General features: G+C 45.3%; 2 protein-coding genes across 2 annotated transcripts in view; both read left to right on the top strand.

Annotated features, from left to right (window-relative positions):
* CAPZA1 (capping actin protein of muscle Z-line subunit alpha 1) overlaps window positions 1-4,920 on the top strand; it is a 39,850-nt gene extending 34,930 nt beyond the window's left edge. Inside the window, exons 8-10 of the mRNA XM_066600049.1 lie at window positions 67-138; window positions 2,022-2,084; window positions 3,376-4,920. Of these exons, the coding sequence (XP_066456146.1) occupies window positions 67-138; window positions 2,022-2,084; window positions 3,376-3,516 (276 nt within the window). The 3' untranslated portion in view covers window positions 3,517-4,920. The remainder of the gene's footprint in view (window positions 1-66; window positions 139-2,021; window positions 2,085-3,375) is intronic.
* Window positions 4,921-26,991: 22,071 nt separating this feature from the next.
* Window positions 26,992-101,971, top strand: MOV10 (Mov10 RNA helicase). Its single transcript, XM_066600050.1, has 22 exons — window positions 26,992-27,160; window positions 57,097-57,190; window positions 59,698-59,843; window positions 59,919-60,157; window positions 63,604-63,853; window positions 65,003-65,140; window positions 66,858-67,020; window positions 69,360-69,514; window positions 71,099-71,272; window positions 71,618-71,765; window positions 73,812-73,973; window positions 76,310-76,413; window positions 79,216-79,313; window positions 81,519-81,620; window positions 81,738-81,840; window positions 84,840-84,957; window positions 86,560-86,751; window positions 88,764-88,829; window positions 93,699-93,824; window positions 97,665-97,753; window positions 99,604-99,728; window positions 99,962-101,971. The coding sequence occupies exons 1-22, from the start codon at window positions 27,027-27,029 to the stop codon at window positions 100,024-100,026; spliced, it is 2,991 nt and encodes a 996-aa protein (XP_066456147.1). The 5' UTR covers window positions 26,992-27,026; the 3' UTR covers window positions 100,027-101,971.
* Window positions 101,972-136,233: the final 34,262 nt, after the last annotated feature.

Raw genomic sequence — 136,233 nt, forward strand, 5'->3', positions numbered from 1 at the left:
ATGAAATGGATCCTCCAAGTTTGGGAGTTCCCTGCTTCGGATGTACTAAACGTGTCTCTTTTGCAGGTTCATTACTATGAAGATGGCAATGTTCAGCTTGTTAGCCATAAAGACGTGCAGGAATCCATAACTATCTCTGTAAGTAGCTAGGTTACACAGCATATTTGCGCCACGCAACACCGTTTTTTTTTTTTTGTTTTTATTACTGTACTTTTTGCGCACGCAAGTTGTGTGCAATTTGCGTATGCAGAAAAACAAGTACTCAACCATTGAAATGTCCAATTAGTTTAATGACTTCCAGATATGTTCTTTTCCTGCACAGGAAGATAGAGCATGCTGCTGCAGTTTTTGTTTTTTTTCCCCCAACACAATTGCATACGCAAAATACACACTTGGGAACGAACCTATTCAATCAGTGGGTTCTTATTTTCTGGGTGACATTTTTGTGCTCAAATACCACCCGGCCTGTTACTGCGTATGTCAGATGTTGTACTGCCCATAACAGCATATCTTACGCATGCTGTCATGTGCAGTCCATCTGTTTTCTTTTGCTTATTCTGCATGCATTACGCAGCCATAGTGAACAATGGGCTTCCTCTTGTTTAATATGCTGCAAAATAGAATATACTGCGTTCTTTGTGTGTATTACACAATGCCTATGTGCAAATGTGAGCGGAACCGCGTAAAGCAATGTATTTGATTGCCTGCAAATTACCGCGTACATCGCGCGCATAATAATACACAGTAAACTTGTGCTTGTGTAAGCCTAGCCATAGAAGAACCTGCTTCCCACCTACTTGGACCAGTAACTATCTGATCCATCCACCTTTACCTTCTGCTCATTAAATGGTAAGATCCTACTGTGTTCCGAGCTATGGATTGTCCGGTGCTGCTCATGTACTTGTCCAATAGGTGATGAACAATATGAGCCAAGTAACAACAACCGCTAATTCTATCGGTGTACTAGCAAGCTTATTATGTTTATGTATTGCCAGCTTTAGCACCCATCTGCTGTATTCCAGTATATTGTTATGCAAAGGGCCACTCTGGTGAAAACACATTTTTTTTCATCCCTAACCCCCTCATCTAATTCCCTGTCAGAGGTTTTCTCTATGTATTCCTGCTACTTACCTTTTATATTCACCTAAGGCTAACTTCACACGTGCAAGCGCGATATGGGGCCGGGAATTCCACCCCCATACCGCACTCCCCACCATGTGAAATACCAAGGAATGCAAGGCGTTTTCATGGTAAAGCCGCCTTGCATCACTTCGGGGATGCAGGGATTCCCCACGGTGCAGCTGTCACAGCCGCAGCAGAGGATCGCGGCGTTCTCCCATTGTTCCCAATGCGGCCGGCAGCGCCCACCCGATTGAAAACAATGGGGCTTAGATGCGAGATCACACAGCCAGATGGAACATGCCGCGATTTGTTTCCCGCATAGCGTTGCAGTGCCATGCAGGAAAACATCACTCGTGTATGAACCCATCCAAAAGAATGGCTTTCATATTTGTGTGTCTGAAAACGCACAAATCTCACTCGCTTTCATCGCCCATTTGATCCTGGCTTAAGTAAGCTACAGACCATAAGTTTAGAGTCACGAGACTGAGCTCTGATCTGTATTATAGCTGTGTGACAGTTGTGTGATCATTATATGCAACTGTGACAGGACTGCCTGTGTCCCCTTCTAGGCAGTTTCTATGGTAGGGATCATTTCATCCCACAAACTGAGAAATTGGTTATAATGCCTGAAACTAGTCAATCAGATTTGAGCTGGTCAGAGATCACATGACCATCTGAGCAAAAAGATCCCAGGACTTTTAGACAGAAATAGCTAACCAAAGTAACATCAGCTCACTTGTATATACTGGGGGATAGCTACATAATGAATGAATGGGGGGGGGGGGGGGGGATCACTGGAGTGGCCCTTGAAATCTTGCGTATTCCCCATTAAATAAAACAAGTTATAACTTGTGTTCTCCGTTCAGTTTACAATGTGCTGCTTTGTGGTTTCGTTTCAGGGGGAGGCGCAAACTGCCAAGGATTTCATAAAGATCATAGAGCAAGCAGAGAATGATTACCAGGTGAGCCGCGTCTTGTAACTTCACCGAACAGGGGTATAGCAGACAGCTGCTGGTTTGTAGAGAAGTCTGGGGTATGTTTACATGGGGCGAATATGCTAGGAATGTCGGCAAAATCTGCGTTACATCACAGCAGCAAAGTCAGTGAGTTCTTAATAAATGCTGGGCAAAAAGCAGATAAAATACTAGGACAACTTTTGCCATAAAGGGATAGCGTGCGCAGCAGTTCCTTAACTTCTTCCCGCTATATGACGTACAGTTACGTCCTGCAGCATCAGGGTATGTAGAAAGAGAGATCGCAGGGCGACCTCTCTTCATACAGCACAGGCGTCGGCTTTTTATTACAGCTGACACCCGCGGGCAATAGCTGCATTCAGCCGCGCCGCCGATCCCGGCTCTTAACCCTTTAAATGCTCTGAACGATATTCGTTTGTCCCGTACGGTCGTGGCAGCCGGGGTCCTCCTGAAAGGCCCCAGGGCTGTACCGGCAGACTGCCTATCAAGCTATCCCCATGGGGTGGCCTGATACACTGCCCGTCAGATTGCAGTATTACATCATATTGCAGGAGCGAACAAAGCACTGTTAGTTGTGGTCCCCTAGGGTGGCTAAAAAAAAGAAAAATAAAGTTTTACTAATTGTAAAAAAAACGTTATAGTGGCACCTATCCTATTAAGATACATTGAAATGGATTTAATGTGTTAAAAAAGATAGTCAGACCTCCAAATGGCAAATGAGTTTGTATAATCGCCTAGCCCTATGGTGGTCATTGCTGAAGTACCATACGTGACTAACGAAGACGATGGACATTTTTTTTTTTTTTTTGTACTTATTTTTTTTATTCTTGTTCACTTGCTTCCTAAATAGTCTTTGTTTGCTGCTGTACAGTTTATATCCCAACTTGCCATACAGAAGCCCTAATCACGAGTTAGTAGCGTGTGGCCTGTACTGAGCGCAGCGCAACTAGTCTAGGTAATGGCACTTCTGCATCACCTGACCAGTAGCACTGCGCTCACTAGAGGCCGCCAAATACCGGTGAGGGAGTCCGCTGACAACCGAAGACTTGGGAGGTGAGTGCTGTATCTTCTGAAATCAGCTGCAGGTACACGGCTGATTTGGGCTATTTTGGATTCTGCAGCATTTTCGCCTCGTGTAAACATACCCTTAGTAAGCCGAGAATGCTTCATCAGTAACGCATGTGCACAAGACGGACATCACTTCTCGTTCTAGTCTGTGTTTGCGTCTTCGTACATTTGTTGAAGCTTCTAACCACGTGACTTCTGTTCTCTCCCACAGACTGCTATAAGCGAAAACTATCAGACAATGTCAGACACCACTTTCAAAGCCTTACGTCGGCAGCTGCCCGTCACCCGCACCAAGATCGACTGGAACAAAATCCTCAGTTACAAGATTGGCAAAGAAATGCAGAATGCTTGATCTCTTTGTAGAGGGCTACAGCGGCGTCTAGTGTGCAAAGCAAAGTCGGAAGTGTTTGGTCTTACACGTATGCTGTGTAACCCCTTGTGTGCCAGAGCAGGCAGCAGACGATTCTCTTCTAGATGCCCTCTGGCACTAATGGGGTTAAAAGGAAAAAAAAGGGGGTTTATATAATGTGATATTTTGCTAGGGCCTACAAAGTTAATGTATTTTCTAACCTAGAAGCGCTGCAGAACAATCTGCTTTGTTTTATATTCTTCTCCCAGGAGCCTGTAAATGTGATCACTGTGTATGTTGGGTCTTTCTTCTTTTTTTTTTTTTTTTGTTTTCTTATTTTCTTTTCAATTGACTTCTTGGTGTTAGAAAACATACCAGCTTTGGACGCTCTTTTCAGCTCTATAGAGCTAGGGATAAATCAAAGAATGTTTTCCTCTAAGTCAATGGCACTTGTAACATTAATCTCGTTGCCCAGTGTAGTCATTTCAGCTTGTTACATATAGCCATAAGTGGTGTTACTAGTTATCCTCATCATACATCTCAGCACTTCTCAAATGCTAGAATACTAGACCATGTCCCATAAGCCGGATATATTCTCCCCCTACCATGCCCCAAGCCTAAAACTGAATCTCTTCTTCCATTCTTATTCTCTTTGCATTGCACTGTGCTTCTACGATTACCGGGATAGCAGGTCCAGCGACTGATTCCTTCCAACAGCTGTGAATGAACTGCAGTATGGGGTGTCTATTGCCGTATAAGCCTGGGCTATTGGCATGACGGCTGCTGTTTAACTTTTCTTTTAAAACTTGGCCATTTAGGAATAGTTGAATTTCGCTCCCTTTATGCCTGGTTATGGTACTATTATATTCTTTAAACCTGGCTATGTCCAGGTGTCCAACACATAGAAGACGTGCGTTTATCAGGCATAATCAACAATTTGGTCTTTCACTTCTTCTAAAGGCATCTTACAACAGTTGTTGCAATATCAGTTGTTTTCGTAATATTGGCTAAGAAAAGATGGCAGCCAGATAGTCCGGAATTGGGTTAACTCCATATGCAATACTCAGTTTTGTTCAGGTCTGCTCTCCCTGCTATTACCTTCCATTGATCCTCTTTTTACAGTCCACATGAAAACTTGAAACCTTTTTAGATCAGTAGTACATACCTTGCTTTCTCACCCCCACCCACTTTGTAACAAGCATCCTCATTGTGTTAAAACAAGTATAAAACTGGTAAAAAATTTTCATACTCTTTAGATAGGGGAGCATAAGGCTAAGAAACAGAATGCAAATGTCTTCATCTTCTAGCGCTTTAATGGATTTGTGGCACGTTGAGATTGTACCACAGTTATATGGACATTTGATGACCGTGTATAAATCATTAATAAAGATTTGCACCAAAGTGAAACCTGCAAGATACAACCTTGTCTCTTTCCACATTCCCACAAATGTGATGGTCCCCTACATTCTATTTGACACACCATTGAAAACCTGTAGTATTTAAAGAGCATCTTCCGCAGGCACCTACCCCTAAACTGACCTACATTATAGGTGAGCATAGTCTAGATTTAGACTGCCATTAGTTGCAAAAAATCACTCATTGTAGCTCTAAGGCTGGTCAGATTCCACATGCGGGAGCCCGCAGTGGAATCTGGTGTCCGTGCGTGCCTGGATTAACCTGAATTGCAGATGGACCTGGTGGCATGCCGTTGGACATGCGCAGTGCAGATCCCCCCGCACGCCTGCACCATCCCTAGGTGATGACGCAAGTACACGCGCCCTTTCAGCAATGTCAATGGGCCGCGGGTTGGACAGCTTCCATTGACTTCAATGGAAGCCGCCCATGCGGAAACCGCACAAGAATAGGGCATGCTGTGATTTTATTTCCGCAAGTGGAAATCTGTTACTTGCTTAAATGAATGCTGAATTCTTGTAATGGATATAGAATGCTGTGGATAGTGTCTGTGCAGGTGACTATTGCGGATTCCGGAATCCAAATCTGGTCGTGTAAGACCGTCCTAAGGACGGAGGTTCCGTCACAGATCCGTGTGAAAACACTATATGTATTTTTTTTTTCTTTTGTCTAAAGGTTGTGCAGCTGCGCAGAAAGCAGACGGATCCCATTATAGTCAATTGGGTCCATCAAGCGCTATTCAGGTCCGTCCAGAGACAGAACCATTCAGCTGTGGGAATTCCCTTTTCCTGCTCCCTGAACAGAGCAGCAGACCGGAATCCCCAACATATATGTGAAATCGCCGTAATAACGACCTCGCGTAAAACCGTGTCCAGGCATCATATCCTCAGACATTATCTGTAAATAGATGATTGAACAGGATGCAGGTCTTGGGGTGCTTTTACACAGAACGTGATCATTCAAAAAAAAATTGCTAGATCATTCGAATCTGAGCAATAATTGTTCAGTTCTAACGATTCATTGGTTATTTTGTGCAGGCTAATCGTTCGGTTTAAACACCAAACGTTCACTTATACAGTGAACTGAAGGATCCCGTTAAAAATTAAATTAATTCTTTGTGTTTTTTAAACTGACCCCCTAAGCGAACTTTGACATATCCTCAGGCGAACGATTTATCACTACATGCAAGAGTACCCTAAGGAACAAGTGAAGATGGAGACTGCAAACTCCCAGCCCACTGCAGAGAGGAAAAGAGGCAATAATCTAAATTACATCATTTACAAGAACCAGCCCTGAGGGGGGGATTCAGTGACCATCTTCAAGGCTATGCAAAATTGCAGTTGTGGGAGTATATTCTTGGTCTGCTGCTACTGTATGTACCAGTCTTGGCAAATTCTACCTTTCAGAAATGTGGGCAGAAAAATCTAAACACTGTATGCAATTTATAATTTTCATTCTTTAACAGGGATCAGGACGGGTATTGTCCGTTTCTCCTTAGGGAGAGCACCTAGAAGGTGTGAGGAGCCCTTTAAGGCCATCTATGCTTCTCTGTGGAAATTTGCAAATAGAAAGATAAAATACCCCTGCAGTGCCACCTATTGGAAGGCAGCCTTCCTGCAAGTCAATTTCAAACTTTTTTACAAGCCTTGTATCGATGACTGGGAATTGTGAGCCAAAACCAGAATCTTTTCCAGAAGGTGAAGACTACCATACACAGACAGCTGTTTCGGGGTGTTTGCCCCTCATCAGTGTGCTGTAGGTTTCTGGCTTGGCTATTGAGAGGTCTATAAACATGGGCCAGGAAGGGTATCATTTCTCCTTAGAAAGAGCACCTAGAAGGTCTAAGAAAACTTATAGGGGGCGCTGCAGAGGTATTGTTCCATCTTTCCCTTTGCATATTTTCCAGAGGAGCATGCAGGGCCTTATAAGTCTCCTCACACCTATGTGCTCTCCTTAAGGAGAAACCATACTCTTCCTGACCCACGTATCTAGGCCTCTCACTAGCCAAGCTAGAAACCTACTGGGTCAGGAACGCTATCTTTAATCCTTAGGGAGAACCCCTAGAAGGTGAGGAGACTTATAAGGCCGTTCATGCTCCTTATTTGCAGAAACCTACTGCACACTGATGAGGGGCAATCACCCTGATACAGCTCTCTGTACATGGTTATCTTCTCCTTCTGGAGAAAGTTCTGGCTTTGGCTCACAATTCTCTGTCATTGTAACAATGCTCATTAAAAGGTCTGACATTAACTTGTAGGAATGCTGCCTTTTAATAGGTGGCGCTGTAGAGGTAGTATTTAGAGATGAGCGAGTATACTCGGTAAAGGCAATTGCTCGAGCGAGCATTGCCTTTACCGAGTACCTGCCCGCTCGAGATGAAACGTTCGGGTGCCGGCTGCGGGGTAGAGCAGAACGGAGGGGAGATCTCGCTCTCCCTCTTCCCACCCCCCCCCCCCCCCCCACTCCCTCCTGCTGACAGCCGCTACTCACCGCTCCCCCGCTCCGGCGCCCGAACCTTTCATCTCGAGCGGGCAGGTACTCGATAAAGGCAATGCTCGCTCGAACAATTGCCTTTACCGAGTATACTCGCTCATCTCTAGTAGTATTCCATCTTCCCATTTGCATTCTTGAACAGGTATGACCTGAGTAATCAAAATCCCAGTGGGTAGAAACTCCTATTACAGTGGCAGGAAAAACCTGATTTCCTCCCTTCTCAATACTCTGCACTGTGTATAATTATCAGACCTCCCCTGCTCATACAAGAAGCAGATCCTGATAGTCTGATGATAACCTTATATTGGGGAATTACTAGGTATACAATTCTCTAGTTCATTAGTGAACCTTCTCAAGAGACTGATATAACTTGAATGTAAAAGCTTTTAAGGACAGCAGATAGCGGGGTACTTGATAAATTCTTTGTGAGATAACATTTTGTGTTTCAATCAACCATTTAAAGGGGGGGGGGGGGGTTATAGGACAAGAGTCAAGGAGTCCAGGGATGTGTTTCCCCCCCCCCCCCCCCCCCCCATCCTTACCTGGCTTCCTCACTGTCATCCCTGGAAGTCAGCGGGTGGTTCTTGCACCGGACTCCTCTCAGTAGTTAGCGCACACACTCTATGGGAGTGATGACCAGTTCCCTTTAAAAGCATCTTGTCACCAACTTGGGGTTGGTAAAACCAACAGTGGGGGATGATAAATTACAGCGCATTCCTAAGGCTGTCTTTTGTTATAGCCACTAATGTCCTCATACCTTGTAAAATGTCCTTTTAATCATTCCCGCACTACATATGAATTAAGCTTGTGGGTCTCGTGAGCAGCCCGAACCGTCTTTGCTGCCTGCAGTGTGCTCCAATCCCCAGGCATTCTCCAAGTGCCGTTACATTGTGAAATGCATTGCAGTATTTGTTGAAATAGCAACACGTTTTCAATAAAGATTTGGACTTCCAACTGGACTTGGCCGTGCTAAAGCTTCCTAGTTACACGTTAGCTAGACTTGGTCTCTTTCGGTCACTCCATTGTAATTCTGGACCACAGCGTGTTGCAGGTGAGCTGATACTTTCCTGGACTTGTATATCTACAGAAAGAGTTACCGATTGTGCCTTATACGCCACTTTGTGATTCATCTGTAAATAAGAGAAAACAGCGCTGCATGGTCCAGAACTGCAAGAATCCGGAGATAACCAAGCCAAACCGGTAGGAAAAATAGTACCTGGAATGGTTGTGCCCTGCCTCAACATGTAAAGACTCCTATCTCTACAGGCCTTATTCACGTGAACATTCTATTGCGGCTATTTGTCCGCAATAAAACATTGGCCGAAAATAGTGGCTTCCAATGCATTTGTTCGGATGAGCGATTTTTTTTCCAGCACGTAAAATCATCCACCCGGGAAAGAGCGCGCATACTGCAGATTCCAGATGGCCACTTTTACAAGTGGCCTGAAAAGATAGCTCTTGCCCTTATCTTTGGGCCATGATTAGTCAGCGGCTCCCATGGAAGCTGAGGGGAGGGAGAGGGGCCTTAGCAGCGGCTCGTGCTGCTAAACTCCCTCCCGTTGCCGGAAGCTCCCATAGGTTTCTATAGGAGCTTCTATTACCACGATCAGCCAGTAAAGGGAGGGGAAGAAAGCTTAGCATCGCTAAACACTTCCCCGGCCGATGAAATGCCGGGCTGTGGTGTATATACGCCGCACCTGGCAGAGTGAATGGGTGAGATTTAGCTGCAACTTGGTCGCAGCTTTCTCTTCATGCGATTTCTGGTCTCAAAATCACAAAGCCAGTGTGAAAGAGGCATAAGGCAGCAGCCTCCCCACTGGAACAGCAGAGCTCTGTAGACAGATCAGCAAATCCGTAAAAAAGTGGGGGTATCCAGCGCACTAAACAGAAGGACCCAGGCTTAAGGCCCCTTTACATGGGTCGATTATCCTTCAGAGTTATTCAAATCCCCGCGCTCCCATGAATATTTGAACGATGGTTGTCCCATGTAAATGCATGCAGAAACCTTGAACAACTAGCCATTCAGTGTAAACAGCAGTCGTTTAATTCTCCATGCTGGCAGCACTGTGAGTGATGCCAATGATACTCGATCCTGTGGAACAGCACAGGAGCGAGCTTTACTGGAACACACGGTTGGGCATCGTTTGCCTGGCAGTTTATCCCGTGCAAATATGGGCCATTATAGAAGAAACTTTAATAAGGTAACGTGTTTCAGTGCCACACTTGGCACATTCATATGGCCATTAACACAGAATGCAAAATACACTCAATAATTAAAAAAAAAAATTCCAGCACCTAGAAGTAGTTGTGGGAATCATATGAAACATTGTGTGTGATTGTATCATTGAGATTAGTGATTACAATGTCAGAGCAAAAGGAGAATATATTGCGCAAGACAGAACACTTGAACTGAGGCTCTAGTACCCCGTTGGGCTAACTCTGTCTTGGATGCAAGATGTGATATGGTCGGGCATGGAGGCATACAAACTCGTAGGTTGTCGAGGTTGGTGTCCAGATGGTCTCATACATGTTGTGGCAACATTCCTGTCTCCCTCTTGTGTGTCTAGCCGAGCATCATCCTGCTGGAAAATGCCTCTTGGAAGCCGTCTGAGAGGAACACATGTGGCTGCAGGATGTCCTGAACATATCGCTGAGCTGTCATTGTCCCTCGTACCACTACTAGGGGTGACCGACTGTCATATGTGATGCACCCCCAGACCATCATGCCATCAGTGGGGGCAGTGTGCCGCTCTACAGCTAAAAGGCAGGATTGAGCCTCTTGCCCCCTAGGTCTCCAGACACAAATATGGCTGTTGTCTGTTCCCAAACTTAACCTGGATTTGTTGCTGAAGATCACATAATTCCACTCTGTAGCTATCCAGTAGTATTGTCCATGACTCCACTGCAAACAGAGGCGATGGTGGGTTGGGTATTAAAGGCAGTACATGTAATGGGCCCTGTGAGACCTTAGTTAAGGCATATGCCTGGAAATGGTTCTGACAAACACAAGGGCTTCTAACAGTGGTGTCATCTATCTCTGGTTGGTGGATAACAAAACTGTTGGAGCTGCTCACGCTTGCCGGATGATCAGATGATCCTCTCTACTGGTGGCCTGTCAGGGATGTCCTAATCCCAGTTGCCTTGTCTGTGTGGCCTCACGCATCCACTGGTCCCAACACCTAACAGTCTGGTCAGAACGGCCCAGGTGGTGGGCAATTTATAGAAATGACCATCCAGCTTCTCGCATTTCAATACTGCGCCCCTCTCAGACTCTGGTGTGAAATCTCTTCGAGGCGTCTAGTGGTCAACAAGCTCTACACAAGCGGAAATAGGAGGCAAGGATGGAACCACTTTTAGGCCCTAAGGAGGCAGGATCATTCATCTAATCACACCACAACTCTAATCATTTACATATCTGCCTGAGATGTAACTACATGCAGCAAAACTCCTCCTCCTGGGTGCTTGACAAAAGTGCACACAGGGCATTTAAAAACTGTGGGCAAAACTACGTGTGACGTCACATGACTTCAAAAGCCCTCTAATAAAAGTACATATACAACGTAAGGGCTTATTTACACAAGTGTATATCGGTCGGGCTTTCACGCCCAGCTGATATACACTTCCATCTAAGCAGTTCCCTCCCCCTCACCGACTCTCTGCCTCTCTCCTCCAGCCCGGCATTTGCAGTGGGAGGGGGTGGGACAGGGCGGAGCTAAGCTTTGCTTTGTCCCACCCACTCCCATTGCTGGCTATGGACAAGGGGAGGGGGTGGGAGCTTAGCTCCGCACCCAACACGCCCACTCCCACTGCAACCTGCTCGGAAGGGAGGAGAGGGACAGAGAGCCGGTGAGTGGGAGGCAAGGGGGGAACTGCTTAGATGGAAGCGTATATCGGCCAGATGTGAAAACGCCAGCCAATATTTGCTCGTGTAAATAAGCCCTAAACCGAACATAACCTGAAGGAACTAAAAAACAATTAAAAAGCAGTTAGAGAGATGTAAAAGAGCCTGTACATCAATCAAAACAATGCTCAAACTAAACTGGACAGTTATAGAAAAGACAAGGGTAGTCATGCAATTAATAAGGACAATTAGACAAGCAAAGTTAACTCTTGATAATGACTTAAAGTAAAATTTTAAAAAAATTGTTTTTATTTTTATGTCCATATATTGCTATTACTCATTAGGTTCTGTAAGCACATACTATTATTACTATTATATCCTTCACTCCTGATTTGGATTGTATTTTATTTATTCTTGTATTGATTGGCTACATTACCATTAATTATGAATTTTCTTAGCACTTATCTCCTGATTAACGGCGTGGTTGTTATTTCTGTAATGGCCCTATTAAAGATTGCTGTATCGATTGCATTTTAGCCATTTTAATTAAGTCATCATCAAGAGCTGACGATGCTTGCCTATTTGTCCCTATTAATTGCATGACTACCCTTGGCTTTTCCATAATGGTCCAAATTATTTTAAGCCTTGTTTTATAGATTGATTTGTACCCATCCTAATTATATTATGAACAGATTATGTTTGCCCATTTGTCGTTTTTATCCCTCTATACGTATAATGCTTTATCGATTAGGTTTTTATTATCCTCCTCTGAATTGTAGATCTCTCTAACCGCTCTTTTGTTTTCATGTTATGTGCAGTTTATTTTATATATATATGTACTTATATTAAAATTTCTTTGGAGTCATGCGACTTGGTCACATGACACTAATGTCACAAACAGCTTTGCCTGTGGTTTTTATTTCATTTTTCTGTGAGAAGCTATAATATTTCCTATCCTCCATATTTCCTATCCTGTGTCTCATGAGAAACAGCTTTAATTGGCCTCTAATGCCTCTTTCACGTGGCTGTAGGCATTTTTACATGCACCCGCTGGCTCACCTTCTCTCTCCTTCTCTCCGGCTATTTGCAATGGGATTGGGTGGGATGGGGGTGGAGCTAAGCACTCACCCCCTCCCCACCCCCTGTTCCCCTCCCACCATTACAAACAGCTGAGAGGAGGAGAAAAGAGGCAGAGAGTTTAGCAGCCTCCCTTCTCCGTCCGTTGTAATTGGCTCCCATAGGACTATCTTTTTGGCCCGGCGTGAAAGCGGCCTGCGCTATATTGGCATGCCCGGGTGCTTTTATGACGCGGGAATACGGCTATGTGATCTGATGCATTGGAATCCAATGCGTTAGATCATAGCGTATATCAGGCGGTCGTGAAACCGGCGGCCAATATATGCTCGTGTGAAAGAGCCCTAAAGAGATATCACTGCACTTGCTGAGTTTTTAATAGCCAATGATAATAAATGAATTATAATAAATGATAATTATTACAAGTGAGGCATGTTCTATCCTCATTTCAAATGTCTTTGTATAAAATATGTCTGCAGGTTGACTAATAAATCAGATTCAATGCAGTGTGTGCTTTGTTAGCTTCTTCGTGCTTGAATATTAACACTTGATTTGGCGACCTGAAAAGATACCAAGAAGCAGGGGGGCTGATAGGTATTGAGCTTTCAGCTTTATTCCCAGGAGCGCATATCGGCTGCCGTTTTCATGTCCAGCCGATATACACTACAATAGGAAAGGAAAATCTGGTGAACAGGCACAGAAATCAAATGTTTGTGCGCCCATTCAGATGGCTGGGTGAGCCCAGTGCAAATGTGCTGAGCTCACCATTCCATCGCCCATTCCCCCCCTCCCTCATCGCAGGCTCACGTCTCTTTCCTCCCCACTCGCTCTGTGCAATGAGAGGGGGCGGGGTAGAGTCAAGTGCAAGTCTGCCATGCCTCCTCCCATTGATGGCTATGGACAAGGGACGGGGAGGCGGGTGGGCGCTTAGCCACGCTGCTAAACTCTCTCCCATCTACAGACGCTGCCATGGGCTCCCATAGGGGCCCATGCAGCGGCTGACGCATTGCGGCTCAAAACATAGTTCCAGGACTATGTTTTGGGCCCAACGTAAAAACGCCAAGCGCTATATTGGCTTGGCCGGGCGTTTTTATGTCTCAGAAATACGCCCCTGTGATCTGACGCATTGGAATCCAATGCATCAGATTACAGCGCTCGTGGGAAAGAGCCCTTACCCAGAAAAAATTGAGCTTGGAAGCTGAAACTGCCCCACTAGTCTACATATTCACCCAAGATGTCAATGTGTGGTACTCTATAAGTAACACCAGAGATGGTAGCTCCTGAGATTGGGATACTGCAGGGAAATGACTCGCTACCCAAGCATACGACATTGGGAGGGTGTAGGGCATGGACCTGTCACGGCGGCACTTACCAATTCCTGTTCCTGGAGGGAGTTACTGCAGCATAGAATTGGGCTAGTAGTCCTCAGGATGAGGGGCGTAGTAGTTGTCAGTTCGTGACGCCACAGTTCCACACACCAACATTCATACACGGCGGATCAATAAACACTGGACAAGTGTATCGTACCTCGGGTCCTCAGGAACAGTTGAGGACTGGTAAAACTTTACTTGAATAGCTTTGCAAAACAGGTAATCACGGCAGTAGTTACAGGTAGATTCACGACAGTAGTTACAGACAGAAGCTCAGAGGTTGGGAGGCAAAAATACATAGGAACAATACGGCCCTATAGTCCACGTTATGTATATGTCACCGGTCCTGGACACAAAATATATTCTGGAGGATGTAAAAAGACAAGATCCTCTACACATAGTCTATTGCAAAATACAATTACTTAGCAAAAGACTTAGGTTAAATGCACCCTGCACATTCTCCACGTGGGTGTTGAAATCATGTACTTCTCTGTGGTGATCTGTTGGCAGACAGGCACACAGGAAAAATTAACTCCTGTGATGTGAACAGGTACCTGGTTTAGTAGAAATTAGGATTTGGGTTGCTCTTTTTCTCTCTCTCTCTCTGGACGGTGTTCACTCCTTTACATCCACACCCCATGCGCTACGGTATGTCGTTCCTCCTCTTCCATCTCCACCAACACGGGAGCTGATGGTGCTACCATGCGGCTCTGTGTTAGCTCCAAGCAGCAGGTAAGATGGAACCCTGCTCTAACACAAGAAGAAGAAGACCCTTTCCCACTCTCAGACACTCACATTTATAACCTCACTTGTACCACATGACACTGTAAGATAGATACATTCAGCATGCAGTAGAGCTGACGCTGCAGCTGTGTAACACACATACAGAAAATAGACACAACAGATTTGCACAGTGCATCCACATAAGACAGACGTGTATGACAATTATGGGGGGTCCAGAATGATGTGACATCTCTCCTGCAGTTTTTTAAGTCCCTGCAAATAGAATTCTTCCGACTGGTGGTCAAACCACTCATTTGCAGCATTAGTTGCCTCCAAAACACTCCCAAAGCGGTGTCCTTTTAGGTGTTTTTTGAGATTGGGTAACAGATGGTAGTCAAACGGAGCCAGGTCAGTTGAATAAGGTGAATGGGGCATCAATTGAAAGTAGTAGTAGCCATTTTTGCGAGACTGTCACCTGCAGTGTGTGACAGGGCGTTGTCATGCAACAGGATGACACCTTTGGAGAGCTTTCATTGATGTTTTTCCTTAATATTTTGCCTCAGCTTTGTCAACAACGAACAGTCATATGTTGCATTGATGGTCAAATCCTTTGGGAGGGGGTCAACGAGCAGAACTCCCTTCTTATCCCAAAAAATCGTTGCCATTTGCTTCTGCGCTGACCTTTGCACATGGAACTTATTTGGCCTGGGGAAACCACTGTGCCTCCATTCCTTAGACTGTTCCTTTGTCTCTGGACCATAACAGTAGATCTATGTCTCATCACCAGTTACCAGGTTGTCCAGGAAATCTGACTCAGTTCTTGCAAAATTCTCCAAAACAGCCACCTTTGTCTCCACACGTCTCCTCTTCTGTTCGGTTGTCAAACGTTTCAGGATCCACTTGGCTGAAAGCTTTCTTATTCCCAAGTCGTTGTGGATAATGGCACCAACTATCTCACATGATATCTCCAAATATGTAGCAATACTTTTGGCTGATATTTCCGCAGTCCTCCCTGATCATGTCACGGATGGCTTTCACATTTGCAGGCAAGGAGACGGAGACAGGCCTTCCACTGGGTTTCTCACTTTCAACACAAAAATGGCCAGTTTTATCATTTACAACCCAACGTTTAACTGTTACATATGAAGGGCAACTGTCACCCAAAGTGTGTGACATTTCATCATGGATCTGCTCTGCACCTTTCCCTTGGAGAAACAGGAACATGATTGTGGTCCTATGCTCTTCCACACTGAACGTGTTTGGAGATGCTGCCATTTTCACTTTGAACCGGAAAAAAAAGATAAGTTAAAATCATAGGTAGCTGATTTTTGCATCATTGAATCTAGACAATGCAATTTACAGCTTCCTAGCTCAATTTTTCTGGGTAAGGTTCAATACTTATCAGTACCCCCTCATATTTCACTAACATTGCATCCTACGTACTTTGCACTCTGTGTTAATGACCAGATGAAGATGGCGATGCAGCACTGAAATGCATTGCCTCAGAGTTTCGTCTGGGTCCTTCTCTTGTTTTTCTACCAAGTTGCTGACTTTTTGATTCATGTTAGCCAAGCCAGCGGTTTTATGAAAGTGTAGTGTCCCAGAATAACATCCTGGTCCATTCAATAATTGTCATACATGTATTATCTTATGTGGTTGCACTGTGCAAATCTGGCATGTCAACTTTCTGTATGTGTATTGCACAGCTGCAGTGTCTGAAGGGTTAACTCCCATAAAATTATTGCCTGTCAGATCTGCTGCTGAATGTATGTATCCTACCATGTCATGTGGTACAAGTGAGGTTACAAAAGTGAGTGTCTGAAAGGAAAAGGGCTGTCTTCTTTAATCTGTGTTAGAGTAGGGTTCCATCTTACCTGCTACTGAGGGCTAACACAGAGTCACATGGAAGCACCTTTAGCTTCCATGTTGGTGGAGATGGAGGAAGAGGAACAACTACTCGTAAAATCTGGAGAATGGATGGAATAGGAGAGAGAGCGTATTTCCTCGGTCCACTAAAACAGGTAGCCGTTCACACTGCAGGCATCATTTTCCGTGTGGCCATCCGCCATTAGGATCACCACAAAGAGGTATGTAATTGTGACACCCATGCGGATGTTGTGCGGGGTGCATCTAGGCTAAGGCTTTCTTCAATAATTGTCTGCCACAAGTCTCTGTGTTTATTACTCCGCCGCCTACAATAATGGTGTGTGGGAACGGTGGCATCACGATGTGATACAGGATGTTTACCCCAATTTAAAACAATAACTAACCAGGGGCTCCGTCCCCTTCCCCCTCTCCTTGCCAGTTGCAAAAGGACCAACAGGCTGATGTAAAACATAAGCTACAAAATTAAACATCTGACACAGTCAACAAATAGCGTGCAAAAATTAGATATATTTAGCATAAAATAAACTCCAAAAAGAAAATATGATTGTCCCAGAATAAACCAAAGTCAATACATGGGAACCAGTATTTCCAATCAGCTGGTGTTTTGGGGGGAATGGAGGGAATGCATTGTAACATGTCTTTAAAAATGTGTTTATTGAAGGCGTGGCTTGGCTGATGGTGGGATAGGGCGCACGCTGCAGGAGCTCCCGCATCCCTTACCCAGAAAGCAGCTCTGAGCACCAAAGAGGCTCCACATTGGTATCCTGAGGACAGCATGAGGAAGGGGAAGCCCCAGAGACCGCAAACCCTGGCCCCACGCAGAGGAAAGGGCTCCATGTAGAATTTTCTTGGCGCCGGCAGAGAGACAGCAGCAGGACCTAAGATGGCACAAGATCTTTGGAGCGGGAGCACTCCGATACAGACACTAGCTCTCAGCATCCAGAGGGCTCTGCCGGGCAGAATGATGTCCAGGCCACGGCTGGGGGCAGACAGAGACCTCTAGAAAGACCCACAGGACCAGTTACAGTGGAGCAGGATGAGATGGAGGAGTCCCGGGAGGGGGACGCCGTGAGTAACAGTGGCACCAGCCCCCACACACAGCACACTATCCCCAGCAGTCCAACTCCAGACATCAGATGAGGGTGATAGTCCCCACACAAGGCCCAAAACTCTTGCAATACAGTCCCCTGCAGCAGACAGGAGTAGCAGCCCCCCCTTTGGCCCCAGTCACCAGCAACAAGTGCAGAGGGCAGCCCAATGGGCAAGTGGGTAAATAATGCACCTAACAAAACAGAAGATGAAGCCTGGAAAAAACGCATTGTGGCTATTCTTATTTAAAGCGACTTTGATGAGTTCTTTAAGAGACTTGAAGCGTCCAATAAACAAGTATTAGAATGCATCCATATTGACATACAACATCTGGGTCACAGGGTCCTGCAGGTGGAGGAAACGCAGGAGAGTGCAGCGGCCATTTTGGAATCTCACAGACAAGCTATTTGAGCGCAAGCGGATCAAATAGCAGGCATCATAATGCACCTTGATGACCTGGAGAATAGGAGTAGAAGGAACAACATGCGCATAAGGGGATTGCCAGAAGAGGTGAAGGGACAACACCTGGATTCATGGGTGCAAACATTTTTCCAACAGCTCCTAGATCACTCCCCAGAACACCCCATAGACATCGACAGGATCCACAAAGCCTTGAGACCCAGAGCGACTGCCCCTGACTGCCCCAGGGACATCATTTGTAGAATCCACTTCTTTAAATATAAAGATGATATTCTACAAAAGGTCAGAGAAAAAGGCGAGCTAAAGTACAAGGGTAGACCTATTTTGATTCTACAAGATATGGCACTTCATCCTGGGTCAGATGCGAGGAGACACTGGTCTTCGTCGGAATCCTTCTACGCCCCACACAGGGTGACCAACTGCACTTTTGTGCAGACGTTGGCAGTGGGTAGGCCAGCAGTTCACCCTGGCAATAATGGCAGCTACTCAATGCTGCAAAAGGTTTTTTCTTACTAAACCTTTTCTATTATACTCTTTCTTTTTCCTTCCTACTGTTCTGTCACCCCACCCCACCTTCTTCTCCTGTTTCCCCTTCCCCACACCCTACGCCTCCTTCACTAGAAATCCTGATCGCTAACCTAACATTTGGTACCTTTAATGTAAGGGGGTTAAACAAACCTTCTAAAAGGGGTCAAATACTTGACCATCTAAATCGCAATATGATCATGATTGCCCTTATACAAGAAACGCACTTCCAAGATTCCAAAACTCCCAGTTGCAAATCCCGACATTACACAACATGGCACCATAACCCACACCCCACGAAGAAATAAAGGGGCATATCTAGTGCAATACATAAAAAGCTTCCTCATAAATTAATAGTGTCTGAAATGGACACTGAGGGACGGTATCTCTTCCTAAAAATTCAAATATCTAACGAAGTATTAACTGTTGCTAATGTTTACTTCCCGAATCAGGATCAGAAGCGTTTTGGGGTCCAGATGCTGGGGGCTCTGGCGGCCTTCGCTGATGAGTCTAAGATCATTCTCGGAGATTTTAATGTCAGCATGGATCTGGCACACAACTGCTCGGGGGGGTAAGTCAGGGGTTGCCCTGACAACAATACGTAGACTGAAGTCAGAATTAGCTAATCTTCGCTTAGTGGATCTGTGGAGGACCCTACAGCCAGGCAAGAGGGACTTTAGTTTTTACTCTCCTGTCCATACCAGCTACCATAGATTAGACTATTTATTTGAGTCTCACGAGCTATTAGACTGAAGCCCCTCCTGCACAATAGGAGTTTTTATATGGTCAGATTACGCCCCAGCTTTTATATGGTCGGATCCAGTCCCTCAGGACAGCACGGGGAGACCAGATAAGTTCTAGTTGGCGTCTTAACGACAACCTGCTGGACGACCCGATATGCCTATTGGATATCCAGCAAGCTATAGACAATTTTCAAATAGATCATGAGACAGACTCTACTCCGGCTCCCATGAAATGGGAGGCCCTCAAGTGTGTGCTCCGAGGAATCTTTGAATCCCATGGTACCCAACTCAAAAGAGACTGATTAGCAAAATTGAAAAGTCTACTGATGCAACTAGACAGTCTAGAAACAACCAATAAAACAACCCCTACAGACCATGCGGCCTCACTATGTCAGCAGGATAGGAGGATTCTATGAGTTTGGGAATAGGTGCAGTAAGAGATTAGCCAGGACACTTAATCCAAGAACACCCCAGATTTATGTGTTCGCGGTTAACTCTACAGAGGAGGGACTAGTACACGATAACACTAGCATACTAAAGAGCTTCCACTCATCAGGATCTGTATAGCCTAGAACGGGGACAATCGGGGTCGGCACAGGAACTAGAGAAAGAGAGGGACAGATATATTGCGACCTTCGCCCTTAAACATATTACAAGTTCAGATAAGCAGGCTCTTGAGGAAGACTTTACTTCACAAGAGCTAAAAGAGGTAGAGCCATCTCCTAAAATAGGTAAACGTCTGGGCCCATACGGATTCACGCCCCGTTTCTATAAGATTTGCTTTGATCAACTCGCTCCTCTAATGCTCGAGGCCTTTACCATAGCCTCTAGGACACACCCATTCCCTGCGCAAGCTCTACAGGCAGTAATTAGAGTTATCCCGAAGCCTAGAAAGGACCCTACCTGTTGTGGGAGCTGCAGGCCAATATCACTATTAAATGTAGATACGAAGCTGTTTTCTAAAATTCTGGCTATTCGACTGCAGTCCCATATCCCAACGCTAATCCATGGGATGGGGAGCAGGTGGGCTTCATCCTGGAAGGGAGGTAGGGGACAATACCATCAGGACCTTAGCACTTGTGTCAGGGGCTTCTAAATCCAGGACCCCCTGTACCTCATGTCGGTCGATGCAGAAAAGGCATTTGATACAGTGGACTGGGGGTTCCTGGAGGCAACTCTCAGGCAAATATGCTTGGGCCCTAGATTTCTGGGATGGTCATGGCTCTTTATAATAATCCCTCAGCGTGGGTGCAAGTCAATGGCCAACTATCACACCAGATCCAAATTAGAAATGGCACGAGACCGGGTTGTCCCCAGTCTCCCTTCTTATACATCCTTGTAATGGAGATTCTAGCAAACGCTCTATGGGCAGACGCCAATATAAAAGGTGTTTGCATGTCAGACAGAGAGCAAAAAATAGCTCTTAATCTCGACGATCTGTTAATTTACCTATCTAATCCCAGTATAGCCCTCCCCAACATACTAGGGGAGTTCCAAAGACATGGGTGGCTTTCGAACTTTAAGGTTAACTTTAGCAAATCTGAGATCTTGAATATTAACATTCCTAGCAACGAGGAGGAGGCCATGAAATCAGCTTTTCCTTTTAAGTGGAAAAAAGAGGGGATCAAATATTTAGGAACAGTGATTACCTCCGATATAGAGGATCTCTTCCAGAATAATTAAAAAACCACTACTGGAGGGACTAGTGAGGGACTTCGACAGATTGCAGTCTTTGCTCCTCTCATGGTTTGCTAGGGTTAGCACTGTGAAAATGAACGCTCTTCCCAGATTCCTGTACCTCCTTCAGACTATGCCTATATGACTTCCGGGGGCCTTTCTCACTTGGTTTAGGAAATCCTTAATGCGGTTTTTGTGTGTGTGTGTGGGGGGGGGGGGGGGGGAGGGGCAGGCCCCAACGTAACTGGAGGGCCCTTGTCAGTCCAAAAGAGAAAGGGGGTATGGGAATCCTGAATATTGCCCTGTACTATAGGGCCACCATGACGCGGCAAATTCTAGACTTGATCAACAGGGGACCACAGAAGCGCTGCATAGCAATGGAGCAGGGTTTAGCTCCCAGTGGCAGAGTGGGCTTCCCATGGATACCAGGCCAGGAGAAACACAGAAATCTAGGATTATTCCCATTTACCGAAAACATACTCTCTGCCTGGATAGGCCCAGCTACTAAGACGGGTTTAATCACTAGACCAGGTCCGCTGACTCCACAGGTGGAAAATTGTGAGCTCTCGACCTTTTTAAGGGGGGCAGCTGTGCGACCATGCTGGTGACGGGCCGACCAGAGACGACCCTAAGGGCACGAGACATGATAATAGAAGGGAGATTTAAGATGTTGAGGGAAATCTGTGGGACGGGGAGTTCCAATATCTTCAACTAAGCCACTACATTAGATTAATTGGTGGGACTAGTCGGGTTGGAATTCCTCTAACACCTTTTGAGAGCCTTTATATTACTAACCCCACATCCCAAGGTAAAATATCTAAATTATATAGGTTCGTGCTGAGAGAGGACACGAGGGATAGAGAAAGAGATTTAGAGAAAGAGTGGGAAAGGGAGCTTGGCGGCTTGCCCTCAGTGGAGTCGTGGAAGAAAGCTTATATCTTGATGCACAAAATAAACATCTCCAGTAAACTGCAGGAGTTGAATTATAAGATCTTGACGAAATGGTATAGGACCCCGGAGAGGTTGGCCAGGATGTTCCCCCAGTACGCGGATACCTGCTGAAAATGCCTGGCGGAGAGATGTACTTATGTCCACATATGGTGGTCATGCCCACTGGTGTCTCCTTTGTGGGAGGATGTCAGTGCTCTATATTCCTGGGTATGTACAGACCAGGTCCGGCTGACCTCATGTCTTTCCATGTTGCCAGGTTCGTTGGCACAAACTGAGAGATTATCGCTGAGGTTCTTTATCCTGGTGATATGTCAGGTGATCCCCAGAAATTGGAAATCTATGACCCTGCCCTCCAGGAGGAACTATGTGCCAAAGATGAGTTAAGGCGTGACAAATACATGGTAGTCTGGGCTGCATGGAGCTGGTTCCGGGATACACCAGACCTGATTACTAGGGTCTTAAATGGAATTGTTCCCTCCCCCCCCAAACGATTTCTAATGTATGTTGGGTTGGCTGAATGCTGATAGACAACAGTTTAATGGCGGTTGGGCTGGATTCCCTTCCCTATCCCCTCCCCCCTTTTTCTCCTCACCTTGTTTTTACCTTTGTTTCCTCTCTGCTGTTTTCTTCTTTTCTCTTTATTTTTCCTAGTTACATAATTTGTATATAAGTGATATAGTTGTTGCTGGAACAAGCCAGCCTCATATATCCTAACTAGAGATGAGTGAGCGTGCTCGTTTAAGGCTCCTACTCGATCGAGTAGCAGTCTTATTGAGTAACTGTGTACTCGACCGGGCAGCATGCGCGCGCGGGGGGAATGGGGGGGTGGCCAGCGGGGAGGGAGCGGGAGGCAGCAGGGGAGGAGAGAGAGAGTTCTCTCACTCTTCCCCCGCTCCCTCCAGCTCCCCCCCCCTCCCCCACATGCTGCTCGGGCAAGTACACAGTTACTCAATAAGACTGCTACTCGATCGAGTAGCAGAGCAGCCTTAAACAAGCATGCTTGCTCATCTCTAATCCTTACAGCCACTCATCTGCTGTTACCAGCTGTCTCCCAAAATCACCCAGAGCAGGGCAAGCTCTCAGCCAAGCATGGGTCAAAACGGCAGCAAATCCCATGTATTTCATACGCTGTTTCCACATTTTTGTCCACCCCCTGTGTGTATATATTCAGAGAGAGAGAGAGAGACTGTGATCATTATAGTATTGTACTTTTTACTGGAATCCATATTGCTTTTCATCATATATAAAAACTATAGAGAACAAGGCAGTGCCTTCATGCTTCTTCTCCACTGTCATGAAGAACACTGATGTCACACAATTACATTAAAAGAGGAAACTATTAGAATAGTTTCGTTTCTCTATTTTTATCTTTGGGCAGAGCCAACAGTATATTACAGCCAGAAGTGTTTGCATAGTTTATTGACAATGGCCTAGATTTCAGAGGCCAATTCATATCAGCAAGAGCTGCTCATTGCTACTGCAGTTATCAGAAGCCAACCCCCCATGGAGCATGCGTCCAGGTTTATAGTAGACCTAGGACAGAACATAGCTTGAAATTTCTATCTCATCTTACTACCAATGTTTGCGTTTTCACCTTGTCACCAACAGTTTTCAGTGTGGGGGCTTAATTGTCGAAAAGTTTGTTCCATATCTATAAAGCATGTTACACTGCTCTAGTCCAGGGATGCACAACCGGTGATCCTGGGCCACATGTCATTACTGAGCAGGTCTCCAGAAATGCTTGTCTTTGTGTAGCTGCTCATATGTAGCTTCCATGTCAGAGAGGAGTGGCACATACTCAGGAGCAGGAACAGTCAAATACTAATGGTGCACTATGTAGTCCTCTCTGGGTTCTCATGTATCAGGAGGTCAATGAGGTCCCTTCACCTATTTGACACCCTGAAAAGAGTATATGAGTTAGATCCAGCGCTGCAGTTCGACAGGGAATCACGTGACCACTGCAATGTCACCTTCAGGATCTGAGTGGCGATGCCAGGAGAACAGGTGGTGAGTGACACACCCATGGCTACCATGCAAAAATGCCTAATAAAGCGACCCTCTTGTCCTAGACCAGTGTTTCCCAACTCCGGTCCTCAAGGCACCCCAACAGGTCATGTTTTCAAGATTTCCTCAGTATTGCACAGGTGATGTAATTATTGTCAGTGCCTAAACATTGGGTTAAAACATATTTGGTATCACTATGTTTGTGAACACCATAAAAAAAAGTACAGAGTCAGAGAATTGCTTTTATTTTTGTTACCTCAGCTGCTCAAAGCATTGAATAAAAAGTAATCAAAAAACATGTTTGTACCCCAAAACTACAGCTCACCCTGTAAAAAAAGGAGTCTGAGTCAATTTAAAAAAAAAAATAGTTTCTTTACTTTTTAACTCCTTAATGACACAACCTATTGTGGACCTAACAACACAACAATGAATGCGGAATTTGCCATGGAATCTTCCACTGTGGAAAATCCACAGCATTTCCGCTACGTGTAAACATATCCTTAGCCTTCCATCAATTATGTATTGGGAGCTGTGAACTAGCACATACTGTAGAGCAGTGAGACTATGTATCTCTCTGCCTGAGGACGTGGTGATGGCAAATGCGATAAAAGAGCTTAAAGGGGTTGTCTCGAGGAAGCAGTGAATTTATTTTTTTTGCCCAGTCCCCCTAATTAAGCATACATTACTAAGCCCCCCTGTAAATGACTTTTCTAGCTGGTTTGTACTTACCGTTCCAGCGTTTCAGCAACTTATAAAAATTTTCCCAAGATGGCCGCCAGCTCTTTTCCCATCGCTTGCTGTAGCCCGACGTGCGCGCTCCCGAGACGCTACCAGCTGTGTCTACCTAACAACCAGACACCCCGCAGCCGCCGACCGGACCCCTGGATTGAACGCGGCCGACCACGGCACACAGTCACCCACCGCCAGGCAGCAGGTAACCAGCGCAGCCCCCCCCCCCCGGCACAGCGACACCCCCCCTCCCCCCCGGAACAGCGACAGCCCCCCCCCGGCACAGCGACAGACCCCCCGGCACAGCGACAGCCCCCCCCCCCGGCACAGCGAAAGCCCCCCCCCGGCACAGCGACAGCCCCCCCGGCACAGCGACAGACCCCCCGACACAGCGACAGCCCCCCCCCCCCGGCACAGCGACAGCCCCCCCCGGCACAGCGACAGACCCCCCGGCACAGCGACAGCCCCCCCCCGGAACAGCGACAGCCCCCCCCCCCCCCGGCACAGCGACAGCCCCCCCCCCCCCCCCCCGGAACAGCGACAGACCCCCCGGCACAGCGACAGACCCCCCCCCCCCCCCGGCACAGCGGCAGCCCCCCCCTGGCACAGCGGCAGCCCCCCCGGCCCATCACTTACCTGGGCGGCAGGACGGCGGGACAGCTGGGCGGCTTCTCGGGACAGCTGGGCGGCTCTGCACCTTCCTCTAACAGAGGATGGTACAGAATGGCCGCTCCAGCGCGCTCCCGAGCAGTGACAGCTCGTCTGCGCATGCGCAGAAGAGCTGTAGCGGCGAGCACACTGAAGCGGCTCGTGCTGAAAGGGGAAGACCGGACTGCGCAAGCGCGTCTAAAAAAGCAAGCTGCCAGCGAATTTAGACGGAACCATGGAGACGAGGACGCTAGCAACGGAGCAGGTAAGTGAATAACTTCTGTATGGCTCATATTTAATGCACGATGTATATTACAAAGTGCATTAATATGGCCATACAGAAGTATATAACCCCACTTGATTTCGCGAGACAACCCCTTTAAGATGGGCCTAGTCAACTTTCTTGAATGTTACAATATTACGTTATAGTCACTCATTACTTCAGTAGGGTCGGTGATCACGAGATTATTCTGATTGTTAGATTGGAGTCGGGAAGGATTTGTTCCCTCTAAAGTGAGGAAAACTGGCTTCTACCTCATTGGAGTTTTTTTTGGATCAACATTGGGGCTCCCCATTCAGCTTCCCACCAAAACATGCAAACGTACCCTTAGGTCGCCTTCACACTGGTGACAAAATTGCGTGAGATTTGTGCATTGAGAGATGCACAAATACAAACCCCATTCTTTTGAATAGAGTCATACACATGAGTGATGTTTTACTGCATAGCACCGTGATGCGATGCTCTGCGGGAAACAAGTCGCACCGTAAGAGCAGTGAAACTGTGGAACTCTCTGCCTGAGGACGTGGTGATGGCAAAATCCATAGAGGAGTTTAAGAGGGGACTAGACGTCTTTCTAGAGTGCTATGATATTACTGGATATAGACATTAGGTGACCAGCGGGTTGTTGATCCAGGTCTTACAGTCAGGTAGGAACTATCAAAGGTTGAACCAGGGATTATTCTGACTGCCATTATGGAGTCGGGAAGGAATTTTTCTCCCGAATGGGCTAATTGGCTTCTGCCTCTTGGGGTTTTTTGCCTTCCTCTGGATCCACAATGGGAGGGGATGAAACAGGCCAAACTAGATGGACACTGTCTTCATTCAGCCTAACATACTATGTTACTTTGTGTTGTCTCGGAGCGTGCTCTCGCATTGCACTGACCATTGTTTTCAATGGGGCCAGCAGCAGCATCGCTATCCGTGCTAGGTGCATGCAACGCGATGCGAGGTCTCCCACTGAAAACAATGGGAGATAATCTGCAAAGTGATGCTAGGCTGTTTTGCCTTGAAAACGCTTCGCATCCTCAGGGATTTCACATGGATGGCAAGTGTGATATGAGGGGGGATTTATGGCCCATATCGAGCTCACCCATGTGATGTCAGCCTTATGGTACGTTCACCTGGTGAAATTAATCATGGAAAAAAATCCAAGTGAATTCCTCCTCTAAAACTCATGTCAAAATCTGCATCTTTTTCATGGAAATTTTTGTGTGATTTTACATGTGGAATTTGTCCTGTTGCCGAATTTTACTGCAATTCCCCCCTCCCATCCCCCACCCCCCACAAACACTCACAGACACCTCCTTCCTGGTGAACTGCAGTGTTTCTTTAAGAGAAAAGTTTGGCTGCAAAGACCAAACACAAAAGTTAGAACTAAACAGAAGACCAGGACATCTATCCAAAGTAATTATGTCCCTGTCTCCTGTGTCTACTTTGAATCAGGTGAGTCTTACATAATTATATCCACTGTTTCCTTTCTGAGTAATTCCTATGGCATAAATCTTTCAGTTTCGTTTCTCCTCTTTCCCTTCTCTGTTTTCTGACACTCCCCCTATGTGTATATAAGTGAGTAGAACTTTTCAGCTTCTCCTGATACTTGTTTCACCGGTTGTCTCTTGGACTTCGCAGAATCCTAATAGGAGACAATGGCTCCTAAATATAGCATGAAGGACCTGAAAAATGCAGGAGAATGTTTTCTGAAGCACCTAGAAGACACTGACAGAATGAATGTCACCAGTAAGGAAGACCTGAGACGTATCTATGGGGAATTTAAAAGACAGTAAGAGCAATTCTTCTTATTACTCCTCATTCAATTAATAATGCCAGTTTACTCATCCAAACATTGTGCCGCAAAAGTATACAAATACACATTTTCTTGTAATCTGAGAATATAGAAATTTTGGTAATCTGGCCAGATTTCCTGATTTAGAGCTCTATAATAATTTTCCATGTAACAATAGCAGAACTCTTAGGGGATAGAAGGAAATCCAGCGCTGCACTCGTTCCAATAAAAATGGAGCTTCATTCCAAAGATTACATAAAACTGTGCGGAAGATAACGCGTTTCAAGGGCTAAGATTAGGAGCGCTAGTTGCTCGAAACACGTCAACTGTATTACATGCGTTTTTATGTATCCATTTGATTGAGGCCCCCTTCACACAAGCGTATTTGCACGCACCTGAGCGCAGCGTATTTGCACGCACCTGAGCGCAGCGTATTTGTGGAGTGAACAACGCTTCCTTGCATGAGCAGCGGCATATTTTACTGCTCTTTTCCGCCCGCAAGTTCATTTTTTGCGTGGCAAACAAAGACGCATGAAATGGCGAATTAGTCTAATAAGTACCAGATGTGTTCCTTTTCCAGCAGAATTATGCAGTTTATCATGCATCTCCTTGCGTCTTGCGCACCCCATTAACTATGGGGACTTTTGGTGTGCAAATGCGCAAAAAAGTAGAGCATGCTTTTTTTGTGCAACTGCGCAGGAAATATGTACATGTTAATGAACCCATTGAAATCAATAGGTTTTATTCTCTGCATATGGCGCAGGAACCATTATGGTGCGGCTATATGGGGCAGAAATGTTGGGGATTTTCCGTAGTGGAATTGCATGCAAAAAATGCGCAGTGTTTAAAGTAGCAGCACAGTGGATGAGAGCATAACATCCTGCAGGAAAGAAATTCCACACAATCTGCTGTGAAATTGCCCTGTGGTGCGGAATTCAGTCTTTGTTTTTTCATTTTTACTTTTTTACCCTTGCCTTACCTTTTTGCTACTTTCCTGTCCACAAAGTCATATAAAAGCTTCTTTTTTTGCGAGACAAATTATATTTTTTAACATTTAATATTCCAGATAATATTCTGAAAATCTTATAAAAAATTTTAAGTGAAATGGAAAAACATGTTGCCATTTTTGGGAGATATGTTTGTATCGCATTCACTGTATGACCCTTATTATATTATTTCACGGGCGTTATTAGTAATAATATTGCAATACGCATGAAGGCACTGTCTGTTTTCAAAGTAGCCGGTTTCTGCTTGGAGACACGCTTCTATTATTTGTCATTGTGAGGGAGTAATATAAAATATCAATAGACATAAGGGAAAAGTCAACTGAAGCTATGAATTCAGATTATCTGAAGTCCTGGCTGTTCCCCGAAGGTAACTTTTGGTGGAAAGGGTAGGGAGAAGGATCGAGCATGCTGAATGATAACATGCTCAAAGCTTTATCATAGGCCTAGTTCACTGCACTACATAAGTAACGCAGTGAACTATGCTAGTGATCAAAACATGCATCTTCAATCCCCCTTGAAGCACTAGAAAATGCTGTAAATAAAAGTTTGATATATTATATGATATATTTAATTTTAAAAAAGCAGTTTAAAAAAACACATATTACCCTGACAAAACCCTAATATAAAAAGGATTCTGTCAGGGCAAAATGTGCACTTTTTACACTGGATTTTTTAAATATTTTGCACCTTTTCGTATTTTTACCTAAATGTTAAAAATGCACATAATAGATATTGCTGTGTTCCTAACAACCCAAGCAAATAAAAATATTATGTCATTTACCCCATACAGTGAATGAGGTTTTAAAAAAATATGCCAGAATAGTTATTTTTCGTTCATCTGCCTCCCAAAAAAACACAATAAAAGGCTATCTATAAAATGCTGTTACCCCAACATGGTACTAATAAAAGGTACAACTCTTCCTGCAAGAAACAAAACTTCGTTTTTAGCTTTGTTGCCAGAACAATAATAATATTATTGGTTTTGGAATGTGGCGATGCAAATTCTGTTTTTTCTTTACAACTGTGTTTTTATTCTACAAAAGTAGTAAAAAAATGTAAAAACTATATAAATTTGGTATTGCCTTAATTGCATTAAAGCATAGCGATGTTAGCATGTAGTTTAGGGACCTTTCACACAGCATGGAATATTCCACAACAGCATTGCAGGATATGCCCTCATGCCGAATATTCAGCACCAAAATCCACATTGCTTATGTGTGGATTTTTTGTGTGGAATTGGAAATAGCCGAATCCTGCCGGCAATCAAAATCTGCAGTTAGTAGTGCGGATTTTGGTGCGGAATTGAGGGACGGCATATACGGTCACAGAATATTCCGCCCTGTGTGAAAGGTCCCTTATACTGCACAGTGAATGCTGCAAAAAGAAGGCTGAAAAATAATTCTAAAATTGCTGGATTTTGCTGATCCAACCTCCAAAAAAGGAGAATAAAAAGCGATCATAAAGCCCGCTGTACCCCAGAATGATGCAAATGAAAACCCCCCGTCGTTTCACAAAAATAAGCCCTTCTGCCGCTCTGTGGATGAGTAATGTTACGAGTCTTGTAACTGCAGAGGAATAATTTTTCACATGTTTTTAGTGTACAAAAGAAGTTACATATGCAAAGACTATATAAACTTGGTATCACTGCAGTCACGCTGATCCAGAGGATTAAGTTATCATGTGACTTTTACTTCGTGTCGAACGGCTTCTATCAAAACAAAACCCCAAAATAGGACTATGGAGTTTCTGGATTTTTTTTACATCTCCTTCAATAGAAATGTATAAAAATTCTACTAGAGATGAGCGAGCACCAAAATGCTCGGGTGCTCGTTACTCGGGACAAAATTATCGCGATGCTCGAGGGTTCGTTTCGAACAACGAACCCCATTGAAGTCAATGGGCGACCCGAGCATTTTTGTATATCGCCGATGCTCGCTAAGGTTTTCATTTGTGAAAATCTGGGCAATTCAAGAAAGTGATGGGAACGACACAGCAACGGATAGGGCAGGCGAGGGGCTACATGTTGGGCTGCATCTCAAGTTCCCAGGTCCCACTATTAAGCCACAATAGCGTCAACAGTGCCCCCCCCAACAACTTTTACTTCTGAAAAGCCCTCATTCGCAATGCATACCTTAGCTAAGCACCACACTACCTCCAACAAAGCACAATCACTGCCTGCATGACACTCCGCTGGCACTTCTCCTGGGTTACATGCTGCCCAACCCCCCCCCCCCCCCCGCGCGCGCATGACGCAGTGTCCACAGAGCACACCAAAGTGTCCCTGCGCAGCCTTCAGCTGCACTTATGCCACACCACCCTCATGTCTATTTATAAGTGCGTCTGCCATGAGGAGGAACCGCAGGCACACACTGCAGAGGGTTGGCACGGCTAGGCAGCGACCCTCTTTAAAAGGGGCGGGGCGATAGCCCACAATGCTGTACAGAAGCAATGAGAAATCCAATCCTGTGCCACCTCCATCAGGAGCTGCACACGTGGGCATAGCAATGGGGAACCTATGTGCCACACACTATTCATTCTGTCAAGGTGTCTGCATGCCCCAGTCAGACCGCGGTTTTTTATAAATAGTCACAGGCAGGTACAACTCCGCAATGGGAATTCCGTGTGCACCCACAGCATGGGTGGCTCCCTGGAACCCACCGGCTGTACATAAATGTATCCCATTGCAGTGCCCATCACAGCTGAGGTAAAGTCCGATTAAATGCAGGTGGGCTTCGGCCCACACTACATTCCCCAGTCAGACTGGGGTTCTTTAGAAGTAGACACATGCAGTTACAACTCCGTGTGGACTGACAGCATGGGTGGGTGCCAGGAAGCCACCGGCGGTACATAAATATATCCCATTGCAGTGCCCATCACAGCTGAGGTAATGTCGTGCTTAATGCAGGTGGGCTTCGGCCCACACAGCATGCCCCAGTCAGACTGGGGTTCTTTAGAAGTGGACACATGCAGTTACAACTCCCATTGCAGTGCCCAACACAGCTGATGTAACGTCAGCTTTAATGCAGGTGGGCAAAAAATTAACTGGATTATACTGTAGGCGAGGGCCCCAAAAAATTGGTGTACCAACAGTACTAATTTACGTCAGAAAAATTGCCCATGCCCAACCAAGAGGGCAGGTGAAACCCATTAATCGCTTTGGTTAATGTGGCTTAATTTGTAACTAGGCCTGGAGGCAGCCCAGTTAAAATAAAAATTGGTTCAGGTGAAAGTTTCAACGCTTTAATGAGCATTGAAACGTATAAAAATTGTTTACAAAAATTATATGACTGAGCCTTGTGGGCCTAAGAAAAATTGCCCGTTCGGCGTGATTACGTCAGGTTTCAGGAGGAGGAGCAGGAGGAGGAGGATGAATATTATACACAGATTGATGAAGCTAAAAGGTCCACGTTTTTGATGGTGATAGAGAACAATGCTTCCATCCACGGGTGCAGCTTACGTATTGTTTAGGTATCGCTGCTGTCCGCTGGTGGAGAAGAGAAGTCTGGTGAAATCCAGGCTTTGTTCATCTTGATGAGTGTAAGCCTGTTGGCACTGTCGGTTGACAGGCGGGTACGCTTATCTGTGATGATTCCCCCAGCCGCACTAAACACACTCTCTGACAAGACGCTAGCCGCAGGACAAGCAAGCACCTCCAGGGCATACAGCGTGAGTTCAGGCCACGTGTCCAGCTTCGACACCCAGTAGTTGTAGGGGGCAGAGGCGTCACGGAGGACGGTCGTGCGATCGGCTACGTACTCCCTCACCATCCTTTTACAGTGCTTCCGCCGACTCAGCCTTGACTGGGGAGCAGTGACACAGTCTTGCTGGGGAGCCAGAAAGCTGTCAAAGGCCTTAGAGAGTGTTCCCCTGCCTGTGCTGTACATGCTGCCTGATCTCTGCGCCTCCCCTGCTACCTGGCCCTTGGAACTGCGCCTTCGGCCACTAGCGCTGTCGGATGGGAATGTTACCATCAGTTTGTCCGCCAGGGTCCTGTGGTATAGCATCACTCTCGAACCCCTTTCCTCTTCGGGTATGAGAGTGGAAAGGTTCTCCTTATACCGTGGGTCGAGCAGTGTGTACACCCAGTAATCCGTAGTGGCCAGAATGCGTGTAACGCGAGGGTCACAAGAAAGGCATCCTAACATGAAGTCAGCCATGTGTGCCAGGGTACCTGTACGCAACACATGGCTGTCCTCACTAGGAAGATCACTTTCAGGATCCTCCTCCTCCTCCTCCTCCTCCTCCTCCTCAGGCCATACACGCTGAAAGGATGACAGGCAAGCAGCATGGGTACCCTCAGCAGTGGGCCAAGCTGTCTCTTCCCCTCCTCCTCATCCTCCTCATGCTCCTCCTCCTCCTCCTCCTCAATGCGCTGAGATATAGACAGGAGGGTGCTGTGACTATCCAGCGACATACTGTCTTCCCCCGCCTCTGTTTCCGAGCGCAAAGCGTCTGCCTTTATGCTTTGCAGGGAACTTCTCAAGAGGCATAGCAGAGGAATGGTGACGCTAATGATTGCAGCATCGCCGCTCACCATCTGGGTAGACTCCCCAAAGTTTCCAAGGACCTGGCAGATGTCTGCCGACCAGGCCCACTCTTCTGTAAAGAATTGAGGAGGCTGACTCCCACTGCGCCACCCATGTTGGAGTTGGTATTCCACTATAGCTCTACGCTGCTCATAGAGTCTGGCCAACATGTGGAGCATAGAGTTCCACCGTGTGTGCACGTCGCACAGCAGTCGGTGCACTGGCAGATGAAACCGATGTTGCAGGGTGCGCAGGGTGGCAGCGTCCGTGTGGGACTTGCGGAAATGTGCGCAGAGCCGGCGCACCTTTCCGAGCAGGTCTGACAAGCGTGGGTAGCTTTTCAGAAAGCGCTGAACCACCAAATTAATGACGTGGGCCAGGCATGGCACGTGCGTGAGGCTGCCGAGCTGCAGAGCCGCCACCAGGTTACGGCCGTTGTCACACACGACCATGCCCGGTTGGAGGCTCAGCGGCGCAAGCCAGCGGTCGGTCTGCTCTGTCAGACCCTGCAGCAGTTCGTGGGCCGTGTGCCTCTTCTCTCCTAAGCTGAGTAGTTTTAGCACGGCCTGCTGACGCTTGCCCACCGCTGTGCTGCCACGCCGCGCGACACCGACTGCTGGCGACGTGCTGCTGCTGACACATCTTGATTGCGAGACAGAGGTTGCGTAGGAGGAGGAGGGTGGTTTAGTGGAGGAAGCATACACCGCCGCAGATACCACCACCGAGCTGGGGCCCGCAATTCTGGGGGTGGGTAGGACGTGAGCGGTCCCAGGCTCTGACTCTGTCCCAGCCTCCACTAAATTCACCCAATGTGCCGTCAGAGAGATATAGTGGCCCTGCCCCCCTGTGCTTGTCCACGTGTCCGTTGTTAAGTGGACCTTGGCAGTAACCGCGTTGGTGAGGGCGCGTACAATGTTGCGGGAGACGTGGTCATGCAGGGCTGGGACGGCACATCGGGAAAAGTAGTGGCGACTGGGAACTGAGTAGCGCGGGGCCGCCGCCACCATCATACCTTTGAAAGCGTCCGTTTCCACAACCCTATACGGCAGCATCTCCAGGCTGATAAATTTGGCTATGTGCACGTTTAACGCTTGAGCGTGCGGGTGCGTGGCGGCGTACTTGCGCTCCAACACTTGCGCTAGCGACGGCTGGACGGTGCGCTGAGAGACATTGGTGGATGGGGCCGAGCACAGCGGAGGTGAGGGTGTGGGTGCAGGCCAGGAGACGGTAGTGCCTGTGTCCTGAGAGAGGGGTTGGATCTCAGTGGCAGGTTTGGGCACAGGGGGAGAGGCAGCGGTGCAAACCGGAGGCGGTGAACGGCCTTCGTCCCACCTTGTGGGGTGCTTGGCCATCATATGTCTGCGCATGCTGGTGGTGGTGAGGCTGGTGGTGGTGGCTCCCCGGCTGATCTTGGCGCGACAAAGGTTGCACACCACTGTTCGTCGGTCGTCTGCACTCTCAGTGAAAAACTGCCACACCTTTGAGCACCTCGGCCTCTGCAGGGTGGCATGGCGCGAGGGGGCGCTTTGGGAAACAGTTGGTGGATTCTTCGGACTGGCCCTGCCTCTACCCCTGGCCACCGCACTGCCTCTTCCAACCTGCCCTGCTGCTGCACTTGCCTCCCCCTCTGAAGACCTGTCCTCAGTAGGTGTAGCAAACCAGGTGGGGTCAGTCACCTCATCGTCCTGCTGCTCTTCCTCCGAATCCTCTGTGCGCTCCTCCCTCGGACTTACTCCAATTACTACTACCTGAGTGATAGACAACTGTGTCTCATCGTCATCGTCCTCCTCACCCACTGAAAGCTCTTGAGACAGTTGCCGGAAGTCCCCAGCCTCATCCCCCGGACCCCGGGAACTTTCCAAAGGTTGGGCATCGGTCACGACAAACTCCTCCGGTGGGAGAGGAACCATTGCTGGCCATTCTGGGCAGTGGCCTGAGAACAGTTCCTGGGAGTCTGCCTGCTCCTCAGAATGTGTCATTGTAATGGAGTGAGGAGGCTGGGAGGAAGGAGGAGCAGCAGCCAGAGGATTCAGAGGATTCAGAGATAGATTGCTGGATGCACTTTCTGCCATCCACGACAGGACCTGCTCACACTGCTCATCTTCTAATAAAGGTCTACTGCGTGGACCCATTAAATGTGAGATGAATGTGGGGACGCCAGAAACGTGCCTCTCTCCTAATCCCGCAGCAGTCGGCTGCGATACACCTGGATCAGGAGCTCGGCCTGTGCCCACACCCTGACTTGGGCCTCCGCGTCCTCGCCCGCGTCCACGTCCTCTAGGCCTACCCCTACCCCTCAGCATGGTGTATTACCAGTAGTGCAGAAACAGAACGCTGTAATTAAATGTGCCGCTTATTGGCCTGTGGTTGGAGGCTGACTTCGCTTACGGAACGCACAGCAGAGGCAGGAAAGAATTTTGCGCAAGCCTGCTGTAACACTTAGCTGGCTGCGTATGAATTAGGACAACTACCCCCAGCAGAGACCCAGTATACTTGTGGACAGGAATACAGCGGTGATGTAAGAGGCAACACAGAGGCAGGAAAGAATTTTGCGCAAGCCTGCTGTAACACTTAGCTGGCTGCGTATGAATTAGGACAACTACCCCCAGCAGAGACCCAGTACACTTGTGGACAGGAATACAGCGGTGATGTAAGAGGCAACACAGAGGCAGGAAAGAATTTTGCGCAAGCCTGCTGTAACACTTAGCTGGCTGCGTATGAATTAGGACAACTACCCCCAGCAAAGACCCAGTACACTTGTGGTCAGGAATACAGCGGTGATGTAAGAGGCAACACAGAGGCAGGAAAGAATTTTGCGCAAGCCTGCTGTAACACTTAGCTGGCTGCGTATGAATTAGGACAACTACCCCCAGCAGAGACCCAGTACACTTGTGGACAGGAATACAGCGGTGATATAAGAGGCAACACAGAGGCAGGAAAGAATTTTGCGCAAGCCTGCTGTAACACTTAGCTGGCTGCGTATGAATTAGGAGGACAACTACCCCCAGCAGAGACCCAGTACACTGAGGACGGTCACAGGCAGCCCAAATAGATTTTTTTTCCCAAATGTTTTTGGAAAGGCCCACTGCCCATATACACTAAATATGTCTTCTGTCCCTGCCTCACCACTACTGGCCCTGGACAATGTAAAATTACTGCAGGACGCAATGCCCTGCATGGCCTCTATACAAAAAAAAAAAAGTGCAACACTGCAAAAAGCAGCCTCCACACTACTGCACACGGTTAGATGTGGCCCTAAGAAGGACCGTTGGGGTTCTTGAAGCCTAAAATAACTCCTAACGCTCTCCCTATAGCAGCTCCGGCACCAGCAGCACTGTCCCTGATCTCTGTCAGAATGCATCTGTGGCGAGCCGCGGGAGGGGCCGATTTATATACTCGGGTGACACCTGGTCTCGCCAGCCACTCACTGCAGGGGGGTAGTATAGGGCTTGAACGTCGCAGGGGGGAGTTGTAATGCCTTCCCTGTCTTTCTATTGGCCAGAAAAGCGCGCTAACGTCTCAGAGATGAAAGTGAAAGTAACTCGAACATCGCGTGGTACTCGTTACGAGTAACGAGCATCTCGAACACGCTAATACTCGAACGAGTATCAAGCACGGACGAGTACGTTTGCTCATCTCTAAATTCTACATTATTTGTACCCCAAAGTTGTGCCATTAAAAATGCAAGTCAAAACACGAAACAACACAGCTATGTCAACGGTGAAAACAAGTGTGAACATCGCTTCACATGAGTGTATGCGTATTTGTGAAAAAAATAATGCTTTTTTGCGCATACATCGGCGTAGTTTACTTTCATTTTTTGCATCTGCAAGGCATGTTGATTTGTGTGCGGCCAAAAATTTGCACCAATTGAAATGGCTTATTAGTCCAATGAGTTCCAGATGTGTTCTTTTTCCTTCGCAGTTATGTAGTGTTTGACGCATCTTTTAGCATATTGCGTGTGCATTTACGCATCCCCATTGACTTACATGGGGACTTTTGGTGCGCAAATGCGTTGGAAAACAGGGCATGTTGGGTTTTTTTGTTTTTTTTTTGCACAACTGAAGTGCTCAGAAAAAATACACACATTTGAGGGAATGCATTAATGTGGATGGGTTCTACTCTCTGCGTATTGCTTGCGCAATTTTTGTGTGCAAATACGCCTGTGTGACACAGACCTAAGGAGCAAACGACGATCACTGAAAAGGTAAGGTCATGTTCACACAGCCGATTCCACATTCATTCATCCTCATCAACGATGTTTGAAGTATTTTAATTGAAACTTGGGCTCCAAGCTATACGGCACATGGATTTAAAAAAAAAAGAAGTCATTTCATGGTGCTGAATCCATGTGGGGAAATTCACAGGTGGAGTGAAAGGGACCCACTGTGAGCATATGCAAATCCGTGATTGCCAGTTTTCTACCATTCACACTGCATAATGAGAATGCAGGCAATCACTGAGGGTAGGCGGGGCAAGCAGCGCCTCATGAATAAGGGCTTGTTCAGGAATGTTAAGGACCTTCGCGGCCACGTAACCTTTCAAGTCTTGAGGTCCAAATTAGTTCGTACCTGGATGCATCAAGGAGGCCAAAAACTATATAATTTATAGTTATCAGTTCCCACAGATATGTAGAGATGAGCCGCGGCAAGTATACAGCCCACTCTGCTTAAGGCGCGTACACTGAAAGTTTATTCACTTTGATATAGTTCTAATACAGGAAAGGAATACGTCATTAGTCACGGGGTTAATCTCATTGGGTTAGAAAAACATTAAGAATCATGCATTGTTCAGCAATCAGTGTAGTGAGAATATATCTGTTATGTTCTCAAGTGTCTGTTTCTCCCAGCATTATCTGGTCCTCCCTTGTATTCACTTTGTGATTCAGGTGGCTGTAGTACAGTCAGTTCCTTTGTCCAAGTCTCCGAATGGAGGTGTGGGAGGGCTTCTTCTGATAAGAACTGTGTCCAGACTCGGTTCTCATGAAAAAGAACAGAGACACATCATTAGACATTGTACCGAATCTCATGCTCTAAAGCTATTTCTGCTTGAATTATTGTTTCACTACACACAAGCTTATTTACATCTTATAATGCTCCATTTTGTATCTAGCGGCCATTTTGAGACAGATTCTTACATTTTATGAACCTGTACCTTCTCAGGAACACTATCTTTTCTCCTTAGGGAGAGCACCTAGAAGGTGAGTGAGTGAGGAGACTTATAAGTCCATTCATGCTCCTCTGGGTAATATGCAAATAAGGGCTCATCAGACGACCATATATCGGCTGGCTATTTACGCCGGCTGATATACAGCGTCTCTCTCTGCAGGGGGAGGAGTCTGGAAGAGCCGGGAGCAGTGCTCTGAGCTCCCGCCTCCACCTCTACCCCCCTGAACTATTTTTAATGAGAGGTGGGGCGGGGCTAATTCCCGAAACTTACCCCACCCCCATCCCACCTCCTCTTATTGCAAATAGTGCAGAGGGGCGGAGAGGGGGTGGAAAGGAGGCAGAGAGGGGGCGGGAGCTCAGAGCACTGCTCCCGGCTCTTCCAGCCCCCCCCCCCTGCAGAGAGAGATGCCGTATATCAGCTGGCGTGAATACCCGGCCGATATATGGTCGTCTGAATGCACCCTTAGGCCTCCCTCACACAGGGAGTTTGCAAAACACTGCGTTTTCAGCTGCGTTTTCAGCTGCGTTTTCATTTCAATGGGAGACTCAGCTGAAAACGCCCAAGAATAGAACATGCAGCACTTTCAAAATGCAGCGTTTTGAGACAGTCAATGAAGGGCTGTGATTGGTTATCGGCACGCTCGATGCCCAATCACAGCCCTTCATTGACTGTCTCAGCCAATCAGCGCCGGCAAGCTCTGATTGGCTGAGACAGTCAATGAAGGGCTGTGATTGGGCATCGAGCAAGCACTGACAACCAATCACAGCACTCTATCGCCGGAGGCCAGGGGCCTCCGGCAATAGACTTTGGGGTGCCGAGGAAGCCTGGATCAGCGGCAGAGACCAGCGGCCGCGACCCGGACTGCAGCGGCTAGCTGAGTATTGCTTTCTTTTTTTTCTCTAGCCCGCTGGGACTGATTTTTGGGGTAGGGCTTCTATTACAAGCCCTCACCCCGAAAATCGGCGAGCGGTTAACGCTGCCAAAAACGCGGCACCAAGTGTTGCCGCGTTTTTAGCAGTGCCAAAACCGCTACCCATTCATTTCAATGGGCAACGCAGGGCTGAAAACGCCCCAGAATAGAACATGCATCGTTGTCAAAGCGCAGCGTTGGGAGGTGCTACGTTTTCAGCCCTGTGTGAGCAGCCCCATTGAAATGAATGGGAGTGTTGTACAGCGTTTAGCGCTGGGCTGAAAAGGCAGCGCTAAACGCTGTATAAAACGCCCTGTGTGAGGGAGGCCTAAGGGAGATGGAACAATTCCATCAGCTCACCACCTATTGGAAGGCAGCATCCCTGCAAGACAAAGTTAGACTCTTTATACAAGCCTTGTAACAATAACTGAGAATTGAAAGCCAAGCCAGAATCCATACACAGACAGCTGTTTTAGGGTGTTCGCCCCTCATCAGTGTGCAGTAGTATCCCTGGCTAGCAAGAGGCCTATGATGTGGGTCAGGAACGCTATCTTTTCTCCTGCGTATTTTGGCTGCAGCCTGTATTTGTTTGTGCAAATACACTGCTAGTTTGCACACAATCAAAAAAAGGTGCAGGTTTTCTGTCTTTGTTGTGTGCATTTGCGCAATCCCATTCATTTTAATGGTCTCTTGTGGTTACCAAGTTAGGTCATGTCATATAGTTTTTCATGCAATCGCACATCACATGAAAAAATTATTCATGTGACTGAACCCATTGCAATTAATGGGTTCTATTCACTGTTTACTACACATGCAAAATTTGCATGCACACTTCACTGCGCAAATACGAGCATATAAACTGCTTAGGCTGCTTTCACACTTTACATTTTTGGAGATGAGTAGTTATATATGCTTCATGAGGCCCCGGTCTCAAAGCTAGCATAAGTTAAATACAACTCACATGGCAGTTAGTGTTAAAACCCCCACACCTTACCCCGTAAGGCATCAGATAGCACACAGACTCACTGACCCGTACCAGCGTGTCCTATTTCTCGTCTGTGCTATGAGTTTTTTATGCAGACCATCAGTCCATGTGAAAAACTATCATTGTGCATAGCCTCACCGGTTATAACAGAGCTGTATGCTGTCCATCAGATGACCACAGGCGGCACATGTTCCCAAAAACAGAGTGCGCCAAAGGCCTTAGCGACTAGCCGCTGATTTCAGTCTGTCACTACTCCCTGCGGCACACAGTCAGCGAACAGGACAGGGCAGGTTCCCTCTAGGATATGTCCAAACAGGACGCATTTACTGCGGAATGTCCGCAGCTGCAAAATCCACATCTAGAACCGCACGATTGACGTGGATTTTGGTGCGTACATCACCCCTCATTAGAAGAGATGGAATCTGCAACAAAAAACTGGTGCTGTAATTGACATTCTACGGAAATCCGCACCGCCTTTCAATTTTAACACGGGTTTTGTGCAGATTTTTTACGCAATGATTGGATGAGATGTTGATAATCTCATCCACTTTGCTGTTACTGTAAATGCTGCTGATTTTCTGTGTGTACGGCTCATATGGAAAACCTGTGTCAAATCCATGCGAACATAGCCTTAAGGGGTTAAATGCAGTCAGTATCTTGTATAGGTTATACTGTCTGATCGAAGTGAAACTGCAGAGCTGAAATCCGAAGAGTGGCAGTAATCCTGGAGATGTAACGACTCATTTACACGGGCGCAAACGCATTGCAATTGTATAAATGCACCGCATATTTACACGACCCAGCGTATGTCTGCTGCTGCATGTTTTTCACTGTGCAAAGGCATTGCATATTTGCGCATGCAAAAAAGAATGCGGACTGGCCAATTGATATGCTGCGCAAATATGCAGGAAACATGCAGGTTTCCTGCATATTCACTGAGTATTTCCGCCGGCCCATCCACTTCAATAGCCTATTGCAGTGCTTAATATGCACCATAATTGGACATGCTGCTTTTTTTTTTAACACAATCGCACATTGCATTAAAAAAAATCTGCTTGTGTGAACAAACCTATTGAAATCAATGGGTTCCATTCACTGCCTATTACGTGCGCAAAAATTACACATGTAATACGTGGTGCAAATATGGCCATGAGAATGAGCCCTTACCTTGCAGGAAATAACTGCAACACTTAGTTGCATTGTTATGAGAATATCATTAGTAATAGCATTAGGGGGGTAGTTATAGCGGATGTGCAGTTGTTACCAGGCCCTGGAGCACGGGTGTAGTTACAGGGGGTGCAGGGGTAGCGGTTCCTACCGGGCCCTGAAGCAGGGGCGTAGTTGTAGGGGGTGCAGGGGTAGCAGTTGCTACCCGGCCCTCTAGCAGGGGTGTAGTTGTAGGGAGTGCGGGGGTATCAGTTGTTACCGGGCCAGTTGTTCCCAGACCCTGGAGTGGAGACATAGCTATAGGGGTAGCAGTTGTTACCAGGCCCTGGAGCCTATTACATAAGAAGACTCCAGTATTATAAACCCCAATGGTAGGTAGGGGGCGCTGTTACAGATTTTGCATTGGCAGCTAAGAGCTTCTAGTTATGCCTCTGAACAGCATTTACATACAGGTGCATTCTGGGAGTTTAATAGATTAGCTGAAGAACTCCCGCGGCCCTCATCCAGAGCAATCAGTCTGGCTGTGCGGATACCATGAAGGACTCTCCAGTATCAGGGAGTGAGCAGAACCCAGGCTGCCCATCAGAAGGTACAGGGTAGGTGGCTGACCAGTAGTTGACATTATAGCGACGCGTGAGAATGGAAACTTATTAAATTGCTTAATTTAAAGGCAAGCTGCAACAAAGAGGTTTTTTCAAACTGCACTTTTTTTTCTTCAACTAATCCAAATTTGTTGAAACCTTGCGGGGCACTCCTAGGGTGTTCCTATGACATTTTTGATATGTGTGATTGCATATCAGAAATACTGCTGAAAAGCACATTTAACCTTTAAACATTGCAGTTTTGCAACCTGTAAAAGTTAAACAGCTGAAAACCGCAGTTTTGCGTTAAAACTCATGTACTTTTCGGGAACCTTTTTTTAAAAATGCAGTTATACACCCCTCAAACCTGTCGTACAAATGCGTAAACGTGCCATGTGGGGATGCAGCCGTAAAAAGCCCCAAGTGTTTCCAACCATTTCCCATTTCATAAGTGTTCAGTTTCCTTTGGGTGGAAACATACATGCAGTTTTTATTTCAGTTTTTTCAAAATATAGGAGAAAGACCTAGTTGGAGTCAGTAGGGCTGTGGCTGCGAAGCGATGCAGAGATCCACCTAACTGTAGGGTGTGACTGGTCCCCTGTAGCCCTTTTTTAACTGCATAGCATACATATAAGTCATGCAGTTGTAGAGGGTGTATTGAGCTGGCTTGGGAGCCAAGTCCACTCCTTATCCGGTGGGTGTAAGTTGGTTTCAACTGCTAATAGCAGCTGTTAACTATTTAGATGTTGCAGTCAAAGCTGACCACAGTGTCTAAGCAATCAGCCAGAGGGGGTTAGCATTGTAGTAAAGGCTGCCATACATTGGTGTCTATTGAATGCAGCATGCATGGATGCAACATTGAAAAGTACAAAATACTGCAATACTTTAGTATTGCAGAATATGGTTCAAGTCTCCTATGGGGACTTAAAAATAAAATGAAGAATGTGTTCTAAAATTAAAAAAAATTTAAATCTTAACTTTTTTTCCCATTTTTTTTTCTAAGCAGTGGAAAAATTGGTGTCGCTGTATTCACGAAAGTACTAACTATTAAAATATTGCATCTTCCCCAAAATTCAATAAAGAGTAGTCAAAAAGATGTATGTACCCCCAAATAGTGCTAATACAAACTACAGCTCGCCCTGCAAAATGAAGCCCACTCATAGCCTAGTTAAAAAAAAAGTTACCAGTCTCTGAATGTTTTCTAGAAAAAGAAAAATTGCATTTTTAACCCCTTTAATACTTCTTTATAGAATGGAAGGGACCTCTAGGGTCATCGGGTCCAACCCCCTGCTCAGTGCAGGACAGTATTTTCTTGGGTATTTTCAATAGTTTTTTTTAACTTCTGTCAACCTAGCCATTTAAAGGTTAGTTTGTTGTGTGGCAAGCTGTAGTTTTTTTAATACCATTGGGTAAATTCTTATTAATATTTTTTTAGAAGGCAGCATGAAAAAAAACATGGATTCTGCCTTTTTTTTTTTCCAACAGCATTAGGGCGCATTCAGACGACCGTATATCGGCTGGGTTTTCACGCTGGCTGATATACAGCGTCTCTCTCTGCAGGGGGAGGAGGTTGGAAGAGCCGGGAGCAGTGCTCTTAGCTCCCGCCCCCTCTCTGCCTCCTATCCACCCCCTCTGCGCTATTTGCAATGAGAGGAGGTGGGATGGGAGCGGGGCTAAATTGTGAGGAATTAGCTCAGCCCTGTCCCGCCTCCCCTCATTGCAAACAATGCAGAGGGGGAGGAGATGGGGCGGGAGCTCAGAGCACTGCTCCCGGCTCTTCCAGCCTCCTCCCCCTGCAGAGAGGGACGCCGTATATCGGCCGGCATGAATACCCGGCCGATATACGGTCGTCTGAATAAGCCCTAATAGAAAGGTTCGTATTTCTTACAAATTTCCTGGTTTTAGCTTACAAAATAGTGATGAAAAATACTGACGTGTGAATAAGCCCTTATACTTCTATTGTATAATTTAACGTCCCTTTAGCAAACTTGAACCTACGATCTTCTGATTGCTCAGATAATACATTGCAGTACTTCTTTACTACAGTGTCTTATGTGATTTCCTTGCCAGTGTTAGCACTGGTAGCCTTGGAGGCCATTGTTAGGCCTCCTGTTGCCATGGCAATTCATTGTCCCTCAGTGAATTCATGGCAGAGGGCTGATGACGTCAGAGGGAAAGCTCTCTCTCTGTTAACTTCAAACATGCCGCAATTAAAATTGATTTGGGGAAGTAAGTGGTTGACAGAGCGGATCAACCTTCTCTTCCATCCCTGCCATTGCAGCAGGAGACCGGCTATCAATAACAATCATTTTCCACTGCAGATCATACGCACTTATATACATTTTTTTAAGAATATAAAATTTATTACACCTTTTTCAACTCTAAAAAAAAAAATTGCCCAACTTTGAAATTTTTAAAAGTCTTCCAATACATTATATGGTAGCATTGGAAAAATACAACTTATACTGCAAAAAACAAGCCCTCATGTAGATTTCACGCAAAAAATAAAAAAGACAAGAAAGCAGTTTGTCTGGGCAGTAGCTCTTGATGGTTACAAAGGAGGGTATGTCAAGGGAAGCTTCTGCTAAATCAAAAAAGTGCCCATACCCGCTGTCGGCATAAAGTCAGCGTTCTCAGAAAGTGGTGTGAGTGGGACGGCCTGTGAGACATGATGGAGAACTGGATCTGTAGTGACCCAGTACATCATCCTAGTCCCCTCCATAAATGTCATACATGTATGTCTTGTATAGATGCGCTGTTCAAAATGTCCTGTCATAGTGTTGTGTATTGCACAGCTGCAGCAAGTGAGGGGATAAGTGTTTGCAGAGTTTGGAGACTGCATGTAAATGCATCAGTTATGCCCTGCCGTGTGGTGTGAGAGCGTTTATAAATGTGAGTGTCAAAGAGTGGAAAAGGTTCCATGTCTTCAGGAGTGTGGCTATTCAGGAGGTTCAGGTAAATGGGGGCACCTTCAGCCCTCATGTGCTGAAGCATGAAAGAGGAGGAGACCTTTCCAGTGCTAAATGTGATTGGATGTTGATGGAGTGAGCCCTAGGGGAGAGGGAGCATTTGTAAGTTCTAATCTTGGTTTTATCAAGGCCAGTGCAGAGGTACCATCTATACTGGTAATTTTCCTATGCGGCCATCTGAAGTCTGGATCACTGCATAGAGGTACACCCTTTATTTGCCACACCCATGTGTCTCCAAGGCTGGGTGGAGGTACTATAAGATATTAATCTCCATTTACACATGTTCGTCTTTGAGCCTGTAAGAGCCGTGTGGATGTACTACGTTCTGAAGTGTATTCATTTGACTGCACTATGAAGTCTACAATTTAACTGTCTTGTATTATCTGTTTCCAATTTCAAGTAAAGTTTATGCCGGTCTCTAACTGTTCTTCGAGAGCCATGGTACTTAAGAACTGTCTGTGGCTGAATTTCTTATTCGCCAAGGGTCATACCAGTGTGTGTAGGAATGGTGACGTCATGCGTAACAAATGTTTCTCTGTTTTCTCCATTAATTGGGCTGCTCTGGGCTTGGCTGCGTATGTCCCTTTGAGACGGAGCATGGTAAGTGCCATCGTGGCAAGTCAGCACTCTACCCTTCCAGCTCCCCACGTATGTCAGGTCTCCGGGGTCTCCCTATGGGATGCTGCAAATGTTTTTCCCAGATCAAGGGAGATTGTTGATTGAGACTGGGTAGATTGAGTGTGTCTGTTGTGTGATGTCCAGGATAAGAAAAAGTGAGCATAAGTCCACCTTCAAATGTGTAGGAACCGCTGCAGAATTTCCAGTAGCTGAATCGCTGTGATAATTCTGCGGCGTTTACAGTAGAAGCCCTGCCACTAGCAGCATCTATCGGAGTGTGCCCAAATATACAAGGATTTGTTGTGGGAGCGAGGGAACATACGTGTGCTTTATTTGCAGACTATTTACTTTTCAATGATTTCACCCATTTTAACGACCCTTTCAAATTGATTTCATTTGATGCAGAGATTTAGGCTGGATTTACACTGGTGTAAGAGCCATTTTGCCACGCAAAGATGGCACGTGTCCATTCACTTACACCCGCATATTGCAGCTGCTCAGGTTTTTTTTGCGTATCAAATGCACTGCCCATTTGTGCCTGCAAATATGTAAGCACAAACTCTTGATATTCCTACCCCTCCCTTAGCTCATTGCTGTTGCAGCGACCAAAACACAAGGCCCACACTGAGGAGCTGGCAGGGGTAGAGATGGCACTTGTCAGGGTGGCTCTACCAAACCTCTCCCAGAGGGCAGCATACGACCTGAGCCAAGGCACCGCTAGGCCTCTTCCAGGCAACGCTGGGACAGCAGTTGCCTGAATAGATGTGTAGTGAACTGAAGAAGTTGTCATTCGTGACGCCCCCATTCCCACACACTGTTAATGTTGAAAACTCAATCACTAGAAAGGGCAGTACCTGGAAATTTTACTTCTTGTTTGCAAGATATTGCTTTACACGCCAGTGCAGGAAAGACAGTTTAGAAGACTGTCAGGGAGGAGGTCCCGGGATGAAACCAGGCCTACAGTTGAGTTTTCTGCATGACTCCACTTTTTGACACACACTCCGGATGCAGAATAACACCGGAGGGGAACACAACACTCTTCAGACACTCACTTGAGATTAGTATGTTAGGTACTGCATGGCAGATTCCTTCTCTCTCTCACTCCTTAGATAGTGATCCTGGAATTGGGGACATCAGGATACCTTTCCTCAGCTTCCATCCTTCACCACATGAGGGTTGAAGGTACTCCCATGTGGCTGGCACTCTCAACCGTTGCAGAAGATGGAACTTCAGAGAACTCTCTATAAACACACCTTGCACTCATATTTATATCATACAACACCACGTGACTAGACAAACTTGTTACATTTTCCAGACCTATCCCAGCCACTCTCAGATATTAACTTCTTACATGCTGCAGCTGTGCAATACACATAACTGAAGACAAGACAATTTGCACAGTGCATCCACAGTGAAGACATGACATGTATGACAATTATTGAGGAGCCAGATCTATAGACTTCGGGCCACTACACTGTTCATTGCAGTTAAGTTGGTCGTAGTAGTTGAAGCGGTGTCAAGTCCTACTGAAAGTAGTTATGCATCTATCAGTTAAGTTACAGCTTATTTCCCTCACTCTTGGTTGGACTTCTCCCTTTCTCTGTTAGGGTCAGGTAGCTGCCCGAGAGGCGTTCAGCAGGTTCGCACTTATCAGAGTGGTCAATCTGCTATTAGGTAGGGACCCTTCACCAATTAAGTGCAGAGTCAGTTTTCCTTTTTAGGCCTCTTTCACACAAGCTTTTTATCGTATCCATTCAGATGGGTGATTTCCCCCCCCCCCCCCCCCCCCCCCCGGCTGGAAAAGATGGCACATTCTGTCCGCCTGCTTTAACGCGCAGCCGGAAGACATAGGACTTTTCCTATCTTTTGCTGAAATACGCAGCCGATTCCCATAGACTCCTATGGGAGCCTATGAGAGCCGTCAGAAAATTAGAGGGGGGTGAAGTTTAGCAGCGGGTCACATTGCTAAAGTCCCTCCCCCTCCCCTTGCCAGCAGCTCCCATAAGCTGGGTAGTGAAATTAGCATGGCACGCACTGCTTAAGTCCCTCCCCTCTCTTTGCCGGCAGCTCCCAAAGGCTTCTATAGGAGCTTCTGTTGTCCTGATCAGCCAGCAAAGGCTGGGGGAGAGACTTTAGCGCAGACGGAATTCCCGGCTGCGTTGTATATGTGCTGCAGCCCGGCTGTCTGAATGGGTGAGGAAACGTGAGATTTAGCTGCGACTTGGTCACGGCTTTCTCCCGTTCATGTGACTTTCGGCCGCGATGCAGGCAACTGATAATTGCAATGCCCATGTGAAAAAGCTCTAATTTTGTGTTTTCCCTTGTTGAATAGGGGTTCTACTGCAACATTGCGTTTCCCATTTGTCCAGTGTTGATACAGTCTTGCGTCTGTCCTGGGTGAAGTGTGCATTGTGCCCAGGTCAAATGTGACACTTTTTTCCTCTGTATGAGGGAATGTGGAATGTTGGGTACTATGTATCATATATGGTGGGAATGCCCAAAAGTAATTACTTTCTGGAACGGCATATATCATTTAATACATTTAGTCATAACATTCAACTTCAGAAAGATCCCACAGAAGCTCTAATGAATGCAATAATCCCAGAGATTTCAAAAATTCTAAGAAATTGATATATTATTTTGGCTGTCAAAATAACTATTGCGCGCAGCTGGAAGTTGGATTCAACACCTCTCCAATAAACTAGATTGGATTGTGGTCAGTCACAAGTTATGTAATATGCTGAATGATACAATGCCCAAATTTGATGCGGTTTGAAAATTCTGGATTTCATATTTAGACAATCTAACTGAAACCCCTGTTAATCTAATTTTTAATTACATGTGTATTTGTGAGGTCCATTCCTTTCCCTCCCTCCCCTCCGTTGTCGGTCTTGTCTTAACATCTTTGAAAATCTTATCAATAAAAATATTGAAAGATAAAAATCCCCTTCACATGGTGCGGATATTTTCTATGACTTATTTTGTAAAAAAATGTCTATTTATGCTGTAGAATTCATCCCTTGAAATACAAGGGTTGAATTCCACAGCTATTTCACAAGTAAAAATGCAGCCTAATCCATACCATTTAGGTGCAGATTTGGCCACCACGGAATTCCTGTGAGTATTCTGTTGCTGAATGCCCACAGCAATTCCGCCATGTGAGAAGGCAGCCTAAGGCTAGTTTCACATGGCTGAAATAATTGCACGAGATTTGTGCGTTGCAAGATGGATAAATCTTGTGCCAATATGAACCCCATTCTTTTGAGTGAAGTCATATACACGAGCGATGGCATGCTCTAACTTTTTGCCGCCTTTGGAATACATTGTCCATTGATTTCAATGGGACCTTTAATGCCTTGCATGCCGTGCAATGTACATGCAAGTGCAATCCAAGGTTTCCCATTGTCATCAATAGGAAACTCTTGCGATCCTCTATCGTCCCTGAAACGTGCGTGAGAGGATCAGAACTTAACAGATGCGAAGCATTTTTTGCCTAAAGTCAGCCACTGAAAAACTAATAAAAGGGCAACAATGGGAGTTATTTGAAGGAAAAAAATGTATGTATAATTTTCCTGAAATTCATTCCACCAACCCAGACAGGTGTCTAGTTGAGTAGCTTTCCAGATCCTTTACTGTGCACTGAAGGATAGAGGCAGAATTTATTAAAGGGGTTGTCCCGCGCCGAAACGGTTTTCTTTTTTTTCAACCCCCCCCCCCCCCCCGTTCGGCGCGAGACAACCCCGATGCAGGGACGTAAAAAAAAAACCGCTCAGCGCTTACCTTAATCCCCGTGCTCCGGTGACTTCTATACTTACCGGCTGAAGATGGCCGCCGGGATCCTCTTCCTCCGTGGACCGCAGCTCTTCTGTGCGGTCCATTGCCGATTCCAGCCTCCTGATTGGCTGGAATCGGCACGTGACGGGGCGGAGCTACACGGAGCCGGCATTCTGCACGAGCGGCCCCATTGAAGACAGGAGAAGACCCGGACTGCGCAAGCGCGGCTAATTTGGCCATCGGAGGGCGAAAATTAGTCGGCTCCATGGGAACGAGGACGCTAGCAACGGAGCAGGTAAGTAAAAAACTTTTTATAACTTCTGTATGGCTCATAATTAATGCACAATGTGCATTAATATGGCCATACAGAAGTGTATAGACCCACTTGCTGCCGCGGGACAACCCCTTTAAGAGAAGTGGAATTGTAGTGGCCCAGTACATGCTTTTCTGCCCCCCTCCACAATGTAATACATGTCATGTCTTATGTTGGTGCACTGTGCAAATCTGCCTAGTCATTCTGTTATGTGTATTGCACAGCTGCAGCGTGTGGTGGGTTAAGTGTTTGCAAGAGCCTGCAGCCTGTCTCTGAATGTATCAATTTATGTTCTGTCATGTGGTATGAGTGAGAGGATAAATAGGAGTGCCTAAAAGCGGGAAGAGGTCCATGTCTTCTGGGTTCCTGACAAAGAGTGCCAGCTACATGAGGGTACTTTTTAACCCTTGTGTAGTGAAGAATGGAAGAGGAGAGGAGGTTCCCTGGATTGCCTGATCTAGAATGAGAGAGGAGTGAGCCCCAATTGGATAAAGAGCGTGAGAGAGAAGTCAGTGGAGTTTTCCCCAAGGCCCAGTGCAGAGATACTCTTATCAATTGTTCACGCCAAAGCATCCTAAAGTTTGGGACCACTGGGTAGAGGTATGCATCTTCAATTGTTCACACACGGGCATCCTAAAGCCTGGGTATGCTGTGTGGAGGTACTCCTATTCAAGTCTGTCTAAATGCCTGCACTGAGAAGAATGTCTACTTTGCCTTGTACTGCTGAAGCTTGTTTAATTAAAGTTATTCCAGGCCCTGACCGTTCCAAGGGACCTGAGGTATGTTAGATCTGTCTGTGGCTCATTTATTCTTCTCTGAAGGTCATTCTGGTGTGTAGCGAAACAGTGGCATCACCCATGACGACAACTATCCCTGTTCTACCGTTTATTGGGCATCCCTCTCCTAGTGGTGTCTGGAGGAGGCCCAGCGCTGCCCTGGCTGTGACTACATGCGTCCCTCTGGGAGGGAGCATGGTAAGTGCCGCTATGACAAGCCAGCATCATGCCCTCCCCGTTCCTCAACGTATGCCCTGTGTCCGGGGTCACCCTATGGGACGCTGCAGAATCAATGGAAATTTTTGTTCTCCAAATATTTGAGGAATGTTGTCATTTGAAAGGGTTGAGCTACTGTAGCTTCATGAAATGATCTATATAATGCCTCGATTAGATCACCAAGTTGTTGGCATATAGGGTATGTTTATATTGGTGTTGATGCTGTGTATTCAGAGGTCCCTTCACGATGTCACCGCACGATGCTCCATAGTAATCGCAGGAAGCAAGAGTGACTGCCTTGGGTGATTTGCAATACGTATGGGGTCTGACTGAGGACCATTAAAGGGGTTGCACTAGGATTGCAAGTTAGCCCTTATCCAATGCTGAGACCTCAACATTGCGGATCTCGTGTCCCCCATTGTTCTCATTGCGGGGTTACTGCATCCCCCGCAGTGAGGAGGGGACTGAATGAACAGTCCCCAGTAACATTTTATTAGCAGAAGTATATGCAGACCCCTGTAACATTTATGTAGCTGCAGTATTGCCAGACCTCTGTAACATTTGTGTAGCATCAGTATATGCAGACCCCCTGTAACATTTACGTGGTAGAAGTATAGGCAGACCCCAGTAACATTCTTGTAGCAGAAGTATAGGCAGACTCCTGTAACATCCTTGTGGCAGCAGTATAGCAAGACCCCTGTAAGATTTACGTTGCAGACGTATACACAGAGCCCTGTAACATTTAAGTGGCAGCAGTATAGGCAGACCCCTGTAACATTCTTGTAGCAGAAATAAAGGGCAGGCAGACCCCAGTAAAATTTCTGTTGTAATAGTATAGGCCAACCTCTGAAACATTGGGATACTATGAGCGTAAGCGAAGGCCGGAAAAATTAGTTGGATAAGAGTGTAGGCGTGGGCCCCGAAAATTAGTGTACCAAGAGTACAAGTGTACCTCTGAAAAATGTATCAACCGAGAGGGCAGGTGAAACCCATAAACCTTTTTTTAAAGCTACAGCTCACTGTTGCTTAATTTGTAACAGAGCCTATAGGCAGCCTTGTTGAAAAAATTGGTTCATGTTACAGTCTCAATACTTTTGAAACTTTGTAAAAACATTGGTAGATGTAGATGAGCCTTTTGGGCCGCAGAAAAATTGACCTTTCAGTGCGATGACATGTTGTTGGAGGAGGACTAATGTCAGAGACAGATTGACAAAGAGAAATGCCCCGTTTTACTGGTGACAGAGAAGAGTGCTTTTATCTGCGGTTGCAGCGAAAAGAATCTTTAGGTTCCGGTGGTGGAGAAGGGAAGTCTGGGGAAATCCAGGCTTTGTTCATCTTTATGAATGTAAGCAGATCGGCACTGTCAGTTGACAGGCGGGTACGCTTGTCCGTGATGATTCCCCCAGCTGCACTAAACACCCTCTCTGACAAGACACTAGCGGCAGGGCAAGCCAGCAGCTCCAGGGCATACAGCGCAAGTTCGTGCCACATGTCCAGCTTTGACACCCAATAGTTGTATGGAGCAGAGGCATTGCGGAGGACGTTGGTACCATCGGCTGCGTACTCCCTCACCATCTTTTTACAGTGCTCCCTCCGACTCAGCCTTGACTGGGGAGTGGTGACGGAGTCTTGCAGGGGGCCATAAAGCTGGCAAAGGCCTTGGACAGTGTTCCCCCTGCCTGCGCTGAACATGCTGCGTGATCTCCGCGCCTCCCCTGCTACTTGGCCCTCGGAACTGCGCCTTCTGCTGCTAGCACTGTCAGATGGGAAGTTTACCATCAGTTTGTCCATGAGGGCCCTGTGGTATTGCATCACTCTCAAACCCCTTTCCTCTTCAGGAATGAGAGTGGAAAGGTTCTCCTTATACCAGGGGTCGGCTGAATGCTTCAGCTAGGAATAATGGAATAGGACCCCGGTTCAATTTTGTTGGTTTCCAGAACTGGGGCCATGATTAAGGACAGCCGGGGGCATTCGTATTGTGCGCTAGAGGTGAAATTCTTGGACCGGCGCAAGACTGACCAAAGCAAAAGCATTTGCCAAGAATGTTTTCATTGTTGGAGAAGGAGGAGGGGGAGGGTTTAGAGGAGGTGGCATAGACCGCCGCAGATACCAGAACCGAGGAAGGACCCGCAATTCTGGGTGTGGGTAGGACGTGTGCGGTCCCAGGCTCTGACTCGGTCCCAGCCTCCACCAAATTCACCCAATGTGCCGTCAGGGAGATATAGTGGCCCTGCCAGCTAGTACTTGTCCACGTGTCCGTGGTTAAGTGCACCTTCCCAGTAACCGCGTTGGTGAGGGCACGATTGATGTTGCGGGAGACGTGCTGGTGTAGGGCTGGGACGGCACACTGGGAAAAATAGTGGTGACTAGGGACCGAGTAGCACGGGACCGCCATCATGTTTTTGAAAGCCTCCGTATCCACAAACCTGTACGGCAGCATCTCCAGGCTGATCAATTTGGCAATGTGCACGTTTAATGCTTGAGCGTGCGGGAGCCTGGCAGCGTATTTGCGTTTGCGCTAGCGACAGCTAGACGCTGCGCTGAGAGACATTGTTGGATGGGGCCGAGGACAGCGGAGGTGAGGGTGTGGGTGCAGGCCAGGAGGCGCTCGTGCCTGTGTCCTGAGAGGGGGGTTGGATCTGAGTGGCAGGTTGTGGCACAGGGAATGAGGCAGTGGTGTGACCCGGAGGCGGTGAGCGGCCTTCGTCCCACCTTGCGGCGTGCTTGGCCATCATATGCCTGCGCATGCTGGTGGTGATGAGGCTGGTACTGGTGGCTTCCCGGCTGATCTTGGCGCGACACAGGTTGCACACCACTGTTCGGTCGTCCGTGCTCTAACTGAAAAACATCCACACCTTTGAAGGCCTCTGCAGGGTGGCTTGGCGCGAGGGGGTGATTTCGGAAACAGTTGGGGGATTCTTCACTCTGGCCCTGCCTTTACCCCTGGCCACCCCACTGCCTCTTCCAACCTGTCCTGCTGCTGCACTTGCCTCCCCCTCTGAAGACCGGTCCTCAGTTGGCTTAGCGAACCAGTTGGGTCAGTCACCTCATCGTCCAGCGACTCTTCCTCCGAATCCTCTGTGCGCTCCTCCCTCGGACTTACTGCCCTCACAGATAGACAACTGTGTCTCATCATCATCGACCTCCTCACCCACTGAAAGCTCTTGAGACAGTTGCCGGAAGTCCCCAGCCTCATCGCCCGGACCTCGGGAGCTTTCCAAAGGTTGGGCATCGGTCACGACAAACTCCTCAGGTGGTAGAGGAACCATTTTTTCCCAATCAAGGCAGGGGCCCGAGAACAGTTCCTGGGAGTCTGCCTGCTCCTCAGAATGTGTCATTGTAATGGAGTGAGGAGGCTGGGAGGAAGGAGGAGCAGCAGCCAGAGGATTCAGAGTTGCAGCTGTGGACAGCGCAGAACTCTGGGTGGACGATAGATTGCTGGATGCACTTTCTGCCATCCACGACAGGACCTGCTCACACTGCTCATTTTCTAATAAAGGTCTACCGCGTGGACCCATTAATTGTGAGATGAATGTGGGGATGCCAGAAACGTGCCTCTCTCCTAATCCCGCAGCAGTCTGCTGCGATACACCTGGATCAGGAGCTCGGCCTGTGCCCACACCCTGACTTGGGCCTCCGCGTCCTCGCCCGCGTCCACGTGCTCTAGGCCTTCCCCTACCCCTCAGCATGCTGTATTACCAGTAATGCAGAAACAAGCTGGGAACCCCAGAAACTTGCCTCTCTCCTAATCCCGCAGAAGCCAGCTGTGATTCACCTGGACCAGGAACTCAGCCTGTGCCCACACCCTCACTTGGACCTCCACGGCCACGTCCTCTAGGCCTACCCCTACCCCTCAGCATGGTGTACTTCAAATTCAGCAGACACAGAGCGTTGTAAAAAATTAGGCAATTATTTGCCTGCACTTGGAGGCTGACCAGTACTGCCCCTATACTCTGTATAATTGGCTGCAGAATGAGAACGCAATAGTCTGCAGAGCCCAAGATGAAAAAAAAAAAAAAAAGGGCAAAACTGCTCCCAGCTGCCACAACAGTAGTGCACACGGTCAGAGGTAGCCCTAAGAAGGACCTTTGGGGTACTTGTTGACAGGATACTACACTAGCGCTATCCCTGCCTGACCAGTACTGCCCCTATACTCTGTATAATTGGCTGCAGACTGAGAACGCAATACTCTGCAGAGCCCAAGATGAAAAAAAAAATTGGTGCAAAACTACTCCTAGCAGCCACAACAGTAATGCGCACGGTAAGATGTAGTCCTAAGAAGGACCGTTGGGGTTCTTGAAGACGCTGACAGTAGCCTAACACTCTCCCTATAGCTGGAACAGCAGGAATAGCACTCTACCTAATCTCTGTCAGCGTGTTTGAGGCGAGCAGCGGGTGGGACTGCTTTATATACTCGGCAGTCACTTGATCTCGCCAGCCACTCACTGCTGGGGGGTGGGATAGGGCTGGAATGTCACAGGAGGAAGTTGTAATGCCTTCCCTGCATGTCTATTGGCCAGAAAATGGCGCAAAACATGCATGGAAGGAAATGGAATTGACTCAAGTACCGCGTGGTGCTCGTCTCGACTAACGAGCCTCACGAGTACCCTAATACTCGAGCGAGCATCAAGCTCAGACGAGTACGTTCGCTCATCTCTAGCTATTATATAAAGCCATAATTCTCCCTAAAAGTGAACTGATGATGATCTGTTTGAGAGCACAGAGAAGGAACACTCCGAGCACCCTATTGAAAGTATTATAGAGAAGGCAATCCACGATTTGTGTTTTTTGTGCATGGCACATTAAAAGCCTCTCTGTTTTCTACAAACCACACTTAATCCTCATGGGTCACTGAAGCTGTCAGAGGAGAAAGTCACAGAGTTATTGTCTCTGTGAAGATAATGACAATATTAAAGTAGGGCAAAAATACGGGCTCAAAGTGGGCAGTTTACTGGATTTGGAAAATACCGTAATTTGTGTTTCCAGCAGTTGAGAAGTAAGTGGGCGAAGTTGGAGAAATTGAATTAAAGGGCTTTTCTGTGACTCTTTTGATGATCTATCCTCCGGATGGCTAACAAATAGTTGATTTGGGTAGGGGAGGTCAGTAGCTCAAGATCCCCGCCAACAAGCTAATCACCAGGCCTGCTGTTGGTGCAGACTGCGCTGAACATGCTGTCAAATTGCAACCGTCTGGTTTGGTACTACAGACACAGCTCCCATTGAACTCAATGGAGGTTGTGCCTGCAGTTCCAAGCCAGGCCACTGCAATACTGACAGCACTATCTGCTTCCAGTGTTGTCCACACTAACAGATGTCCTGATGATCATCTGATCACCAGGAATCCAAAGCAGTGGACCCCAGCCAGTTAATTATTGATGAGCTATCCTGAGTGTGGGGATTGTGAGCGTTTGTTTACATTCCCGGCCATGGGTGAGCTCTCAAAGTTTGGTGATGGTGAAGCCCTTTTCCCACTTCCCTTCAATCTTTAACCATGCTGTATCACTGGCTGTGATCGTAACAGGACTCCCACTCTTGGGGAGTATAGCAATGTTCCTAAATTTTCTCCATTTGTGGATAATTTTGTCTAACTGTTAATTGATCTCTGAAGTTGCATCAACGCTCAGTAGTTTGAGCCCCAGAACCCTGTAGATGGCTGCAATGTTAGCTGAGACCTGGGAAGAACATCTGACAGACTGCCCATGCCGGAAAGTATCTTTGTTCAATCTGATTAGTGGGATTTGCCAATTCTTATACTGGATCCCCAGACAGGATCCCATGCTTGAAATGTTTCGACCAGGCAGATATTGGCCTGGAGACCCAAATAGGGAGAGAGCTGAGCTTGCTAAATTAAAAGCAGACTTGTAAAGGGTCTTGATGTGTTTGTCCATGGGCCGATGGTGGGATATTGCATTCGCCAGTGATAGTGTAGTAGGATTTGGAGAGGCAGGACACAGTGGTAGAGAACACCCATTTAGAGAAGATGTCTACAGCAAAAGGCTAGAGGACATCAAAGCATCCACCTCTGGTCAGTGTGAAAATAATCACTGCATGTTCTATTCTCATCCTTTTTTTTTTTTTTCATGGACAAGAGTAGGGTATAACAGGGTATGGGCTTCAAGAAAATCTGCACAGTGTCCATATGTTTTCCTTTTTTTTTCCGTCTGAATTCTCAGACCAAACATGCCAATGGCCATGTGAATAAGCCCTAATACATTGTTTTCCACCGGTGTGAAGCAATACCATATTCTTCTATCTATTCCATCTCTCTGCAATAATGTAGCAAAAGCTCAGATATGTCTCGTGAATATACTCTTAAGTCAACAATTCCAGAACTTTTTTCTCCATGATCTACCCCTGTTTGGTCAGTTCAGGGTTCAGGGTTTCCGTCTCTCTGCTCCATTTTTGGAGGAGAGAAACTGAAGCAAAACAGAAAAAAAACTCATTTTTTCCCATTGATTTCAATGGGGGTTTAAAAAAATGGAAAGCAAAAGGAAAGGCTTCTATTTACTTCCTTTATGTCAGGTTAGGCCTTTTCTTAAAGGAAAAATAATGCAAACTGTGCTGTTTTTCGATCATAAAAAAACAGAAATGGAATGGAAGCAAACGGAAGCCTTTCTGTTTTCTTTCCTTTTTTTTTTATTTTTAAAACCTCGTTGAAATTAATAGAGGAAAAACAGATGTGTTTTTTATTTCAGTTTCTCTCCTCCAAAAATGGAGCAGAGGCTGAAACCCTGAAATGACCCCAACACAGGTGTGAAAGCAGCCTAACGTCAACCTGATTCAGCAGGTAAAAAATGTATACTGCGTGAAATATCATCAATCTGTTTTGGTCAATTACATTTGTAGAATCTTTTGTCCTTAATAATAATGGGAAAACATAGGATTACCTTGGTTACTAACGACATATTTTTTTCCCTATTAGGCATGACAATCTACCAAATTTTGCTGGTGCTGTGTTTGGCCTTAAAACATCAGGAAAAGCTAACTTATCAGGAAACTCAATTCATCTGAGCCAGGTGTGTTCTGAACCTCCAGATGCATGCTATCACACATTACTGCCATATTGCAGTTTTTGCCATGGTGCTGCAGCCAAAGGAAAAACTGTGGAGTTCTTACTTTTTTTTTTTTTCTTTTTGTATTAAAAAAAAAATTGGCAAAAAAAGTAGTTGGACAGTGACATGAGAACACCACCTCAGTCTTATTTATGTGATGATCCTTTTAATAAAAAAAAGTTTGTATTCGCTATAGACAGAGGGATTGGCTACAATGTTTGATCATTGTATAAATGCAATTCGTAAACTGTAGTTTTTTTTGTAAACCTTAGTGTTTCCATAATTCTATTTAAGAACTAGATGCCCCCTAGTGGGCTATAATGCTCATCTAACATACAGTATCTGTGTGTAAAGCCTATGGACAGCTTTGGGTGTCACTTGTATGTATGTATATATGTATGTATCTTGGGCTGACAATTTTTACAATAGGGTTTGGTTAAAAATGTCACACCTTTTTCTGCAGCCTCTATATATCACTGTCTATAAAGACTGCAGTCTAAGGCTGGCTGTAAATTTAATGTGTGCGAGTTTTGCCTGAGAAGATCGGGTGTAATTTTGACGCAGAGTAGGTGCGTCTAAAAAATCGCATGTAAAAGAATCTATGATTTCCTATGGGTTTTTTCAGACAAAACAATTTTTTAACGTGCCTAAACAAAAGCGCACGTCAAAAGTTAGGACTTGTCCTATCTTTTGATGGCACAACATCGACGGCGCTTTTGTCTCCTATGGTAGTCTACGCTAGCCGGTCGGCCAGCAAAGGGAGGGGGAGGGAGTTTATACATTGCGGGGATGAAGGGAGTCCATGCAGGGATTCCCATCATCTCTGCAGTGTAAAACTCCCTTCCTTTGCTGACCACTAGAACAATTAAGGGAATCGCTGCAAAGACTCCCTTCATCTCTGCAGGGATCGCTTTCATTGTTCTGGCGGCCAAGGGATTTCAGGGTTGTGGCGTCGGTGCACTGCAACACGCCTCAGCCAGCCACGTAAACTCTCAGAGAAGAGCCACGATTTGGTAGTGGCAATTCTTCGTTCACAGCTATCGGTGTTAAACTGATGCCATGTGAAAGATGTCTAAGGGGGTGGCTTTACATAGTACAACTATCGGAGCAATAGCCATTCAGTGAATGGAGGCAGAGCGCACCACAGATCTCTTCTGGCTGCTCAAAGATGAATCACTACCTGTTTACATGGAGTAAGAAGTTGCTAACCAGTTTCTTCACCTCAGTGAACTAAAATGAAGCAACTAATGACTACTGAGTGATTTCTCGCTCTGTATTCTATTGGGTCCATTGTTTATATGTGACAACTTTAGCTGAAAATCACTTGTTTGAGCCATTTTTTGACCTGTAGTTGACCTGTCTAAAGCCATCTTTACACAAGCTGATAGTCGCCTGAATAATCGCTGAAGCGGTTACAGGTGACTGACAGCCTGTGTACTTGACACTGAGCGAGAAGTCAGTCAGTTGTCACTTCTGGTAGTTGTTCCATTGCATCCCGCTGAAATGGACCGACTACTAAATGGCTTCTCGCTGGGTGTAAATGAGAGTTGCTCAATCTTTAAATGAGGCAGGATCTTTAAATCAATTTTTTTTACTGTGAATGGAGGAGGAAGCGAAGAAATCTCTAGCAGTTCCACCTCCATCATCTCACAGACCACAGGAACGAAGGTCGCTCGGACGGCTGTCGGGCATTTATATGTGTAAAGGTACCTATAGTGTCAATAGGAGATCAGCTGGGGAGGCTGGACAGACTGCTTGGTTTTCGGCCCTTATTTCTTCTCTCATTCATGGTCTTATCAGCTAATTTATGATCACCACAAAGGTAATCTCTGCTGTGGTCATAAATTAGCTGATAGGAATGTACAGGAGAGAAGAGAGCAGGTCAGTCCAGCTTCACTGCCATTGAGACTTTGACTGCAGTTTTTATATACTGAGATATGCAGAAGCTGCAGAAGACAAGTGATGCTAAATTTTTTAATTACACCTATTGTGGAAATGTTTGTCAGCTCAAAACACATGCATTTAAGTGTGACAAAAACTGCCCTCCAATAGTGTTCAAAGCCTTAAAAATTTTCAAGCCTTTTTATTACACATGTTAAAACAGTCCTGTCACAAATGTTTTAAAATGTTGATTAAAAAGAGGCCTAAAGGGGCGATGTAGGACTTTAAAATTCATGGCTATCCTTAGGATAAGTTATCAATAATAGATTGGTGGTTTGACTCTTAGTACACTCATAGATCAGCTATTTGAAGGGTCTCTGGTGAGCTCCTTGTCCCTGTCGTTGTTGACCCCACACGGCTCCATACGTTTAGTAGTGACTGTGCCTGGTATTACAATTCTCCACAGCTTCATCCTATCCAAGTGAATGCAATATCAGGCGCAGCTACTCCGAATAGTATGGAGGCGTAGTAAGTAAAAGAACCTATTGGTATATGGCTTGTCATATTGTTCAGTAACCAATTTTGTACAGGTTGTAAGGAAAAGATCCGTGCTGGCTGATCAGTATGCGGCTGCTCAAAGAGACCAGGACTCAGTATTCACTCCGCCTGCCCAGGTCGGGAACAACTATACGAAAGCACGAGCGCGAACAATAATTCAATGGCTGAAGCAAAGCCGGTATGTATTGTGACACTTGTATTAATTTATGAATTGTAGACCAAATCCCGGAGCGTCAGATTTCCTTCTTTTCAGGAAAGAATTCTTCCGGAACAAAAATGGAATTGAGATTAAATCGGCTTATGATCTCACGGAAGGTCGGATAAGGTTTTCCCTGCCGCTGAATGACCCCAAGAAGGTCCTAATTTCTATTGAGAATACATGCAATGAGTCGGTGACGTTTGTGCAGTACAAGTTTCTGCGGAGGATGCGCACCTTCTCACTTCAAGATGAGCACAATGTATCTGCTACAAATACTAAAAGATTGAATCCAGGTGAGAAAACGTCTCATTGGCAAAATATATTTAATTCTTTAACCACCATGATGTAAATGTACATCATGGAAAGGCTTGTAGTCTGCCATCATGATGTACATGTTAAGGGCTCCTTTACGCGGGTGTATTTGTGCGTGCAATACGCAGGGAATAGAACCCATTGATTTCAATGGGTTCGTACCCATTTCTGTAATTTGCACACGTTTCGGTCACGCAAAAAAACCCACAATGTGCTCTACTTTTCTGTGCATTTGCATACCAAAGGTCCCCATAGAAGCCAATGGAGGGTGCGCAAATGCGCTCAATACGCAAGGAGATGCGTTCAATGTTGCATAATTCTGCTGGAAAAAAGAACACATTTGGAGCTAATTAGACACTTAATAGTTCGTCGTGTGTGCAACGTACAAATAAACATACCCTGTGGGCGGAAAACGGACAGTAAAATATGTGCGCAAACAAACACGGTTCTTTCCGTAAAAATGCAACGATGAGGTGCATGCAAATGCACATATGCCCGTGTGAAGGAGTTATAGGTCATGGTGTGGCCTCAGAAGCTGTGCCTAGGTCATCATAATGCAAGCTGGGCTGTGAATGAGAGTTAAGCTATTGCTGTTGAACCCTTTAGATGTAGCAGTCAATTTAATAACACATGATTGCCTTGTGGTGTTAAAAAAAAATAAAAATAAAAAATTGCCATAGCAAGTGGTTTTATTATGCAGAAGGAAAAGTGTGTGTGTGTACACACACACACTAGCTGATATACCCGGCTTCGCCCGAGTTAATTTGGTACTGGTGTTTATCTGGTGTTCACAGGGAAAATCTTATGAAGTCGTGGTTACTTTAGAGATACCGGAAAAACGTATATTCACCATTTTGCATGGTTCTTTGCGTTACCCAGAAAACACCACGGGGAGGTAACCATGCAACGTTTCCTTTATATAAAATGACATCAGGAAGTGAGAGAATTAGATTCCATACATAAAATTTGGATGCTAATTCTTTTGCACTGAGAATTGAATTATCGAGTTGGGACCCATTAACTTTTCCTATTTATGACATAATCAATGCCCGTGCCAAATTTCAAGTTTCTATGACATCGGGAAGTGAGCGAATTAGATTTCGTACGTAAAATGTGGAGGCTAATTCTTTTGCGCTTAGAATTGAACAATCGAGGTGGGAGCCATTAACTTTTCCTATTTATGACATAATCAATGCCCGTTCCAAATTTTCATGTTTCTATGACACCGGAAAGTGAGAGATTTAGATTATGTACGTAAAATGTCGACGCTAATTCTTTTGTGCATAGAATTGAATAATGGAGTTGGGACCCCTTAACTTTTCCTATTTATGACATAATCAATGCTCGTGCCAAATTTCACGTTTCTATGGCACCGGAAAGTGAGAAAATTACATCCCGTACGTAAAATTTGGACGCTAATTCTTTTGCGCATAGAATTGAATAATCGAGTTTGGACCCATTAACTTTTCCGATTTATGACATATTCAATGCCCATGCCAAATTTTAAGTTTTTCTATGACATTGGGAAGTGAGAGATTTAGATTATGTACGTTAAATTTCGACGCTAATTCTTTTGCGCTAGAATTGAATAATCGAGTTGGGGCCCAATTACTTTTCCTATTTTGGAGATAATCTATGCTTGTGCCAAAATTCATGTTTCTACGACTTCGGGAAGTTGGAGAACTTTTGGCGAGTGAGTGAGTCAGTCACAGTATGGTAAAAACGCAAGAACATAATTGCTTTTTTAAGTCATCTGTTCCCCAAAAAAGAGAAATGTTAATCAGTAAATTCTGTGCAACCCAAAATGGTACCTATGAAAGTGACCTCTCATCTTGCAAAATAAAAGTCCTCATATGACTACATTGATGGAAAAGTTAAGTCCTGGCTCTCTGATTGCAACAACCTATTTTTGCATTAGACCTTTCTAAGTGCTTTTTGTTTCTACTACTTTTGTACAACAACCATTGTACAAAGGTAGTAGAACCTTAAAGCACTACATCTATTTGGTGCTGTAATCCCACTGATCCATAGATTAAAGTAAATTGTGAATGGAAAAAAACAATCGTGGAATTGCAAATTTTTTTTGAATTCCTCCCTTAAAAAGTTAATAAAAATCTAATTATACATACACCAAAATGATTCTGTTAAAAATGACTCCTCCCCAAAAAGCCGCTTCTTAGGAATTTTACCCATGTAGTGGTTTTACTGTCATATTTTCTACTTTGGCTACCAAAATTATTTTTAATGCTTTTTCATTGCGTTTTTTTCTGGTTTTTGTTTTACTGTAGGTACAAAGCTAAACAACTTAAAAATAAATATATAGTTTGTTTAGTTGTTCATTTTTAAAATTAGTATATTTATGCTACAATAAAGTATGGGAGTGGGTTCCTCATTTTTGTCTCTGACGTTTTAATATATAATTTGTATAGTTTCGGATTATATAGCGGTGGGTTGTTTTCTTTTTTATGTACATTTTTTTTTTTTTATTCTGTACATTTTTTTCCCTACAATCTATGACTCATGACAACATTATAAGATCTCTGGGGGTCATCACATTGTATTTTTTTTTTTTTAATTTCATACTTTTCTCCTGTAACTGGTGATGTAACCTATGGATGCCCCAGTTACAGTGGGAAACCTCCCCCCTGTAGTAACAATAGTCACTAACAGAGCTGATCAGGGTCTGCTAGGAACATGCTACTCTGCTGTAATGTCATGTGATCACCGGGTCACATAGTGGAAATAATGCTTTCACTCTTTAGTACATAGCACTCATTGAGTACTATGTACCTGGGATAGAAGAAGGCAGAAGCTGTTAAAAAATGCTTCTCCATTCTCCTCCTAGTCCTCTGCTGTGTCTAAGAGCTAAGAACCTAACCTGCTCCTGCAATCAGGCTTTAATCCCATGCTGTACTTTGGCTATCGGCGGGGATTAAAGCCCAGAACCAAGGGCTGTATATTTATTGCACTTGGTCCTAAAGGGGTTAAAGCGGCAATGTAAAAACAGAAAATTTCTGTGGGCTTTAATGCCAAAACAGACTTGCTTCTTAAGGGGTTAAATGAAGTAGGCAGAACCCTTTTTTTTTTTTTTTTTTTTAATTTGAATCTTTCTGTAGTTGAACAGTTCCCATAAGTCTATGGGCCTATCCCGTATCTTTGGGGGCTTAGAGTTCGTTCCTAATATGTAACCTCTCCATAAACCAGTATTGTGTGGAAGTTGTATGGATTTTGCCAGTAAAACAACCACTAAATGCCTGCATCCAAAAACTTGTCTTAGTAAATCACACCCTTTTGTTGCAGACTTGCTGTTACTTTTCTCTTTCCTAGTGCAGTCACACTGGATCTATGAAAAGTGTGAAGTCTTAAGTGATCATCTTTTAATAACAATGATTTTAACAGCTTGTTCTTGGCCTTTCCTTCACCCTAGGAGATGTATACAGTGTTTCTGTGAACGCTTTAGCAGCTTATTATGGATATTTCCCAGTAACTCTTGTGTTTGAGTTCACAAGAGGAAATGCGGAATCAACACAGAAGTTTCTTATTGGGAGGTTCATCTCTGGAGTCGCTAACAGTAAACTAGCTGATGATCTGGCACCAACATCCAGATATATCCCTTATCAAAGAAACCTTCTGAAGACCATTGTAAGAATCGAGGAGGATGGAACCCCGCCTGACAGGTCAGATTCAGTAGTCATTGGAAACTAGAATCTTTTTTTTACCTGGGCAGTCATCTTCTATGTGGTGGTGGTGGGGGGGGGGGGGGTGGGGGGGGGGGGGGGGGGCGGTGAGCTACAGGGAATCTCTTGCATATCTCCCCATATTTGGAGAGATGGGGTCAGGGCTAGAGGACTTTCCCAGGGCTTCCTCGAGAGCAGTGGAGAGGGGGGGCTCATAGTGATTACATAGAGATGTATTAGGGCTACAACTGGTATGTCTTTGAACACAGGACAAACAGGGATCCATTTTGGGGTGTAAAGCCTCATTTTCATGTGCACTATAGAAAAAAAAGGCTGCCGGTCCCATTGAAAACAATGGGCGATATCGCAGATTTTCTTATAGCAGCTTGCAGTGAGTGAAAACATTGCAAGTGAGAATGAAACCATTGAAAATCATTGGTTTTCAACTCATGCGTTTTTACTCACTCTCGCATCACAGGAAAATCGATCACCAGTGGAGAAGAGCCCGTTTTTGTATAAAGTAGCAAGTGTAGTATCTAGTGGTAGTTGGTAATTTGTTCAGGTTAATAATGTGCCTTGAGATCTATGGTGCTACATACTGTTTTCCCGAAATGGTAGGTCTTATTTTCAGGGGATATCCCATTTTTCCATGAAGAAGAATTCACATTTATTGCTGAACAAAAAAAAATGAACATTTATTATATACTATACAGTAGTTGTCATCACGAACCAGCAAAACCAGACAAACTGTGAATCAAGAGTTTGTTGTTACCACCATTATTTTCATGTACACATTGGATACTGTAATGATCACCTCCTAAAGAATCAAAGCGACATGCTAGTTGCCTGACTCACACACAGGACCACAATAAATAAGGGCTGTAAAGTACCTGGCTCCCACACACTGTCTGGAGACTGTAACGATCACCCACAGCAGTTCCTGGACCACTTGTACAACAGGTATTTTATTGCATCTTCCGGCCACCAGGGGCAGCTCATCACAGCAGACTCACATAGCAGGAACATAGCTAGGTCTTATTTTCAGGGAAGCCTTATATTTAGCACTTCATCAAAACCTCTACTAGCTCTTATTTTCAGGGAAACGCGGTAGAAGCGTAACTAATGGATACATTCTATATCTTCTCCCAGGTCTGTTGCCTATTCTTTAAAACAGGAAATTCCACTTGGTAATTTCTTTCCCGCTCCCTACCTGAGAGATGGCATAAGAAACGGACTGTTCTCAACCAAAGCACGACCAGGGGCCAGAACATTTGCATCAAATGAAAGGTACAATATGAATTAACCATTTATCATTCAGTGCTGTTGATTCTTGTGACACTCCATGGTTACTAGATACTATTTATAAAGATGCCATGTGAAACAGAAGTGGGTGCTCTGATCATCTGACTGGAGAGATGGCAAGAGATAATTCGCATAGTAGTAGAATTTGGAGGCCTGAAACCTCTTCATGGTAATGTTTTGGCCTTCATCTAGTGAACACTTCTTGCTGCAGTTGAGAAAAATATTATATGTGTGGCACTTTGACACCGCGTATGGGCACTGTATGCATCTACTGAACGGAATCTTCCTTTAAGACCTGAAGGTCATATAAGCACCTTCATTATTTCCCATAGCATTCCTCTTCCAATTGGAAACATTAAGCTACAATAACTTTAAGAGTAACACCACCTCCTCTCAAACATGACCTACATTACACCAAACTATTGCGGATTGTCAACAGGTCAATACTGAAGAGTTCAAAAAGTGCAGGAGACCTCTCTGTTCCTTTCCCCTCCTCCTTACACAGTTGTCCAAATCATGGTGCATATCCACAGCATTTTCCTACAGAAATCAACGAACTGTTCCTAATAGAGGCTTCTTATATCCAGGTGACTGTTATCACAAATGAAGCTTTTATTTGTTAAGCCCAAACCAGGAGTGGATCCATAGTGAAGGAAAATGATCATTTTCTTTTATACTATTGCAACCCAGGCTTTGGCTTTGAAAACTATATGTATGATTCCAGACTTGGAGAGGACCTGTCACCTCTCCTGGCAAGTCCGTTTCCATAAATACTTTTATTCCCCATAAAGTAACCATTCTGGAACATCTGTTCTTAGAACTCCATGTTATCCCGCTCCTCTCCTCTTAGAAATTTATGAATAAATTGACAACTGGGTGCTATTATTCCCCCCCCCCCCCCCCCCCCCCTGCTGCCGGACCCGATACACTGACATCAGTTCTTAGTGCATTTGGTTGTAACATATAGTAGCATATGCCTCCACTGTCGGTGTATCGGTGAGTGCGCTGTGATGGGAAGAAGTTGTCACAGCACCTGGGGACGTTGGCGGCATATGGGCTAGGAGGACAGTAAAGCACATGGGGATGAGGGGGCACAGAATTAAAGAAAATAAATTGTATCTATTAGGGTCTCCATGCGCTACAATACACCACAGAACACTTTTGTCTCCATCTGTTCTGTAGAGAACAATGCAGGCTACTACTATTCTGCCAGGTGAGAAGAGGGTGTGTGTGATATTGTTTTTTTTCAATGTACAGACTAGGCAGATAAAACCTATTGCAAACATGCCTATAATCACCTGTTCTATACATAAAAAAGTGGGTACTTGTTAAGTTGAAACTGTTCTTGACTGAAATCAAGAGAACCATGTACTGATAATATCTCTAATACACATTTCTAGAAGACTATATCATTTGAGATGCTACTCTTGAGTTGTAAGAGAAGGCATTTGTATCCTATTCAAATATTTGCAAATATTGTTTTATAAGTCCAGTATAGCCAATTGTTTCACTTCATGTCACATCAATAATCATATCCAGAGTTATCAAAGATACTCGAAGGAGAGAAAAGAATTCTGCAACTTGTAGAATCTTTTCAATAACTGCATAACTTTTCTTGACGCTTCACATTCTGCACCTTCCCTTCCCATAATCCTACACGTATGGCTTACAGACTTAAAGGTTTCTAATGATATATTTTCAGATACCTGCTGACCTCATCCCTAGGGTTTACCAACTATTCCGAGAAGTTTCACTTGCTGTTACACCTAGAAGAGATACAAATGGAGATTGACATCCGGAAATACGACAGAGAGCAGCAAACAATGGAACCAGATAGAAGAAACAAACGTCTTTTAATCCTTGATGTAAGGGGGCTTCCGCTTCTAGGGGTAGTTTACTAGGCCCCAATGGAGCATTGTAGACATGTGATATAATCAAAAATAGTCTATTTCTCATGTAGAGGCACAGCACACTTTACGGTTATTGCGGATTTACAGATACACAAGCGAAATGAAGGGTCTTTTGATGCGAAAACTGCTTGGTAGCTCTGTGACTTATATTTAAAAGAGACTGTGTCCAGAAAGGAGGGCTTTTAGGGCCTACCCTGAAGTCTAAGGTAATATGGTGCCCAAGATGGCTGCATCCTGAGCCTGGCATTAATTAGAGGTGCAAGAGCTATTTGTAGACCACTATCTGCTTTCACAATTGCCTGACCACGAGCCTCCGTTGTGCATGTAGCTTGCACAGCAGTAGCACTTGCAACTTTTTCAGGGTGCAGTTCCATAAATACAGCTGGCACCCAGTCCATCACAGGGTTACTACCCTTTACAGACTACTTTTAGTGTCAAGTTGAACTAGGTTTCCAGTTACTTTTGCTATTTACACCACTAGTTTTCTTAGTGCTTCGTGCATCCCTCTCTACGGTATTAGTGTATCTTGACGCCACCGGAAGCTAGAGGTTTGACAGGAGGAACACCCCTGTCACACCCCCAGCTCCCAATAGGGCCAAGGCTCGCAGGTCCTACTAGGACACTGTGGATAGATGTGACCGTGATGTGCAAAACAATTATTAAGCTTACATTATTAGCTGCAAATGCTGGCATGTTACCGCAGTAACATGGCAGCAGTAACATGTAATAATGTAAGCTTAAGGAGAAAATTTACCCTCACTCTAAGGTCCCCTGCTCTCAGCAGCCGGACTGCAGCTCCATGTCGGTTCCCCACTCACAGGTGCCGCGCGTATCGGGTGTGCTCCGCCGCCGGGACTGTCATCGGCGTGGACGCCGCTCCCCTGCTGAGACATGGCGCCCTCACCGCATCTTCTCCGTCGGCGCTGGGACTGTGACATCCGTGCCCCTGCTCCCCCACTGACAGCTACCGCTCTATGCACTTGAGCTTTGGTAGTGGGAAAGCGTCATCCTCTGTGTGTGCTTCTGCTGTTGCTGCCCGCCGGATAGCACGTACCTCCCCCGGGCCCTGTCGGCGCGCTTCAGACGGCGGTATGTGTTAGTTGGGGGTGCTTGTAGTGGAGCACCCCCGGCGGTGCAGGAACATCACGTTGAAGACGGTTTTTCCTCAATGCGGGTTGCGCTTTGAGCCTCTGTGGCCAGGAACACAGTGGGAGCTGCGGCTCTGACTTTTAATGAGGCCCTGCTGCATCTCTTTTTGGGCCACTTATAGTGCCGTTCCCGGACCTATGTGGCAGGCTGTTGTGCAGCCAATTAGGTTCAGGGAGCATAACCCCCCCCCCCCCCTGTCAATCTTGACTCCACCAGGAATTCCTGGTGGCGTCAAGATACACGAATACCCCTCTCTACTTGCAAGATGCGGGTATTTATGGAAGCTGTTGTCTTTGACTGGAGCAGTCACCTGTAGTTATGCTCAATAATAGAGACAACCAGTATACCTACCTCCATGCCTCCTCAAGATGCCGGGAAGAACGCTCCACTCCAACCATGTGTAATAAGAATACAATAGAGTATTGAACATTTTAGACAACTTTACATATGATTTAATGTTTGCAATAAAGAGTGTAACAAAGTTAACTTTTGTAAGGTGATAGACTTTTTTGAATTATAAGGCTGGTCTCACACAGGCGTATTGTCATTGTGCGTGTGACGTGCAATGTTCCCACATACAACACACAATGCCAATAGCCCATTTTATTTGCATTGGACCACTCGCATCTGTGATCTTTTTGTTTTTATGCATATTCTATCTTGGCGCATACATGTCAAGATTTGGCAGCATGCAAGAAGTATGCATGTCATTGAATTCTTGCTGCGTGCGCAGCTACCTACGGCCATGTGAGCCTGACCTCAGATGCAAATTTGCAATCAGCGAGAAGTTGCACACTAGTCGTCGTCATCTCAGTGAGCTGAAACGAAGCGACTACCGTAGCAACTGAGTGATTTCTCACTTAGCACTGTTGGGATATATCTATCTATGGTATTTTATGTATGTTAGGTTTTGACTGATAGTTGACCCCTGTAAAAGTACCGTAAGCGATTGTTTTATATGCCATGTGATTGGCTGAAAAGTTACATGTCACAAGATAAGTTAGTAGTCCTTGACCGTTATCTTGCTCATCTAGTTAGTCCAGTAACTGAAAGATAAACCTATCTCCTATGTTTTGTCTATTCATCATATGAAAACCTGTCATATAGCCGTACTACTACATGCTTCATTTGTATTACTGCCATAGGTGCCAGGTGTGGCTGAAAGTAGGCCCTCAGTATTGAGGGGGGATCACCTTTTTGTGACACTGTCTGATGAACCCGAATCCCCCAATAAAATCAACTACAAGGGCTATGTGCACGGTGTAGAGCTGGAGAGAGTCAAGCTTGGATTTTCTGAAAAGTACGTACTTAGATGTTATAAATGTTCTGTGTAAAGGTCCTTTTACATGGGACGAATGTCGGGCAAATGATGCCTGACACTTGTCCCTGTGTATCTGCGCTCCCGTGCTCCTGCACGGGTGCTAACAGAGCCGGCTTGTGCACGGAGCGGGCAGCAGGGCAGTGCAAGAGATTTCTCTCCTTGCTCCCCCGCCCCTCTGCATCAGATCAACGCTGATTGTTTATGCAACATAAACGATGGACGATCAGCTGATCACTTATCAACAGCGGCCGTTCAGTAGTGAATGGCCGCTGTGTTATCTCAATAGAGAAGGGCAAGGTATCAAGGAGAGAAATCTGGCATTGTATCAGGCATTGTTTTCTTGACATTCATGCTGTGTAAATGGTCCTTTGCCTTCACTTTTTTTTAATGCAAAACTGGCATAAAATGAATACCTTTCCTAAAGAGAAATGACAATATTATTGCTGTAGTCAGTCTTGACTAGAAGCTAATAAAAATTATGTAGCGCAATATGCCGTGAAAATAAATAAATTGATGCAAATATTACAGATCAGTAATATTTCCCTGCTTTTGCCCCAATGTTGTCAAATCTTGGAAAGCCCCTTTAAATAGCTGCTAAATTCGAATTAGTTCAACAAGCCTTGAGCTGTTTTAAAGGGGATGTCCAGGATTAAGAAAGGGTCTGAATTGTGATAACTGACAAAAATGACTCAGTTTCTGGGTAGAATTAGCACTATTTAGGTTCTGCGCAAAATATCTCTGAACGGTGTGGGATGAGTTTATTTTGTACTTTGTATAAGAAACTGGTAGACTTTCTTAATCTTCTGGATTAATACCTGATTTTAGAGTGACCAATATTGGCAAAAGTACAGTAATCGGGTTACAATATTTTCAACATATGGTACAGTGGTCTTTCCTGGAACGCCGTAACCTAAAGCCAGAAACGCGAAAGATCCAGCCAATCAGCATCTGGTAAATCCCCCCCCCTGTACTAGTGAAATGCATGAACTGATTGACTGTTTTGTAGCCCCCCTCTACAATACTGTACAGAGCAAATGGTTCGTTTACACCAAACAATCTATTGTTTGAAAGAGCCAACGCTGTTAGTTCGCCCGTGTAGCCTGTAGATACATCGTTGGCTCGGTTAAACGAGAAATCCTTAAGTCATTCACATTGACTGTATGTATATAGATATAATATATAATATTTTTTAGGACCTGCGCACTATTTTTTTGGCATGTATATTTTAAAAAGTGCTGCATATGAGTGCTAACGTAGACCCCAGACGTGTAGCTGTATGCCTATACAAGTGTATTTGTTGGCTATTGACTTTACCATCCCATCACCCACCACATTCAGAAGAATGGCATACAATGTGGTATACTCCCTGACCCCCATACAGTTGTCAAACCAATCATTTACAGTTGAATCCAATGTATATGACAGCGCAGCGTACATATGACAAAAAGACCGGCCTTTGGGATACTTCTGGCCAATTAAAATCTGTGGGCAAGTGAGATGTATATGCCAAATGCAAGTGCGTTGTATGAGGAATGTTGCTAATGAATTTTCTTTACTTATTAGTCTTGTGAAGAAATTTATTCCTGGAATGAAGTTTGATGTCACGTTTACTTTTAACCGCCTGCCGCTGAAGATTCAACACAGGGCGGTTGAACTCGCCAAAACTAAAAACCTGCAAGAATGTCTATTTCCAACTGGATCAAAACAACAAAGAATTGTCAGTACAGATAGACTGAGGTAAGCCATGCCTGCTTTTTTGCTGAAAAATTTTTGGAGTCATTTTGTATTGGCCATATCTCTATGCCCTATTGTGTGATATGGTTGGTCATGTGGTCCGATATCACGCTCGCCCATGTAAATGTAGCCTTTCAGGAAAAACAGATTGCATGTGGAATCTGTATAGACGGCCCTCTTCAAGGGCAGATTGTGGCTGAGGTTACACTGAGTGACCTCTTCAAATATATTCTGCAATAGAGTCGTCTTATTTTCTATATACAAAGATAATGCTAGGACTTGGTGGAATGACTGCATAATAAGTTCTACTATCATTCTGTTGACTGTGCATGCTTTTACTCTTATTAGCCTGTATGACCCAAAGCTTGAAAATAACAATGAGCAATTCACGGCGGTAAAACAGATTGTGAGTGGATTATCCAGACCGGCTCCCTACCTTATCTTTGGTCCACCAGGCACTGGAAAAACTGTAACTTTGGTTGAGGCTATCAAACAGGTACAAGTTTAATACCCTGTATTGTGTGTTTTTTTTTTGTTTTTTTTTTTTGTTAGGGCTCCTCAACCTGTCAATATCTAGTGTAATAAAACATAACTGGTGTATCCTGGGAGAAGACTGGTAGTCCCAACATTCAATAGTAGGTGCTGTTGTGGTCATTATTCATTTATGTATGTATGTATGTATGTATGTATGTATGTATGTATGTATGTATTTTTTTCAAAATGATGTAGAAAAGGTGTAGTATTTACTGTGTGTGTGTGTGTGTGTGTGTGTGTGTATATATATATATATAAAATACATGGGACGGGGTTACTAGTATTATGATTTCTGTTCCACAATGTCCATATTCACAGGCTTCAGATGCCGTGATAAAAATATACACCTTCATCCGACCATTCAGAACCAGGAGGGTAATCGCCCATATGGGGTAGTTACAACTGAAGGGCTAGACCAAGCAATACAGCCAAGGTCACTTCCCAAAAAGAGGTTCTGTCATCAACCATCAGGATGTTGTGACTTCTGTCCTGGATTGTTAACAGCATCTTCTCGTATTTGCAAAGACATGTGACTAGTCTTTTTCCATACCACATGATACTTCATTCAGTGAGCAACCATTGCTCCTGTGTTAGAGGCAGAGCGTGCCAGAGATCTCTTCTGGCCGACGGCCTCCATTCAGTCATTTCATAGATGACTGCTTGTTTACATGGACCTACCGTTACTTCGCTGTTAGGTAAACTGAGCGACTCCAACAGGTGAGCGGTTCTTGTGTTTCCGTTAGCCGCCCGTAGGCCAAGTAATTGCTCAAATCAGTAAAAGTACCCTTACTTAATGTTCAGTTCAGGGTATTGAGCTCACAAAACATTGCCCTGACTTCTTACAATTTATTTTTTTTTTTTTTTAATTCGCTCATCCACTTCATCCAATCATTTACTGTTCCATAGTTGCAGGCTAAATGTAGTCCATCGCCTAGTTCTCTAACAGAAGAAAAAATAAGGTGCTATAGCATGACTCCTTGCGTCACAGTGCACACCCGTGCTGTAGTGTATGTCCCATACTGGGCATCTGTGCGAAGTGATGAACATCAGCGGAACACCAAGCGAAATTGCACCTGGATCGGTGTACCTTCAATCGCCTCAACTGCTCACTATTCCATAGTGAACGGAAAAAGGTTAAGGGACCACAAAGAGGGTTTTAGCCTGCATAGTCCATTGAGGAAGGAGAACTGCAGCCCATGATCAAGTCCGGTTCACTTTATCCACACAACAGGAACTCTCCTATCTGTGGTGTCCACTGTGGGGACAGGAAGAACACTGGAGTGGTGGTGGTGGGGGGCTTTAAACTCTGTCTTCCTGTCCCCTGCACAGCTGTCATGATGGATTTCATGGAAACCGAATTAACAAGACACAACTTACTTTTAAGCTTCTCAGCGTAAACTAGAATGCTTTTATTCACTGTCCTCATATATATATTTTCGTTAAATTACATCGGGTGCTCTTACTTTTTCGTGTGTGTGTGTGGATATGTATATGTGTGTGTATATGTGTGTATATATATATATATATATATATATATATATATATATATATATATATATATATATATGTATATGTGTGTATATATATATATATATATATATATATATATATATATATATATATATATATATATATATATATATATAAATAAATATTTTTTTTTTAGGGGGGGCATGTGGAATAGTTAAATAACCTCATTAATCACCCTGGAGTGATGAATCACTTTTCACTACCTGGCAGTCTGATGGATGAATGTGGGTTTGGAAGATGACTAAAGAACTTGCCAAAATGTAAAGTGCCTACTGTAAAATTTGGTGAAGAAGGATAATGTTATGGGGCCGTGTTTTAGTTTTACTAATGACAAACTATGTTTCTATCTGGATGCCATTTTCAGAGATCCTGACAGAACTCTTTTATGGAAAGGAAGAGCGCTCTCCGAAACGCAGTGTAACCGCCTCCTTTCTCTTCAAAATTCCTTTTATTTATCCTATAATGTCTCATCTTACAGGTAATAAAGAACATCCCTAATTGCCACGTTCTAGCATGTGCGCCATCCAACAGTGCGTCTGATCTGCTCTGCGAGCGCTTGATGAAACATGTAGATAAGAAAGATATTTACAGGATAATGGCCAGCAGCAGGGATTTTCATTCTGTTCCAGAAATTATCAAGGTATGTTTCATGTGTTGCATTAGGGTAGTTTGTGTATTGGGTCCAGGTCCTGCAACATTTAGGCCTCATGCCCACAGCCGTGTCAGACTCCGCCAGCGGAATATCGCAGCAATGTCTGCCACAGCACTCCCAAAGACCCCATACTCGCCTCTTCGCATCCGCCATGCAAACCCATCTAGCGAGCCGGCGCGCATGCGCTGGTAGTGGACAGTTATGCGTAATCACGGATACTACCTCTGTACTCACAATGGAAGTATTGCGTGACAGACTGCTTCCATTGACTACAATGGAAGCCGGCCGCGTGATTTCCCACAGCAATTAGAGCATGCCGCGGTTTCTTTCAGGCTGCAGAATTCCGCGGTAGAATTCCGCAGTGTGAACATTGAGCTATTAGGTTCAATAGAACCTAATAGCTGCAGGATAATGCTGTGGATTTCCGCCCTGTTTTACGCAGCAGAAATCCATCCGTGGGCATTAGCCCTAAGGGAGATTATGCAAAAAATTGATAAAGAAAGAACAGTTGTACATTAGTTGCAATCAGGGTGCTGCTTACATTTTTTAAAGGGCCTTTGAAAATAATGGAATTTGATTGGTTGCTTTGGGAAATTTATTGCATTTTTTTCTCTTGCACTAGTTTTGATAAAGCTCCCCGGTCATGTGCTAACTAGAGCTTATCGAGTTTTCACTGTCATTGCTTACCTAATCTTTAATAGAGAGGTCAGTGGCATGGTAGCTCAGTGGATATCGCTGCTGCTTTTCAGCATGGGGTCTTGGGTTTGAACGATGACTAGGAACATCTGCATGGAGTTTATATAGTATGCTTGCATGGCTTTCCTAGGAGATATTCCAGCTCTCCCACCAGCCAAATGAAGATATATAGATATGAAATTGTGACATTGGCCCTATAGTGTATAAATAAAATTAATGGATAATGAACTCCACTGGAGATGAGCCAATGGGAGTTCTGACAAGTCTGTGAATACACTAGCACCAAATAAACAATACAGAGTTCAAGTTATTACTGTAGAACAGGGATTCCCAACAAGGGTGCCAGTGGCCAGGTGGTGCAGAAGTAGCCAGCGCGCTATAGGCCAACAGGTGCCTGGAATATTGGAGACAAAATCATACGTCGTGATAATTCACACCCCTAGTCACGTCCCCTGACCACATCTCCTTTTTGGTAGGGATGCCCAGTGGTAAAGGAAAAATTTCCATGGGTACCACTTGGCTGAAAGGGTTGGATAGCACTGCTATCGAGGGACCAGATCACCTCATGTTTATTTTTTTATTTTTGCCCCTTCCTTTGTTGAAGATAACTGCTAATGCAGTTTCAGCATAAAGGTACAATACATTTTTTAGGATTTAAGACCAGGTAACATGAATCGCCTTCATTTTAAACCTGTCATGTTGAAAATGTAGTACAATCAGCAGGAAGCATTTTGTAGAGCAGGAGGAGCTGAGCTGATTGATTTGTACAGGTTTCCTAGAAAAGTTTTCATAAAACTTGTACTTTTAAATTTCTAGTTTATGCTTGAGAGTCCAGTGGGCGGTCCTACTCATTAACTGACAGCTCTCCCTTTTGAGTGTAAATAGTAGGCTCGCCCACTGGACTTCTAAGACTAGAATGAGCAGAATGTATGATTATGGTGGTGGTTAGCCAAACCTACAGTTTATTCATTATGGGAGCATTGTGAGAAAGGAGTCAATGTGTTTTTTGTTATTTGTGGGCAATCCCACCCACCGTCTGACAGCTTATTATTGAGGACTGAATGAAGTAACTGACTGACAGATTCCCATTTTTAGGTGTTTTCTCTTTATGTATGCTCACCCCAAAACTGTAACCTATACTTAACTTCTTGCTGCTTCAACAGGCATCCTCACCTATCCATCTATTGTATACACAACTTATAGGTTTGTAAGTGCTTCATGGGTAATTGTCTTTTTTTAATAGTAGTGTAACCTCTCATTGGCTAAGGCTACATGGTGACACTTTGCTTAACATGAAGATTGCTGTGTTGCTCTGCCACATCACAGCTAATGACGGTCAATGAGCCCCAGTGCATCCAACGTACAGCACAAATACAAAAGAAGGCAAATAGACGTCTGAAGTCCATTTGCCTGCTTTTGCATAGCCTGTAAGCAAGTGATGGGATCCTGTATTATCCAATGAGCGCTTTTCTTTAGAGGAAAGAGCTCATTGCTCCTTTTGTCACTCCGGTCCCAGAGGTCTTCAGAAAGGGTTGTGCTGTCATAAAGGATCTTATAAATGCGGCACATGATTGTTATACATAGTTTTCTATATCTACATAACACATTATGTTTTCTTGCATCCACAGCCTTGTTGTAACTGGAATGCCAAAACCCAGGCATATGATTATCCCATAAAAAGTCAGCTTATGGAATACAGAGTTATAATCGTGACTCTTGTTACAGCTGGAAGGTAAGGGAAGGGTTAAAGTGTCATACCTCTATTAACAACATTCTGCTGTAATGGGAAATGAAAACTCGGGAACAGAACAAATGATTACAAAGGGACCTAACATTTTATATAGATTTTACTGTATCAAGATTTGTAAAAAGTAGCCCTTTCTGTTAAGAAAACATGAGAGTCCTTTTTTTTTTACTTTTATCTTCTTATGAATTGGAAGTTTTAGGATCTAGCCTAATAAAGGGTTTGTCTCCTGTATTGGATGGTGCCTCTCTCTCCACTTGTTGGACTCCTTTCTTCCTCCCTCCTAAATTGTTCACTCCCTTTTGAAATACTTCTAAAAAAAAGGACCCCCCCCCCCCTCCCAATGAATATAGATGCTAATGCGAGTTCACAGTTTTTTTTTTTTTATTCATTTTTATTTTTTTACCGCATCCGTAGACTTTAACGGGTGATTTTTATTATTCTACCTAAGTAGAACATGCTGTTGAGTGTAAAATAATAAAACAAATCCATCTGAATGCACCAATTTAGTTCAGTGGGTCTGTGTGCCCTCCGTTTTCAGTTAGTAAAAAGTATGGGCTGAATATGGACAGAAATTATGGAAGTGTGAATGGGCCCTTAGAGATGAAGCTTGCGAAGGGCAGAAATAATGTTATTCCTTATGTACATGCACAGTAGCTTATTCTGAAAAGTCATCTGAAAGTCTAGTTTCACTTTAAGTGACCCACTTTGGTCCCAGTGATTGTTGTGACAGATGATGTCACAAAAAATCAGGTGACTGCTGCAGCCAATGAGAATCTGCAGTGTCACTGCTCGTTCTTTAGCCACCGACGATCATATCTTGAGTGCCATGATGGCAGGAGTTCAGGAACGTGAGGCTGCAGCATCTGACCGGTGCAGCGGTGACATCTGTCACAACGATTTTCTGTGACATCTGTCACAACAATCACCGGGACCATAGTGGGACTGCAGTACTGCATGCCACGGGAGGTGGAGGACTAAGTATAGTTCAGTTTATTATTTTAATGCCACCAGCCCTGTTGACACAAAGTTGTATTGTAACCAAACAACCACTATAAGAAAAAAAATACTTAGTTCTTTAACCCCTTAACACAGGATTTACAGTTCAGTTACATCCTGTGCATTTGTGGGATCGGGAGCTGATCCAACTTCATATAGTGCGCGGATTGCGGCTGTTAACCCTGTCACTGTCACTTCTGACAGCAGCATTTAAATCCCCCAGTGCTGCACTACTGCAGTACAATGTCTGATAGACTGTCTGTCAGACGTTGTACTGCAGGAGCAATCAAACTGTTGTAAGTTCAAGTCCCATATGGAGACTAAAAACAAAAGTAAAAATTAGTTTTATTAATTATTAGAAAAATTAAGATATTAATAGTTAAAAAAATATATTAATAACTATAAAAATTAAACCATATTTGGCATTGCTTTGTCCATAAAAGTCCGATCTATCAAAGCAAATAAAAGGAAAAATTCCCACGTTCATAAGAAAGTAGTAAAAGATGGAGAAAAATGTCAGACACTTACTTCAGAGAGGGGAGAGGCCGGGGAACTCTTATGTCCTCGAGGCCCCCTTTTCAAAGCCTTGAAAAAGAGGTGCGTCAGTAAGAAATTTATTTCAAACGAGAAACACTTTGCAGCATACAAGGTGGTATGAGGAGGAGGATGTGACATGTTTTGGGGCGATATCACCCCTTTCTCAAGCATAAAACATTATAGTTATGTCCATGGATGAATAAGAGTTATGATTTTTTGAAAGTGGGGAGGAAAAAAAGAGAATATGGTAATGGAGTGGGGGAAGAAGCGCAACCTTGTGGGGTTAATCTCCTTATATCTAGTACAGCGGCTGTTGTTGCAGTTGCAAATAAAGGGTTTGTTCAGTTTTCGTATGTTCTGTTTTGAAATTCTCAATCAAAGGGGTTTTCCGAGACGATAAATTTTAGTAGAGAATATTTAGGCTGCCTATGTAAAAAATAACAGACCTGGCGGGGTGAAAAGAGAGACGACGCTGATGTTGGAGCTGCTTGGATCTGAGATGGTAGAGTATAGGCTTAATTTTTTTATTTTAAAGCTGGTCATTTTTAAAAAAGAAAAAAATACTAAAAATTTAATAGACTGGAGTCTTTATTCGGGAGCCTCCTCTTTGGCCAAGGTGGTGAACGGTTTCAAAGAGCATCTCTTGCTCTGTAGAAACTGTCTTGCAAGGCAATCCAATGATTTGCCATGTGTAATACTTAAATTTCTCACTTGCGGTGCTGCAGAGATATTGCACACTTGGGCCTTGTTCTCATAGAGATTGCAGTGTCAGTTCCTGCTGGGTTGTTCGAACGTGGATCTGACACTTTACCCCATGTCAGAAATCGGAAATTGAGCCTCTTAGTTCCTCTGTGGATTTCAATGCTGATCTGTACATACATTTAGACATAACCAATGGGGCACATCCGCATTAAGCCACCTGGCACAGTTTCAGCATGGAAATGGCATCAAAAATTGACAGGTCAAGTTTTTCCCACGTGGATTTCAAAATTCACTTGTGGAAAAATCGTATTAACTTTAGTGTATTTTTCCATAGCTTTCAATAGAATGCTAAAATAGCATGGATTTGGGCACAAATCGATGCTAAATCCACGGCAAAATTATGCAGTATGAACACTGCTTTACTTACCCCACAAGTAGCTGGTCTGTGGGGGCCAGAATTGGAACACTTTGCTCTTCTTATTGTCAAGAGATCCTTCTTACAAGTAGTGATTGTCCAAACCTATCACTATACTGCCATCTTGTATTTTCCAGGCTCGTATCTGCAAAATTCCCATCAAACCACTTTTCCCATGTTTTTATTGATGAGTCTGGACATGCAGTAGAACCTGAGTGTGTAACAGCTATAGCAGGTATGGGAATGTTGTTCAGTTAACTCTGCTGTATGTGTATTTGTTAGTCTATGCAATCAAAGGGGTTGTACCAGAGTTATCCTGAAATCCACAAGACCAGGGATAACTTGCTGATCAGAAGATGTTTCACCACTGAGACCTCCACCAATACCGAGAATGGAGATTCTGTATCCACATCTTATTTTGTCTGTACATGACTGGTGGCCATCTTGTCTTTGCTGCAGTTAACTGCATTTAAAGATGCTTTGCAGTAGAATTTACTAAGTAAAAGTACCTTTAGTGATCAGTGTGAAAACTGCAGGATTTTATCAAAGTTCTAATGACCACTTGTTCATCCGTCCGTGTGTGCTGTGTGAGTTGCATATAGAACCTGTGATGATGCCACCATCCTGTAATCAGTTACTGGCTCTTAGCTCCACTCCACATGACAGTGAGGTTATCAAGGTCCTTTATTCTCTTTGTGATCTAAATGAGGGATTATGGGTGGACTACATCCCCCACAAACCCCTGCGGCCTCATTTGCTATGGATACAGAAGTACCCAGTCTGGCAGTTTGTAGCTGGTTGTGAGACATCTGGACACCTGTGTTGAGACTCCAATAAATGACACCTCACAAATGTCCACATACATAGCTGGTGGTGCATATTGCCCAACAACATTGAAGCACAGTCCTTCACCACTATATTCACATCTCCTGAACATGATATCATGTTATCTCAACTGCTAATGCCACCAACACCAGTCCAGCCTTCATTTAATTACCAACCGTTGGCCAGTGTTGAAACAAACCATCACTGTCATGCAAACATGTCACCACAGAGGATTCAACTCCGCCGTGAAGCTAATGCAGCTTACGTGATACAAGCCACGATTTCACGTCAGCAACCAGCTGAAGTTCGTAAAAGACATGCAGCTCATATGCAAGAGCTGTGAGTGAACATGTCTCCTCAGCGAGCTGCTGAAGTTCATAAAACACATGCAGCTCATATGCAAAAGCAACATAGCAGAGCTGTGTGTGTGTGTGTGTGTGTGTGTGTGTGACGTGCCTGTAGCAGAGCTGTGTGTGTGACGTGCCTGTAGCAGAGCTGTGTGTGTGACGTGCCTGTAGCAGAGCTGTGTGTGTGACGTGCCTGTAGCAGAGCTGTGTGTGTGACGTGCCTGTAGCAGAGCTGTGTGTGTGACGTGCCTGTAGCAGAGCTGTGTGTGTGACGTGCCTGTAGCAGAGCTGTGTGTGTGACGTGCCTGTAGCAGAGCTGTGTGTGTGACGTGCCTGTAGCAGAGCTGTGTGTGTGACGTGCCTGTAGCAGAGCTGTGTGTGTGACGTGCCTGTAGCAGAGCTGTGTGTGTGACGTGCCTGTAGCAGAGCTGTGTGTGTGACGTGCCTGTAGCAGAGCTGTGTGTGTGACGTGCCTGTAGCAGAGCTGTGTGTGTGACGTGCCTGTAGCAGAGCTGTGTGTGTGACGTGCCTGTAGCAGAGCTGTGTGTGTGACGTGCCTGTAGCAGAGCTGTGTGTGTGACGTGCCTGTAGCAGAGCTGTGTGTGTGACGTGCCTGTAGCAGAGCTGTGTGTGTGACGTGCCTGTAGCAGAGCTGTGTGTGTGACGTGCCTGTAGCAGAGCTGTGTGTGTGACGTGCCTGTAGCAGAGCTGTGTGTGTGACGTGCCTGTAGCAGAGCTGTGTGTGTGACGTGCCTGTAGCAGAGCTGTGTGTGTGACGTGCCTGTAGCAGAGCTGTGTGTGTGACGTGCCTGTAGCAGAGCTGTGTGTGTGACGTGCCTGTAGCAGAGCTGTGTGTGTGACGTGCCTGTAGCAGAGCTGTGTGTGTGACGTGCCTGTAGCAGAGCTGTGTGTGTGACGTGCCTGTAGCAGAGCTGTGTGTGTGACGTGCCTGTAGCAGAGCTGTGTGTGTGACGTGCCTGTAGCAGAGCTGTGTGTGAGACGTGCCTGTAGCAGAGCTGTGTGTGTGACGTGCATGTAGCAGAGCTGTCTGGCACATTGTGCCATCAGAAACACTGGTACTATAATTTCCTAATAATTACTAGCATTGTTATATAGGCCATGACAAAGAAAATGAAAAGCTTATAATGTTTAAGATAAAAACTTGATTTACACAGTAGGTCATTTTCTGATGACACGTTCCCTTTAAAGTGTTAGAGCCATATGACTTTTGTCAGATGTTCCTAACTCCAATGTTTTCTCAATCGTAGGCATTCTCGATGTGATGGAAGGAGGGCAGTTGGTTCTTGCTGGTGATCCACAACAGCTAGGACCAATATTGAGGTCTCCGTTGTCTATTGAACATGGATTAGGTCAGTGGTGGCATCCAGACTTATTTAATCATACAACATTGAGGCAATGTGTAACTTTTTCTATTGAGTCCTTCATGATCTTTTTTGATCTTTGTTTTTCACCTTTTTGTTGTGTAGGCATGTCATTGCTTGAAAGGCTGATGACTCAAAATCCACTTTATGGGAAAACCAGTGGGTCTTACAATCCTCAGTTTGTTACCAAGTTACTGCAGAATTACAGGTCTGTAACTTGCTTTGGTTTTTATTTTTATTAATTTTTTTTTTTTTTTAATTTCCTCTGTTTCTGATGGTCCGTATCCCTAAAATGGAATTCCATATTTAGTCTTCACAAAATGCAGTTAATTCTCACCTCTGTTCAACCAAAATATTGGATAGCTATGATAAAATTACCATAAAGTACTTTTTTTTTTTTTTCTTATTTTTATAAACCTTAGATACTCTTTCATTCATATATGCTAATGAAGCTTTAAAGTTAATATTAAATGTCCAACACTATTTTCTTTTACTCTAAATAGGTCTGATATTATGTACCTGTTCAATTTCAGAATATATTTAATAGGGGTTGAGGATCTATTTTCTTTATATCCCATCCCCTACGTGGTTAAAGACTGTGGATACCATTGCTGGCTCTTTTTCCTTTAAATTCATGTATTCTTATGTTAACAATCATATTTGTAAATATGTTAGAATATTAAAAATTTCAACAGTTTATTTTCTGCAGTGTATTCCATTACACTGCACGCTGGAGCACTGAGATTCTTACAAAAGCTGTCAGGCAGTCTGGTGGACTGTGGAACTAATGACAAAAGGTTGGGGCATTTGTTGCATGCAGTTGACAGGTGAAGCATAGTAGGAGATGGGATGTACAGCTTACACAAGGGGAGGGTGAGAGGAGATGATGTTTTGGGACCCTCATTTAGGTGAGGCCTGCTTGTAAATACAAGTGCTGAGTGATAGGAGCCAACTCCATAATGTGAAGAAGTGATAACTGGTTTTCCTACAATGCTTATTCTGCTGCCCAGATGGATGCAGCCTGAGTGGGAAAAGAAATGTGGGTGTAGGGGCAGCAGAGGGAGCAGGAAAAAAATCTTTTATCCCTCAGATAAGAGCTGGCTTTCAGTACTTGTAACTACAAATAGCATCCCTCATCGCCCGCCTGCACCTTGTAGTCTGCAAGGGTCATAAAATCATAATTAATTAGTCTTACAATGTCTGCTCTCACCTTCCTCTCGTGTAAGTTGTATATTACACATCTCCACCCCACCATCACCTGCTGTCAACTAAATGTAACATATTCCACCCCCAAAATTAGTTTGCCTAACCGATGGCTTTTACAAGAATCTGAGTGCTCCAGCTTGCAATGTAATTGGATACACTGAAAGCGCAGACAGCAAAATTGTTGAAATCTTAATGTAGAATTAAAAATATGATTTTTATGTATAAATAAATGTATTCGTAGGAGGGTAAAAAGTCAATGGGAATGTCCATAACCTTTAAATAAGTCAGGCTGCCTACAGCTCTCACTAGGGTGAGCTTTGGAGCTTGATGCATACTGTTCTAAAGAGTGATTCAAAAGTCAGGGCCACATGGAATATCTTCTGAACGAAAAGAGATATAAGTAAGAAACTTTGTAGAACACTTAGATGGGTGGGTGAAATCTTTTAGGCACTACAGTAGTACCTCTTGGCCATCTTGGATTCAGCCGAAGAAACTTCAATGGAAAAGGGGTCATGGGGTACATGAATAAAGGATAGAATTTCATCAGAAATTGATAGGTGCAGTGATGTTTTTTTGAGTACCTGCAACCATTTTCAAGTTATAGATAATGTCATATTTAGTATTAATAAAGTTATGTGGTATGGAAATTGGCCATCGCATGTCTTTTCAGGTACCAGAAAATGCTATTAACAATCAAGAACAGAGTTGAGATCATCCTCATGGTTGGTAAGAGAAGTTCACGTGAGATGGCTGAAGCTTTCAAGAACACCCAGGAAAACGGCCACTAAGTGCACAAACTTCCAGGAAACTGAAGTTCAGAGAAGCTGGTAATGTCCAGCACAAACCGAGAACTGGTTGTCCGAGCAGAGTTTCTGAACCCCAGGTGTCAATAGCTGTGCAAGAAGAGTCCACAGAAAACCACCAGGAGACTGGCATTGGAGCATGGTGCTAGTCAAGTTCTCCAGTTTTCGGTTTGTCCTGGACTCTACCAGTTTTCCCTAAACTTCTGAATCTGTTTCCTGATAGACCTCACATGACCTTCTGTTATCAACCATCAGGATGCTCTGAGTTTTGTCCTGAATTGTTAATGACATCATCTTTTACCTGAAAAAAACACATGATTGGGCTTTTCCATACCACATGTAATTTAACTTAACTTTATGAATATTCAACATGACATAATCTTGAAAATGCTTGCACAAATTGAAAAAAAAGACTGCACATATCAATTTCTGGTAAAATTCTGCGCCTTGAATCATGTATCCCATAACCCCTTTCCATTGAGGTTTCTTGGGCTGTATCCAAGATGACTGAAGGGCTCTACCATAGTGCCGAAACATTTTTCCCACCCATTTATGTGTTCTATAAAGTTTTCTACTTGTATCCCTTTTTGTTCAGAAGATATGCTGGATGGCCCAGACTTTCGAATTGTCCTGTATTATTGAGGGTGCGTTCACACGTGACGGATTTGCTGAGGCTTTTCCACAGCAGATTTTGACACTGATCTGCAGCGGACTTCATGCCTTTAATTGAAATGGTTGAAATCTGCTGCAGAATTTGGTGCTGATCTGTACCAAAATCCATCGTATGTAAATGCAACCCAAGCCTAATTTTATAATCTCGATGCAGTAATCACCTAATCTCCTAAACTTCTGTAATGGTGACTGCAGGCAGAATTTTATCATTGAAGTCTTTCTAGGGGATTTGGAGCTCTGTATCCAGGGGCTCTAAGGACTAATTAATGCCATTTCCTCAGCCAGAGAATGTGTTTAGGTCTAATTCAGTCAGCATCAGCACTGATGAAGTCATGAGCTAGCCAATACTTTAGTGCAGTTGCTTGGCTTGCTGGTATATCGTTGCTGTATAAACTAGGTTACAGGTAAACCAACTATAGCCCAAGAACGTGGTAGTAGAATTGTGCATTTTGAGTGCTGTTTCCTTAATAATATTTTTGTTTGCCTATCTATCTTCCTGCTAATGAAAAATGTCATTTTTAACTAGATCCCATCCTGACATTCTCTCTATTCCAAATGAACTTTTCTATGACAATGAGCTCCAAGTCAAAGCTGATGAAATGGTCACACATGCATACTGCAACTGGCAGAAACTGCCTAAGAAGGTGAGCTGTTTCTTTGTTGTCTGAAGTCTTAAGGCCCTTTTACACACAACGATTATTGCTCAAAATTCACTCAAAAGCCATCTTTTGAGTGATAATCGTTGTATGTAAATGTGCGTCCATCGTGCACTTACCATGCACTTTTCGTCCATCACTGACTTCAGGTCTGCATGAAATCTTCGTCCCTCAGGGCGATGCAATATGAGGGACCACACGCTGTGTTCTCTGTCGGGCACACTGATAACAGCTGATAACATTCTTTGACAGCTGTTAACTGCCACTGACCACCTGCTGTTCTCTAAATACATGCAAATGAAATACTAAAGGGCTGATAGTACCTATGCAAAATGATCGCTCAAAGTGTCACTTTCTGACAAATTTTGAGCGATCATCTGTGTGTGTAAATGCACCTTTTACAAGAAAGGTCAAGGGACACAAGAAGGAGATAAGCAATTATAGAACACTTCTGACTGACTACTTATGTTTTTGTATGATTTACCATAGTGTAAAATCACCCCTGTGTGGCTTATGCATAAATACCTACCATATCTGCTAGAGCACACATGTCAAACACAAGGCTAATGGCACACTACATCATTTTATGTGGCCTGCTGGCTGTGCAGCAAACTAACGGGCATTCCACTCACCCAGCCTGCAGCTCCAGTCCAGAGTCACTATTACTTCTAGAACTACTATGAGGGTCACTTATTACTACTGGGGCCAATATACAGAACACTATTACTACTGGACCCACCATGGGAGGCTCTATTACTACTGGGGTCACTATTACTATTAGGGCCACTATAGGGGTCATTAATACTACTGGGGACACTATGGGAACCCTATTACTAGTGGTGCCACTATTGCAGGCTCACTATTATTACTGGGGCAAGGCTGGCAGGCCAAATCCCCCCTGCTAACTTATTTCATGTGGCCTAGTGGGGCCACTATTTGGGTGTCTCTATCCCTACTGGGGCCACTATGGGGAATGGGAATGATCACTCTCAGTACTGTGGCCACTATGGGAGTGTCACTATTACTACTGGGGCCACTATGTGGGTATTACTATACACCCCCATAATGGCTCCAGTAGTGATAGTAACACCCCATAGTGGTCCCATTAGTGATAGTGACACCTCATAGTGGCTTCAGTAGGGATAGCGACTATTACTACTGGGCTCCCTATTACTGCTAGGGACACTGTGAGGGTCCCTAGTACTACTAGGGTCATTATGAGGGTCTGCTATAGTGGCCCCAGTAGTAACAGTGACCTTATTACTGGGGTCACTATGGGGGGACCCTATTCCTATACAGTCTTACAATCGGCCATTTGAAGGCAACCATAAAGCTGGTGTGGCCCTCGGTGAATATGAGTTTGACACCCCTGTGCTAGAGTATCCAGAGCTGCATTAGGGCCATATTCCCCACCTCTGCCATAAAAATGGCAGCCATATTCTAGGTACTCCTGAGATAGTCTGGTGATTAATTTACTCCTGGGCTCTGTGATTTCAGGTTTGCATTATTTGGTAACCCTAAAAGAGGAGGCGTCATAATAATATACCTTGCTTATTGTCCTTGTTTTGTGTGGTATTGTTTATATTGTAGGGATTTCCAATCATCTTCCATCACGTGTTGGGGAAAGACGAACGAGAAGGGAACAGCCCATCTTTCTTCAATGTCCATGAGATAGAGGTGCTGGTGTCTTACCTCCACAGTTTGATAGAGACGCAAGGAAAGAAAGGCATAGCCAAAATTTCGCCCAAAGAAATTGGCATTATTGCTCCTTATAGAAAGCAGGTACATGGATAATTTCAAATAGTTTGTGAACTGTCCTTGTGTTGTATCTTTGCACATAATTGCTTAAAAACGGTTTTCTCACTAAGAGCATTTTTGTCGTATCACCCTTTCCTCTTTACTGCACATTCATATAAAAAAGTTTAGTGGTGATCGCGCATGCATCTTGCTGCTAATGTTAAAGTCTAGGGGCTGAGGGAAATGCCTGAACTCAGGACCCCCATTCTTCTGATCTTTAGGGGTCCTGTGGATAGGTTATACATGCTCTGTGGGGGTTGGAGACTGATGTAGGAGAGACATGACTCTTTAGGGATGGGGATTGTGATATTGGGGAGACATGGCTCTATGGGGGTCCAAGACTGTAATGTGGGAGAAACATGACTCTTTGGGGGGTGAGGGAATTGTGATGTTGGGGAGACATGGCTCTATGGGGGAAGGGTTGTCATGTGGGGGCAACATGGGTTTTGTGGGGGTCGGGGACTGTAATGTAGAAGAGACATGACTCTTTGGGTGGTTATCATGTAGGGGAGACATGACTATGGGAGGGTTGTAATGTAAGGAAATGGGAATGGATTAGAGGGAGTTGATGGGTGGACATGATGGCTCTGAGGAAAAAGAAAATTAGTGGAAAACGGGGTAAAAGATGCCAAGGAGGTGGTGATGAATATGTTAGTTGGCTCTTTTGAGTGAGGACTCAATGGTCATATTATTCTCTGGGCGTCTATTGTCAGCAATTTAAAATATTGATTTTAAATTTATGACCAGGTTTGGCTTTTTTTTAAGCTACATGTTTTGTTTATTTTTTTTAAACATCTGGTTGGCTATTTTTATTTGCTTGTTGCAAGCAAATATAGCCCAGGGGACAAAAGCTGTGGCCCCTCGTTTTAGTAATCAAAGGGGGGTCTCGGCAGTGGAACTCCCACTGATAAATACTTTGACATGCCCTCGACATGTCAAAAGTTTAAAAGTTTTCTGAAAGTGCAACTACGCTTTTATAAATTCTGTAAAGTGTAAAAAAAAATAATAAAAAAATGAGAAGAAAAGGAACAAAAAATCTTCCTCCTGTCTCCTCCCCCCCCCCCCCCCAAAAAAAAGTGCACACTGCTCTGACCCTACGTACAAAAATTTTAGTTTTCATGTGTGTTACGTCCACATTTTGCATATTAATTAGGTGCTTGGGGGTTAATACGTTCCTGTCATGCAGAATGTATGTTAGAGCAAATTTGAAATAATTACCCCAGCCACCAAGTTTATTCTGCCCCCTTCCTCCACCCCAAACGTGCTTCTGTACTGGGTGAAGCTCAGGGGGAAATGTGGATTTGAAACTAAAATAAGGTTTTTGTTTTCAGTGCTGTAGTAATACGTTGCACAATGTACACATATGACCTCACTAGGCATGGGGGAATTAGAGGATTCAGTTTTGGGGTAAATATTATTTATTGAACTACCCTAAAACATACCATAGGGAAAAGAGAAACTGTAGGGAAGATTTCTCAAACTAAAGGAAAAATTAACCCCGTTGCCCACAGTAACCAATCACAATACAGTTTACAGTTCGTATTATTCATTTATGAAAAATGAAAGTTGCTCTATAATTGGTTGATATGGGTAACTATGTCAGCTTTTTCTTTTGAACAGCTTCATAGATCTCCCCCATTTTTCCCTAATTCTGACTATTTTCCCATTAAACTATTGGCTATCCACTCTAACTTTAAATAAAAAGTTCTACCCCAAAGCATTTTGTTTCCTTTTTTGCAGGACACATGAGGCTAACAAACAGAGAAAAATGCTAGCTTTGGGAACGTGGCTTTATAAAATTTTTTTGTTGAGTATGAAGGACCAAAACACACCAAGTTGTTAAAGGCGACATAGCAATATTGTGGGCGACAGAGTTTTTATTATTGTCTTTTATGTGTGTGTGTAGTACTGTTTGTGATCAAAGGTGCAGTGTCATCCAAAAAAAGAAGTTAAGTTCATGCAAAGTCCCGTTCTTTATTAATCATGTCATCTTTCAGGTGGAAAAAATTCGGAAAGCCATTAATAAAGAATTCAAAGCTGTAACGGACATTAAAGATCTTAAGGTAAGACTTTTAGATGCACATCTCCACAAAACTACAGTAATATAATGGTGCAGTTTGGGCTTCCTCCTAGGTTTCCTTCTGGATCACCAAAAAGTCATCCAGCCGAAACCATAACCTTTCATCACTCAAACAAAGAACAATAATGTCTCCATTTGAGAAACTTTTCGTTGTTTCAGTATTTTTGCCAGGCAAAGCCTATGGTTCTGTCCAGCATTCCATCTGGGACCAAGTCTTAAGGGTACCTCTACATGGGACCCCTGTTGAGCACATAAAGGCCCAACAGCCTTCCAATGGGTTACCACCTGACTATTACTCCTGTGCTATATACAGGAGCAATGGTGGTCCAAGAGAATGGAGACTGGGCAGATGGAGATGGTTCCAGCCCGCCTACCTATTCACAGTTAACAGGAGTCACTCAAATATTTGAGTGGCTCCTGTTTACACGGCCCGACAGTCGCTTAGCTTTTAGTTCTGCTAAAAACCAGGCAGCACAAACAGGTGAGTGATTTCTCACTCGGCGGACACGTATACACAGGACGATTACCGCCTGAAGTTGCTCTGTCCAAAAATTTAGACAGCAATCGTCCTATGTAAAGGTACCTTGTAAGGGGAGAGCTCTCACCACATTTTATCACACCACTTCTAAATGGGTACAAATATAATACAGGACTCCACAAGTAATTTAATTGCTAGATCAGGATTTATTATATATCAAGTTAAAAACTGTGGAGCAGATTTATGAACCTGGTTGATATGGGCAACAAAGGCAATTTTTCTTTTAGACCTTTTCATAATTATCCCCCACCCAACCTCTCGCCCAACATTTTATGACTTCTTCCCCACTATTGCATTTCACTATGCAGATTGTCACCTACTATTGAAATTAACATGGTGGTTTACATTCCCACGTATGGCTTGTTCATAGTTCTCTCCCTGCGGCTGGCTGTTTTACGAAGCATGATGGTTTCCGCTTATAACCGTGATGTGGTGTCTGATTCGTGATCCAAGCTAATACTGGCAGAATTGTAATTTCTTTGGTGGAATCTGCCAGACATTGGAGATTGCTCTATACTTAGGCCTCCCTCACACAGGGCGTTTGCAGAAACACAGCGTTTTGCAACGCTGCGTTTGCTGCAGATTCCGCCCCGTTTCAGCAGCGCTGGCATACTTTATGCCAGCGTTTTGGCTGCGTTTTCAGCTCGGCTGAAAACGCAGCCAAGAATGCTGAAAAGAAAAAAAAAAAAAAAGCAATACTCACCTAGCCGCTGCAGTCCAGGTCGCGGCCGCTGCTCTCTGCCGCTGATTCGGGCTTCCTCGGCACTCCCAAGTCTATTGCCGGAGGCCAGGTTTGAGAACCCCAGCTCCAGCAATAGAGTGCTGTGATTGGTTGTCGGCGCTTGCTCGATGCCCAATCACAGCCCTTCATTGACTGTCTCAGCCAATCAGCGCCGGCAAGCTCTGATTGGCTGAGACAGTCAATGAAGGGATGTGATTGGTTGTCGGCGCTTGCTCGATACCCAATCACAGCACTCTATTGCCGGAGCTGGGGTTCTCAAACCTAGCCTCCGGCAATAGACTTGGGTGTGCCAAGGAAGCCCGGATCAGCGGCAGAGAGCAGCGGCCGCGACCCGGACTGCAGCGGCTAGGTGAGTATTTACTTTTTTTCTACCTAGCCTAGCTGGGACTGATTTTTGGGGTAGGGCTTCTATTGCAAGCCCTCACCCCGAAAATCGGCGAGCGGTTAACGCTGCCAAAAACGCGGCACCAAGTGTTGCCGCGTTTTCAGCAGTGCTAAAACCGCTGCCCATTCATTTCAATGGGCGACGCAGGGCTGAAAACGGCCAAAAATAGAACATGCATCGCTGTCAAAGCGCAGCGTTGGAAGGTGCTCTGTTTTCAGCCCTGTGTGAGCAGCCCCATTGAAATGAATGGGAGTGTTGTACAGCGTTTAGCGCTGGGCTGAAAAGGCAGCGCTAAACGCTGTATAAAACTCCGTGTCAGGGAGGCCTTACTGTCAAAAATACTAGAAGACTTATGGAATTCTGTGAACATAAGTGTGCACAGAGCTTTAATAACATCCTGGTAGTCAAGGCAGATATTAATCGTTGTTTATATCCAGGCAATTTGTTTTTAGATCTTCAGACAAATTTTTCACACAGGCTGTAAGTTAGATTAACATGGTACCCAATGACAGGGCTTCTGGAGTATACAGGTCCTAACAGCAGGACACAAAACAGACCTGCTCCTGGCAGGTGGCATGTAACTTCACAGGCTAATACATCAGAATCTGAAAAAGCACAAAAACATTCAATATTATTAACCCAAATTGCCATTCATGCATTAACACGTCAGGCGGCAATTCCCCATTTTTTACTGGCCTCACTAATGGGCTTTAAACCTGCACATACATCTCTTTAAGGCAAGGACTTGGCTGACTACTGACAGCCGGGCTCCTGCTCTAACCACCACTGGCGGTGCACCTGAGATCCTGGAAGTTTAAGCCCTTATATGCCACAATTAATGGCAACTGCAGCATGCTAGCAGGCGACAAGGGGAAGGGGTTCATTCCTCCTTCTGTCACCCATCAGCACCCTGCATGCAGATTGCAAAGTACCAAAGGGTTCCCATGGCAGACAGGAGCCTGACAAAGGCCTCCATGTCTGCCACGTAACTCAACCTATTTGGCCCCGCCTCCTGCATAATCTAATAGGCTGTTGTCATGGGCTTAGTAGAATGCTACTAATTAGAATAGTACACTTCATTACTTATGATTGAAAAAACATAAAAAGAATTCAATAAAGTTTGCTTTAAAAAAAAAAAAAATGGCCAGTCAACAGTTTTTTTTTTTTGTTTTTTTTTTGTTTTTTAAAACACAAAAAAAACCCAAAACCTTTTAAATGGATAACATACCAAAAAAAATTGTGTAAAAGTGCAGCGTCCCATAGAATGACTCAGGACTCTGACCACTCTACCCTCCTAACTCCTCAGTGTATGCCCACTTGACACAGTGGCACTCACCAGGCTCCCTCCCGAAGGCATATATCTATATTACACCCCAGTTCGGCAGCATGTAGCAATTCTATCAACGTCATTGGTTCTGATTCACAATTCCAGCAATCTCATTGGTTGTTTGGCTTGTGTGATTCAACCTCATTGGTGCTTTTGGTTCCATGATTCAACCTGATTGGTTGTTAGTGTCGAACTGGGGTGTAATATAGAGATATGCCTCCCGGAATGACACACATAGGGGGCTTAACTGGGGCAGCAGCAAGAGTCTCTTACGGAAAAAGTCCATCTTTTTAATGAGAAAGTGGTTATGTGCCTGGAGCAAGTTGCCAGTCTCCACCTACTGGATCTCTTCACTTTTTGAGTTAATGATTATGATGGCAGATGACTGTCTGTGGCTAACAGGAACCTGCATCACTGAACTCCCCAAAGAGCTGCTCTGCAGAAGTTGACTGACCACCTCATCGCTCTCTGACACAGCGTAGCTTATAGTGGAGAGAGAAGTCGACATAGACCTTTCTCCAGAGGATGAAGTGTCCTGGATTGGAATATGAGACGTGACAGGTTATCTGTTGTGGTTGCTGCAGAGGCGGGTTAGGCAGAACTTGGCGGCCTCCGGCAAAGTAGAAGGAGAAATTTTGATCTCCAAACTCAATCACAAAGTGCATTAAGAGATCAGGTAGACGACCCCTTACCTCGGCATTGCAGCAGTGGATGAGTATCCAAGGGGCTACTCCGCTTGGGCTATGACGTCCTCACTTCTGAAAGTATACAAGGGCTGAGCTGATTCCGTTTCTCCGGCTGCTGCTTCAGGTGGTGGAGAGGTGGGGGAGTCTCTTGGCAGCAGCGGTAGAAGTTGCAGATTTTCTCCCCAGTTATACTGCTATCTTCTAGGAGAAGCCCTGGCAGGAGCACCTCCCAGTTGTGTGTAGACGTAAATGTCTTTTTACGGGATCCATCTGACCCCTAGAGTGGTCACAGGTGTTCTGTCTGAAGAAGTTGGGAATTTTTTTTAGAGCTGCTAAGCTCCAGCCCTGGAAGCAGGCTTAGGATTGGCGCCAGACAGTCTGAGCAGGGGCACCCCACCTTCCCCCTCTACTTTCAGCGTTACCAGGATACAGACCTTTTGGTGTGAAGTTTAAACTTCACCACAATTTCTTCTGTTCTCCTTTTCTTAACTACCTCTGCGGTAACACAGATAAATTGATGCAGGACAGAGGATTCTATCCTGTTTGTGATGCCATTTAGAAGGGGGCTGCAGTGTCCCGTAGGGTGACTCGTGACACTGGGCATATTCTGAGGAGCTGGGAGGATAGAGTGGTCACTTGTCATGGTGGCACTTACCAGGCTTCCTCCTGGAGGGACACGCGTAGCCTTCGCCAGAGCAGCGCTGGCCTCTTCCGGATACCCCTAGGATGGCTAATATAGATGGAATAGAAACACATTCTTGTCACGGGTAACGCCATCGTTCTCTTTACCCACCGGTATGACCCTCAGCGGTAATAAAGAAGCTTCAGACAGTGTTCAAGTACCTTTGACCCCGGGAATGGTCAGGATCTGGCAAAACTTTACTTGAAGAAAACTTGGTACAAGGCACAAATGCAAAAGATGGCCATGCAAGCAAAACTGCAGATTTGAGGTCAGGGAGGAAACACAGGATGACACTGGTACTGCAGTCTGAAAGGATCCCCTCCTGGCAGGGGAACTCTCCAGAGGAGGATAGGGGTAGGGTCATTCCAATAATTTATCATAATATTGTAGAGGTAGTAGAGCTATGCGTGATTGTGAGAGTTAGGATTTAGTATGCAAACAGCAGAATTGACATGCTAAAAATGACACTTTACAAATGTATCACTTTACCAGATTGGTTCTGTGGAAGAGTTTCAGGGCCAGGAACGGAAAGTGATCCTGATATCTACAGTGCGGAGCTCTACTGATTATGTCAAATTTGATGAAGACTTTAGTCTTGGATTTTTGAAAAACCCTAAAGTAAGTAGGAAGAAATCTTTAGTATAATGATGCATGGTCACCTGTTTATTCTGTCCCTGTTAATGGCTTGCAGGAGATGTCGCTGCGCTCCATAATGCTCTTTCTAGTAAGAGCTGTTGCATGAAATGATCTGTAAAGGCTTATTTACACAGAGCGATGATCGCTCACAAATCGCTCAAACGGCAGTTTGAGTGACAGTTTTTTGAGCGATCATCTTTGCTAATTAGCTACTTAAAGAGGTAAATGCAGGCGGAGTGGGACACCGCTGATTGCGAGAACAAAGCAGCTGTTTGCATATACCAAACAGCTGCTTTGTTCTCACAGTTATCAGCGGTGTCCCGCTGAGCTGATAGCTCTGAGCAAGCAGCAGGTGCATTAACAGCTCCTTTTTTTTCCTCTAAAGCTTTCAGTTGGTATCCCATGGGTGATTTTTATTTTATTTTTATTCTTTCCGTAACTGTCATCTTGCAGCATCGCTGCATGTTTTATTTTTGTGTGAGTCTGGCATAAGAATAGAATAAGGCAATGAGCGGTCACCTGCACAGCACACAGATGGAAGGTACGTGTGCTGTGGGATGCGAGTTGTGACTGAGAATATTTGGTGCGACTTGCTCTGGCTCATGTGAATGCACCCTGATGGAGACAAAACCTGAGGCGAAGACCAAAGAGTTCCCAGCCTCACACATTCTCCTCTATGGTGCCATCAGGGTCCATCCTGGTTTCCTTCCCTATACAGTTTTCTGCATGCAGCAGAAGATGGGACGAGTGCTGAACTAAGGAAGCAGAATGATGTCAGCATGAAAAGATCTCTGTCCCTAAGTAGCATCAATCCTCTGCCCTCCTAAAGTTCCTCTTGTTACTTCCAGCATTTGACCTAATAGAAGATGTTCAGTAAGAACACCATGACACCATATTGGCCTGAATCTGTGATGCTAAATACTTCTGTATCACAGGAATATGGTCGCCCAGACTTTTCTCCATCATTCTTAAAATTACTTTTCAGTGTTAAGATTTTCAGAGAATGGCAGATTTAAAAGGTGTCTATGTTGGTAGTAATTAGAGCTAGCTTAGTTTGGTGGCATGGACACTGTCAGCTAAAATGTGTACAATGTCCTTTTTAGGGTAAAGTCGAATTTAGTGTTGTACTTTAGGGATCCATCTTTTTTTTTTTTTTTCTTTAGTTTTTGCAGCTTTTGTATACACTTTAGTCTATCACTGATGGAAAAAAAAATATTCCTCCAAAGGTGTCTATAGCCTTTAAAGAGATTGTCACCTACTTTTAACCCTATTAGCTATGGAGAGTCCAGGGACGTAAGTATTTATGCTGACCTCTCCTGTTCCCCTGCTCTCAGCGCAGGAAGCAGCCACCATTGCATTGACTTGTCCGTCTGTTCTAACTTGACTGTTGGCTTCCAGCACTGACGCCAGAGGAATAACGGAGAATGTAAGGATAACCATTACATCCTCAGACTTAGCGCTTCACCTACCCTTTGTGCATAATCTTAGCTTCTAGGGCTAAAAGTTAGGTGACAGGCGTCTCTTTAAGTTCATTCAATTCGAATTGCTGACAAAGTAAAGCTATAGAAATACAACAGTACTCAACACTTCCTTTTAAGTTTTTTCATCTATGGGAATCCTGTGACATGGATCTACTCGATGATCCCTATGCCATCACTTGCTTTGAATGTACACAGGACAGCTCTGTGAATCGTGGGCACATTTCTAAAAAAAAACTTGTGTTGTATATTCACAGCAGAGAGTTGCAGATAATAAAATTCTATGTACAGATCAGGGTTGTCACTTGCCCACACAGTTTGTAAAGATAGGGGATTTATTTTTTACAGTGTCAATGAAAAAAAATTAGACGTGTCTGATTTTTTTTTTTTTTTGTTTGGTACTTGAGACATTTATTATGATTGTAATTCTAATGCTTTTACAGCTCACAGTGAATGCTGATTATAAGCCCATATTTGTATCTGACGCTTAGACATGTATCGCTATCTTTATTATTCAATATGGTTTTTTGATGTGTTTCAAAAAAATGTTGGCAGTCTGATGTTTTTGGATATGTTCAGAAAAACAAAACGGCTGGCAAACCTGGTAAGATTGTGTGGTATTGCACATATACTCAACACTGAAATTGCAACACCAAAAAGGACAAGCCATAATGTTATGCAAATCAAGGAGGTAGAAGGTGTCACTAGGATATGCTAATAGTCACATTTTTAAGTTCCAATGTGTGGCATGTGGGAGGGGCTCCAATTATATAAAAGCCAGATTGATGATTCACATGGCTGAAAAAAAATTCTAAGTCTTGTAGTACAATTGGGCGATGCCGCCTGTTTGTCATTGTGCTAGTTCCAAACTGAGAGGAACAATCTCGAACTGAGAGACCTTGGTTTATCAGTGTGGCAGATCACTACACGTGTAGGACGAGATGTCAGCGCTGTTCAATGTTGGGTGTCCCATATGTTGGGAGAGCGATGAACTTTAATGACAGCAAGAGGTGCACAGAGGCGAACCTCTGCACGGACTGATGTTCAGATTAGAAGCATTGCGTTACGGATTCATTTTGTACTGCAAGTAACATTTGACATCACATCCCAAGCCTAGGGTGTTAAACGATGTCTATACAAACTCTTAGAAGGTGCTTGCACAACATTGGGCAGCAAGTCAGATGTCCATTACCCTCATGCCACCACTCTCAATGGAATGGCAGGTCAATCCTGTTTAGCAATGAGCCCTGATTTTGTCTCAAATGCAATAATATCCAAGGATTGGTCTGGAGGCATATTAACTTTTTCTACCAGACTTCTGTCCTATTCAGCAATTCCAGCAACCTGATTGGTTGTTTGGGTTGGCTGATTCACTGCCCCCTTTTGAGATGTGCACGAGCATAGATGTATTGCATAAACATGAGCACGCACTAGCACACCACATACACGCAAGCAAAAGGGGGCAGTGAAGGGGCGCTGAATCGGCCAACCTAAACAACCAATCGGGTTGCTGGAATTGCTGAATAGTGCAGAAGTCTTGTGGAAAAAGTTAATATGCGGTCTGGAGACCAGGTGGGCAACATCATGAAGAGGCCTTAACAAGGGAACGTTGCATCGGTCCTGCTCCTGGAATTTTAGTGTAGGATGGCGTAATATATGGTAGCCGGACCCCGTTCGTCTTCATTCCAGTTACAATAACCGCTCAGCATTATGTTGCTATTTCTCTGAGTTATCCCAGAAGCTGCTTTCAACACAATGCCAGACCGCATATTGCTCATGCATCTGTGAACAACCTGCGTGGCCTAAATGTGCTACCATGGCCTGCATCATCTCCAGACTCCTCTCCCATCAAACATATTTTGGATGTCATTGGTCGGCAATTCCAAAATGCGTGCTGAAGTACATTTATTGTGGCAGAACATTCCTCAGACAACCATTAATAACCTCCTTGATAACCTGCCAAGGCATGTAAGTGCACGTATTTCTAAAAGCAGCGCTCCTACTAAATACTGAATAAATCAAGATGTTTTTGAATGTTTTTCCATTTTTTTATCTGTTGCAAATCATTACCATTTCTATCGATCTTCCAATTTCCATGATTTGATGACTTCTCCTTCTTGGTGTTGCAATCTTAATGTTGAGGAGTGTAGTTTCTGCTATACTATATGGGTTGTTCTACAACTGTTACATTTGAATTCTAGTCGTATCCTCTCATGATGATAAAAATATATACATTTTTATGCTTCACATGGCAGAAATGCTTGATAAAAGTGCAATAAAAGGAAATGTCCTTGTGACCTCCCATCACACGTTTAACTATAAATATTTTTTTACCTGTTTTTAGAGGTTCAATGTCTCCATTACAAGGGCAAAAGCACTCTTAATCATGGTTGGCAATGCCCTCATTTTAAGAAAAGATCCTAATTGGTCTCGGTAAGTAATGATGATGGTTAAATACCAGGAAGGTAGTCCGTTTTATCCATTGTGTACATTTAGAATTGAATAAACTGAATATATTCCTAGCTGATAAGTAAATAACTATACAAATGCTTAAAGGGGCTACCCAGGCAGCGACTGCCAGGATACATTGGGGTTTGAGCGGACTGGCATATAAAACGCCGGCATACAAAGGCCCATTTACACCAGCTGATGATTGCTAAAAAATAGCTAATCGGCGATCGTTTTAGCGATAATTGGTGCATCTAAATTTGCGCCCATCATGCACTATTTGGGCACTGCTAGCTGATCGTTAAATTCAAGCTAACCTAAAAATCATCCACCACTCTTATCAGAAGTTCTCCATGGGGAGTGCTGATGGCATTGTTTTCCACTGGAGAACAAAGGATCTAAGCACAAATAAGAGCCCTCGGGCTATTAAGGGCAATTAAGTGTGCAAATGGAGCCTTCACTAAATGCAGTTAAGTAGCTGAGTAGCTACTTAATACTTTATGCAAAATGATTGCTCAAAGCTGTCACTCAATCATCCTCTGGTGCAAATGGGCCTTAAGACTGACATAAAACGCCGGGCTTGATAAATTTCCCCTTAAGTACTCTACTCAAGAAAGAACAGACAAGCTTCTCTATTTTCTTATTTGTTATGGAGAGTGGTATCATTTACATTCACGAGCTTTGTCTCTAGCTACGTGTCTATGTATGCACGTTTTGATATGCCCGGTGGCCGTTTTCTCTATGTATGTATAATGGAGTTTACCACCAACAGATTTGAAGCAGTAATGTTTTCTAAAGTCACTTGAAATGCTTTGTGGCAAAGCATTCCCCAGTGAACAAAATAACCACTTTATTAGGAACAACATTCTAGTATTGGCAGGACCACCTGGACTCACAATAGCATGCATGTAACCAGTTTCATTCAGTCCAGAAATTCTGGTCCATCCTAAAGGCCCATTTACACCAGCCGATCGCTAAAAAAATCGCTAATCGGCGATCGTTTTAGCGATAATCGGTGCGTGTAAATGTGCGCCCATCATGCTCTTTTTGGGCGCTGCTAGCTGATCGTTAAATTCAACCTTACCTAAAAATCGTCGATCACTTTTATCAGTAGTTCTCCATGGGGATTGTTGATAGCATTTTTTTCCCGTGGAGAACAAAGGATCTGAGCGCAAATAATAGCCTCGGGCTATTAAGTAGCTGAGTAGCTACGTAAATACCAATTTATACTTTATGCAAAATGATCGCTCAAAGTGGTCACTCCAATTGTCCTTTTGAGCGATCATCGTGTAAACGAGCCTTAACACATTGCACCACACAATGCTGAATCTTCGGTTCCATCGTGTCTCTAAAGGTGCTTTTTGGGGGATTTTTTTATTACACACACACCCCTCTCTATTTGTGGTTGGCATTTCCTCTATAGCTTTACTGCAGGTTTGCCAAAAATATTTTCAAAACTGTTCTTTTTTTTTTTACATTAGTATTGTTGGGGTGGCTTCACATCGGTGGTGGGGGTTCTGTTTCCAGCTCCGTTCCGGGAGCAAGAAAGGGGAATCCTCGTAGCTGAATGGCTCTGACTTTGGATGGAACCAAACAACTCTAGATGGACCCCATTGACTATACTAGGGTCCTTCTGGTTTCCGCACAGCTGTCGGCATTTAAACATAAAATTTCTGCATGCAGCACGATTTCTTCCAGTATTTTGAGCGGGATTTGTGATGGAACCTCCAACCGGAAGCTCCACCACAGATGTGACATCAGCCTGAACACTGAACGATTTTATGAATCTGTTTTACATGCACTTCCATGTGTGTTGTGGTTTTTTTTTTTTTTAGGTTTTTACAGTTTTGCTCTGATAAAGGTGGTTATCGCAGCTCCCAGGGTGATGACTTTGAAGATTTGGATGAAACAGAACTTGTAGAAATCTTTGGAAACATGAATGTTAATGATCCACAACCTTGTAAGTAAAGAATCTCCAGTGTACATTTACTGTTGCTGGTGACCACAACTCTCTGGCAGCACCTTGCATGATTGGATGTACATTTCTTTTTTACCTGCAGTTAATACTTTGGCTTATCTTTTCACTTTTCTTTCTACATCCTCTAAGATCAGTTGTAATAAACCTCTGTTTACTACTACCTGTCAATACTACATGATATAACCAACTACCATATATGTTTTATTACTTCATAGGCGAGCAAAGTGGAGAGAGCGCAGTGCAGCAGCAGGGGGAGCCAGAATGGAGAAGAGAACATTAACATGTCCCCACCGATGATACCCCCCAGAGATCTGCGCACATTCCTGCCCTTTGCTTTCAGAAAGTCTGCTATATTATTTTGTGTAGTTTCATAGACCACTTTGTTAGGGGATGGGGGTCGCAGTTTTTGTGGTACTTTTTTTTTCAAGCCAAAGCCTGAAGTGGATCAGTGGGAAGTAGAAGCCCTTCCTTGCATATTCCTTTTGGATCCACTTCTAGCTATGGCTCAAAAAAACTTCAGCCTATTTACTGTGATTTTTCAATTCCCTGATGTCTGGCCCAGCCACTTTTTGGAAGTTTGACAATTAATACTTTTACAATAAGTTGTATATGCTTCCCCCGCCCCCCACATTCAAGATAATTTTCATGGAAATGTCCTCTTGGAAGGTTGTTAATAATTCTGATCTTGAAAGAAAATGATATTACCAAGTGACAAACCGTTCTAATTATTATAAGTGCTTACATAATCAACTAACTTTCTCCGACTCCAAATCTGGTTTATGTAATGCAGTTTCTGCCCTCCCTATATGACTGTAAAATGTACTGTTTCCTACAATGGGAAATTTGGATAACCACCAGTGGGGGGCTGTAATTGGTGGCCATGTTGGTTGTCATTAAGCTTTTCCAGAATAAGATCAAACTAAGGGCTCCTTCACACGTCTGTACTTGTTTATCAGTATTTTGTGAGCCAAAACCAGGAGTGGGTCCAAAATATGGAAGAAATACAAATCTTTCCATTCTACCTTCTCTCTGTTCACCCCACTTCTGGTTTTGGGTTACAAAATACTGATGAAAAATACTGACGTGTAAATAAGCCCTAATGCTCCTTTTTGCAAAGAGCGATTTATGGTTCGAACTAGCGAATGATGACGGAGTTCACTTGTGCAGCCTTTTTATATGGGCAAATAAATCGATCAGCGGTTCACATTTCCTGCACCAGTGAAGGTGAACGACTTAAAGATTGCTGTTTACACATGTCATGTAAACGAGCGAATGGTGATTTGTATGCCTGCATAAAAGGAATGTCGAAAGAGAAGCAAATGAATTCTCATTCATCGTTCAGTCTTTGGCAGTGTTTACACGGAATGATTGTCATTCAGATTTGCACGATCTAATGACTTTTTTTGAACGATAATCGTTCTGTGTAACAGGGCCTTAAGGCTGTGGTCAGGTTTTTTTCTTCTGGGGCTCCTTTATACCATTCCAGTTAATACGATGGCAAGAATAGTGTAGTCTCTAGCGCTATTCATGCTTTCAAGAATACCACAACCATGACAAATTAAAGGGAATCCATGACCTACTTTGAGCCCTAGAAGCTAAGATTATGGGTTCAAAATAGGCAACCTGCTGAGTGCAGAGATGTAAGTTTTATACTTTAGGTTCCCCAATGTGCTGAAACCGGCTGCTGCAGTGCATTGGGTGGCATTGCTAGGTAGTCTTCCCATTCTAAGTTTAGAGTGAGAGGACTACTTAGTGCGCCGCTCAAAGCGCTGACATCGGAGGAATGCAGGCAAGATAAGTATAAAACAAACATCCCCAGACTCAGCAGGTCACCTACATTTGATCCCGTAAGCTTAGCTTCTAGGGCTCAAAGTAGCTGATGGTCTCTTTAACGTCCGTGATGTCTGTAAGAAGTCACCAGTATATCCATTTGAAACCAGCATTGCTGTCTTGGCTATGAATGGAAGCTGTGACGCTAGTGTAAGAGAAGCCCAAGAAATAGTCCAGTGAAATATTATTCTAGCTTAAAGGGGGCCTGTCACTAGAAAAAAAAATCAATACTTACCTATTCCTCCCCAGGCAGCCTACTTTCTGCATCTTCTCCCTGCCGATCTTCTCCTGGTTCCTGCAATTTTCCTGGGTCACCTCTCCGCGAGCCAGCCGATTCTTCTGCTTCCAGTAACGTGTCCATTTGCTGCAGTCTCCTCCCTGTAGGCAATGTACACTAAGTCTACGAATGCTACGTCACTAGTGACAATCAGGGAGTGCCAATCTATTTTCGAGACTGCGCATGCGAGCTGTCTCTGCAATAGTCTATGCACAGTCTCTGCAATAGATCAGCCTTCATTGCTAGGCAGTGAACGTTGTCACTAGTAATGTAACCTTCACTGACCTGCCAGAAGAAGAAAGCCGAGAATGGACGCTCCATAACAAGAAGAGGAGGGTCCAGACGGCTGTAGGTGAGGTGACCCGGGGACTGAAGAAGATCAGCGAAGAGAAGATGCTGTAAGAAGACTGCCTTGGCAGGAATAGGATTTTTTTTTTTTGTTTTGTTTAAATAACAAAACCCCTTAAAGTGGTTGTCTGTAATTTAGAATGAAATATCTGCTGTTTTTTTTCATTTTCAGAAATGGTGCCAGTCTTGTCAGCATGGCTGTGGGTCAAACTGAGCCCGATTCCTATTAAAAATGAACAGGTCGCAGTTATCAATTTTTGAAAGCAGACTTTTTCTTCTACTCTCGGGCAATCCTTACAGAAGAAGCCAGGGACTGTATTTACTAGTGAGGTTTAGGTGGAAATTTACTCTATTTATCTCCAGTGGGGGAAAATTAATTACTGGTCTACAAAATCAAGTCACGGAGGGAAACAAAAATGTTTTAAACTTCTGATCCTAAAGCAAATATGGACAATTTTACTACCAATACGGTACTTCTAAGAACAGCACAGCCAAACACAGCTTGGCCTAGATTCTTCACCTGTACAAATGGTTGTTGTATAAAACATTAGTGTTTTTGCTATTTTAACCCCTATTATCTTTATACAGATTTTACTTAGTATTCGATGTATTAATGATCAGGGTGAAAGCAAACCTGGATTCTAAAGGTGTCTTGTATTCTTTAACACATACACTCAACACTGGCAAATGCTACTCGAGACCCACGCTGTCGCTTCTCAGGGATGGTTTACATAATATTACATGGCACACATTTGCACTACAGTTGGTGAATAGTTGCTGCAAAGTAACTTTTGTTAAGATGGGAGCTAAATAGTTTACAATTTATAAGTTGTGCAATTCATTGATTATTTAAACAGCATTTTCTAAAGTAATTTAAAATTTATTTTCTTTTACATTTGCAATTTATTTTAAACCTTGTCACTGCTAATTTTAATATTGGCCAGATATACGGATCCCAGTATGATCAAATTAAAGTTTGGATGTTTTTCCACCCCTCCTTCCCATTTTCATATAATTCCATTAATCGCACATATACATAGAAGTGCCATTGATGATCGGGGCGGGGGTGGATCGGGATGTGCCTGTTATAATGTTGTACAACCCACCTTTACCTCAAGAGATATTGGAACAGGAAGGGTGCGTGAATAAAATTATCCTAATTATGGGTTTTCCTTTGATAATTATGTCCAATAGTTGTCTTCTCTATACATAAAAATTTTGATGTTTTTTGGATTTTCAAATTTTGTAAAAATAAAAGTTTTTTAAAGGCAGTTTTAACTTGGTGATTTTAATATAATTTACAAAATATGTGCACTTACGATTTATACAACTTTCTGACAATCTTTTTGCATGACGCTGGATGTAATACAGCTGTGTGAGGGGTCAATATTTGGTGCAAAGAATGGAATCAGATCTTACCTTGTGTTATCAAGAAAGCCTCTTCCAAACAGGTTCCTGGTCTTGGCTCTAAATCTATGGCTCTGTAACGGGCAGATGAATCCTTCCAGAGTGAGTGCTTGTCAGGTGTCTGGACTGATTTATAGTCTTGCTCTCTTGTGAGTGAGGGTTTCCTGCTACTGTAAGGGTGAGTAATATTAGGCTGGGTTCCCACACGGTGTATTCCCGGCGGAAATCTTGCGGTTTGGCCGCAGCGAAAGACCGTAAGATTTCCACCTGGAAATCTTACACTGCAGCAGGAGAACTATATACATAAAGTTGTGGTTCCTTTTCCTGGCCAAGCCAGCTAGCAAATATTGCAGTAGCTCTTGTTTATTGGGTTGTACTTTCTAGATCTGTGGTGCAAAATTAACGCTTGTCAAGTTGAGCAACCTATACAGTACAAAAAGTCTTTCCTGTTTGCACTTCCCGCTCTCAACCTGCCTGCTTGCCAAGCGGTAGGCCTATTACACAGAGGGTTTAAAGGGGTACTCTCAGTGCTCAGTGAGGGTCTCACCCTAAGACTCCCACTGATACTGAGAACAGGTGTCCCGTGTCCCCCTCTCCTCCTTATTGCGACCCCGCAGTGAGGAGAGGCCAAACAGGCGCGATACTGTACTATTTATTTCAGTGGGAGTACCAGGAGTAGCTGATGTCAAACGCTTGGCAGAAAAATAGTTATGGCTCCTTTCCAATTACAATGGAAAAAAATCTGCATCGTGGTCTGTTTGTTGCAGAAATGCTGCAAATTTTCACAGCAAAATTCATTCATTGCTGAGAATTCAGTCAAAATCTGAACGTGCATTTTAGTGCAGATTTACTCCATAGTATGTGTTCCTATTCTTAGGCTGATTTCACACGGATGTATGCACAATTGTACACGCCTTAGAGCAACATTTGGCACTTTAAATGAGGTGCTTTTTTGGCGCATGTATCAGTGTAGTTCACTGTACTTTTTCTGCCTGCAGGGTCATCAGTAGTTGGACAGGGGTCTGCAACTTGGCAACTCAACCATCAGCTGATCGCCCCACCTGCTGTCCAGTGCAACAGTTCACATATTATCAGCAGACATAGGAGGAAGTACCGATGCTGGCTTAACTCCCATTGAAATCAATGGGAGAGCTGTGATACTACAGCACTTCCTGCTCATCTGCTGGTCCGGACTAGATGTGACGGCATGATGCCCATTCATCTGAAAAAGATGGCAGACAACCCCTTTTAAAGGTTGTATCAAAAAAACCTTTTTATCACCTACCCATAAAATAGATAAAAGACTGATCGCAAAGACCCTCACTGGTCCTGAGAACTTGGGTCCCGTGTTGCCTTTGGTCACTACATAGTGACATCAGGCTGAATGCAGCTGTGGTCCATTGATTTGAGTGGGTCTGATGGAAATATCTAAGAGCTTTCAGTCGGCTATCTTTAGCAGTCCCATTGAAAATGAATGGAGCAGTACTGTGCATGCATGGCCATTGCACCATTTAATCTACTCACGGCTGGCGGTGAAGTGAGCCCAGTGAGAAAATTGGGAGTGCAGAAAAGGGATAAGTCTACTTGGTGCAACACCTTAGAAGAGTTGGACTGCCACCTGGAACACTAGTAGATGCTGCAGTGCTAAGCCAATCGGGCCAGATCTTCTTGAATTTTTATGGGTACTTTCTATTCAATATATACAGGGTGAAGTCAAAAATCCTATATCTCACTACTGGTGTCCAATATTGAAATAGCTTACTTGAACAGGAAGGCATGGATGCGCTACATGATAGTATGGTAGATCGGGCCACGGGGGACCCGGAACATACATTTCAATTGTGTTGTGATCCCTGTTAGAGAGTAAAACCCAATTGCAAAGTTAGAGTAGCATGTTGCAGCGCCCGAGCGGACACCTAGATACAAGGCCCACGCTGAGGAGCTTGGAGGGTAGAGTTGGCACTTGACACGGTAGCTCTTACCAGACTCCTCCCCTGAGGGACGCACCCAACCTCAGCCAAGGTACATCTACGCCTCTTCCAGGCAATGCTGGGACAGTGATTACCTGTAAATGTGTGGTAGACTGTAGACTTGTCCACTGTTCCTTACACTGTTATGATTCTCGGTGGAGAAATGAAGGAAACACACACACACACACACACACACCTCTACACACACACACACACACACACACACACACACCTCTACAGTACCTGGCAATGGACAGAGACTGGAAAACTTGACTTGAAGCTTGCGAGTTTACAGCTTAATACACACCAGTGCAGGCAGGACAGTAGACTTGCAGTCAGGGAGAAGACATAGGATGACACTGATCCTACAGTCCACGTGATCTGGAAGGGGAACACTCCGGAGGAGGATGGGGGTAGGATCATTCCTCAGACACTCACTTGATTCAGACTTGGATCACTGCACAGCAGACTTCACTCTCTCCACTCAGCTCTCACTTTCAGATAAAGGTTTATCACAAGATACCCCCATGTGGCCAGTGCTCCACTCCATACTCAACCGTTGAAGATCAGGAACTCCTCAACCACACCCCAATCACTCATTTATAGTGTCTAACATACTACTTGACAGAACATAAATTGATACTTTCCCAGACATAATATATCAGCTACTTTCAGATGTTAACCTTTCATATGCTGCAGCTATGCAATACACATAACAAGAGACTAGACCTTTTTTCTGTAGATGCACTGTGCAAGACATGACGTTTCTGGAGGGCGCAAAAATAAATACTTCGGGTCACTACAATGTGAGAAGCAGAAATCCGCTTTCCACATCTAAGTCCCATGGGACCGCTGCTGTAACTAAAGAAAGCGTACTCTAAGTGGTCTCCTGTTACTACACATATATGGAGCCATTCAACAGTGCAGTCCAGGGTTGACACTATTGTAGGCCTGTGTTAGTGAAGCGCGAAGTGCCAATTGAGTGCAGGTGCAAAGCAAATGACTAATAAGAGCCAATCCGAAGACAATGATAATTTAAATGTAAGGCCCCATTGTCCATAGGCAGATCGGATTCCACGTGTAGATTTCCGCAGTGGGAGACTTGAGGAAACTATTTGCAGGAGATCACGGATGTAATGGTTTTTTTGTGCAGAAAAGGTAGGATTATACCTACCCGATAATCAGGTTTCCAGGAGTCTCCACGACAGCACCACCTGAGATCGCCTCCTCCTGATAGGACAGGAACACACCGAGAGGTTAAAGTCCCCCCCCCGTCCTCCCCTCCTCAGTGTATTATAACGAAACTGCCGGGGTAGGAGCCAACTTAAATTTTTTCCTATCTGGTATATTTTTTATTTTATTATTCTTTATTTATTTAATTATTTTTATATACATATTCTTTCTTTGGGAGGGAATGTACGGGTGCTGTCGTGGAGACTCCTGGAAACCTGATTATCGGGTAGGTATAATCCTACCTTTCCCAGGGAGTCTCCACGACAGCACCACCTGAGACGTATCAACTAAAGTAATTCTAGGGTGGGATTGCCGCTGAGAGGACCTTACGACCGAAGGACATGTCCTCATCTAGCTGCACCTTTACCCTGTAGTGTTTGACGAAAGTATGGGGCTTTTTCCATACTGCTGCTTTACATATTTGCTCTACTGATGCCGAGCCATGCTCGGCCCATGAGGTCGCTATTGCCCTTGTGGAATAGGCTTTAAGAGCCGAGGGGGCCTCCTTCCCCAAAGCCTTATGACTCGCTAATGGCCAGGCGAATCCACCTGGCTATAGAGCTTTTGGCTGCTTTCTTTCCCTTATTAGGGCCTGAATATTGGACGAACAGGTTGTCGTCCTGCCTCCATGGGCCTGTGGCCTCGATGTACGTCAAGACTGCCCTTCTGACGTCCAAACAGCTTAGGGTTCGCTCGCTCTCATCTTTTGGGTGATTATAGAACGAGGGTATTATTATGTCATGGGACCTATGGAATGGGGATACCACCTTAGGCAAAAAGGTCGGGTCTGTTTTAAAGACTAACTTGGTATCTGTAATCTTGAGGAGCGGGTGGCGTATGGATAGGGCCTGTAGCTCGCTGACCCGCCTGGCTGAGGAAATTGCCACTAGGAAGATAGTTTTTACTGTGAGCATTTTTAATGAGAGCCCCTCAATTGGTTCGAAGGGTTCCCCTGTCATGGCCCTCAAGACTAAATTAAGGTTCCAGTCTGGGCATATATTGGTGGACCTGGGTCGTAGCCTATCTGCCGCTGCCAGGAATCTATTGATCCACCTGTCCCCGGATAACTTAGTGTCAAATAGGGCGCTAAGGGCTGCCGTTTAGACTCTTAGGGTGCTTGAGGCGAGGCCCATATCCAGGCCGTCCTGTAGAAAGTCCAGGATCAAGGGGACGTCCGCACTGTTGCCTGAGGAGCCTCTCTCTTGTCTCCAAGAGGTAAACCTCCTCCAGATTCTCTGGTATATGCGGTTGGTAGTCTCTTTCCTGCTTGCCATTAGCGTTCTGACTACCCTGTTTGAGAATCCCCTGCCCCTCAGTATGGATTCTTCAGTAACCAAGCTGTTAGATGAAGTCTGCTTATGTCGGGGTAGTTCAGGGGTCCCTGCGTTAGGAGATTCTCTTGAGCCGGAAGGGTGACTGGCTCCTGGATGCTCAGGTTTCTTAGGAGGCTGAACCAGCTCCTTCTTGGCCAAAAGGGAGCCACCAGGATCAGGGTGCACGGTTGTGACCTGAAGTGCTGTAGTACCCTTGGGATTAGTGGGATCGGGGGAAATGCGTACGCCAGTTCTCCTCCCCAGTCCTGGCTCAGGGCGTCCACCGCTGTCGGTCGGTCTTCCCGTCTGAGGGAGAAGAAGTTCTTCACCTTGGCGTTTTGTTTTGACGCGAATAGGTCTAGTTGCGGGAGACCCCATTTGTCCGTCACTATCCGGAATGCCTCCTGGGATAAGGACCATTCCCCTGGGTCTAAGCGCCCCCGGCTGAGGAAGTCTGCTCTTTGATTCAGAGATCCCTTTAAGTGTACCGCTGACAGTGAGATGATGCGGCCCTCCGCCCAGCGAAATATCCTTTGCGCGATACTTTGCAGAGCTGGTGACCTCGTGCCCCCCTGGTGTCGGATATGGGCCACTGCCGTGGTGTTGTCCGACAGTACTCGTATATGTTGGTTTCTTACCGTCTCCCCCAGGTGCTGCAGGGCCTTCCAGATTGCTTGTAGCTCCCTGTAGTTTGAGGATTGATGCTTCGTCTGCGGTGGCCATGGGCCCTGTAGGAGCTGGTCTCCGATGTGCGCCCCCCACCCCCAGGAGCTTGCATCTGTCGTGATCTGTACTGCCGGGTGCAATATCCAGTGGACTCCTTTTCTTAGATTTCTTGGGGACGTCCACCAGCGTAAGGATACCTTTACCGAGTTCCTGACCTGTATTCTGTTTTCTAACGAAGCCTGCCTGCCGTCCCATGCTGCGAGGACTGCTGCTTGCAGGGGTCTGGTATGTGCCTGTGCCCATGCTACCCCCGGGATGCATGATGTTAGACTTCCCAGGAGGGACATAGACTTCCCAGGAGGGACATAGCCTCCCGGATTGTGCATGACCGTCTCTGCATAAAGGATTCTACCATGTGCCGAATTTTCTGCCCCTTTGCCTCGGGGAGGAAGGAGCATTGGGCCTCTGAGTCGAGTGTTATGCCCAAAAACACCTTGTCCGTGCTGGGGTTTAGGCTGGACTTCTCCCAATTTATGATCCAACCTAGGAACTGTAACAGGTTGAGCACTGTTGCCAAGTTCTCTACTAGGCGTTCCCTGGACTCGGCTATGATTAGTATGTCGTCCAGGTATGGGATTATTAGGATCGACCTCTGCCTTAGGTAGGCTGCAACCTCCGCCATGATCTTCGTGAAGATGCGGGGTGCTGGGGAGATTCCAAAGGGCAGGCATCTGAATTGAAGATGTCTTGTCTTCCTGCCCATTTCCAACACGAACCTTAGGTACTTCCTTGAGTCCCTGTGGATCGGTACATGCAGATAGGCGTCCTTCAGGTCGATCGATGCCATGTAGGCCCCCCTGGGGATCAACTTTACCGCTGATGTGATGGACTCCATCCTGAATTTTCGATATTTTATGAAAACGTTCAGGGGTTTTAGATTTATTATCAGGCGTGAACCTCCCCCAGGTTTTTTTACTAGAAAGAGTCTGGAGTAATGCCCCCAGGTCTCCTCTTCCTGTGGCACGAGGGACACTGCCTTTAGACGTCTTAGGTCCTGTACCGCCTGCTGAAGCGGGTACAGTTGTTGTACTGGACCTCGCGTGATGATATATTTTCTCCTGGGGGGGGGGGGGGGATACTAACTCGATTCTGTATCCCTGATGCAGGATCTCCGGGATCCACGGGCTCCTGCAAATCGAGGCCCACCGATCCGCAAAGCCCTGCAGCCTCGCCCCCACTGGGATGGCGTCAGGGCTTCTGCTTGGCTGGGTCCCCCTGGTGCGGGTTGAAGAGGAAGTTTCTCCCTCTGCCTCCCTTGGGGTAACTCCATCGGCCCATCTTGCCTTTGCCTTTATAGGGTTCCGGTTGTTGTGCTGGGGTTCGGAAGAAGGTCCTCCCCTTACGTTGTTTTTCTTCCGGGAATCCCTTCTTCTTATCCGACGCTTTCTCTAGTATTTTATCTAGATCCGGACCAAAGAGGAATTGGCCGTGAAAGGGTAGCGAGCACAGTTTATTCTTGGATGTTAGGTCGCCCGACCATGACTTCAGCCAGAGGACCCTCCTGGCCGAGTTGGTTAGGGCCGTTGCTTTTGCCGAAAGCTTCACTGACTCCGCTGCTGCGTCTGCCAGGAAGTTAGTGGCCATCTTTAGCATAGGGAGGGAATCTATGATCTGCTCCCTCGGTGTTTTGTTCGAGATGTGCAGCTCCAGTTGTTCGAGCCACACACCCAGGGTTCTGGCGACGCACGTGGCTGCCACACCTGGCCTGAGCGTGCTGGCCGCTGCCTCCCAGGATCTTCTTAGTAGGCCCTCCGCCTTGCGATCCATTGGGTCTCTAAGCTGTGTGGCGTCTTCGAAGGGCAATGTTGTCCTCCTAGCCACCTTAGCCACTGGGACGTCTACCTTGGGTATTTCCTCCCAATTCGCACATACCCCCTCCTCAAACGGGTAGCGCCTCTTCACCCCCCTAGACGAGAAGGATCCCGTGTCGGGCTTCTCCCACTCCTTAAGTATTAATTTTGTTACGTTGCTATGGACCGGGAAGGTATGTTTCTTCCTCTCTCCTAAACCCCCAAAGACCTCGTCCTGCATTGAACGGGGTTCCTTGGGTTCCTCCATTTTCAGTGTAGCTCTAACGGATTTAATCAGCTCCGTTAAATCTTCTCTATGGAAGAGGTACTTTTGGTATTCCTCTTCCTCTGAGGACTCCTCAAGCATCAGCTCTTCCGGTTCAGATCCCGAACTCTCCTCAGAGTCTGAGTGCTCCTGCGGGGTATGCGCCTTTCTTCGGCGCTTTGTCCCCGATGCCCCTCTGGGTGGAGTTTTAGGGGTCGACAGCGCTGACCGCACTTCCTCTTGGACGAGCTTTCTGACGTCCTCGAGGAATCCCCCTGATTCCTCCTTGACCAACTTGGCTATGCATGCTTTGCATAATGGCCTGGCATGCGAAGCCGATAGTCTTGCGCCGCATTCTGCGCACTTTTTAGCTTTGGCTCTGGGAGGGGCATCTCTTCTATCCCCCTGGCAGACAACAAAATTTGCGTGTGAAGGATGCAACATTCATTAACAACATATACGAATATGCATGCCTTGTTTGCCCCACTGGCTACTTACGGTTGCCGCCGCGGTGGAACATTCCGCGACCTCTGGTGCTGGAGCACTCATTGCTTTATTAGTGGTGCTGCAGACACTCTTGGGGCGTTTAAGCCAATACTCACTGAGTGGCTTCCTTGCTCGGCGCCATCTTCTCTCAGGTTCCTTTTGAATCCTTTCTCTTTCTTTTTTTTTTTTTTTTTTTTGAATTTTGGCGCCTTTAAATTTTAGCCCCGCCCCCTCCGAGCGCCGGTCGTGCTGCGCGATGACGTCATCACGCTCGCCGCGGCGCCCCGCCCCCTCCCCTGCTCGTTAAGGGGAAGCCGGAGGCGCCGCGCACGTTCCTAAGCCGGCGCGTGGGAGAGCTGGAGCCCCGCATTGCACCCCCCATGGGCCGCCGCGGGAGGAACCTGGCCCGGGGGGACCGTCCCGGGAGTCGCTCTGCAAGAAGGGAGGACAGGCTGGACCACTGCCCTCCGATCTGCCGGTATGCTTCTTCTTTCCGGGCTGGCGTCTCCACCAGCCCCTCTCGGTGACCCTGCCTCCTGGCAGGACAGGAAAACACTGAGGAGGGGAGGACGGGGGGGGTGGGAACTTTAACCTCTCGGTGTGTTCCTGTCCTATCAGGAGGAGGCGATCTCAGGTGGTGCTGTCGTGGAGACTCCCTGGGAAAAAACACGCAACCCCACCTCTCTAATTGATTCTAACCTTCAAATCCGCAGGGCATTCGCAATTGTATTTGCAGATGCACTGAAGATTGTCCACACCCATTGACTTCTATTGAGCCAATTTCACTGAAATGGAGCATGCTGCAATTTGTTTTCTATACCAAATGGTCCGCAAATCAAATCTGCATGCTTAAATTCAGACGAGGATGCCAATACTTCCCTATGGCCACTTTAAATTGTGGATCTTCCGTGTGGGTGGACCCATACGGATTCCACAAATCATATCCACCTGTGGACATCAGGCCTAAATGTGTGGGTTAGAATTCAATGCAATTACCTCATTGGACCTGTGTTCATTCCAGGGAATCTCACCGTGGATCGGTACCTGAATCTCCTACAGATGACAGTAAATTACTTCTTTGATACTCTGCCTCCGTCGTAGTAGAAGGAGGCCACTTCTGCAATGCTTTCCTTACTTCAACCATAGCAGCGATCCGATGGGACCTTCGGACCTCTGCTTCTCACATGTTACTCAACTTTGCAGTTGGGTTTTACTCTTTTACAGGGGCCACAACACAAAATTGAAATCAATGTTCCTTGGGTTTAACGGGATGACAATCGATGGTTTCCCCCCATTGATGGAGGGAGCCTATCAATCCTGAATGCCTCTACATATACCTACAACAAAAGACGGGCAAGGATTTTCTCGTGGAGTAATATCAAACATTAAAGGGTTGGCCGGGACCTTTTTGATATTTTTTTTTCTATTGATGACCTCTCTTCAGGATTGATCATCAATAGATGAGCTGCAGGGGACTGTCGGTTGCGATCGCCACCATCAGCTGGTTCCCAATGTTGCTATGGAAAGCACATATTGTGCTAACTATAGGAAATCCGTCTGACTTGGTATTACAGGTGCAGCTCCCATTGAACAAGCCCTTACTTTTGCAGTAAATCTGCATGCAATGTGGAGATCTACTGACCTTTTTTTTTTCTAAACTCTTTTTTTATTGGCCTATTAAGGAAAACATACATGGGCAGACAATGATTATTCCACAAAATTCAAATCACAAAAAATACACAATCCTGTTGCAAAAGCTTTTTCAACTTAAAGGGGTTGTCTCGCGGCAACCATCAAAATTTTACATTACCCCATCCCCCCTGTCACCCCCCTGGCATAAAAAAATGGATTATACCTACCTGATAATCAGGTTTCCAGGAGTCTCCACGACAGCACCAATTGAGATTGCCTCCTCCTGATAGGACAGGAACACACTGAGAGGTTAAAAGCTCCCCCGCTTCCCCACTTTCCTCAGTGGATTCTAATAGAGATGAGTGAACGTACTCGTCCGAGCTTGATACTCGTTCAAGTATTAGCGTGTTCGAGATGCTCGTTACTCGTGACGAGTACCACGCGATGTTCTAGTTACTTTCACTTTCATCTCTGTGTTAGCGCGCTTTTCTGGCCAATAGAAAGACAGGGAAGGTATTACAACTTCCCCCTGCGACGTTCAAGCCCTATACCACCCCCCTGCAGTGAGTGGCTGGCGAGATCAGGTGTCACCCGAGTATAAAAATCGGCCCCTCCCGCGGCTCGCCACAGATGCATTCTGACATAGAGGAGGGAAAGTGCTGTTGGTGTCGGAGCTGCTATAGGGAGAGTGTTAGGAGTATTTTTGGCTTCAAGAACCCCAACGGTCCTTCTTAGGGCCACATCTAACCGTGTGCAGTAGTGTGGAGGCTGCTTTTTGCAGTGTTGCCCTTTTTTTTTTTTTGTATATCGGCCGTGCAGAGCATTGCGCCCTGCAATAATTATACATACTCTAGGGCCAGTAGTGGTGGTGAGGCAGGGACAGAAGACATATATTTATTGAATATAGGCAGTGGGCCTTTCCAAAAACATTTGGGGAAAAAAATCTATTTGGGCTGCCTGTGACTGTCCTCAGTGTTCTGGGTCTGTGCTGGGTGTAGTAGTCCTCCTAATTCATACGCAGCCAGCTAAGTGTTACAGCAGGCTTGCGCAAAATTATTTCCTGGCGTTCCGTAAGCGAAGTCAGCCTCCAACCACAGGCCAATAAGCAGCACATTTAATTACAGCGTTCTGTTTCTGCACTACTGGTAATACACCATGCTGAGGGGTAGGGGTAGGCCTAGAGGACGTGGACGCGGGCGAGGACGCGGAGGCCCAAGTCAGGGTGTGAGCACAGGCCGAGCCAGTGCGGTGGCCAGGGGTAGAGGCAGGGCCAGACTGAATAATCCACCAACTGTTTCCCAAAGCGCACCCTTGCGCCATGCCACCCTGCAGAGGTCAAGGTGCTCTACGGTGTGGCAGTTTTTCACAGAGATGCCTCACGACCGACGAACAGTGGTGTGCAACCTTTGTCGCGCCAAGATCAGCTGGGGAGCCACCACCACCAGCATGCGCAGGCATATGATGGCCAAGCACCCCACAAGGTGGGACGAAGGCCGTTCACCGCCTCCGGTTTGCACCACTGCCTCTCCCCCTGTGCCCCAACCTGCCACTGAGATCCAACCCCCCTCTGAGGACACAGGCACTACCGTCTCCTGGCCTGCACCCACACCCTCACCTCTGCTGTCCTCGGCCCCATCCAGCAATGTCTCTCAGCGCAGCGTCCAGACGTCACTAGCACCACTGTTTGAGCGCAAGCGCAAGTACGCCGCCACGCACCCGCACGCTCAAGCGTTAAACGTGCACATTGCCAAATTGATCAGCCTGGAGATGCTGCCGTATAGGCTTGTGGAAACGGAGGCTTTCAAAAGCATGATGGCAGCGGCGGCCCCGCGCTACTCGGTTCCCAGTTGCCACTACTTTTCCCGATGTGCCGTCCCAGCCCTGCACGAACACGTCTCCTGCAACATTGTACGAGCCCTCACCAACGCGGTTACTGCCAAGGTCCACTTAACAACAGACACGTGGACAAGCACAGGCGGGCAGGGCCCCTATATCTCCCTGACGGCACATTGGGTGAATTTAGTGGAGGCTGGGACAGAGTCAGAGCCTGGGACCGCTCACGTCCTACCCACGCCCAGAATTGCGGGCCCCAGCTCGGTGGTGGTATCTGCGGCGGTGTATGCTTCCTCCACTAAACCACCCTCCTCCTCCTCCTCCTACGCAACCTCTGTCTCGCAATCAAGATGTGTCAGCAGCAGCACGTCGCCAGCAGTCGGTGTCGCGCGGCACGGCAGCACAGCGGTGGGCAAGCGTCAGCAGGCCGTGCTGAAACTACTCAGCTTAGGAGAGAAGAGGCACACGGCCCACGAACTGCTGCAGGGTCTGACAGAGCAGACCGACCGCTGGCGTGCGCCGCTGAGCCTCCAACCGGGCATGGTCGTGTGTGACAACGGCCGTAACCTGGTGGAGGCTCTGCAGCTCGGCAGCCTCACGCACGGGCCATGCCTGGCCCATGTCTTTAATTTGGTGGTTCAGCGCTTTCTGAAAAGCTACCTACACTTGTCATACCTGCTCGGAAAGGTGCGCCGGGTCAGCGCACATTTCCGCAACTCCAAGACAGACGCTGCCACCCTGCGGACGCTGCAACATCGGTTTAATCTGCCAGTGCACCGATTGCTGTGCGACGTGCCCACACGGTGGAACTCTGCGCTCCACATGTTGGCCAGGCTCTATGAGCAGCGTAGAGCTATTGTGGAATACCAACTCCAACATGGGCTGCGTAGTGGGAGTCAGCCTCCTCAATTCTTTACAGAAGAGTGGGCCTGGTTGGCAGACATCTGCCAGGTCCTTGGAAACTTTGAGGAGTCTACCCAGATGGTGAGCGGGGATGCTGCAATCATTAGCGTCACCATTCCTCTGCTATGCCTCTTGAGAAATTCCCTGCAAAGCATAAAGGCAGACGCTTTGCACTCGGAAGCGGAGGCGTGGGAAGACAGTATGTCGCTGGATAGTCAGAGTACCCTCATGTCTATATCTCAGCGCGTTGAGGAGGAGGAGGAGGAGGGGGAAGAGACAGCTTGGCCCACTGCTGAGGGTACACATGCTGCTTGCCTGTCATCCTTTCAGCGTGTATGGCCAGAGGAGGAGGAGGAGGATCCTGAAAGTGATCTTCCTAGTGAGGACAGCCATGTGTTGCGTACAGGTACTCTGGCACACATGGCTGACTTCATGTTAGGATGCCTTTCTCGTGACCCTCGCGTTACACGCATTCTGGCCACTACGGATTACTGGGTGTACACACTGCTCGACCCACGGTATAAGGAGAACCTTTCCACTCTCATTCCCGAAGAGGAAAGGGGTTCCAGAATGATGCTATACCACAGGGCGCTGGTGGACAAACTGATGGTAAACTTCCCATCCGACAGTGCTAGTGGCAGAAGGAGCAGTTCCGAGGGCCAGGTAGCAGGGGAGGCGCAGAGATCAGGCAGCATGTACAGCGCAGGCAGGGGAACATTCTCCAAGGCCTTTGCCAGCTTTATGGCTCCCCAGCAAGACTGTGTCACCGGTCCCCAGTCAAGGCTGAGTTGGCGGGAGCACTGTAAAAGGATGGTGAGGGAGTACGTAGCCGATCGCACGACCGTCCTCGGTGACGCCTCTGCCCCCTACAACTACTGGGTGTCCAAACTGGACACGTGGCCTGAACTTGCGCTGTATGCCCTGGAGGTGCTTGCTTGTCCTGCGGCTAGCGTCTTGTCAGAGAGGGTGTTTAGTGCGGCTGGGGGAATCATCACGGATAAGCGTATCCGCCTGTCAACCGACAGTGCCGACAGGCTTACACTCATCAAGATGAACAAAGCCTGGATTTCCCCAGACTTCTCTTCTTCACCAGCGGACAGCAGCGATACCTAAGCAATACGTAGGCTGCACCCGCGGAAGGAAGCATTGTTCTCTATCACCATCAAAAACGGGGACATTTTTGCTTCATCAATCTGTGTATAATATTCCTCCTCCTCCTCCTGCTCCTCCTCCTGAAACCTCCCATAATCACGCCGAACGGGCAATTTTTCTTAGGCCCACAAGGCTCAGTCATATAATTTTTGTAAACAATTTTTATACGTTTCAATGCTCATTAAAGCGTTGAAACTTTCACCTGAACCAATTTTTATTTTAACTGGGCTGCCTCCAGGCCTAGTTACCAATTAAGCCACATTAACCAAAGCGATTAATGGGTTTCACCTGCCCTCTTGGTTGGGCATGGGCAATTTTTCTGAGGTACATTAGTACTGTTGGTACACCAATTTTTGGGGGCCCTCGCCTACAGTGTAATCCAATTAATTTTTAGCCCACCTGCATTACAGCTGACGTTACATCAGCTGTGTTGGGCACTGCAATGGGATATATTTATGCACCGCCGGTGGGTTCCAGGGAGCCACCCATGCTGTGGGTCCACACGGAGTTGTAACTGCATGTGTCCACTTCTAAAGAACCCCAGTCTGACTGGGGCATGCAGTGTGGGCCAAAGCCCACTTGCATTAAACATGACATTACCTCAGCTGTGATGGGCACTGCAATGGGATACATTAATGTACAGCCGGTGGGTTCCAAGGAGCCACCCATGCTGTGGGTGCACACGGAATTCCCATTGCGGAGTTGTACCTGCCTGTGACTATTTATAAAAAACCGCAGTCTGACTGGGGCATGCAGACACCTTGACAGAATGAATACTGTGTGGCACATAGGTTCCCCATTGCTATGCCCACGTGTGCAGCTCCTGATGGCGGTGGCACAGGATTATATTTCTCATTGCTTCTGTACAGCATTGTGGGCTATCGCCCCGCCCCTTTTAAAGAGGGTCGCTGCCTAGCCGTGCCAACCCTCTGCAGTGTGTGCCTGCGGTTCCTCCTCATGGCAGACGCACTTATAAATAGACATGAGTGTGGCGTGGCATGAGTGCAGCTGAAGGCTGCGCAGGGACAATTTGGTGTGCGCTGTGGACACTGGGTCGTGCAGGGGGGGGGGGGGTTGGGCAGCATGTAACCCAGGAGAAGTGGCAGCGGAGTGTCATGCAGGCAGTGATTGTGCTTTGTTGGAGGTAGTGTGGTGCTTAGCTAAGGTATGCATTGCTAATGAGGGCTTTTCAGAAGTAAAAGTTGTTGGGGGGGGGCCCACTTTTGCCGCTATTGTGGCTTAATAGTGGGACCTGGGAACTTGAGATGCAGCCCAACATGTAGCCCCTCGCCTGCCCTATCCGTTGCTGTGTCGTTCCCATCACTTTCTTGAATTGCCCCGATTTTCACAAATGGAAACCTTAGCGAGCATCGGCGATATACAAAAATGCTCGGGTCGCCCATTGAGTTCAATGGGGTTCGTTACTCGAAACGAACCCTCGAGCATCGCGAAAATTTCTTCCCGAGTAATGAGCACCCGAGTATTTTGGTGCTCGCTCATCTCTAGATTCTAACGAATTGCCGGGGTAGGAGCTCAACTGAAATCTTTTCCCTTAACCGGGTTTTTTTTTTTTTTATAAAATTATATTATATATATGTTTTTTTATATTATATTATATAGTTTCTTTTCTATCAATTTAGGGGGGGGGGGGAAGGTACGGGTGCTGTCGTGGAGACTCCTGGAAACCTGATTATCAGGTAGGTATAATCCATTTTTTCCCCAGTCGTCTCCACGACAGCACCAATTGAGACGTACCAACTAAAGTTTCCCTAGGGTGGGATTGCTGCCGAGAGGACTTTGCGGCTGAAGGCCATGTCCTCGTCCTGCTGCACTTTTACCCTATAGTGTTTAACAAACGTGTGGGGTTTCTTCCAGACTGCGGCTTTGCATATCTGCTAGACCGAAGCTGAGCCATGTTCGGCCCATGAGGATGCTACTGCCCTTGTAGAATGGGCTTTAAGAGCTAAAGGGATTTCCTTCCCGAGGGCCTTATAGGACTCTATGATGGCTAGGCGGATCCACCTGGCTATGGAGCTTTTCGCTGCTTTGTTCCCTTTATTTGGGCCACTGAACTGGACGAACAAGTTGTCATCCCGCCTCCAGTGGCTTGTCGCCTCTATGTAGCCTAGGACTGCTCTCCTAACGTCCAGGCAGCTTAGGGTTTTTTCTTCCTCGTTTTTAGGTTTACTAAAAAATGAGGGGATTATTATGTCTTGGGACCTATGAAAATGTGATACTACTTTTGGCATAAACGCCGGGTCCGTTTTAAATACTAATTTGGTGTCCGAGATTTTCAGGAACGGGTGGCGAATGGACAAGGCCTGCAGCTCGCTAACCCGTCTTGCGGAGGTGATGGCTACTAAGAAAACGGTCTTGATAGTAAGCATTTTTATGGGTAGTGCTTCGATCGGCTCGAATGGTACCGTTGTCATGGCCCTTAGGGCCCAATTAAGGTTCCAGTCTGGAAAAAGATTTATGGGCCTAGGCCGTAATCTAGTTGCTGCTGCTAGGAACCTGTTGACCCATCTGTTGTCTGCGAACTTTGTGTCACATATGGCGCTAAGGGCTGCGACCTGGACCTTCAGGGTGCTTGGAGAGAGGCCCATCTCTAGGCCCTCCTGCAAGAACTCTAAGATTAGAGGGATGTCCGGGATAGAATCCCGCGATCCCTTCCCTGTCTCCATGAGGAAAACCTTCTCCAAACTTTCTGGTAGATAAGGTGGGTAGTCTTTTTTTCTGCTGGACATTAACGTTTCTACTACTCTCTCTGAGAATCCCTTCTCTTTTAGTGAGGATCCCTCAAGAGCCATGCTGTTAAGTGGAGCTTGTCTAGGCTCGGATGGCTCAGTGGCCCCTGCGATAGAAGATCTGTCCAGGTAGGGAAGATGACTGGGTCCTGGACGCTCAATGTTGCTACAAGACTGAACCAGCTTCTTTTGGGCCAGAAGGGGGTCACCAGGATTAGTGTGCATACCTGGGTTCTGAAATGTTATAAGACTCTGGGGATCAACGGTATAGGAGGAAAGGCGTACACCAGCCCCTCTCCCCAGTCTTGGCCTAGGGCGTCTACTGCTGTCGTACGATCTCCTGGCCGGAGGGAGAAGAAATTGCTTACTTTGGCATTTTCCCTGGTTGTGAACAGGTCCAATTGTGGGGTCCCCCACTGGTTGATCAGGATTCTGAATGCTTTCAGTGAGAGAGACCATTCTCCTGGGTCTATTTGCCTCCTGCTGAGAAAGCCCGCTTTTTGGTTTAGCGTCCCCTTCAAATGGGTTGCCGTGATCGAGAGCATCCGGCCCTCTGCCCAGTGGAAAATTTTCTGTGCGATGTTTTGCAGAGCGGGAGATCTTGTGGCCCCTTGGTGTCGTATATGGGCGACCGCGGTGATATTGTCTGACAGTATCTTTATATGCTGGACCTGCCATACGGCCTGTAGTTCCCTGTAATTTGAGGACTGTTCTTTTGTCCTTTGAGGCCATGGGCCCTGAAAGAACTGGTTCCCCACATGCGCTCCCCATCCCCAGGCGCTTGCATCCGTTGTGATGTGAGTGGCTGGGTTTTGTAGCCAATGAACCCCTCTCCGCAGGTTCTCTGGGGATGTCCACCAACGCAGGCATGTTGGAATGTACATTCTTGTCCCTAGAGAGGATTGCCTTTTGTCCCATGTGGATAGGACTGAGGCTTGCAGGGCTCTGGTGTGAGCCTGGGCCCATGCCACTCCTGGAATGCATGACGTCAAGCTTCCTAGGAGAGACATGGCTTCCCGAATTGTTCATAATCGTCTCAGTAAAAAGGTTTTGACTAGCCGTCGGATTTTTTGTATTTTCTCCTCGGGTAGGCAGGAGCATTGCGATTCTGAGTCGAGCGTTATACCCAGAAACGTTTTCTGTTTGTCGGGATCTAGGCTGGATTTTTCCCAGTTTATGATCCATCCTAAGGATTGGAGAAGTTCTAGCACTATCCTCAGGTGTTTCGTTAGGAGTTCTCTGGACTCTGCTATTATTAAAATATCGTCCAAGTAGGGTACTATTAGGACCGACTTCTTCCTCAGGTAGGCGACTACCTCTGCCATAATTTTGGTGAAGATTCTGGGTGCTGAGGAGATCCCGAAGGGCAGGCATTTGAATTGATGGTGCTCTATTCCTTTGCCCATATCCACTGCGAACCTTAGGTATTTCCGGGACCCCTCGTGGATCGGTATGTGGAAATAAGCATCCTTTAAATCGATGGATGCCATGTAGGCTCCTTTGGGAATCAACTTTATCGTTGAGGAGATGGACTCCATCTTGAATTTTCTGTATCTGATGCAAGTGTTCAGAGGTTTCACGTTCACTATCATCCGCTATTTCCCACAGGGTTTCCTTACTAGAAAGACCCTGGAATAATGGCCCTGGGTTTCCTTGTTTTGCGGTATGGGGGATATTGCATTTAGTTGTTGCAGGTCCCCAACGCTTTGCCTTAGTAGGTGTAACTGTTGTTTGGAGCCTCCCGTGATAATGAATTTTCTTCTGGGGAGGGAAACCAGCTCTATCCGGTATCCCTGCTGTAAGATCTTTGGGATCCATGGGCCTTCGGAAATCGCGGCCCCTTGATCCACAAAGACCCCCAGCCTTGCCCCTACGGGGATGGAGTCAGGGTCTCTGCTTTGGCTCCCCCTGGTGGGGGTTAAAGAGGATGTTCCTTCCTCTGCCCCCCTTGGGGTAACTCCAGCGGCCTGTCTTGCCCTTGCCTCGGTAGGCCTCTGGCTGTTGCCTTGGGGCCCGGAAGAAGGTCTTCCCTCTCTGTGGCTTTTCTTCCGGGAATCCCTTCTTTTTGTCGGCCGCCTTCTCTAGAATCTTGTCAAGGTCTGGTCCGAACAAAAACTGGCCGTAGAACAGGAGGGCGCATAGCTTATTTTTTGAGGCTAGGTCGCCTGACCACGATTTCAGCCATAACACTCTTCTGGCTGAGTTAGACAGGGCTGTAGCTGTCGCCGAGAGTTTGACAGTTTCGGCCGCGGCGTCCGCTAGGAAATTTGTTGCCATACGCAGGATCGGAAGGGAATTTAGGATCTGTTCCCTCGGCATCTTATTGGTTAGGTGTAGCTGTAGCTGTTCTAGCCATACCCCCAGAGTTCGCGCCACACAAGTGGCTGCGATCCCTGGCCTAAGTATGTTTGCCGCTGCCTCCCATGATTTCTTTAGAAGGCCCTCAGCTTTGCGATCCATGGGATCTTTTAACTGTGCGGCGTCCTCAAAGGGCAGGGTCGTTTTCCTGGCTACTTTGGCCACTGGGACGTCTACCTTAGGTACCTCCTCCCAGTTTGCGCAAACTTCCTCCTCGAATGGGTACCTTCTTTTTACCCCTCTAGTGGAGAAGAAGCTTGCGTCTGATTTCCTCCACTCTTTTTGGATTATTTTGGTGATATTCTTGTGGACAGGGAATGTGGTGGAAGCCCAGTATATATCTATATGGATCGGTGGGCCTTGGCAGTAGACAGTTGTCAATTTAACATTCTGTATACATATTTGCTTTCTGTCTTGCTACAAATATAATGTTCTTACAGTTATGCAATAGGTACTTCCGCTCATATGAAAATATCTGTTTTATAACTCTGCTGACATGGGGAAGCCAACATGAAACTTCTGTTCTCAAAACGCTGACAAGATAATATATAGTATAAACACGTTACATTTTCCATCTGTTTTGCAACTTTGGAAGACAGTATAACTCGGACATGGACAACCGCAGTCTGAAACAGCTACCGCAGAAATTACCCAAGCAATTTTACTGGAAACGTATGCAAATAACATGGGAGGTTTGTGCAATTTATAGTTCATGATGTAACATCCAATCATATCGAAGGAACCACACGTGGCTCCAAGACAACCCAGTCATTTCATCCACCACCTGATGGCCAATCACAGATGACCGGAGGATGGAAGAATTGCAAGATGCTTATCCAATAATTAAACAATACGTTGTATCTATGTAATCTTTTGACCTGCCCAGATGTTAAACTCTTAAAAGAGGCTACACGCCCAACATTAAAGTTAGAATTGAGGAAGCTATACATGCTGAACCTCGTGTCAGTGTGAAAACTTCTTATGCGCATTATCAATTCAGAATTAATATGGAGGGGTGTAAACATTCCAAATTGAGTAAGCCGTGGTTCCACAAAGGAATTCCACGTCAGCTGGTGGCCCGTACAGGGAGTGATCGACAGGTTCCAAGCATCTCGGACAGAAAACACGGACATAGGCAACCTTGGACTTAGTGGGCCCAACAGAATCATCAGAACACGGTAAGATAAATTAATTATCTATACCTGTGTGGCTAAGTTCAGGCTTGCCTGTGGACCGTGCAAGGCCGATCGGTTTGGACCCGCTCGACAGGTATTTTTATAAGTCTCGATCACTCGATATGAACCTGTCATAAGATATAAAGGAATGTTTACATGCCTGTCGTTTTGAGAGTACTGGTCGGTTGGCAAGGTCAGTGAATTGCTTTAAGGGGGAGGAAGTCCCCGTACAGGGGCCCCTTGCTCGGGTCAGGTTTGGTGTCTAAAACCTTAGAGTAAGGGGACCTGTCGGGGTAGTTTGACTAGGTGGTCCTGCTCGGGTCAGGTTTGGTGTCTAAAACCTTAGAGTCAGGAAACGGTCAAACGTCTGGACAGGCACCGCTGCTCCGTTAGAGTCTGGTAAGAGACCTAGGAGAGAGGGGCTGCCAGACAGTATCCCGAGGGGCAGTTTAGACTAAACCAGCCGTACTGGTGCTCCGTCTATTTGTCTGTCTAATTGTGTGGGTATACCACCCATGTCTTGCCCAAATTGCCAAAAAGGATTGTTATTGACGAAAAGTACCCTCGGATGGGAGATCTGTAGTCAGAATAATCCCTACCCCGCCCACCGCTGTGGTTACGGTCCACTGTTTGAGGATGGTGGTCCACAAATATTTGTTTATCGTTTAAACGTGCACGAGTAGATCCCTCTGTCTGGGGGTAGATTGATAAACTGTGTAGCGACAGAAATGCTAGAGACTCTAGGGCGGGACATATTATGTCCGGCGTCTGAGGAGACTTCCATAATCATGAATCTGACAGCCATGATTGAAATTGAAAGGCAGCAAACATTGTACCAAGGTCAATTCTTACACCCTCCAGAAAAGTGTGGAAGGGGTGGAGAGTCAAGTTATCATTGATTAATCAAGCAATCTTTCTGTGTGTCCTACCTGTCAGTATGATAAAGTTAGTGTGCTTGTCTGTTGTGTAGAGCTAATCCTGCTGAGTTGTTATATAGAAATAGTCTGTTTGTCTGTTATATAGAATTAGTATCAGTCCTGCTCAACTGTAAGAAGGGATTGTCGGCAGTGAGAACGCATTGGCTGGGTTATAGCCAAGATTAATGCACCGTACACAGCGGCGCGCTGTGGGTTTGGACTTTATAGGTTAGAAAGTATAACTGAATGTGTTTAGAGGAAAGGAAAAAGAAAAGGCTGCTAACTACATTTAAAAAGAGGAAGTGCCATAACTCTGAATAGAAGTGAAGCAATTCCTGTGCTGTAATAAATAAATAAACTATACGTCCGTCATACAAATGTAAAAAGTTATATGCCACTCACATCCTGAGGGGGCTCTTAAGAATACATCTATGTTTGCCAAGTCCCCAATTCAATTGTAACCACATACAATGTTAGGTGGTCACCGCTGTGACAGTAAAGTTACAACATAATATATGTAATTTATGCATTAGACGTTAGAATTTCCCTAAGTGTCAGAAAGAGGAAGAGAAGGTGGGCTGAAATGGCGTCTGTATTAACACATGCCAAAGACAACAGCGTTCAATATAACAGTTTAGTAAATAGGGAGAATTGCAGTACATTACCAATCAGATGGAGATGCCTGACATCTGAGACTGCATCTGCCCGGTCGCTGGAAGTCTGGGACAAAAACTGTTGTAAAAGTAAAAATTAGCCACGTTCTCCCTTGTAATCCTGTCGCTAGGCTGTCACGGGAGCGAGAGATTTTAAAAAGAGGAAGTTACTAGCCCTGACAACGTCCCAGCACCAGTAAAGTACATTCGCAGACAATATAAAATAAATAAATAAACTACAGGGAGTAAGAGAAACTGTAGAGAAGCCAAGGAATAGGAAACAAGCAGGTAACGATAAGGCCAGGTATCCACAGGAGGAACGGGGCAGATTGACCCGTAATTTGTAAAATGTAAATTGTGTGGTGCATAAGACTTTATCTTTATTGGGTTGTGATGTGTATCCAAGGACTGCCAACCTTGAATGAGAGAATAAGGAAGTAAGGGATTAGCCTGATTCAGGGGGGTGGAGCTAGATGATGCAAGAACATGTCTCTTATCCAAGGAGGGGGTAAGAATCATAGATAGCCAGAAGAAAAAGTTTTGTTTTTTCCTCCTGTCTCAAACTCAGCTTTCCACGGTTCCTGACACCCACAAGACAGGCATAGGGAAATTGAATATACCCACCATGATAATATATACGAGATCCAGATACACACCCCTGGGTCAAACAGTATCCCCCTAGTTTAAAAAAAAAAAAAAAAAGGGGTGAAGGGTCAGCCACACGTTAGGTGCTGTGTGCTGATGCTTTGGAAAAACTGCCAACTGGCCACAATTTCACTGTTAATTTCTCTTGCAGAAGGCTGTAAGGCCTGGAGGCCTCCAAAGACTAACCAAGTTCTGCAGGCCATACCTGTACATACACTGTTGCCGAATTCCGCACCTTTCTGGGCCTTGTTTCATACTGCCACCCATACGACAGTATTGACACAAAAGCACAGAGGGCAACGACAGCCATGAGGTTAGATCCAGTGACTCGAGGAGCTCCCTCATCTGCTTGTGCGGTGGCAGCAGTACAGGCAATGGCTGACAAATCTTCTAAGTTGGTATTGGACTACCCCCTAGTGGTCCATACCCCAAATGACACCCAGAACATACTCCTGCAAGTGCAACCCAAGCACTTATCTCTGGCCTATTAGATCCGGCTACAATGTGCTCTTTCCATGCCTCCCCCAATATTTCTTCCCAATGTTGTAATACCTTGAACCCGGCTACTCTTCTTTTAATCAGGTATTCCTGGGGGGAGGGGAGGCATAGGTGATCTGAGTATGGCAGATCAGCTATTTTTTAAAATTGTTTAAAATTCTGTGCAACAAGATTCTGACATTATTGTAGTGATGTATACACTGTTAATGATGCATATTTTGAGTTTTCTTTTGTAGATGGTATCAGGGTGAGGATTGATGACTCCGAACCAGATATGCAGAGGTCACACAACAAGATGTCCTAAATGCAGAAGCTCTGCCTCCGCATGTCTCAGGGCAAGAAGCGGAACCGGAGGCCCTCACTGAGGCGTATGGAGTGGTAGAAGGTAAGACGGCAACTCTTTACACTGACTCCTGGAATGCATTTGGCATAGCTCATGATTATGGCCCAATATGGAGGGCCAGACAGCTTGTTATCTCAGTAGGACAGCCAATTAAGAATGGTGCAGCGGTGCAGAGTCTCATGGAAACCCTACTACTACTACCTGGCAATGGAGAATCCACACCGATTTCTACAATGGAGAAGCGAGAGGTGACACCCTCGCCGACAACACAGCAAAGGCAGCGGCCCTCAAGCCGTGGAAGAAAGAAGAATAGATACTGACAGCATGAGTCAGTGACAAAGACTTTGGACTTTGATAAAAACTTTGGACTTTGATAAAAACTTTGGACTTTGATAAAAACTTTGGACTTTGATAAAAACTTTGATATGTCAAGGACTTTACAGTTACAAGTCAACGAGGACGGAAAGCAGATGGGCTAAAAGACGGGAGCGACAGAACAGGACGGCGTATGGCGAACAATCAACAGAACTTGCCTACAGAGGTCCCTGTCCCCCATGATGGCCCAACTGGTACACAGAATCAAAAGCAGCGATGACGTCGACACTGGACAAGAATGGGTGACACCTAGGTTCTCTGTAGCTGCTGCATCATTTGTCCAGTTAGCATGATCTTTGCCATATGCGAGTCTGGACAGAAGTAAGGTGGCCATATAACACTTGCCTTGACCACTCTACCCATTTCAGAGATTGCCAATTTGACCACATTCAGCTCACACCTGTTGGGGAGTATGAATATGTGCTTGTTGTTGCTCGAGTCTTTTTCAGGTTGGAGGCCCACCCTGATACTAAGGTAAATGAGCAGATAACCACACAGAAGCTCATGAATGAGGTAATCTGCAGATACAGGGTACCGGAAGTGAATGAGGTAAACGAAGGTACACACTTCATAGGTGAAATAATGTGACATCATGTCTGGGAAGTAATTGGACAGGGGAGTGTGCCTTAGTAAAGCCCTTATGCTCCTCCACATCCTGTCAGACAGCATTGAGGATAATGAGGTTACCCCCCATAGTTACTCTATCTTGATCCAACTCTGCTGTGTTCTGTAGTTATCCTGTCATGTTGGTCTACCCTTGTTTTCTGCATAGGTACGATGGCTCTTTCCAGTCTTGTCACTAGGTAGTGTAGGGTCAGGGTAGGCGGCCTGGACGTGTTCACCATCAGGACTATCTCCAGGAGGGACATTGGTGTGGGTGAAGATTAGGGAGTCCCACGCCGTGCGTACCTGTGCACACTACTAGTATTGTAACAGCACACTAGAGTGAGAAGAGAGACCCCTGGTGGTAGTTTGGACCTACACGTGTACGTTGACGTCATAAGACAGCCAAGGGGGGTACCTGACGAGTTTTTTTTAAAAAATTCCTGATCATTATGGTGAATAAAATGTTGACTGGATTAATTATGTTTATTATAATTAGCAGTGGTTTATAAATTATACTAGAGATGCCTTATAGGGACTAGTCGACCAATAGGACCTACCTCGACTATGACTTTTCAAAATAGAATGGCACTAGGTACGATTTTAGCCAAAAAAGGGAGTGTCTGTTAGATGATAGGGTTGACTTGTACCTACATTCCAGACAACACGTGACCCGCGGGTAAAGACGCAGTTGCCATTAAGAAGCTGACCGCACAAACTAAAGAGAGCTAACCTTAGTCTGTTTTCCTCAGTAAGGTACCTAACGGGAGAAGGAAAAAATATATATAAAATAAGTTTTGAAACATTGTGTATTTAGAACACTGTGATAGGTTTTCGCTAAGATTTTGCTTTATTTTATCTGCAGTGCACTCTGCTTATGTCCACGCAACATACCGGTGTTACAACGCCCCTGGTCCTGTTACCTTGCCGCCTCTGGAAAAGGGAAGTGGGAATAATCACCTTGTAGCTCTTTCCAGATTGATATATATGATCATGCACTTACTAATGAGACAGGGGTTTAGTCATATTGATCAGTAATTAGATAGTTCTGATTTTGCACTCTTGTTGATGAATCGATGTAACGTCAAGAAGGCGGGGTTCTATACAAGTTATGCAGTGTTTACCTGAAATAGTAAAAGTCGCACCTCTCCTAACCTAATTATATTTGTCACCTTTATAGTCATCCTAATTTCTGTTTGTCGTTGCATACAGTGTATTCCGACCCTGATGACTGCCTGGTCCATCTGTCCCACTACGACGTCCAACAAAAAGCCCACTGTCAGCGCAAACGTCGTCATCATGGATCCAGAATGTGATGATGTCAAACCATCCTATACCCCCATGACAGCAGTAGCTCCAGTGTACAACACAATGCGAGTCTAGGGTCAGCAGTGGGGGTGGGACGGAGCAGGGCGAGTTTAGTGAAACAGATAGTTTCAAGGGGGGTCTGTGGTGGAAGCCCAGTATATATCTATATGGATCGGTGGGCCTTGGCAGTAGACAGTTGTCAATTTAACATTCTGTATACATATTTGCTTTCTGTCTTGCTACAAATATAATGTTTTTACAGTTATGCAATAGGTACTTCCGCTCATATGAAAATATCTGTTTTATAACTTTGCTGACATGGGGAAGCCAACATGAAACTTCTGTTCTCAAAACGCTGACAAGATAATATATAGTATAAACACGTTACATTTTCCATCTGTTTTGCAACTTTGGAAGACAGTATAACTCGGACATGGACAACCGCAGTCTGAAACAGCTACCGCAGAAATTACCCAAGCAATTTTACTGGAAACATATGCAAATAACATGGGAGGTTTGTGCAATTTATAGTTCATGATGTAACATCCAATCATATCGAAGGAACCACACGTGGCTCCAAGACAACCCAGTCATTTCATCCACCACCTGATGGCCAATCACAGATGACCGGAGGATGGAAGAATTGCAAGATGCTTATCCAATAATTAAACAATACGTTGTATCTATGTAATCTTTTGACCTGCCCAGATGTTAAACTCTTAAAAGAGGCTACACGCCCAACATTAAAGTTAGAATTGAGGAAGCTATACATGCTGAACCTCGTGTCAGTGTGAAAACTTCTTATGCGCATTATCAATTCAGAATTAATATGGAGGGGTGTAAACATTCCAAATTGAGTAAGCCGTGGTTCCACAAAGGAATTCCACGTCAGGAAGGTATGCTTGTGCCTCTCCCCTAGTCCCCCAAATATCTCATCTTGTAGGGTACGTGGTTCTCTGGGCTCTTTCATTTTTAGTGTAGCCCTGACTGACTTAATCAATTCCATTAAGTCGTCCTGATGGAATAAGTATTTTTTGTAGTCCTCCTAATCTGAGGACTCCTCGGCCGCCTGTTCCTCTTGCTCCGACCCGATAGAACTCTCGGAGTCGGAAGGCTCGTCAGGAACATACGCCCTTTTCTGGCGTTTCGCTGGCTGCGCCAGCTGTGACGTTAGGGCTTATCTACCTCTTCTTTCACCAGCTTCCTAACGTCCTCCCGATTCCTCTTTAACTAGCCTAGCTACGCATGCCTTGCATAGAGGCCTCTGGTACGTAGCTGGCAGTTTTATCCCACATTCCACGCATTTTCTGAGTTTTGTTCTGGGACGGGGGGGGGGTCTTTTTTATCCCCCTGACAAATAAAGAATTTTTGCGGGTAAATATGCAATTTTCCATACACAATACACTGGATATTTGCATTGTATTTTTTGCCGCACTGGCTACTTACGGCCGCTGAGGCTGAGGTTTCACCTGTCTCTGGGGCTGGAGCACTTATTACTATACCGGTGCTGCAGACACCCTGCGACCTGTAGTGGTTTGTTCTGGCTTCTCTCAGGTTCCTATTTTTTTTTAATTTTCGTGCTCCTGCGCTAAGCCCCGCCCCCTCCGTTCCTGATGCAGACGCGATGACGTCATTGCGCTGGACACGTGACGCGGCACCCCGCCCCCCGCCGTCGAAGGGCTTCCTGGAGCACAACGCTCTAACTTCTGCAGGGAGGATGAGGGGGACTGAGGCTCCCGCTTTGTACCCCCCATGGGCCACCGCGGGAGGAACCTGGCCTGGGGGTTACCACCCCATGTGGCGTCCCGGGAGTCGTCTGGCTTGGAAGGGAGGACAGGTTGACCCACTGCCCTCCGATCCACCTGTAAGTAATCCTGGCTGGCTTCTCCACCAGCTCCTCTCAGAGATCCTGCCTCCTGGCAGGACAGGAAGACACTGAGGAAAGTGGGGAAGGGGGGGAGCTTTTAACCTCTCAGTGTGTTCCTGTCCTATCAGGAGGAGGCAATCTCAATTGGTGCTGTCGTGGAGACGACTGGGGAAATAGCAATTTAAAGCGGTTTTTAAACCGCTTGCTACTCACCGATCCGACGAAATATGGAGTTATAAAAATCTTCTCCCTAAGATGGCCGCCGGTCCTTTCCCAGGGATGCAGTGCGGTTTTCTCCCATGGTGCACCGCGGGTCTTCTCCCATGGTGCACCATGGGCTCTGTGCGTTCCATTGCCGATCCCAGCCTCCTGATTGGCTGGAATCGGCACACGTGACGGGGCAGAGCTACGATGACGACGTGGTGACCAGCTCTCCGGCACGAGCGGCCCCATTCACCAGCCAGAAGCACGGACTGCGCAAGCGCGTCTAAAAACGCCAGGAGACATCGGAATTAGACGGAGCCATGGAGACGTGGATGCTAGCAACGGAGCAGGTAAGTGAATAACTTCTGTATGGCTCATATTTAATGCACGATGTACATTACAAAGTGCATTAATATGGCCATACAGAAGTGTATAACCCCACTTGCTGCCGCGAGACAACCCCTTTAAAGTTTCATCATAGATTGTCCATCTTGGTGTTTATTTCAAATGGCACAATGTTGTACCCACACATACATCCTTCATTTTTTCCCTCAACCCCCCCCCCCCCCCCCCAAATTTCCAGACTCTTAATACCCAGTTATAACAGAAATAAAATGTATAACTAGTAACTAAACTAACCCGCAGTGTGTTTCCTCCGCGTTCACCTTCTTACCCCAAGATATCATGAATTCTTTAAAGTTCCCAATTGATTCATATCGTATTGGTTATAATACCATGTTGTATTAATAAATTGATACATGCATTCCTTGATTTCAGCAGGGTCAAGAAATCTCTCTACAAAATCCCTCCATTTCTTAAAGAATTGTGGGGCTTGTGTTTCCAAGCATCTCTCTATCTCTACACTCTCCATTTTTAGCAGGTGTTTTAGTTGTTGTATCCACGGGGGTTTGGCTAACAGCTAGCTACTCCATAGACACCTTTTACTGAGCAATAACGTGGTATATGTCATTTTGGCCTTCCTTGTCTGATTGAGTAGCTGATCTAATATAAAAATTTGTGGCGTCAATTGTAGAGACTGTCCTCCCATATCCTGTATCAGTTTTGGACCCCAATCCAGTGGTTTTTGATGTTAGGACACATCCAGATGCCGTGTAGGAAATCGGAGCTTGGCTGGTAGAATCTAGGACAAGCTTGTAGGCTAGCTGGTCCAATAGAGTTTTGAGGTTTGTTGAACCTATAGATTATTGCCCCATGGATTAGCTTAAAATATGTTTCCCGCCATCATTCGTTTGATATTGCCCATCTCACAGAGTTCCAACTCTTTATTATACCCTCGGGTAGATCTGGATCTTAGAGCTCTCGTGGCCATTTTTTGAATAGCTCAGACCCATTGTCCCTCATCCACCCCTCTCTAAGTTTGGTATACAAAGTTGAAATGGAATTTTTATATGAAAGATTATTTTTTACCAGGATATCAATTGGGTTGAGTATTGCTTTTCCGATATATCAATTAGCCTGTCCCGTAGAAAATAGTTGAGCGAATGGCAGAAAATGGGATGTGGGCAAATTATATTCCCCACATAGTTCTCTAAAAGCTTTGTACCTAAGGGTCTCTAGGTGAAATAGGTGGTGGACTTTCGTAATCTCTTTATGTCTCCATATTTCAAACATTTTATTTTCCCTCCCCTCCTTGAAGTCTGGGTGGTTCCATAAATTCATACGTTTGGAAATTCTAAACGGCCATCCAAACATTTTACGGGTTATTTTTCAGGTTTCTATGGTATCTTTTGCCATAATGAAGTGTTTACATTCGATCACAAGGTTAGTGTAACGTGTGTAGAAGGGAATTTAGGCTCCAAGGGCCAACTGTTATTGTTTGCAATAGATAAAGGAGCCTTGGGAAACTGATCATTTTAATTAAATGACATCTGCCCAAAAAAGAGAGCAGAAGATTGCTCTACCTGCCTAACCCTTGTTATCTTAAGTATTGTTGGAGGATAATTCAATGCGTAGAGCGTTTCTGGTCTTTTGCCTAAGTTAACACCCAAGTATTTAACACAAATGTTTGGCTATAGTTACTGACCATTTTTACACAGATAATCTTGCTCCACTTTTGGACTGGGCAGGAGACATGGCAACGCGATAGGCTTCACTCCCATTAACCCTAGTTGGTTGTATAAACCTAATTGAAATGAAATTACCCAAATTTTTGTATATATTTCAGAACGCCCCTATTCTGATCCCTAAAAGATTCTTTACAGCTCTCCATAAAATACTCCTTCGCATATTATGGCGGGGCTCCACACCAAGAATCAAATTGGAAACTCTGCCTGCCTATGGGGGGTTGGCCCTTCCCCATTTCTACTGTTACTACCTGGCTAGTCAATTGGTATGTTTGGGGTGGTGGCCATCGTCTACCGACTATAACCAAGTGGTGGGACTCGAGTGCAGAGTGGTGGGCTCAGAACAAAGTTTGAAAAGGCTTATTACTAAGGGGCCCGGCCTCGTGTGTAAGTATCCTACCTGCGCCCATGTAGGTGACTCAAAATCTGGAACGCCGACCTTTATTTGATACCTAATGAGGCAGCCAAGTGGTCTCCTCATATCCCTCTATGGTGTAACCCCAACCTTCCACACTTGCAATGTATACCTGATATAGTCTTCTGGAGACGGCATGGGATCTCTACCCTCGCAGATGTCGTTGAATGTTGCGTTTTCTGTACCTTTTTACAATTGCTGACACGTTTTGGCCTCGCTAGTAGCTCCCTTTTTAGGTATTTCCAACTTCGCCATGCCCTGAGAGCCCAATTTGAGGGAGTAAGTATCCCCCTTGTCTTGGAGTTGGCACAGATGGCTAATATTCTATAGCCGCTCTCCTGTTTCTATAGGCAGCTGACACGTAGCCTTGCTTCACTAGGAGATGGGGCTCAGATATACCGGGCCTGGACTCGGATGACTGGAGAGGCCTTTTGACAGGCTCCGGGCCTCCCTTAATAAGTACTAGAGACAGGCTAATACAAATCAAGTTCCTTCATAAAGTCTATTATACTCCTAGCCGTCTAAACACTATGGGCTTATCTCCTAGCTCAGACTGCTTAAGGTGCGTGATGGATACAGGAACAACTATGCATATGTTCTGGAAGGGTCATGTTTAACAAGCTTATTGGAGGGATGCTTTTGAGTTCATGGAGATGCATCTGGGAGCACCACGTATCCTACACCCTATGGTCTCTCTCTTCGGCCTTGTGGAAGCCAATACGGTTGATGCGGCAGTACGCACCCTATACAAATAGTTTTTTTGCTATGCTAAAAAGGTATTACTTAATTGGAAACATCCCAAAAAAGGCACTAGGGCTGTGTGAGTTAAACAGTGTTGCCCGCCCCCCCCTATATAAATTGACATATGGCAAGGGCATGCTCTGCCAAGTTCATTAAGATATAGGGTCAGTGGGTTGAATGCCCCAATACTGCACTGGGCGTATCTGACTAACTCCTCTTTTCTGGGAAAACTGAAGGTCTTTTGTCTATTGGTTGTTGTGACTCATGGACAGTATGTATACACAATATTCGTATTGGAGCTGTGGGATTAGTTGATAGTTATTTGTTACAATTCCCCAGGTTGGGAGGCTTAGTCTCCTTTGTTATAACGGTCAAAGTGGTTTTAAAAAAAGGGGGGAAAAAAGGGGGTATTATAAACTCTGAAGGGAGTGAGAAAACTAATGTTTTAATTTTGTGAAGTATTCTTGGTGACTCTCCCTTGTTCTGTATTGTGATGTACGATATGCCTAATAAATGTTCCTTTAAAAAAAAAACCTGCATGCAAACATGATGCGGATCTCCACAGATGATTATTCCACTGTATCTTGTAGAAATATACTGATATATTTGAAAGCAGCAAGTTTGGCTGACTAACCCAATGTATATGATTAGCTTAAAGTGTAAGTTCATTAAAAGGGGTTTTCCAGTGAAATACTATTGTTGACCTATCATCAGGATAGGTCATCAATAGTTGATCAGCCAGGGGTCTGTCGCTCAGAAATCAATGAGAGTCATACCTGCAGTTACAAGCGCCAGGCCACTACACAGTGGTCGGCACAGGGGATTCCCCTCAGACCTCTGTATTTGCAGCGCTGACAGCATACATCCGAACAGCTGACCAGTCGGGTCCCAAACAACAGACCCATAGTATTCTCTGTGGAAAACCCCTTTAATATAGTATGGCAGTCAGTCATTCTCAAATTGCAGATGCCCAACTTATTTTTCATACAGATAGCAAGTCATTAGTCCGTAGCACCAGTTTCTGTTTAGATCACATCCTCAACCCGGGGAGTGCATAGTGATAGTCTGAGGCTAACTTCACATGGGCAGAGTGTGATTGACGGCCCGTAACGCACTCGCCAACATGTGAATTCCCCGCAGATGACCCCTTTTTTAAAATAATTAGGTTCATATTTGTGCGATATTGCGAGTCAATTGTGTAAATCAGGCATCAAATAAACAAAAAAATAGCAAAGAAAATTGGCATCCCCAGCTGATTTGCAACTTTCCCATAGGAAACCATTGAAATGTAATTTTATTGCTGTGTTTATTCAGCCTACAAATTCCTACAGCATGTCATGTTACAGGCAAACTACAACCCAGATAAATTCTAAGTGTAATGAACTACTACTTCCACTAGAGGGCAGCATAACTATAGTAATCCTTCTAGAAGCATCACAGCTGAATGATGCAGCAGGAAGAGTTTAGACTGGATTCACACAAACGTATTTACTCATGAAAAACGTACACTTGCCATATGCAGAATATAGAACCAATTAATTTCAATGGATTTGTTCACATGCAAGTATTTGGCACGCCCGATTCTGTAGCACAAAAATGCTCTATTTTTCTGCACAATTGCACAGCGAAAGAACACATCTTGAACTCAAACTAAATGGCTCTGTCAAGGGCTGAGAGAATCAGTGCACTTTTTTTGCAAGCGCAAAAAGTAAAAATTGCTGTTACACATGCAGATATGCAACATCCGATGCAAAACACATGCGCTCGTATGAGTCCGGCCTTATACAGTATGTACAGGGAACAAGGCTCAGCCAAGATGTAGACAAGGGCCTTGACCATTTAACTCTATGGGGTCCTGAAATCTCCCATAGGAAACCAATGTGAATCAACTATTTAAGAAAACAGAAGTGATCGCACATAATACAAGTCAAAATAAGTTGAAACATTAAAAATAGCAGTTATGGAGCACAGCACAGTTATTAACTATTATAAGAATTGATTTTCCTTATAATGGCTTATAAAGTCCAGATCACACATTCATTCTTTATACCATTTTTTCATATCACTTTGCATTAATTAGGGCTCATACAATTTTGTAATAGCTGTAAAAAAAATAAATAAATAAATTGCTACTCTGTATATTCTTTGGTTGACAAGCATGAAGTAATGTTTGCGTTCTCCCCAAATTCGCACAATGATATTGTTGGCAGCTACAGAACTCTTACTTTCTTCTGCTGCAGCCACAGAAGGGTTGACTTGGCCTTATGTTTTAGATCCTGTTGGAAAGCGGCAGTGTGCCCCATGGCAGCCTTTTTGGTTAATGAGTTCCTCCCAGTATATTCTGATAAGATGCAGTATTCTTCAATTTTGACCATATCCTCCGCACGAC

The sequence above is a fragment of the Eleutherodactylus coqui genome, chromosome 4, assembly GCF_035609145.1.
Source record: "Eleutherodactylus coqui strain aEleCoq1 chromosome 4, aEleCoq1.hap1, whole genome shotgun sequence".
NCBI classification, from domain to species: Eukaryota; Metazoa; Chordata; class Amphibia; order Anura; family Eleutherodactylidae; genus Eleutherodactylus; species Eleutherodactylus coqui.

What these genes read in the sequence shown, in the direction of transcription:
- MOV10 (XM_066600050.1), top strand. Translation starts at nt 27,027, where the DNA reads ATGGCTCCTAAATATAGCATGAAGGACCTGAAAAATGCAGGAGAATGT. An exon ending in CTGTTCCAGAAATTATCAAG is followed by an intron (nt 73,974 to 76,309) that starts GTATGTTTCATG and finishes TTGCATCCACAG; the next exon opens with CCTTGTTGTAACTGGAATGC. An exon ending in AAGTTACTGCAGAATTACAG is followed by an intron (nt 81,841 to 84,839) that starts GTCTGTAACTTG and finishes ATTTTTAACTAG; the next exon opens with ATCCCATCCTGACATTCTCT.